This window comes from Diadema antillarum, unplaced genomic scaffold (genome assembly GCF_040938485.1).
Source record: "Diadema antillarum isolate AM-2024a unplaced genomic scaffold, OU_Dant_1.0 seq00000674_RagTag, whole genome shotgun sequence".
Classification (NCBI taxonomy): Eukaryota; Metazoa; Echinodermata; class Echinoidea; order Diadematoida; family Diadematidae; genus Diadema; species Diadema antillarum.
Genome location: NW_027271580.1, coordinates 210,750 through 342,105, shown reverse-complemented (window position 1 = coordinate 342,105; position 131,356 = coordinate 210,750). Strand labels below are relative to the sequence as shown.

The following is a 131,356-nucleotide window of genomic DNA, read 5'->3' as shown; positions in this document are numbered from 1 at the left end:
CAATCTGAATTTGATTGAAACATTACCAAACCGTTTGTCTGATTTACTCTGCCAATTAAAGGCATTACTGAAGACGGATCGAGTGCCTTTTCACTCAAGAAATACAAAACAAAACAATGAGACATTTTGCGCAAAACTCAGATCTTTGTCAGGAAAATTCTCATCTTCATGTGTCATAGGTATTCACAATGTCTCTCTGAAGTATTGATGAGCACTTTACAATTTGAATTGAAACGAAATGCATTAGAAGGATACCATGTAATTATTTTGTTTTTCTAACTAACTCCTACAAGCCGTTCGGTCGGGTTCCCATTCGAGGTATCATTCAATTGCATCTACGTTATGACCAAAACTTATCGTCAGACTGGATTTCGAGCAATATAATTTTTGAAGTGGTGGCATCATTACAAGGGTCCACTTTAGATCGTCACCGCAAGGTAACATTACGAGGCGAAATCATTGCAATCGTTTCTGCGGAAGGAAAAAAAATTACTATGCAAGATAAAAATATTAGAAGCGATGACACACTATAGGGAACTATTCTTCAGAAGTTGATGTAATCTGAATGATGCATTCTATTACTGTAAGTATCAAAATAAAATGGTACATCAAGCGTCTTTAGCCAATATATATATATATATATATATATATATATATATATATATATATATATATATATATATATATATATATATATATATATATATCACTGTGGCACTGCAGCACTTATGAAAAGTTCAGACCAGAGTTCCATCTCAATTTCTCATGAACGCCGGCTCGAAATGCCATGAACGTTGTACGCTCTATAATATGACAGACTTAAAGGTCTGAAGGAATCCGAATTTACAATGCCTATAGCCGTTTAACCTCACAAGCTACAAATCCGTCCTTTCTTCCTTTGTTTTTAATCAGAAAGATTTTGTAAGCGAATAGATGGCATATCCTTCACTACAAGGTAATAAAGGGACTTCTTACCGCCAAACCGCAGGAGAACAATAATACTGCGTGTGGGTGCAGTGTTAAACCGCACCCCCTCCTCCCCCTCTCCCCATCCCCCACCCCTCCCCATCCCCCACCCCCATCCCCCATCCCCATTTCCCCGTTCTTTCCACCACCACACATACGCCTGCGATGGTCCGGATCATTCGTGTTCAGTGATTCATACCAGCCGTAGCCTGTTGCGCTCGGACAGCGAGCGCGACCGTCGCTGCCTCTCCAGCTGATTGAGATGCCCTGCAAGCACTTTGCTCTGTGGTTCAGGTGAAAAACTAGCAAGATGTCACGCCATCCGTTCAGTTATTGGAATCATCTCATATTAGGGATTATCGCTACCGCTGGATTTGGTGAGTGTTTGAAAAGATGCTTTGCTTTTAAAATTTGTCTTCATATGACGAATGCATGCTGTATAGCGGGAGCACAACAACGCTGCTAAATTTCTGCCACTTTGTTTCACCCCATTTGCTCGATCTCCGGTACCTCGCTTCCGCAGTCCAGGCGCAGGCAGGCGGGCTCGTCTGTGGCAATGAGCTCCTCCTTGTTCGTAGTTAAGTCAGTCACTTGTTGTCGAATTGCTTTCATTTGCCAACGTTTCCATTAGTCATTCTGATGATTTGGATGAAAGTCCAAACAAGTAGGCCTAACTGCTTCTCATCTTGAGTCAGAAAACAGAAGGTGCATGGGTCTATGCGACAAGGCGGCAAGTGTTTCTCGTTGCCATGATGAGTTGATCGAGAGAGAACAAAAAAGTTTACACTAAACTGTACTCGAGCTCGGGAGCAGTCCCTAAAAATGATTCACATTTTGTATACATCCATGTGACAGCTGATTTACATTTTGTTCCGGTTCCGTTTGGCTGTTAGCCAGCTGCGCATTTCCCCTCTTGTCAATGTTGTCACACATTGTTAGCGATCAAATGTCAACAGATTGCATTCCATGATATGTCATCATGCCATTTTTTTTTTTCTGTGCGACCTGAGGTATGCTTGTAATTATCCAGGGTGAAGTTGGCAAGGGTTTGTGACATGAAGCTTTCCAGGCCCTTGGAACAGAAGTGGGTACCGAATCACAGAATATTATCATTATTACTTCTCATTATGAGAATGTTATTTCTCTTTATTGTGTCTATGAAGTACATGTATAAACAATACTTTCCCTTAGCTTTTATTTGTTTCCTTCCTATGACCTCCAAGGTCACTATTGAATCTGATGCATTTAGCATGAATTCATTAATGGACCATGAAATTGAAGTAGCAAAATATTTTAGAGAAGAACAGATATAGACATATTATGCTATATACCATTAGATCTATACTTTCAATATGAATACATAGTAATTGTCATATGAATAAGATATGATTAAATATGCCTTCATCGAGACAAAGTTTCAATTACTTGAGAGGAACTAGTGTTTAAGATAGCTAATATGCAATATCTCTAGGCATCCGTGTTTATTATATAAGGTTAATTACAATATCTTATTTCATATAATATGATTTACACAATTTTAGAACAATCTTCTTTTGTCCTTTTACTTGTACTCTACTGACTGCATTGAGGTTACAATGAGATTTTTCACAGGACAAGCCCAGAGATGAAAGGAATTGTGTTATTTATAGGAATTAACAGGAGTTATCAGTAATTTTTCATCAAGTCAAAATATGCTCTTGAAGTATTGATCGTGCAGTTTAAACTGAGTTTCTGTTGGGCATTGGCCAGTCGTCCTTTGTATGACGTGAAGTTGTTTTCACATGTATACATGCAGTGTGAGGAGATATTTAAGTCTGGAAACAAATCAGAATATATTTTATATATTTTATCTATTTAATCTTGTCCTGCCAGGACATTAGACATTCAATTCATTTCCTAGTAGTATAAGATATCTGAAATCTTTGTATAGGCTTGCAGTGAACATGCTATAAGATTCCATCCAGGACACATATAACTTCAATATCCATATTCCTTAGTGGATGACTTTTAATTTTGTGGCAATCAGTGAAAATTTTGAGGAGAGATGAAAAGAGAAATATATAGGTAGAGAAAGAGATGAAGAAGGAGGGGTGAGAGATGGAGGAAAGTAGAGATATATAGAGAAATAGAGTAAGTAGAAAGTAGAGATATATAGAAAGTAGAGATATAGAAATATAGATATAGAAATATAGAAAGTAGAGATATATAGAGAAGATATATAGATAGAGAAAGAGATGAAGGAGGGATGTGAGAGAGGGAGGAAAGTAGAAAGAAAAGGTGAGTGTATCTCTTTCACACTGTATCATGCAATACCAGCCTCTTTCCTCTGCTGGTCTGTTACGTGCCTATTTCCTCATTTTGTTACATGTGCCCCGAATAATCTCTCCAACAGCTGACAAGGCATCCATTATTTAGTGTCCCTAAGTAATAGGCACTCAGAGCTGCTACTGGCTTTCCATGGGTGCTGTATATATTTGAATCATCATATTCGCAGGCCATTGTAGTGTCCATCTGTTGCCAAGAATTACTAAAAGTCCCAGTGTTGTGGTGAGCTGGTAAGAGTCCACGTAATGTGTGAAACATGTCATGAGTATATCCTTGATACATGTACCAAGATATGATTGTACCTCTCATTTAATTGTAGATATTTGTTTATTTGCTTTATTTTGTTTGTTGTCTGTCTGTCTGCTTTGTTAGGAGACATATAAACACTAGGTCCCGTCTCCTAAATTACATACCGCACTTAAGTAACTTTTTTTAATGCTCCAAATTGACATTTATAACAATGATATGAGGAATTAGTAAAAGTCATCAGTGAAAATCGAGTTCTGCATTTATAGGGAATTACTCAATGGCCTGGCCTAAGTTTCAGTCCAGTCTAGTGACTTGCATTTGAAAAGAAAAACCTACTTGCCTCCACTGAATTTTAATTGAAAGCCCATGAATATAACAGGATCAGAAATCATCAACAGGTTTAGAGTTATATGTGATGTCATACAGTAATTTTTGTATGCTTGCAATGTAAAGCCTATGAAACATGTCCCCCAAGTGCAAGAGATATTGGACTTTCAAATCAAGATACTGTGTGAGGCAATGTACTGTCCATTCTGTTTTGGCCACATTATTTCTGGTTCAGGCCTTAGAGTGAAAGCAATGTAATTTCAATGATTCTCATGCCAGAAATAGAAAAGAAAAAGAGAAAAAAAAAACCCAAAAGTTTTTGTATACCCTCACAAAAGTGAAGGTTGTACAGTATCAGTAATTATATTTTTGTACTTGGGGTGAGCACAGCAGGGTAGAAATGTATGACTAGTCAGGAGATTGTAAGTTACGCTGGTTTTACAAAGAAGGTCAGCCCTTAACAAGGCAAAATCAAATTTAAGGACACCTACAGTGCTGGTTCAACCTATTCTATTGAAGGCTTGTTCCCCATTCACCTTGACTATGTGTGTGCTTTCTTTCATTTGCACAGATATCAAGAAATATAGTGATTACACATTCTTCAACTTCATACTTCGTAGTAAAAAGTAATGTCCTTGAAGGAGAATGAAACCCAAATATGTACGGTATGTGAATTGAGGGAATGCAGCAATATCTTAATAGAACACATCAGTGACATTTCAGGGAAACTGGACAATTCATTTAAAGGTTTTGATGCAGTGATCTCTTGATGAGAAGACTCCAACACTTCGTGATGTTACGTATGGCAAATGATACAAAGAAAATAGACAGAAAATTCAACATATTTTCACTTTTGTAGCATAATGATAGAGCACTTGACTTACCTCTTTCACTCAAAAAGCAGGGGGAATGATAATACCCTTAACATATGTCAGAAAGAAGTTGAGGGAATATGTACTTTTCATGAAAAATGATATTTGGTTGATTCTTTTTATATTTTCTGTGTATTGTTTTCCATATATATGTGACGTCACAAATGGTAGTACTTAGTATAGTCTTTGTATCCAGCAATGGCTGCACTAAAACTTCAAAAAAGGTGGGGGAGGGGGAGTGGGGAGTATTTACTGTCACACCTGTGAACTGGTTAAAGGGGGCTTTCTGCCCACACACTATACATACTCTTGCACCCTATACCGGAAGAAGGCTACCACCTTGCCATGCCTGTGGTATAGCAGCCTCATTCTTCCCACATACAAGCATGTCTCATGATCCTCAAACATTCAGGATGTGGCCGCTGCGTACGTCAAACTATGGTAGACTTTGCTGCATCACTAATTTCAGCCAGTTATGTCTCACCAAAGTCCCCCAATCCCCCCCCCAAAAAAAAAAATAAAATAAAATAAAATAAAATAAGTGGAGAAAGAAGGATGAAGAGAGATGAAAAAAAAAACTGTTTTGATCAGGTCTGAGGGTACGCTCTGAAGATCAAGGAACTGTAATCCACTTCTAGAAGAGCCCTGAAGTTGCGGGGAGATCCCTTCCTTCATCCTTAGTTATAAATAGGAAATCTCTGCGCCTATTTTAATCCCAGCTTGCAGAACGGCCTGCGGATCAGTCATCCTTATCCCTCGGTAGTTTCCCAAATTACTTTCTTGTTCCATATTATAGTTGACTCAGGGGAAAAGAATGATTGGTCCCCTTGGTAAAGTTCTGGGTTTTGTTGTTGTTTTTGTTGTTGTTTTTTATGTCATGGAGTGATAAACATCATATGTTTTTATGATCAAGGATGACCTTCACAAATGATGTCATATTGATCTTATATGATTATATGTTATGATTGATTGATATTTCATGGTTAAAAGGTTATAAGTGATTTTTACAATTGACATCACAGTGAAGATTCATGTTTTACAGAATGAAGTCAATATATTCCACCTTGAATGAATTCTTTTCACTTGTACCTTACACTACCCTAGTTTAAAAAAAAAGAAGATAGTGAATGAAGTTTTACAAAATAATTATAATGGGCATGTTGTTGTAAGGGTTTCAGTCAAAGCAGCCCTTTCAACCAACAGTAAATGATTAGCAGCAATAAAGTTACTTTCAGATAAGTAGTAATTAGTACAATGAAATTCCAACTCAGTCATTGGCCTACATGTGTTTTCAGGTGATTCTTGTGATTTCAGTAACTTGAAGCAAATACCACAATGATTTGTATTTTCTCTAAATTACTGGCAAAATATTTGTCCACAGTCAACAAAATCACTGAATGTACACAAAGTTCTTATGAAGCATTTTCCCCTCTTCTTTTATAGCAACAATGACTCAGAGCATCTTTTTTTCATTTTGGAAGAATATTTAAAGAAAAGATGACCCCTGTAGAAGTGAAACTAAAGATCATAGGGAAAATCATGTTAGAACTGTCAGCCTGTAGTGCATATCAGATCTGTCAATGTTAACAATTTCATCTATGGCATTATATTGGACTGCACCCACAATTTGGGCTCATAATGCACACTCTACATGGCATTTTTGTCAGAAGTCCAGGGGAAATTGGTTCTTTCCTTGTTCTAACCCTCTATCGGAAAAGAGCTCAAAATGAGCAGGGTGCTCACGAGTATATTACATTTCTGTTTTTTTTTTCTTTTTTGTATTTTCTTATCAGGATTCAAAGCAATTTTGGAAGTTGAAAGTTCCATTGTATATATATATAAATGTATTGATTTTATCTGTCTCCAGTATTCTCTTCACTTTTCTCACTTTGTCTATCCATTCTTTTCATCTTTTTTGTAGCTTTTTTATGTCTGTATGTGTTTCCCTTTATCCTTTCCATTAATTATGAAGATGGATAACTGTCTGCCTTATTCATCTATCTCTCAGAACATTTAATGTGTGTAATCTATTACACACATTAAATGTGTGTAATCTATTACACACAATCTACTCTGTCCATCAATTTTTTCCATCTGTTAATGTGTCTGTGTTTACAATATGGATGTATGTATGTATTCATGTATTATGTATGTATGTATTTATATATCTATCCATCTGTCTATCTATCCAGCAATTCATCTATCTATCCATCTGCCTATCCATCTATCCATTTGTCTATCCATCTGTCTATCTAGCTATCGATCTATCTATCTGTCTGTATTTATACATCAAACAAGCAATGTACATGCCTTACTTTCTTTTCCTCATTTCTTTATGGCAGTTAGATGGTGTACAAGTTTGGTAATGCCATGAAGTTGAACATAATCAATCAATTGCATTCAGCACATCTAATTTGCTGTGAGAAGGTCTTATGATATTGCAAAAGTAGTTAATGCTTTGAAACAAAAAAAAAAAGAAATAAAGAAGGGTTAGCTGAAAATCATCTAGTGTGCCTCTACAGCTTATTCACCACTTTTTTTTTTGCATTACTTAAATTTCTTTATTGTTATAGCAAGTTCATAAATGGATTTATTTAAAAGCTTTCATGACCGAGACTATAATGATTTAAACGTTTTACAACAAGAAATATTTTGAAAGTATGAATTGTTTGCCCTGTATTAGTATTATGCAGTCTGCCATGGATTGCATGGTCCATATGTGTGTGGAAAAAGGGGGAAGGTGCATTTCTGGGAATGTCTGTTTATGATCTGGCACTGCTGTGCCTTCATAAAGTGCCCCAAGCAAAATTGTGAATTTATTAGATTAAATTCTGCTCTCAAATTAAACCACCAAGCAGCATCTCTTGAGTTCAGGTAACAATTCACTCTGTCCTATTCGGTGGTGGATTGCTACACATTCAAGATGGATATGACAACATTGTGCTTCTTACTTCTTCATCATCTCCTTTTTTATAAATAATAAAATAAGACACTTCTAAAAATGTAACTTTTCTTCAGAAAGACAGGATAAGTTTCTCATCATCACATGATATTAATATGATATCAAGAGAAATAGCCATGATAACCACAGTTAATCTCACTTGTCACTCTAGTCAAGATGTGCTGCAGTTCACAATAAAATCACTTCTTCACAAGATCTTACAAAATGACATTTGAATTATCTCTCTATAGGTCAAATAGTTTGATATGTTTGCTTTGAGACTAATAATCCTTGTTTAAATGAAGTTACAGTGGTAACAGTGTGCTTTAATAATTATTAGACTGAAGAAATGATCAAGAGTGAACACTTGAGGGTTGGACCTTAGAGGAACTTTTAGAGGAAAATGAGATGGGGTGGAAGGGGGGGGGGAGCAAGAAGGTCATGGGGAGGGGCATGGGGAGAGGGTAACTCGGTCAAGTAGCCACAGGGATTCTTTCATAGTAGTCATGGACTTACTAGGTTCATGCAGTAGTGCAGCAGCTGACTTCTAAAAGCGGTTTCATTAAGTGTAGCCAATAATAACAAATAATATGAGGAGGGTCAGTAACCAAGACCCCATTTACACCAAAGCTCTGGCTGTACAGCCTAATTTGGACCTACTTCTCGAGGCAGTCAAGCTGCCGCTAAGCCACATAATAATATTTTTTCTGGTGGTTACTGTGGCTCAGCCATGGCTTGACCCTGCACTTTACATTTATCATGTCATAATGGCTCTTTCTTTTCTTTTGTTCCATCCAGTACTTGATCTCATGCATGTGAATCTGGGGTCTAGGGCAATTACCCCCTGGGCAATTACCCTGGACCCTTGCCCTGACCTTAACCCTAATCCTAATCCTGAACCTAATCCTAACCCTAACTCAAACTCTAACCCTAAACCTTACCCTTACCCCAATCTTTACTCTAACCTCATCACTAACCAGTATTAAGCTGAGGAGGGGGGTATTGCCCTCTGAGAGTAAATTGCCCTGATACAGTGAATTTGAGTATCGTTTGGAAGACATGCCAGCTCTTGTTGTTAAAGTAGGTAAGATGTTTGCATTTGAACTCATGCAGAATCATGGCTTGTCTCAGGTCTTTAGTGTAAATGGGATCCAAGTGCTTCTGTGCCTCCACATCCGTCACTGTGAAGTTCGTCTGCTGAACGTTGCAATTAGCCTTTGCTGTGGACATTTCCAGATATTTTGGCGGTCAAGCTTTGGTTTGCATTACCAGGGCTGCTAAGTCTTACTGAATGTACAGGGGGGCTTCCTGAATTAAATGTCAAAATCTCTTCATGTCAAATATCAAAATCTCCCTGATTTTGGAATTAGGTTTTGCCCACTGAAATGCATGTCACACACAGGTATTTCTAGGTGCACGTCACGAGACCGACACCCACTAGTCATACAGCCCGTGAGTTCAACACTAAGCAAACAAGGTCCACGAGACTGACTGTCAAACTCATGGGCTGTTTTTACCTAGTGTCGGTCTCATGGGCTTTATTTGCCTAGTGTCGAACTTGTGGGCTGCATACGAACTCATGGGTGTCGGTCTTGTGGGATGACCCCATATTTCCGTGATTGCTTTGTGGAAGCTCCCTGTTTTTCATGTGCTAATGTCATGCATTGTGCATTGGTTAACAAAATTGTGGTCGGGAGCAGATTGGTCACTGAATGTATTTTGGAAGAAGCTGTCATCCTTGAAATATAACCATAATATGCGGTATGATGCTAGAGAGACATTAGTCCATGGGCCAAGTCCCGAAAAATGGGTTATTGGTACCACCTGAGGTGGCAAAACCTTTCTGGTGTCATTTTGTTTGTCGGGCATAGATATGCTTATGAAGCTATGATTAGCATTTCCAAATGAGTAGCTTAGTCATAATAAATGAATTTTTAACCAATTTGGTCTCGTTTTTATATCCCTATACTTCTGAATCGAAACTAACTGCTATACAAAGAAGAGCACTCTCTTCTGTATGTCCACAGGTGTTCTGTTGTAAATGCGATGCTCTTGGTCTTTATTCAAGGCAGCGAAGGGAATATCCAAAGGGTTATGATGTCCATAGCTGTCACGCGGTGCGCTTAGTCTTTATCTAGACCAATGTACTGTTATCATATCTAAAGTTCCTAATAAAAGGGATTATCTATACTGTTTTTATATTACCCTCTCAACAAATACATCAGTTTTAAACAAAAATCACTTTGTTCATTTACAATATTATTTATCATAATGTATTGTAGTGTACCGGTACATTGTTTTTGCATTATCTCTCATTGTCAGATGGAAATAAAGCAACATTGGCGTGGCATTAGCGTTTTCACCGTAGCGTTTTCACCGAAAAATTATAAATAATTGAAAAATACAGTAAAGTTCATGAGGAATTGCTTTTGTTGTTGTTGTTGTTGTTTTTAGATAAAGGGATATACACTGTATCATAAGCTTTGGATATTCCCTTCGCCGTCTTGAATAAAGACTAAGCGCTGTGGACATCATAATTATTTCAGCTATTATGGATGCAATTATTCTTCGCTACCAATACAGCTGCTCTTTGATAGAGAAAGTTTAAAAAAACAAAACAAATAAGACCAGAAAATAACTTAAATGGGAATTGGTTCTTGCCTACTTGAAAAACTGTAGTACATATCATGAATAAATGTTTATGCTACTCTGAATATCTGTTTTATCAATGTAAAATATTTCATGTACTAATGCATGGTGTATGATATTGTGGTTTTCTATTGACTGTTCTTTTGATGAATTGCTTCTTAAATCCCATGAGCAGATTTTCTCATTCAATGAGAGCATACTTGTTATGATGGTAGCAACCATCTATGCAAAGTATTTATTATGTGATATGCATTTCACCTTCTTGGCCAAAGTTTCTTTCTTTCTTTTTTGAGAGTCCTGTGGCAGATATATGCTCTTTTTGTGTTTCTGTGTGTTTAAGAGACTTTTTTTCATGGTGCTAAGGACTGCCTATAAAATATGTGAATTTGTGTAACCACAGAACTTTCTTTGACAGTTTGGTAGTCCTGTTTACCATGTTCTGTGAGAGCGAGGTGACATTGGACTCCCGGCTGAATCTTAAAGCCGTGAAATTTGAGGAATGCTCACAAGTGCTCAGCTCTTGTAGACGATGCGTGTGTAGACTCGAAGCCGTCGGTGAAAAGAGTGTAAATTGGTGAAATTTGAGGAGCAGGGAATAATGAATAGCAGTAATGGGAATGGAAAGCAAATGCTCCTCTCCCCCCCCCCCCCTCAAATACTGTACAACTTTCTGATGGAAGTGGAATGCAAGGATTGTGTGAAACCCCATATGATAGATCTTACTCTGTCAATATTTGCCACTGGATATGTGTGCTGGTTGAAAGAAGAAGTAGACCGACCAGAGAGTAATTCTGAATGAATGCAGGGACTGAAAAGCAATGGCACAGTCGAAAAAATTCCAGAGAAATCTGACAAATATTAAAGTTGTTATGAACCACTTCTGTGTTGGCCAGTGAAGTAATCTGAAGCCTTGCTGGATGTCTAAAAAAATTATGTGGCGGTTGCATGATTGGGATTTCATATTCATCATCTCATGTTATCCTGTCCTATGTTTTTGTTCCTGTTTCTGTATTTCGTGAAAACACTGTATTTTCTTGGATAGTTTTTCAAGGATGCATTTCTTTTTGATTCTCCTCAAGGGGTTGTGAAGGTTAAATTTTCTTGCATGTTGCCTTGGACAAAAGGAGTCAATGAAATGCAAAAGGTTTCTGATGGTTTCTGTGTGCACCTCATTTGCATAGATGCCTTCGATGTGAAAATTCCTACCTGGTGATATCTCACATGTGCAATGGGCTTCCTCTCTGCTAAATTCTCCAACCTTTACAAATCTATGGCTTCCATAAATCACAGCCTCGTCCTCCTGCCAATCAATACTGTATCTGGTGAAGTGCAACCAAATTAGGCAGTTTGGAAGCCATCTTCCTCCAAAGAAAGCAAACTGATCTAGAGTCTTCATGTCCTTGAACCAATTTGCTGGAGCATGTCCGGAACTGGCTGTCATTTGAAGTCGTGCTTGATGAGGTGGTTTCCTACTAAATTGCAGAAAAGGGGAACTGTCAAATCATTTCAGTTAATGCAGCATCTAGTTTGGGTAATCCGTAAAAAGAAGATATTGCCAAAATTGTACTTGTAACAATATCTAGCAATTATGGTCTTTTTGTAGTATTTTGGGAAGACCACAGGTTATGTCTCAAAGTGGCTTGAATTGTTTTTAGGTCCAAGAAATGAAAAACAAAACAAAACAAAACAAAACAAGAATTACAGGACAAGCATGCTATTTCCCATAAACAATCCCCCCCCCCCCCCAAAAAAAAAAAAAAAAAAAAAAAAATCACCGGTCCCACATGTTTATATCCATTTCTGTAGAGCACACATATTGCATGACCTCTAGTTTTTGTAAAGTAATATCTACACAATATGTTTTTGACACTTGGCATGAGCTCAGTGGTACAGAAATATGTGGAATCAAACACCCTTCTAAAGGTAGAAGTATATTGCCACCCTTCCATCTTTATGGCCTTATTCAATCCTACAAGAATGTTTTTATTTCAACTCGACTGTACAACAATTTACCTGTCATTCTTGTCTAACCTGTATGTTTTCATCTTCGGAAGATACCATTCTGTAGAAACTTGTACACTTTGTATGCATAAATTATACTTATGCATAAAATCTTTATTCCCATGCTTCGTAACAGCAGCTCTTTCACCTGCAGTACTCACCCATGGTACTCATCTGCCATTTTCTACTAAGGATATTAATCCTACTAGCTTTTGCTAAGCCAGATTTTACTGCTTTTAGTCAGTCTATGGAGAAAAAAAATGTCAGTGAATTATCTCTGCATCTTGAAATAAACTTCTGGGTACTGTTTCATGAAAGTTGTCAGCCCTGATAAGTTGTCAGTCTCTGACAATCACCATGGTAACAGTCAGTGACCAGAGCATCTCAGCCAATCAAAACCAATGATTTTGCTGAAATTGTCAGAGACTGACAACTTGTTAGCACTGCCTAAATTGATGAAACACCCCCCAGGTTCTCAGATCATTTCCAGAGTCAAACAATGGGTGTGTATATATAAAAGGCTAGTTGCATTTTGATAGTTATAGTACAAAGAAAGACGAGTGGCTTAGGAATATGGTTTAGGAATATTGTTTAGGAATGATTAAAGGACAAGTTCACCTTCATAAACATAAGGATTGAGAAAATGCAACAATGTTAGTAGAACACATCAGTGAAAGTTTGAGGAAAATTGGACAATCGATGCAAAAGTTATGAATTTTTTAAATTTTTGTCTTGGAACCGCTGGATGAGGAGACTACTACAGCTTGTGAGTCATATGCGTACAACAGTATAAAGAAAATGTAAAAGAAAATTCAACATATTTTCACTTTTTTCGCATAATAAAAGAGCACTTGACTTGCCTCTTTCTAAAGGCAGGGGGAATAATATTACCCATAACATTTGTCGGTAACGAGTCAGGGGAATGTATACTTTTTTCAACAGATGGAATTTTGTGAAATTCTCTTTATATTTTCGGTCATATTGTTGTACGCATGTGACATCTAAGTTATTCATACACTGCAGTGGTCTTCTCATCCAGCGGGTACTGCACAAAAACTTCAAAAATTCATAACTTTTGAACGGATTGTCTGATTTTCCTCAAACTTTCAATGATGTGTTCTACTAATATTGCTACATTCTCTCAATCCTTATGTTTATGAAGGTGAACTTGTCCTTTAACTGTGGATGCAGAAATTAATATGTTGAGGCAATGTCACACTCATGAAGTGTCTTGGATATATTTGAAGTATACTTTCACCAGAGCAATCAAAATTCATGTGATGATATGATTTTGACAATCAATTGTTCGTGCCCTTATCTTCTATGTTCGTATCTTGCTTTCTGTATGTTTTCTGTGAACTTTTTTAGATATCTGAAATGAAATGAAGTCCCTGGAAGGAGGACAAAGAATAAAAAAGGAATGTAGCAGTCATTGTGAGGTGCAAACTAAGTAATCATCTGCCTTTGTTGTTGTCTTTGGGGGAGGGGAAGAGGACTAGGTAGATACAAAGCATGCAGTGAGCTAATTGAGGAAGAGACACCACTCATCATCCTTAATCTCAATGAGGATGACAAGCATGACTGATCAGTACAAACTGGAAAGCCAAGTACTGAGTTATTTGCAGTAATTGTCATTACTCTGTTTTACAGTCTGTGTGTGTTTCATTATTTAGTTTTCAAAAGGTGTTTTGAGAAGAGAAAGAAATGGATCTGTTGGAAAAAGACCTAAGCTAAAACTCCTTCTAAGATGTGCAAATGTATTGTGATGATGTGCTGATCAGAATATTCTCTTTTTGATATTTCCCCTTCCAGCCTACTCCTGTGAATACATCACCCTCGATCTCTGTCAGAAAATTCTCCCGTACAACAGGACTACTTTTCCCAATTACCTGGGACATTCATCTGCCGCGGAGGCAAACACACAGTTCAGGAATGCCATTGAGATATTTCACGCCTTGGGCTGCCACGAGCTCACGTCTTTCTTCCTATGCTCGCTGACGACGCCAAAATGTACGATGTTTGGTTCGACGGTACCACCGTGTAGGGAGCTGTGCAGCAGTGTGATGCAATCCTGTTTTGCTGCCCTGGTGTTCTCAAACCTTGAAATAGACTGTCTCATGTACCCCTTAGCTGTCCAAGATCCGCAGTGTATAAGTGAGAGCATGCTGATGGTTAGCACGACTGTGTCGCCGACCACTGATGCAGGGACGACAATGGGGTCGACGCTGAGCGGCATTGCCAGAGAGAGCACACCCCAAAATGAAAGAGGTATCATTCAAGCGACGACCACGCCCTCTCCCGTAGCAACAACTGGGAGCAGCAATTCATCCGACGTGACAACTGTTGACAGCAAGACAGGAACAATATCATTTACCGTTGATGTGGATGCCACCAGTCCTAAGCGGCTCCACCCATCAACAATAAATGAAATTACCCACTTTCCAAAGATGACTCTGTCCACGTCCATTTACCACGCAGTCACCAAAAGCATCAGTGACCGATCGTTGGACTTTGATAGTGTGGACAGGGACAGTGGGGATGGCAACAATAACGTGAATGATGCAGCTAATGGTAGTATTTTTTTTTTAATTCATCTCCATTAATGCAGATAGGTCCTGACACCAGGAAACCCCATCTTAAATTCATTAAGCCCATATTGATTTCTATCCTGCACTACAAACGTTTGACACCAGTGCATTTTCTACACAACCCACTGAATTGACAAATGTGGCAACATCCTTATTGTCCCGACAACCAACTCCTGTGTAGAGTCAATTGCCTGGTGCTCATGTAATGTGATGATATAAAAAAGAAGTGAAATAAGTAGAATTTCATGAATGTCTAGCTGATTGGAATACATAGATAGAACTTTAGATGGAAAGACAGAAAGACAGATTGACAGACATACAAACAGACTGATAGATACATGTATGGATTGAAGAATACCCTAGTACTTAATAGAAAGATCATAGATAAGTGAATAGTACTCGTGTGAAGGAGCAAAAAGTGTAACGAGTGTCAAGAGTGAGTCAAGTAGCCAGCTCTGTTAAGAATTGGCCCATAACACTCTAAATGTCATGCCAGTGAACACTTTGCATATCATCTCAGCTTTAGTAGCAGATACTTCATTATTACTTTTATTATTATTATTATTTTGCATAGGATCTTAAGCATACAGTGCAAGAATTTACTGGATAGAAAACCAAATCTTGTATTTCTTTGTTCTTAGTGCACATTATAATTGATCTGTGACTCATCTCACATATGGCACAAATTTTGTAAAAACAAGTTTTTTTTTCTCTCTTTCCTTCTTAGGTGGGAGCGACTCCAATGGTGACTTCAACTCCAGGGTGCGCATCGTACTGGGTGTCAGTGTGGGAATGCTGGTTACCATGGTGACGATGCTAACGATGTGCGTCTGTTTCAGGTGGGTGTGAAATGGGAGATGCGCCGAGCCAGGCTGTTGTGCGTGCCTAATTCATGCCTTCAGTTTCCTCATTATTTAACAATGAAGTGTCAACCGTATAGATTTTGTTGATGTACATGTAGGCCTACATATGTGAAGACTTAAAGCTGGTTGCATGCTGATTTATACCTTTAAGCCTGAAGCTTTGACAGAGTATTTACATTGCAAATTACAAGGCTTCTAGGATGTGTTTGGAGTTGAAAAATTCTATGGCAATTTCCTCAAAATTTGAAACATGGCTCTTCCTGACTTCATCTTCACTTGAAACCTTGTATACAGATCTGCAAGTGTATGAGTGTATTGGAGATGGTAAATTCAATACATATGATTTGGTACATATACTTAATTGGTGATTTGTGGTGTGTCTTATCACATAGCTTGGAGTAAAAGCTGAACTCCACAATTTTTTTTGTTCTGTCTGCTGTTTTCATAAACAGCACCTGTTCTTTTAACGCTTGTTTCCAAGTAGTATCACATATAATGGGTAATTTACTGTAACCTGTTAGGTTCAGTGGGTCAGATAGCATGACTGTAAGCCATGCTTATCAGGATGATTTGTGCGTTCAGTAGCTATAGTGTTAGCTCATTTAGAAGATCTCTGCAAACAAGATTTGATTGAATGAGGTTGATAAGTCAAAGGTGAGAACGTTGATGTGGTAAATATTAGGTAATCTACACTCTTTCAAAGAGACTGTAGGCAGTGAATAAATTGAGCCTTTTTGTTTTCACTCACACTCCGTTTAAAGATATCACAAGCAGGCATATGTGTAGTTTATTATGTTATATTCAGGGAAGGTGTCAGGTCAAATTTGACTCACTTTTCATAGGTTATCGATTAAAATGTATGTCCATGAAACTTTCATCAACATCATGTACTCAATGTACTAGAAAAGCAACACTGAAGTCAGCAAGTGGCCTTAAAGGGGATGGCTAGTAACTGATCAGTGGGAATGCTGGGGGATGATTGTTCCAATCCTTGTGGGATTCATTTAAGAGTAATTTATATATCTATTGTTGTGTGAAAATTATTTGCTTCAGAATGGTCTCATATTCAAGTAATGTGCAGTTTAATGTTTCCAGGTTAGCATGCCTGTATAGTGACGGGGCGATCGTTAACAGCCCGTTAACGATCGCGTAATGTACTCTTAAATGAATCCCACAAGGATTGGAACAATCATCCCCCAGCATTCCCACTGATTCCCACTGATCAGTTACTAGCCATCCCCTTTATTAACAGATAACATAGGAGAGTACAGGCAATTTGTTGAAATTTTGTATTCTAATTCACTAAAACATATTTAGAGTATTCCAGTGATTATTTCTCACATTTTTAATGAAAGATGGGTCAGCCGGTTTGTGATGGATGCTACGAAGGAGCCACATGTAGTAAGTAATTTGACCTGACTTTCAAAATTCTAAGTGGAAGAAAGTAACCACGGAGGTTTTGTATTGATCGCACCTGCCCCACGTGGAGATGCACTAAACCACCTCATTGAGCGAACAACGAGTCCCCCGTCCTTGACAAATTATTGGATTTCCTCCCCCAGCAAATATTTTGAACAGGGCACCCCCTCGGTCATCAGCACAGCCACTATGTCTGCGATGACAAATGGAACTTCCCCTCCCTAACGATCTCCTACGAATGCTGGTGGTTTCAGACCATGGGAGAGATAGAGAGGAGGAGAGGGAAGATGCTTTTATAGATCAGATAGGATGAGAAATGAAAATCGATTCAAGAATTCCGTGGATGTGAAGGCGCTTTGGCAAATGGAGTGAAACATGGTCGTGTAACAGGACTGACGTCAAGCAAAACAAGAAAATTGACAAGCCTGCTGTAGAATCTGTCTAGCTCATAATTTTTGATTTGCTGAGACCCTTTCTCCAACATCTGGTTTGTGTGTATTGCACATGACATTGGAGAAGGATATAAACCTTGCTGTAGGCTTGATAGGTGGCTGTCTGTTTTGACAAGCTTGAGGTAATATCAAGGTTGATGAAATGAATGAAGATGTAGTGACAAGGCCTTTTATGACACTGTGCACTTGTTGATTGAAATGGGGGTGGGGGAGGGGGATACGATTACCTGTGTGGATGGATGTACTCAAACTCTTACCCCCTCTCCCTTCTGTCCCCATCCAACCCATTATGCTGTGGATGCAGTGCACTCCCGTTTAACCAACACGGTTATAACAAAATTCTTGTTACAACGAAGTAAAGATTCAGACCGCAACATTATACGCTCTATGTATTTTATTGTTTATATGTTTGGTTATTATGAAATATTGATATAACGAAAGAAAGTTGCCGCTCACATGGACTTCGTTATCCCAATGTATGTTCCTTGCTCTCTCCAATGGTACTCAGTGAGCAATGTTTTATGGTGTACTAATGCATCTCACTCACAGTTTGGTGCAGTGCGTTAGATTTGCTCAAAGCTTAGAATGGCAGTCAATTTTGAATAGTTAACTTCTTGATGTGACATTCGTTATCCCCATTATGAAAGATTAAACTTTCTTCTGCTATGGCAGCTGGGAGCTGACTGAAATTGTTCAAACAAAATCAAAAGGATATTGAGAGAACGTCTTGGAGGGGGTAGAAGATGTGATGCTGCTGCAGCTGCTGCTGCCCAGATGCTGTTTTTGCAATGAACTGGGGAAATTTTGTGGATAACATTAAGGGCTGGAGGGGGCTGTATGCTTTAATCCATCGACTATACTGTAACCTAATGGATTCTGTACAAAATTTATGGAGATTTTTCTAATCTTATGTATTGTAGGGTAAGATACAGCAAAATAAAAAGCAACCCTCAGTGAACAACTCAATGGGAGTCATAGCTTTCCCCATTTAGTTGATGGGTTCAGTTCAATATATGCTGTGCAGTATTTCAGTGCATGCTGATGGCTGTAAGCATTCTCAAGTGTTTTCCTTGCAAAATTGCATGAGTCTCCCAAGAATGGCAAGGGGAAAGTGTCCACATCCTCTCTCTCTCTCACTCTTAGTCATGCTGTCAATCTATTCATCTATCTATCTATCTATCTATCTATCTATCTATTCATCTATCTGTCTATCTATCTATCTATTCATCTATCTGTCTCTCTATCTATCTATTCATCTATCTGTCTATCTATCTTTTCATCTATCTGTCTATCTATCTATCTATTCATCTATCTGTCTATCTATCTATTCATCTATCTGTCTATCTATCTATTCATCTATCTGTCTATCTATCTTTTTTATCTATCTATGTGATATCTGTCAATCCGTCTATCAGTTTGTCTGTCTTTCTGTCTATCTATCTGTCTATCTATAAAGCAATTGATCTTGATCTTTCTACCATCTGCTTTTCTGCTTGTCTGTCTGTTTGTCTTTCTGGCAGTCAGTCAGTTGATATGTCTCCCTATCTCTCTTGCTATGGTATATCTATCTATCTATTTATCTATCTATCTATCTATCTATCTATCTATCTATCTACTGTAAAACGAGGAATTTTCACGTGCATTTTAATTTCGCGAATTTCGCGAAATTAAAATGCACGCGAAAGCTTTTGTCTACACTACATGCATTGAATGCCAGTAGCAATTCGCGAAAATTTCAAGCCACGAAAAAGGCTGTCGGCTCCAATTCGCGAAAATTTCATGCCGCGAATATATCATGTTTTACAGTATCTATCTATCTTTCTTTCTACCTCTCCATCTACTCATACATGCATCTATCTTTTTGCTTATCTATCTGTCTGTTTGTATGTCTGTCAATCAATTGATTGATCTCCCTCCCCCATCATGCCATCTAGCAAGGCCCTGTATACCTATATATCTACCTTGTATCTGATATCTCTTTGTATGTCCACACAGGGTTGTGGTCATTAATTGCAGGTACTGTCATGTTCATTTCATACATGGTTGATGTGGCCACTAATTGCAGGTACTGACAAGTACAAATAAGGAATTAGTTTTACTCATTTTAGTTTGAGACTTCCTGTGTTTCATGTTGAAAGTCGGAGGCCACACAAACCTTGCGATGTTTCCATTGGTGTGTTTGCCATTTCCATTGCCACAAGGTTTGAAGGCTGAGAGAGGCATATGGGAGAGAATATATACTCGCAATATTTCCTCCCTAGACAGACCACAGGAGCAGGCAGAAACAGACAGACACACACACACACACACATACTGGGTACACACAAACAAGCAGAGATATAAACAGACACACACAATCTAAGACAGAGACAGACATGCACACAAACAGAGACATAGACAGACAGACAGACATTCAGACAGACACGCAACTCATGTTCAGTAACAACATTTGTCAACAGTCATGAAGCCCTGTAACTATGAGGATGTCCTCCACTTAGCCTTTCCTTCTCTTCCTCCTCGCTCTTTTTCTCGCTTTCCCTCCCTTCCCTATATTTTTTGGTCTTCCGCACCTCATTTCTCTGCTAATTTGTGGCTCAATACATGTCTGCGTTTGGCTCTTCCAGCTCTAGTCTGCCTTCTGCACCATTCTGTCACGAGGAAATGTTGCGCTGGGTAAAAATAAGAACACACTGAAAAAACTGCACATTATGCCATTGTAAAGTAGAACTTTGTCTGAAATCCTGACGGATGTAAGTATTCATTTGAAAATTATCATGGGGCATGGAACAAAAATAACTCATCAGAACTTCCATGTATGAAAGGAGAATGTACCACTATGTACAATATGCACTGAGGAGAGAGATTTTATCCTACCTAGATTCATCAAAGATATTTCTGTTTCGCAAAATTCGACAAATATTGAGAATGTTGGTGTAGGCAGCTGTGAATAGGCTCATTTTAGACAGACGTATCTTGTGATTGTAATGTTATGTATGCAGAGCTCATCATTGGTTCTGCGATCACATTGATTGTCCCTTGTTTCAAACTTTTCCCCTGAACATAATTATATTCCTTCTAACTCAGTACAAGATCCATCAAGAATGTGACATTATCACTCATCGTCCAAGACACTAAAAAGTTACTTCCATCTATATAATGTGAAGGTTTCCATCGTGGTAGAACTTTTAGTGGTGGATGGTTTTATGGTACATCATGTATTCTTTCTTGGATGTGAGTGTGGTCCTGAACGGGACCTACAATCTCAATGTTTTAGTAAGCATGTTCTGACCATCCTCATCCAAGAAAAATACAGGAAATCACCAACCACTTAATCTCGTCTATAAAATGCAAGAAAATATTTTATAAATGTCTGTAGTTGCAAACCTGTGTTGACTCTAACACAATCAGCATTTTGGTAAAGATCATGAGATAATAATTTTTTTAATTTGTCCATGGGGTGTTATGCTGAATAATTTCCTGACAATTTGAAACATTCCTTACAGTCATTTAATACATATATTTGAATTCATTCAAAGCAACAATTTTTTGTTAGTAAAGTATACCAAGTTTGCAAGAAATGAACCTCAGCCCTCAAAGGAAATGAAGGGCAATAAACAGAAAATATTTAGTATTGTAAGTTTGACGTGTGTGCACACCTTGCTCTGTAGACTGACATGTGAATCATGTAGCTAAACTTGGCACGAGCAAAGCAATATGTGAATTTTGGTCACACTCCAAGTATGATTGATATGAAATTTGCTAATAATGTTATTATAATTTTTTTCAGGGCTGTGCAGGTATAAATAGCACTTTTCCACCTAGCATCAGGGTGTTATACCACTCTGTGCAGGAAAGCCATGAATCATCGGTGTCAGTGAGGTTCCAGTAGGCACCAAGAGGGGGAAGCTGGGGGAGGAGGGGGTCAAGCTGGGATATGTCTATGTAGTGTGCTTGGTGTCAGGGTGGGCGTGGCAAGGTGATTGACAGGAACACATGACAGGTGCAGGGTGACATTTGACACGGGGCTGTCGTGGTTCAGCTGTCAGAAAGACGACTGCCGCTGTTTCATGGGACACTCATGGTATAGCCAAGAACAAGACTAAGCACACTCATGTTTCAACACGTGATAGCCCAGTGAAGGTAATCAGGATTCTTGATTCAAACATTTAAAATTCTGTCATCCCAACGTGTGGTACACTACTCGGATTGTTTTAAATCCTGTTAGTCTTATTGTCTTTGTAGGTATCTTGTACTCCCATGGTTCCAGTCTCAAATTGTATCTATACGTAATATTTTTGTTCTTATTTCTGACTTTCAGTAGCTTCATAGTTGAAAAACAGCACTCCCTAGCAGGAACTGGCAGTCCTGAAATTGATGGATCATCTGATACTCTTTTGCATCTCCTGCAGGTTTTACACCAAGTCCAAGTCTCCTAGAAACAACAGGGCGGGGCCAGGCATCGACTCGTATGGTGGCTTCTACGCCAACCCAGCGTTTGAAAATATCCAAGGAGGACAGGAGTGTGTTTCTCCCGTAGCATCAAATGGCAGTGTTCAGGTGAGATTTCTTGCAACATGCAAGGACATTTGAATTAATACCAAAACAAATCTTCAGTAATCAGGGAAAATCCAGTCATTTGAATTTTTTTTTTCTTGTCAGAAAAACAGAAGGGATGCATGTGCATATGTTTGTCTTGTTTTAACTTCTCTTCCCATCTTCTCATAACATTGGTAACTTTTCTTTAAAAGCTATCAATAGAAATAACAGATGTGAGTTTTAACATACCATTGTAAGTAAGAACAAGGGCATAAGCAATTAATGGTGTGACGTACTATTAGAATGAATTTTCTTTGAAGTCAGAGAATGACATACCTTCATGGAATTCTAAAGAAAAAGGAAATATAACAAAAATGTCACACATGCACTTATCTGAACAAGCACAATTACTAATTGATTCTATATTTTCCACATGCTGTCAAAGATATTTGCTCTTCAATGTACAGGATATGTACAATTAAGAGAATGATAACTGTGTAATATTCCTGCACTTGATTTTTCTGTTGGAAAGACAAAACCATTGTCAATCTGACACCTAACTTAATGTTTCACAGGAATGTGATGCCTCATTACACTTACATTAATCAAAGCTCATTTCCTTTGAAGTTTTTCCAAACTTGTTTTATCTTTTAGTTGTTGTTTTTTAATTGGATTTTTTTTTCTCCTAGGAATGCATGCACAGACATGAACAGTCCCAACAACTGGCTGTATGATTAGTCTATTCAAATTCCACATGCAGCCTCTGAAATTTTTTTGCATGTTTCCACTTTGTGAGAACCTTCCATGCTGATGGCAATAGTCATAGTGTGTCACTGTGTGCTGTTTCCAGAGGTAGTGTGTGTGTGTGTTCAAAGCATGCATGCTGTCAATTCACTCTTATAGATGACCACAAAGTAGTTTGATACTGGCTTTCAATGTTAGTCATCCCTTTAGATAGCAGCACAAGAGAGAGTTAGTAACTATATGATTTCCCTCATGTGTGGGTCACCTTAGCCAAAAACTTTTTTGAAAGCTGCTGAGGCTGTTTTTAATCAGGGACTTATTTGCATTCCTTCGTGCGCACTTGAATTGTTGTAATGCGCTGTAATGAAATTGTATTTTGAACACATTTATTACAAGCATTTGAGTACAGAATAGATATTTTACAATCAAATTTTATGTAAGTCCTGAAGTATTGACCAAAAAAAAATCTATGCCAGATCTGTACAGATATTTCAAACCTTTCAAAACATTGAGAATATCTGTCAAAATATCTAAAAATCTTGAGAAAACATTCCAAAAATATTAGAAATAAAATGCAAAATGGGAACTGTGACTCTGAATATATGTGCTCAAATGAGCTTCCTTGGATGTGCTATTTCTGTGGCTTTTTTTCCTCCTACAGGTGTATATTTGAGGTTTTAGCCTTTAGATTGTTCTGAAGACTTTGGTTGAAGGTATGTTGTGACATGATATAGGTATATATGCATTGGGGCTGACTTACAGCTTTGTGATACGTGCTCAGAGCAAAAGCGACAGATCTATGGCCTTGAAAATGCATGGCGCTTACTGGCAGGAGCTTGATCACTTTATTTCCGCAATGAAGTCTTCCCTCTCAGTGAAGAAGCTATGCAGGCTTGGCTAATTTTGCGCTTCTTTATGTTTCATTTTATATGGATGTATAAACTTTGATCAGTTGCCTGAATATGGCTGCAATTGCTACGATTGCTTTATTGAGTTTGTCATTTATTTTTCTGTATGAAATTGAAAGAAATTGATTCACATCTTTGGAATGACAGTTTTGAATGAGCATCATTAAAAAAAAAATCAATTGTGAGATAATTTAGGTCCAGGAAAAGTGCCTTATTTAATGCTGGTGATACAGACTGGTGGAGAAAGATATCCAAACTTTCTACAAAAACCTTCTACTCTTCTTCTAGAATATCCTCTTTTTTTTTCTCTTCTTTCCCAAGGCATGAAATGATTTTTGATTTATGCCTATTGTCAGTCAGAAGTGATTTTAGGTAGTCATTTGCAATTAGCTGCAATGTATTGACCCCCTTCTTACCACAAGCAACTATTCAGTATTATTTTGATGTCTGTGGTATATCAAAGTAGTAGTGATTAAAGGAATCATCTATTCTAGGGTTTGCAAGTACAGCCATTTCCAAAGCATAAAAAATATATGATATAATAGCTGCTTCTAAAAGCTCACAGTGAAATAAGGCAGACATAAGGAAACCTGCCATATGTTCATGTTTCAACCAGAAATTTTTCGAGAATATTTCAAAAACGAACAGCTTACGTGTACCTTAGAAAGGTTTCCCTCACATCTTTTCATAACTTTCTAGATTGCTGTCTTTTAGCTCTGACTTTGACATTCCTGCATGACATTTTGAGTAAGAGCACTCTTTGAAAAAGAACATTGAAGTTATGCGGTTTTTCCTAGAATGGAGGAGGATTGTCTGTTTATTGAATAAGGGCTCCTACAAATGTAATTTGTTCCTGTTACCAACCGTAACGTGAATCCACTTTACAGTGCACATTGCAGATGGTATTTATCTGTGTCTCAACAATCATTCCTAAGCATCGTTGCAGCAGACGACTCCTTGCTGTTCTGTGCTAGGCCCTCATAATCCCATGTAGTCCACAAGATGTCGTTTGGGATCCAGATGCAGACGCGTAGCCCAACATTTTCAATCCTCACATAATGATGTCAAATCCTTTTGAAATGGTCGGCGCGTTATTTTCCATGTTTTGCCCAATAGGCTTGGAGGACATGTTTCGTTGCAAAAATAGGAAAAGTAGGGCACATTTTTTTTTTTTTTTTGGGGGGGGGGTCAGTCCCTGTTTATTTCTAAAATGATATCTTCAGTTGTCTGTAGTTGGTATAGGAGCTATATTAATCATGCTTTCAGAGTGTGCAATCATTTTAGTTAAGACGGTTACATCCTCAAAGATTTATCACTGACCATGGCCTCCTTTTGGAAGTAGAAGAGTTTTTAAAGCTCTTTGAAAATTGTGACCCGCGACAACGGTTTCAGGCAAAAGTCGCAAGAGCAAATTCCCTCCTAGGCGGGGTACAAAGATATTTACCATTATTTTTGTCGATTTTGGTTTTTTGCAGAAATCGAATCTTTGATATGTTTTCTACATCTACACTAAATTTCATAGCATAAGACTACATTTTTCCTATCGAAAATGGAATTTTAAGCACCCTATGTTGGATCGCACTCGTCAGTTTCGAGCTTCTTTCGAACGCCGCGCCAATATCCCCAGCGTTGCTACGGCGCATGGTCTCGCATGCGATTGGCTGGTGCGTCGCACACATTTACATAATTCGGCCTTCGGAGACATCAGTTGCAGCGTTTTGGGAATGCTTTGTCCACGCGTGCATGATTACATGCTCCATTGTTCTTGTTATAGTGGTTTATACGCTCGCTCTGTCATAGTGCGTGCTCTTCGTTTGGGTTTCTATCCAAACTATTCTACCGCATTGTTCGACAACGGAAGTGAAACAAAAATCATGTAGCACGACATAATCGTGTGAAAAGAAAAAAAATAGTCTACTTGTACATGTAGTAAGAACTATGACAGCAGACTGACTCAAGGGAAGGATGATGAGAGGAAAGGAGAGGTCACATGCAACCAGTTATATTCAAATACTACACATCAAGATCGCACCAAACGAGTCTTACGTGCTTGTTTGTTTGTTTTGATATAATCAACACCACCGAACAAGGCAAAATATGCACTGTTTGTAAAAGCAAAACAAACAAGAATCATGACCCTTGCCAGCACTGGCATTTTTCTGCCTTCAAAAGGGTCGTCAATGATAAAGTCAAATCAACAACAATGAAAACGCGATTTGTAAATGTGTGGATTCGCCACCCGCTCCCGTTTACATGCACATGGTCATGGCCTGTGGACCATTGCGTCATGCGTATACCATACACAATGTACACAATACGTGCAATTATCATATCCGCCATCTTGAAAGACGTACTGGTATCTACAAACCCGGGCGAACCGCATTGTTTTTCGGCTCACGCTGAGCTACTAGGAAGGGTGCCCGGGAAATTTGACTCTCTCAGTGAGCCAATCAGAAGGCGATGTGGTTGCTAGAGGCGGAGCTTAACATCGATTGGCACCATCGTACGGATGGGTGATTCTCACCTCGCATCGCCGCTCGGATATTGTCTTTGAGTAAGAGGTGAAACTTCAAAGCCCGTTTTCTCGCAATTTTGTCAGGCTAACAACTTAAAAAGTGCATTTTATTTCGCTTTCCATGCCAACTTATGGTGCCGAAGAATACAAGTGTTTTATATCAATGCAAAGCTTAGGAAATGGGCAATGTGATTCAGTGAAAACATGAATTTTCAAAATGCCCGACTTTTGCCTGAAACCGTTGTCGCGGGTCACAATTGAAGATGAGAACCACACTTTCCTTCTCTCCATATTGGCTGAACCTGGGAATTTATCGGGTTTTATTATTTAGCCCAAAGCATGCATATATAGTTTTGCTGACTTGCCACAAAATGATTGTTCAACTGGTGCATCGGTGCTTGCAGAATAGTATCTTGAGGAGTTTGCCAAGCATGAGTTGTGTATCCATCTAATTATTCTGCGATAAATCTAGTACAAGTGTATATCCAATGCCCTTCACTGTGTTATCTGTTTAGCTTACAATTATGAGTAATTGGACCTACTGAGTACTACTCACTGCATATCACACCATGCTGTCATAGCTAATCTAGAGCATCAGAATACATTTGAATATACTTTAAAACAATAACAGAACAAGCTTTCCACATCAAACAAGTTTAGATTTTTATCACATGCTGAGCATTCAAGGCAAGCAATCATATTACAGTCAAGCCTGTTTATAGCGGCCACCCAAGGGAGACAAAAAAAGTGACCACTATAGATAGGTTCTTTAACATGCTTTTTCTCTCGTAGGGAATTGTTTTTAGTGGTCGTATATGGCAGGTGGCTGCTATAGACAGGTGGTCACTGAGACAGGTTCTACTGTTATGAATGTACTCATGATGTTCGTGTCTGTTGCATGACGTTGTGTACAATGAATACATTCTTAAACATTTCAAGGTAGATCTTAGCTGTCTCCAAGATTCTTTTCAGAACATCAGCAAACTTTTTTTTTAACGCAAAAAGCAATGGTTTAGGAAGATGGAGAAAATCTCGAGACTCTCTCCTTCCTCTGGGCTTTCCTGAACAGATTCAACAACATCTGGGAAGCATATCTGTCAAACTCTAAGATGTTCCAACAAGGAACAAATCCAGGGAAGATATCCTGTCAAATGATTCATAACGCTTTTTAGTCTGGTTGGCGCAAAACACAGAAGGGCCTCCAGAGGGGAAGGATATATGTAGTATGGAGTAATACAATCCCAAAAATTCTGCTAGCTTGCATGATATGTGATATATTCAAGAGAATATGCAGTAGGTCCCACTGATGTGCAGTATAAGGGTATGAATAGGGTAAGTATGATAGTTTGGACTGCTTTGAATGTCTGTAGAGAAAGTACCTTAACAAGTATCTCAGAGTTTGTTTGGGTTTTTTTTTTTTGTGGTCTTTTAAAACTACTTTCTTTACAGCTGTTATAGAGCTCACAAATTCAAATAGCCATATAAAGTATAAACATCCTGAAATATTGGTTGATTTGGTGGCTTTTTTATGTGTTATAAATATCATAGATGATATAGCACTGTGACATATAGCACTTAATTTGAAATATCTTGAAAATTCAATTTCATATGCATAACCTCAGAATATGATGGGGTTTTGGGGGCCAATATCACTGCAAAAATGATAACTCTTGTTTATGAATGTCCTGGCATTTGTAGAGCTAAGAAATGCCTCAAGAAGTTAAGGCTATGAGTTATAAGATTGAGGGGGGGGGTTCTGCTAGTATGTCTCAAATTCAGCGACACACAAACATGTGATGATACCTGACACAGCATGTGTTGTCTGCGATTTTAAAATAAGCTAGATGATGTAATGCATGCCTCTCTGGGTGTAGCGGAGGAAAACACGGAAGATTACGCCTGTCATTACATGGAGGATATCTGTTGAGACTGTGTGGTATCAAGATAGGGGGCATACAGCGAGAAGGTCAGGGGGAAGCCTAGCCGCGAGCGTGGAAGTCGGGGCTGCTTGCAAAATATTTAATCGTCGAAACCGTGACGTTCACTATCAGTGATCCTGCAGCAGAGGCAGGGGACATTGGAGTGCTCTTCGATTAACTTTGTCATCATCTCTGCTAATGTGTTTGCGTACAATGTCAGTGTCATTTTAAATGATGGCAGAGAGTGGGTTAATTGGGTGGGTTGGTATTAGGAGCAAGATCAGACTAATTAGAGAAGCCATCTTGCAAACTGTCACACCATAGTGTTGGATACAGCTTTCAGCTGAAGATGTTATTTGGTGTTAGGTGCACAAATGCACGCACATTTTCAGTTTAAGGTATCAGTACTGAGCAGGTCAATATGAAAACATTTGGTACATAAATTGAGATCTAAATTTCCATGTATTTTTTTCAAAATGCTTCAGAAACTGGCCAATTTCCCTTTGATTGGGCAGTATATGTTACCTGACTTACCAGCCCAATATGATTTAGAAGTTATATGATATAACTCCTACATTGGCTCTAATATTCTGCCATAGACTCTCTACCATGTATTGGATCTAAGAATCATGTAAAGGTGAAAATATTGCCTTTATTGATTTTTTTTACCAATAAGGCCAATTTCACTGAACTTTGTTTGCTTTCTGTCTTGCTGAAATGAGTATATTTTTTATTTATTTTGATATTTTCTGGAAATATTCTCTTTACCTTAGTTTTGAGCTGGTTCAGTAGTGTACAGTGCAAAATTCATGAAGATCATCCAAGTCTGCAGTAATGTAATTGCTACTTGATCATTTTAAAATCTTATGGCCTATTCGATTTGGGGAATGTATAAACTATGGTATGCATCATGAGTGAATAGCATTTCCAAGTTACAATGTTTTTAGTAAAAAATAGTTTAGTATGACTCATCAACAAGGAAAGAGAGTGGAGATTAGCCGCATTTACACCTACTAACATCGCGATTTTTAAAATCGCGATTTTTTGTTCCACCGTTTACACTTGCGCAAAAGTATGCGAAGTTTGAGCTTCACGAGACATCGCGATTTTTTGGTCGGTAGTGCGCATGTGTAATTTACCTCTTTTCAACACGGTAGCTGAGTGGAAGCGCGCGCTATTCTGTTCGTTTCCACTGCAGTGCAGTATACTTTGTTTACAGCTAGCTGGTTGGAACGTTGAGCCAGGGCTTTTTATCACCAGTACAATATTGCACACATAAATTTGTGTTTCTCTCGAGTGTAAACTTACAGTAAAACTACATAACTTGCTATATTAGATCACATACGTAGTAGGTGTGTAAACTTCATCTAAGTATGAGAAAGCTGATGAAAGCGGCATTCAGGAGGATCATTAAATTTCACTGATATTATGACGAAAGTGAGAAGCAGGCTGTTTTTTTTTTTGTGTTTTTTTTGAGGACTGGTATTTTATCAGGCGACAGCAAGAACTCACCATTGTTTTACCGACACTTGTTACGTACTGCTGTATTCCACAAACAATGTACAAATACCGAGAGAAGTATGGGCACTCCCAAAATCAACGCATTTCTGGGAGAACATTATTTTGTTAAGTCATCATGGGGTGATGATACGTGGCTGTAGAACTTCAGGTCTGCTACTAGTTTTCATGTACTACACCCTGCTGTTTCATCAGGGAGAGGGAGGTGAGAGATCACGAGCCGATCGAAGATCGGCCGTTTAGACCTGTACAGCATGTACCGTGTACCAGTACTCTGGCCAATGACCGACGTACTCTCTACATGTTCCAAAGAGGGATCGGGAGCGCGCGTAAACTCCCGGTGCAATCCGATACCGAAAGTCACGTGATGAAAAATCACGATATTTCTGCAGCTGGGGTTTACACTCGCTAACTTCGCCTCAAACATCGCGATGTTTCAAAAAATCACACTCCTGCTGGCGATTTTTCTGGCGATGTTTTGAGGGCGTTTGGGTGTAGTTGCTTAGCAACTTGCACCCAAATGTCGCGATTTTAGAAAAATCACGATTTTTCCAAGCAAGTGTAAATGGGCCTATGGTGTACTATATCTTATTTGTTTAGTAATTCAACCTCAGTATTTTTTTGAATAATTCAATATCAATTGTGTATTACATTGGAAAAATTTGATGTCTTCAATTAGAATATTTAAAAAAAAACAGTTTTGTATTTATTTTAATCATCTTACAAAATTACCACCTATAGGCACTACTGTGCCCAAAGTTTAGTGCATGTCAGAATGCAGAGTTTTTCATGACCTTGACTATTCAAATTGTTCATGGAGTAGGCTGTATGTCATGAAATCTTGGGGGAGACAGGAGGGAGGATGATGTAAGGTTTGTGGGCTCAGTTAACATCAGAGAGCATTGAAAAGCCCTAGAACCCAGTGAGGGACTCTTCTTACACCTGGGATGTCCCATCAAATTGTCCTACTTTTCAACAAAAAAAAAATGAAATGTGAATCCCCCTTCCCCCTGCAACAGGAAGCGCATCATTGGAAAGTGTGCACTGTGCGTTAGTGCATCATGCACTCAAACAACATATCACACAAGCACCAAAACTGAAAGGGGCTATTACAGTCCAAATACATCAGAAATGCAAATGACAGCTATACAGTATACCTTGAAGTGCTTGAACACCCTTTCACATTAGAGTCAATGTTTGGCCCTGAACTGATGCTATTTAGCAACATTTCTCAGGTGTGAGTGTCTGGTTGAGTTTGTTGGATATGAGGGAGGGAGAGGGGTGTTAGGGTGTTGAATACTGGGACAAATATTAGAATGATGAGCAAACCTCGCAAGGGTGTGATGAGGTAGATGGTCTCTAGGGAATATTGCAGGTGACAAAAAGAAAGTGGGGCAGAAAAATGCCCAAGTCATCATAGAGTAGGAGTGACTGAACTTTTATCAAGTTTCGAAAGTGCAAGACGGACCAAAGCGGTAAATTGAAGCGTGAAAATGTAAAAGCCGAAAATGAAGAGATTGTCTTTCGATTTGCAGAGAGTGGGGTTATTTAGGGACAGCTTCTGTCAGTTATTGGGTCAGCATGAACTAGATCAGCCCTATCAACATCTGTGGTATAATTAGACTAATCACAGAGAACGTCCAGGCCATGTTTCCTTGCCGGCTCACACGAGGGGGCCCCGCCAGTCACATCGCTACCTAATTGGGATGAGTCGCTAGTTGAGGATGTTGTGTGTTTAGACAGTGTTATCGTGTTAACGTTCCCTCGGAAGGTTTTCAACATCAGTTTCAGATCATCCTTGACGAACAGAAATGACAACATTGCAATTATTCAATTTTTCAATTATTTTGTATGCAAACTTAACTTGTTTTGACACATATGCATGAAAACCAAGCACCTGACACCACATTTGAACAAAATTTGGCTTGAATACATCTGGCTTGAATGAAAATGGTGCAGGCAATATTTAGAGCGAGAATGGGCAAATATTGTCACAGAATTTGTGTTTCTGTGTCAATTGTATTATACTAGTGCTGTAAATGGCATCAGTTAACAGTGGTATAAGGTCTTTGTACACCATGCTGTCACTGAAATTGATTCCATGTGATTTTTTTTTTTTTTAGCTGCGAGCAACGATTGTCCAAAGGCAGCAATCCTTTGTATGGCTTCACAAAGAAACCATATCCATGCTCTTCACATTCTAACAAATTGACTACTGTAAAACGAGAAATGTTTGCGTGCATTTTAATTTCGCGAATTTCGCGAGCGCCAAGATTCGCGAAATTAAAATGCACGCGAAATTTCTTATCTACACTATATGCATTGATCGCAAGAGGCAATTCGTGAAAATTTCTTGCCACGAAAAAGGCCGTCGGCTCCAATTCGCGAAAATTTCATGCCGCGAATATATCATGTTTTACAGTATTCTTTGAGTTAATCATGCATAGACTTACTGACCAACTGCTAGCTGACAGATGATCCTAAGAGAATGCATTAACTGCATTCACACAGAGAAGATATCAGTTTTTGCATAGTGATACAAACATTGATTTTATTTGCCATTGGTTCAAACATGCACTGCACAGGACAAGTTACTTGTATCGGTTTTGATTCACTATTAACTATTTTATTGTGTCCACACATACAAATAAATAATTTTTGCTATGCGTTGCAAAAAATTCATTCTCAAAACTGCCACTTTCAGGTGTTAATGATTAAGGCTATTGTTTATTTCCATCCTCTTTCAAAGTTGTGTGCACTCATCCTTCATTGCTCATATATCACTATGCGTCATGAACAAAGTTGCTGCTGAATGCAATCATAAGTGGGTCCTATCTTTATTAAAAGGAATGTAGTGAATCTGTGTTTGTTAGAATGAAACACAAATCTAGAACAAATTGAAAGCAAACTCCCATCTATTATGACCCATGTTTTAAACAACCGAAAGCTCTTATTGTTATTCCTGATTCCTCCTTGGGGCATGCAGCAGTGATTTTGCACTTTCAGATCAGCACAGGAGGCCCACCTAAACTGGGCCACGGCAGATTAAATGGTCACAGCGCACGGTACCAGGAAACATCCTCTATCATATTCTGCATGTTGTGTTTATCCAGCTTTGGGGCTTTCCTCCTCATTTTTCAAGCCCCTGAGTTCCTCATGCTCTCCTTGGATCCATTCATTGGAGGATTGGGGGGGGGGGGGGGAGGGGGTGAAGGGGTGGCTCTAGGGACTTGTGAGTCTTTCTCACTTGTATACGCACCTGTCAATGGCAGGCCTCTTTTCTCTCCCCCCCCCCCCCCCCCCCCCCCCCCCCCCCTCTTGCTCATTAACCCACTGACTACAGGACCCTTGTGGGTCTTGAGTAAAGTTAATGGAAATTTTAGAGTCTAGTACATAATGGGTTAATGAACTTTCTGGTGCAGTGGTTGCTTGCTGTGAAGAAATGATTCCTAACTTCTCATCGCGCTGCAAATGGTGGCAGGACTCGCACAATCCTTTGCCGCCGGAGCTGAAGGAGGATTTGCTGTGCAATTGATGGACTTGCGTCTCACGTGCAGTAATTTCCTGCGGAGCTCTCTGCTGCATTAACGGCAAAACACTACTACTGTGATCCCTCCCCTCCCATACATTTAAGAGCTAATGCAGCTCTCTTCTTTGCCAGATTTATGTTTTGTGTGTATGAGAGAACATGTTGCATTGTAGTGTGATTGTTTGTCACACTGTAGGAGAGGGAATATTCTTCAGACTTAGCATCTCCTTCCATTCCAGTATAATGGCAGTGAGTGACGGTCTCATTTCAAATGATGTCGTCAATCAAATCACAATGGTATTTGTTAGACTGACAGATACTTAAAGGCACCTAAAAATACTTGATAGGTTCTGAAAATACTCAAAGGACTGGATGATAACTTCGAACATGTGTGAGATGGTATATGAGAAGACTAGGGCCTGTAGAATTTGTCTCTGTAGAACTTATCTCTTTTACTCATGTACCTGTGGACAAAAGATCAGTTCATTTGGCTCAATTCAATGTCAAGATTTTCCATAAAGACCCTTCTAATGTTTTCCAGAAATTACTGCAAATTCAAGCTTGTGCCATATTGAGTAGAGATGATTAAAAAAGAACCCCCCCCAAAAAAAAAAAAAAAAAAAAAATTGTTCCTGGCACTGGCACGCTTTGTCTAAAGATCTGTCAGCGGAGTCCCGTGTTAAGGATTTAGCTGGTGCCACTGCACAAGACTTGCAGCTCCTATTTCATCAGAGCATGGCTTCCTTTAGGGCCTTGGCTTTTGTTTACATCCTTTTGCCACAAATGTTAGGGATATGAGTGTGCATGATGTTAGCAATGAAAAAGGAAATGCTCATGTTTGATACCCGAGGAGATGAAAATATATTTACTAAAGCTACACAGTAGACAGAACTGATTTGAAATTGCCATATGATCTTTTTCTCCTATGTATTTTCTTCCCATTAAAGTGAAAGGCATGACAAATATCTATTTATATTTTGACGGCATTAAGGACTGGTTTTGGAACTCCGTACGTGTAGCATCAATTCCTTGTCATGCTTTGCAATTTTCTATCATTTCAAGGGCTAGAAATTTGATTGAGAATGACTGATATCCATGTGGAGACATATTGTGAATATCAATCATTTTTCAACACATACCTCAATCACATCAGTACAACTGCCAGTAGCTCAAATAGAATTTACCTATTTTCACCATAAATGGCATCAACAGGCTAAGGTGGCATGATCGGTCAATATAGTGATTCGGTGGTCTAATTGGGATGATTTTTTTTTCATGTGGCTACCATGTTGAGAAAACCAGACTCAGTGTATGTGCAGTAATCACAGTCATCAGTTTGGTGAAGGTTTCAAATAATTATTTTAGACCATTGCTCATCATGCTTTCTGCAAATTGTTTGGATATGGTCTCTCTTTTTTGAGCATGGGGAAGAAATAGTATCAGTAATTTTTATGCCACAAATCAGGGAACAGGACAAAAATACCATGGAAAGGCCAGAAGTATCAATTGATGGCTGACATAAAAAAGTGAGAATAGATTTACATTACCTCCAAGTGCATATGACTCAAATTTTTGTGAGTATTAGGAAGTTTTGGGTCAGCTAAACCTGTATGATATGAGTAACTGATGAGGTGACAGTACATTACAATGCTCATATAGTTGTAAGGTGTGATTCTGTGTGTAAGAACACCTCTAAGTCATCTGTGTCACTCAGCTTGGCAGTATACGTCATTCACCTCATCCAATGCATGTGAAATAATAAGGGAGGAGGGTCACCTTCCTGTTTTGATTTGAATTTTCTGCACAACATATGGTTCAAAAAGTTGTGTTAACTGGTGAAATGATTAAAAATTTCTTCTCTTTTTGCTGTGACTTTCTTTGTATTCTGTAGGGAAGACCAGTGGTTAATTCTAGACAGACAAGCACCCAGATTGCAGCAGAGTTGGCCATTGCACAGCTGCCCCCTCACCCCGCCCTTCCCCAGCCAGCTGTTCCCAGCACACCTGTTGGCACAGATTCCACAGAACACCCGGTCAGGCATACCAGGGGCACACTCCCATCACCCAGGGCAGCCACCACGCTGCCAGATCAGAACAGATCCGCCACTCTACCTGCAGACATGAATGGCTCCGCCTATCCCACGATGCAATCCTACGCCCTCGGGCGGGGGCTTTCCCTCTATCCCGCGCCCACCTTGCCACCGCATAAAGTCATCGAGAACCGCGGATCGCGGCCGTACCAGGAAGTCCTGCCTCACTACTGCACACTTGACCGAAGTCACTCCCTCAAAAAGAGGGCGTCGTGGATGTTTGCTCGAGCCAGCCTCTCGCGGAAGAAGAGCTCCCTGTCTGGTCCCAGGGAGGAAGGCATCTCGTCATCATCCGTCATCGTGGCAACCCTCGAGAGGGTCGGGGAAATGTCGTCGGATCTCATCTTTGCCAACCCATCGGTGGAGGATGTTGGTGATTTCACTGGAAATGGTGTCATGAGTGAGATTAATTTGAAAGATGATTTCCAACAAGCTGCAAAACAGGGTCAGGCTAAAGGAGAAGGTAGCAGTCAAGGAAAAGATGCAGGCTCAGAAAATATTGACTGTCTTGTGGTTGAGAGCAACTCAACTGCAAATGAATAATCATCAGTAGTGCAATTTACATACTTTTGACCAGAACATACATTAAGAAGAACACATGTTTATAGCCAGTGTGAATAGATTATGTATCTGAACATAACATTGTTTTGTACAGAATTTTCAATTGCCAAGCAATTGACTTATCATAGAATTTAGAATTTGTAGAGTTTTTACAGTGTACATACAAAGCAAAATTGTATTTTGTGTACAAATGTTGTCACATGTAGTCATGTTTGTTTGTTTTTTATGTGGTGAATTGCCAGCATACTTATGATACAATTATCTTAAATCTTTAAATCCCTTGTAACTACCCCAAAAAAAACAAATATATCAAACTGGGAGATTTAAATGAGTACCAGTATAGCACTTGGTAGACTAGCTGCAAATTGTTAGTTTATCAATGAGAAATTAAAGTGTCTTTTATCTCAGTATGAATTTGATGTCGGTGCATAGGGTATCTTAGAGCACCTTCCATATATTTGCCTAAGGTGCTGACTTCACCTATGTGTTCATATTCACATTAAATCATGACCACTTATTGATTGCTGATGGTACTGTCATATTTTTGAATTGTCATCCTAAGCTGCACTGAGGTTTAGCCAATACCCCGGGGATTAGTGAGATTAGCTGTGATTATTTCTTTTTCTTATTCTCACAGACACTCTATCTATAATAATAGTAATGATAATAATAATAATAATAATAATAATAATAATAATAATAATAATAATAATAATAATAATAATAATAATAGTAATAGTAATAATAATAATAATAATAATAATAATGATAATAATAATCTACTTATTTGTCTTGCTGGATCTGTGTTTTGTTATAGGCTGCGTTTATCTAAAAATTTTCTGAGGCAGAATCACGATCCTAAACACGTTTGAGGCATTTTCAGGGGTTAGATAAACGCAACCGTGGTTTCAAACACGTTTAGGAACGCCGTTTTGAAACGCCTCTCAAAGGGCGTTTTGAAACGCGTTTGAGACCACGATCGCTGTTCTGTGAGTAGATAAACGCAATGCCATTTTGAAACGCGTTTATATCTCAAGGTCAAATCCCAGCTGTTTCTGGTTGTGCTCTCTGCCCATTATTTGTGTGTGACTGATGAGGCAGGTTTGGTGGTATGAAGTTGACCTTTACTTCCCGGGTCAGACGGCGCAAAGCAGCTGCGCAGTGACACCACTGGAATCGCGATTGTATGATGGTTAGATAAACGCGGCTCCTCGAGAATCGCGTTTCAAACCACGTTTACAAACACCATTGCAAACACGTTTGGAAACGTGATTCTCTCTCTCTCAAGTTAGATAAACGCAGCCTAAGATACCAGTCTAATAGTGTCATGAAGTTGGGTTCTTTACAGGATGTGTATGTGTTTTAGTTCACAGGGTTCACTCAAAGCCATTTGGAATTGCCAGTCAAAGGGACGTTTGCCTTTATTTAGGCTTTGTGGCAGGACAAGTCTAGCAAAGCAAAATAATAAACAAAGAAAAAAAAAACTAACAAACTCTGATCTAACACAGTAATCTTTCTGTTTCCTACTCCAAACTTTTCATTCTAGTAAAATGAGTTAACATTCTTATTCATTTGAGATATTTGTGATTAAGGCTGCTAAAGAAAAAAACAACAAACAAACAAAGAAGATAATAAGAATATATTCCTTGTTATGTAACAAGTAAGACATGAGTGGAAAGGTTATATTTTGCTCTATCTGATGATGAGCTAACTTTAAAATTAATAAGAATGACATTTAACCTTTTTGTGATCAAATTGTTCACTTGCCAAAGTATATTTTTGCAGTCCATTAGTTTAAAGCAAAACAAACAGGTCTTGAATCCAACATTGGAGTTGTCCTGTTTCATAATTTTGGTATCTGTGGTACGCTGGACAAAAACTCAGATTTTACGGTAAAATCTTCATGATTATCAAGGAACTTTGATTTGGTTCAAATTAATTCTAATCAATGAATGCTTCCAGTGACAAGGGCTTTGAATTTTGGATTTTGGATTCTTCTTTATTTGCATTCTAGAGACTAGTGATTTTGCTGTGTGCCATTCTGTGTGTATATATTGCTGTAAATTATTTATATTCAAGCTAATTGTATTCATTCAGGGTTTGCCATTGAGGGAGTCATGAAATCCATTTATGTGTATTTGACCTTTTTATTGCAAACTGTATATCAAGCTACTGTTGTTGGTTTTGTTTTTGAGGGGACTGTCAGTCAGAACTCATGTTTAGAAACTTGTGTATTCAGTGCTTATTGATGATTATGCAGTGAATGTAAAATTCTGCAAACCCTTAGATGAGACAGTGTTTAGCAGATATGAGTTGATGTAACATTAAAGCCCTTTTTTAACCCCTGGAAAGCTAGTAATGGCTCAGTACACATTGGGCAACGTATCAGGGTTTTTTTTTCCGAACATATATTAATTACTGTTTATCAGTTACTCGTTATTCAGCCTTAAATCACTGTCTTGAGAAACACTTCCTTCATATCAATCTTAGCAGTCATAGGAAATAATATATTTTTTTATGACGATGTCTTTTTCTTTGGTGAGATTTAAATAATTTACTTTGGCTATAAACTTTACAGGCTCATATGCATTCCCTTCATAGTTATTATTATTCTTTTAATCTACATGTGTGTCTGACAAATTGCCGAGTGCATTAATATGCTACAAGGAAATACTAAATCATGAAATCCTAAATCCTAACATACTCCCCGTAATGAAAAGTGTCTCTACGTGATGTTAAATAATTTCCATGCTTGATATAGTGTATGATTCCCCATGACGTATTGTAAGGTTTACTTCAGTTCTCTTTGTTAGGAGTATGGAATATTGCAATATGTCTGAACTCATGACAAAGCCTAGGTTTTTAATTGTCTGAACAATAAAATGTTTTTTTTTCTACTTATGCCCTGCAATGCAAGCATATAACTGTCTTTGATATCTTTCTGATGTTGATTATTTCATTGTGAAGTCAGGCAAAATCTAGAGGTATATGACACTCACTGAAAGAAGCATTATTGCTTTAATATTTGGAATAGAATTAACCTAAAATTTCTTAGTGTTGATTGTTACAAATATGTTGATTGAAACATAGATACAAGAATGGGACACATTCATGGTAAATTGCATTTAATGTCCTTCAAAGAGGAAATTTTCCCAAATATGGATGTGGATTAAGAAAAACAGTGACATTTTGAGAAAAATATGATAATCCATCCAAGGGTTACAAAGTTTTGTGCATACTGCCCTCTCTCAGTGGGAATTCTACAACAATCTATTCAGTCACATTTAGTAAAACATTGTACACAATATATTAAAGGCATTCGCAGAGTTAAGTTTTTTTTAATGAAAAGTACATGTGCCCTTGACCTTCTACTGAGATATGTCGAGGCAAACATTTTCCATGAATTCTGGACAAGTTAGGTCATATGCTTCTCTCATATCCTAGAAAATCAACTTTTTTTTCTTCTGAAAATTCCATCTATTTTTTTTTAATACTCTTGTACTGTGACATCATTCGACAGATATGTAGAGTTTTTATCTGGAGAGGGCAGCATACAGCTTTCAACATTTGTCAGCTTTTGAAGAGATTGTCCTTTTCTCCTAAAACCCACTCATTCATTCAGTGAATCAGTGTGTATGTTGGGGGACCTTACAGGGATGGTACAGTTTGGGTTGAGATGGTGGATTCAGATTTTATCTTTTTGAAAGATAACAATAAAGCACTCATGAAATATCAAAGAGCATACAATTCTCAAAGGAATTCAAAGTTTATTTGAAGAAAATTGGTTTTAAAATGGTCGAGATATCCAAAAAACAAATCAAACAAAGTGGTCTTAATAAACGGTGGGTCCCACCTTTTATTAGGACCTCTTTGTTTTTTGATGTCTCAGCCATTTCGAAACCAATTTTCATCAACTAAACTTTGAATTCCTCTAGTAATTGTATGGTCTTTGTTACGTGAATTTCATAAGTGGTTTCTCATTATCTCACAGAATAGTTGGAAATCTGAAGCCCCATCTCACCCAAAACTATATCATCCCTTTCAAAAAATAGTTTCCAGGTTGCCATTTTGAGAGTTGGTATAATCAAAGAGAATTAGAGAGAATTACTGTCAATTAAAGAGAATTACTGTCAATTATTTAACTCCTCCCCCCACCCCCCCCCCCTCACCTCTTAAAGGAGAATTCTTAATTGTCATGAAAATTTGCATGGAGATACACAAATTCAACCTGCAGAGGATCTTGTTAGTATCAAATTTTATATCATATCGTGATATTTTTTTTCAATCATTAATTACATGCACCTCTCCTTTACACAAATATAATTGCTAAATCATGATAATGGTTACAGTTACTACAATTTTGATTGTTATGCGATGAGATCAACATCTCATCTAATTTGCAGAAGTGATTATGACTTGCAAATGTACATATTTTTCAATAAAATGATATCTGAAAATTTTACAAAGTTACATGTACATCTCTTCTTGCCCATTCCTGATGAATTGTCATTAATTGTTTGATAAAACTCCTCATACTTGACGTCAAATTGAACACAACATGGAGTGTCACTTAAAAGCAAAATTTGTGATTAACAGTTGAAATATCTGATTTGCAAAACATGTTAACTCCATTCCTTTGAAGTTGAGATATTTGCATTAAACAGTTGCTGAAAAACTAAGGATATAATTAGGAAAAGTGAGATATTTTTCATTATAGCTTCAAGGATATTCTTTGTCATGTTACAAGTGAGTTATCATGGGAATTATGTTTTGTTCTATTTGATGATGGACTTAATTTAAAAAAAAAATTAAAATGGCAATCAGCCCATATTGAGGTCAAACTCTTTAGCTATCAGTAAATGCACAATCTTGATGTCGAACACATACACTAAATATTGTCTCACAACAACGCCAGTTCAAATATTGAAAAGTGCAAGATTTATTTACATGGGTAGATCAATATACAAGACATTAGTATATACAAATCACCTATACATGGTACTGATATAATTTGATCTTTGTTATCAATAATTGCTCTGTAGTCAGAGATGCATTGAAAAAAAAATGTATTATATAAGATGAACTTTGAAATCATTTGACATCGCTCTGACGCTTGAAGAAAAAGGGCATCAAACTGATTGTCAATTTCAGTGTATAACAGATTTACATCAACATGAGATCTCAGGTTGCAGTAGTCCCAACAGATTTGCTACATGTGTGTCTTTCTGCCATGGCAGTACAATGGGAGAATGATCGACCATCCATTAATCAATCATCATCATTATCATCATCATCAAATTCATATTCATATTCATTAGACCCATCATGATCGGCCTTGCTAAACCTTGGGCAAAGGAAGTCACATGGACATGATCAAACATATAAAATACTGCCCAGAATCTGGGCAGATTATATTAATGCCATATACGTGTGTGTATGGGAGTGGGGAGTGTAAGAACCCCTGTGTTGGAGGGGACAAAGGTAATACATAGTAGATAAGTAGCACTATTTTGTCATTTAATTTCCTGCAACAAAAATATGATACCCAGGTAATCTTTAATTTAAAGGAATCGTAAGGAAATGACAACAAAAGCAAACCCATGAAATCCCATCCTGAGGGAAAAACAATATTGTAAAATTGTACAACAGAGGGAAGGCAGCATTATTAGCACCAAGAAAAAAAGGAGTACAGCGTACACCCGTTACAACGAACACGGTTATAACGAAATTCTGTTACAATGAAGTACAAATTCGGGCCGCAACATTATCTACTATGTGCTTTTTTATTGTTTATTTGTTTGGTTACAACAAAATTTCGTTATAACGAAAGAAAACTGCTGGTCCCGAGGACTTCGTTATAACGGGAGTCCACCGTACTTATAGCACAGACTATTTTCATAGAAAGGATAAAAAGGCTTTGCTAAGAATGATACAGCAAGAAAAAGAAAGAACATACATTTGTAGCAATGGAGAAAGAGAAAAAGAAACTTTACAAATGCATACTTCCTACCACTATGCTATACTGATTGATGCAACACAACATTCAAATACACACTGTTGTCGCAATCAATACATTAAACATCAAACAAACTACGGATACCAAGAAACATGCCAGCAGAAGAATGCCTGGGGCACACAAAATGACTGGATGTGAAAAGGTGTTCTCTTTCTCAATTTCAAAATCAAGATAATTTGGCATGTAAATCTGAGTATAATTTTAGGTAAACCATGAAGAAAAAAAAAATCATTGGTAAATTTTGCTGGGTAATATGTGGTCTAGCTGTTTTCTAGGAGTGATAGTATATGGCAAGTGCCACAAGTTTAGTGTAACCCCCCCCCCAAAAAAAAAAAAAAACAACAACAACAACAACAACAACAAAGCAAAACAAAACAACCAAAAATATGATTTTGATAATTTGACATTCTATGTGTAAGTAAACAAACATGCAAGTACCAATTATGATGAAAAAAAAACTAAAAAATGCTGATTTCCTTTCCAAACTTCGCCATTTTGTAAGTTTAGCATTTGCCATCTGAGCAAAGTTTTTTTTGGGGTTTCATCTCTCGACATTAAATCCATATTCATAGGTTCGCATGATTCAAAAATCTGTGAAAATTTGAGTGATGATGAACTCCTAGCAACCATTGTATGATTTGCACTGGAGAAAGAATGCAGTACCAAAACTTTTCCCTCAAAGGCCTAAGAATATAATTATTGTGCTGGTGAGCACTTTTAACAAGTTGTTATTATTTTTCTTTCGAGAGAGAGAGAGATTAAAACAAAGATTTTTTGATAACAATCCAATACATCACCCCAACTCACTGAACTTGCATACTTCAGTTACAAAACTAAAGCATACTCTATCTGTGATTTTCCCCCATTAATTTGCAACCCATACCATCTCCTTTTCCAATGCTGCTTTCAAGGACTAGTAGTTAGCAGTACCACTTCATGGACATACCTTTGACATGGAACTATCAATGAAGAACATTCAGCTCTCAGCTACAAAACAATTTTTGATTAATTGATTTACTGCTTCTTCTCATGCTAGAACATAACTTTATCTGAAATTTCTCCAAATTGTCTGCAATTTTCTCTTTTTCAGTCTAACATACTGAGCTCTTTTAGCTACAAACAAGTCTCTCAATATGGATGCAATAAATATAATGTCTAGATGCCTCCCATGCAATTGATACCAATTTCCATCATAAGAGATATCCAAAATGGTCTATGCAGTTTTCTGTTCCTCTGAAATGACTCGATACAAAAACCTGTTACACATTCCCAATAACCCTCAGTCATGATTTTCAGGAGGAGCTCATGGCACTCCAATCATCCCCCCCCCCCCAATTTAACTTTCCCAATTTGATTGTGCTTCCATCTGAAATACAATTTGGACACATCCATGCATGTCTTGTATGGTACATGTCCTTATGTCAAAACACAAAAGACCATCCTACAGTACTTTTTAACTTCACAGAAAAATGCTTCCTATAAAATCTCTCCGTTTTTGCCAGTGCCTGCATTCTGTGACATGAGTGGAAACTCTGGATGCCATAGGCAACTTGAAAAACCACTGTCTCGCACGCCAAGTACAGATTTTCAGGTATTAAATAGAAACATTTGAAGCTGAAATCAAAATGTTGCTGTACATGTACTGAAATATATTACAATACTGATGAGTTGCTATTAGGTCTTAGTACTGACTTTCCTATTCGTCTCCATTTTGATATTCAAAAAGTGGCCACAGGTAGGTGAAATATCTCAAAAAACCGAACATTACTTCACCAGTCTTCATATTGGTGAATATAATACTTGACGTAAAATGACCAAAACATCAAACCCCTGCTTGAAATATTGGTCAAAGGTCGTATCCATCATGGCACGAGCAACGAGAAATTTCCAAAGTGATAAAGAGATATCATCATGACAGCTCAACTACAAAGCTCTGGTCACATTGTGACTTTCACCTGATAGCAGAAACACAGAGATCAAATAGATTCTCTAAACTACATGCCTCATCTAATACAGAGCATTTTGTAGACTGAGTTTAGTATTTCCTCACAGATACACACTTACAGCCGTAACTTATCAATACAATTCCACACAGAATCCATTCAACAATTACAACCCTAAGAGTACCCCATCACACTGCATATAGTTAGGCTGTTTGAAATGACAACTTAGAATTCAACATCTACTGCAGTGTAAAATTTACAGTGTAATATCTCTCTACAGTTAAAACATGTTCGGTCAAGAAAAGTAGGGATTAAAGTGCATTTAACAATCTTTGTTAATTTGTTCAAGTACTACAATTACAATATACCCACATTGAAATTACCACACAATTAACATCTCCTTATGAAAAGACAAACACACAAATCTCAGTACATTGATTCAAATGATGTAACTTGAATCAAATCAATATTAGAGACTGTACATATAATATAATATATATATATTTTCTTTTTTGCTCGTATGAGATGACATGCACAAAACTTTGTCAAATCACAAACTAGGCAAAACATCAACCACTTTGCTGCTTGCATTTCCCGATAACTCTTCCTTATTTTTCAACAACACTTTCTCTCTCTGAACAAAGCTTTATTCTTTGTCACGACATGATCTTTTGAAGAAAAAGTCACCTTTTTTTTTCTCCCTGTAAATGGAAACCATACATATCCCACAATACTGTCACTGTCATGATCAAAATCATCGGAATGGCTCAAGTTGAGTATGATATCACTTTGCTGAAAGAAGTCTCACAGTTTGATGAAAATCTCCACAACGATATATGGCAAAATCAGGCATACATTATTCTGGATATCAAGTGCAGGCAATTATCTAACTTGATATGTTGCTTGATACGTACTTTGGTGAAAGGTGAGCTGCCAAACATACAGCGGATGAAAAGTCAATTGTCAATGCAGATTGGACCGATAACTTACTCGGTGTTATCCATGTTGAGCGCTCTTCAGCCACAAATAAATGAACAATTTGTAACCCTTTGTTCAGCACTCATCTTGTCATCACCAAATTACTAGCATATGTCTCGGATTGCACAAAATTGACATACAGCATACACGTATATATTCCGGCAGATATGCATTCTGCATTGACAGTATCATCTGAAGAAACCTACTCCACACGACTACATTGGTGGTTCAATACAACATGAAGATATTTTACCTAATGTACCATTGCTCTCTCCATTGTACAGAGTTAAAACATGTCTTAACATCACCTGGGAATGTCTCCCGGGGTAAGAAATTTTTTGCTGTGGAGCTTCAAGGCTTAAAGAAACAATTTTGGCTGCCGAGGAGGAGTGAGTCCGCCACCTGTTCTTACCACTACAGTCAAAAGTTCTCTCTTTCCATGAGGCGGGTCAGGGACATATGACCTCATGCACAGACATCATGGGCGAGTGACGAACGAGTCAATTGGTAGGAAGATGATAGGACCAAGCTTGTACTTTTGTCCCACAACCAAGCCGGTAAGCTGGACAGAAGGTGTTAAATCAAAACTTTTGAGTGTGTTTTTTTTTCTGTTCTCTTGTTTGTTTGTTTTTTAATTGGTGAAAATAAAAAGTGACACATCAAAATAATTTTGGGGGAAACAGTCACATGTCTGCGGTAGTAAATGCGTAGTATTCTTCAGTTGCTCTTTGCAGACAGACAAACAGACAGACACACACACAAAGAGATTTAGACTAAATTCAGTTGAAAAAAAAAAGGTTTATAAATATAATGCCCTTGAAAAAGTGCGGTCATAATCAATGACGTCATCATTTCAACAGAATATGTGAACACATGTCACTGCAAAGGCAGAATATAATTATGGGAACTTCTCAGTCACATGACCTAGATGACCATTTCCAGGTACAACTACCCCTTGATCCACCTGATTGCAATTGTTAGCAGCCATTGATTGTCGCTAATTACGTCTCATTCTGTACAAAATTTTCAAGTATGAGTTGCCTGTTTTTTATCTATCATGAAAGTACAGTGATCACATGTGCCAAATTTAAAATGAAGTGCTTTAAAATTGAGAGAGCAGTTCGATCCACCACGTTTTAGTATGATTTTTATGAAAATTTGCCACTACCAAGGTAACCAATGACTCAAGGACGAGAAAGGTGTTATTCTTGCACATCTACCTGTAATAGCAGTCACATGTGACAAATTTTTGGTAAACTACTCAAAAACTGTGGGAGAAGTCAGATCCACAAGAGTTTGCAACGGACAGGCTGACTGACAAACTGACATACTCCGCCATCCAAACTCACGAGTGATTCCTACATACAACCTCACACACTATGTGTGGGCGGGGTGTAATAACACCCAAGGTAGCATTACAAATTTGTCAGAAAAACCTCCTCCTTCAATTACAAAATGACTGCTTGGCCAGCGAAAAGGAACATTGCACACAGAAGCTTAATCTTTCCATCTGAGGCTTTCCCGATGCCTTCGCAGTGGCGTTCACTTGTTGTGCCCACAGAGATGATTCATTGCTCACGACAGCTGAGGGACATCATAGTCTCCTCATCCCGTAATGTCACATGCATAAGGCAGAGCTGAACCTTGGTGATGGCGCGGTGGCCCGGGCCACTAAAAATCGATATTGGGCCACCACACTTTCGAATAGCACATCTTTTGGTGGCCCCATTGGGCAACTAAGATTCAAAATAGATTACTATGTTTCCTTTTATTTAGTGCCACTACACTCATTTTTGGGTCACCAACATTCAAATTCAATGATTTTAGTATTTTGTTTGGGCCACCAGAAAAAAAAAAGTTAGTGTTGGTTCCTGCATAAGGTCATATGTCCAACGGACAGTACTGATGCTCTAGAAGTCCTCGAGTTGACTGGAAAGCCACTGAGGGGAGACCTGGTTAAACCTCTCCAGGACGGCTGAGAGGAGGAGGTTCTCCTGTCGGTAGTAGCCCTTCAGGTACTCCGCCGACTCCTCGTCCATTTCCGGGTACTTGCGACCTTTGCCCTTGCCCAGGCAGTGGACGTGGTTCCTCGGACCAACGGGGCAGAAGAAACCCTTCTGGGCATCGTACCTGGACAGATGGTGGCAAGCAAATGATAATGGGCGTCATTAGAATGCATTCATGTGCTGTTCATACAAAAGAGTGGAGACTGCCACCACTAGCACACACAATAAGCAGGATTAGAACAGTTTTAGATGTGAAATACCAGATGCACTAGTATGAAACCACCATTCTTCCCTTTCCAACCGGTCAAGATGAACACTTGAACCATTACTGTAAAATTAGAAATTTTTGCATGCATGAAACTTTCATGAATTTTGCAAGGAGCCACAAATCATGAAAGTAAAATACATGCAAAATACATGCAATTTTTATTTTTCTACACAATCCAGTACATGAGGTATACTCATAATTTTTTCACGGTCAGCAATTTGCAAAAGTTTCATGTCATGGAAAAGGCCGTCAGCTAAAATTCACAAAAGTTTCGTGCCGCAATATTTCTGGTTTTACAGTTTCAACATTCAATAACACTAAGACTTTTATCTAGAATTTTCTTCTCACGACCACTTGAGTAATTCCATCCCTAACTTCACATGGAACTTTTAGAGCACAGAATGTTGCCCAATTCAGTTTGATGATGGCATTATTCAAAATATGAATTTTAGAATGACCAGCATAGCATGTAACCCTCAGGCCGATATTACTTTATAGAGGCTGGAAATACAAATATTATGAAACAATTGAGAGCTGATGGGACCAGCTGGATGGAAATTATCATGCTTATTACAATCATTATTCATATCAGCCATACTTTAGAGGAGAACTGGCCAGGATCCTCTCTTATCAGTTGAGAGAAATATGATAAAAGATTAATAAAAGAAACTAACATGTTACCAAAGCCACACCTTAATCAAACTGACAATGAGCAACACATCTAATAATGCAACATACAAGCATACGGGTCATCATTTCATCACTCTCATCTTTCTTACTTGAGCATTTTGGAGTAGTCAAGAGCTGGCTTGATTTTCAGGAACTTCTGGACCTTTTGCATGGCTTGAGGAGGATCATCCTTTAATTGATCCCCATCCAGGAGGAGGATTTGCTGTGAATCAATGAAGGCACAGAAAAGAAATATACACATAATTGTTTGTGAGAATATATATGATATTTGGACGCCAGTTATCTTCTGACTGGAGCCTGTCTAGATAAACAGGGACCAAACAAATAACAGGAAAAATTCAACACACCCCATAAAAAGAGTTTTATCTCGTGTTTTGACCTTTAAATATTTGCACTATTGCTTAATCTGGCCAAGTAAATAGATTCAACACCAGACTAAGAATGAGATACAGCTGATATTATTTTGATTTGCCTTGAGCGAGAAGAAACTTTTGAATGAAATCAGGCCATTTCAAAACTATGATTGCTATTAGAAATCTGGTGTCGGATCTTAAGAATAAACATTACAAACATTTGCTTTCAGTTTTTTCTTGCAATAGGCTACGAGTGCCTCTAGAAATCTTCACACCTAAAGAGCTAGTTTATGACAACATTGATTGATATTATGCTATGCCAGATATTACATTCTATCAGTAATTCATATGCTCCAAGGGCAATTCTATGTCAAATAAGCCAGAATTTCAGTTCACAACATGCTCCTTACCTTCAAATGTATATTAAGAAAAGGAAAGAGAAATTAAAAGTCTATCTTTTTTCTTCTTCTTCTTCTTCTTTTTCTTTTTCTTTTTCTTTTTCTTTTTCTTTTTTTGAACAGAAGAAACCAGTCCCATTGTAAAGCCACTTCCAAACTCGAATAAATCTTATTTCCTCATTGGGGAGTATCACACCATTGAAATACATCAAACATTGTTTGAAGGGTGCAACTTTTAACTATGACTCTACTGTGAATGACACATGCGACCTCTCTTCAGAGAACTTTGCCATTCTGCCATTAAAGGTGGAGAAAACAAGTACTGGAGATGATAATAACGTCTTCTCTATCCAGGGTAGCCTCTTCAGTGTTGCCACTGCTCTACCAGGAGGGCCCTGCCATAGATAGAAATGAGCATGCTCTATTAACATACCTTGCCTGCTGGAAAGTACTGCAACCACCTCTCAAGGTGGGTGGCGTACTTTCCGGGCTCAAGACACCGTCGTTGAAGGTCACGCAGGGGCTTCGAGGCATCCGGCCTGGCCATGACCACATCGCGGAAAGAGTACTGGAGGCTGGCGGGATCGTTGTGCGCCCTCATGTGCTGGATGGATTATAGCGAGCAGCGTGGGAGAAGAAAGCATACTTCATTACGAATTGAATCCTCATAAAGCACTCTTATTAGATTGTAATCGCTACTTACAGGCCAACTCTTTCATTTCCCGATTTTCCTGACTTGGTTTTTCATTTTATTTCTTTCCCTTTTTTTTTGAGGGGGGGGGGGGGGTTGCGGAGTACAGAATATTAAAAATGTAGGGACCTACAGTGAAAGTTACATGAACCAACTTATATTCATGCTCAACTAATTCAGATGCTGCTATCTGATTCAATATACTTGCCAAAGAAGTGAAGAAAACGTTTGGCAGAAAAAGAGAGAGAAAAATGGTATAAATGCCAAGCATGACAAGATTTCTTGTCTCAGATGAAAGTATAGGGTCATGGTCACATCTATAAAATGTCCATACATTAACAGATCCTCACCAATACTTTGTTGTAATCATTTCAAACTAAGTCATTTAAAAACAATTCTCTCAAATACTGAAAATGTGTCACCTCTTACCACAATGACAGTCCTAGACTTTAAATTGTAATTCTTTTCACTCACACACTGGTGGAGGGACAGTAAAGAGGTGGAGATACTGTAAAACCAGAAATTTTTGCACACACGAAACTTTCACAAATTTTGCAGGGAGCCAAGATTCACAAAAATAAAAGTGTTTTCTTTTTTTCTCATATACAATGCATTAAATGCCAGAGGCAATTCATGACAAAAAGTGCCATTGGCTCCTATTCACAAAAGTTTCATGGCCACGAATGTTTCTGGTTTTATAGAAATTGCGAGGCAACTCACGTGGTACCAGGAGTACGCCCTCAATGCCGGATCCTTGAGAATGACAATGAGCTTGGCCTTGGGGAGGAGCGCTTTGACTCGCTTTGGGGCCAGGGGGCTGTCGAAGTAGTTGGCGCTCTTCTCGAATACATGGATGTGTGTGCGGTTCTTGTTGGACGGGAAGAAGTCAAGGTACCTGAGGAAAGATTTAGATGTGATAACAGCAATGATGAACATATCGTTTTTAAATGGCACCTTTACTCCCATCGTGGTACTCAAAACACTTACCCTGGTCACAGTAATCCAACCTGTACCTACACTGTGTGCACTCCACTTCCCTGGGGTATATCATCACGTAGCATGCAGTTAACAGCACCATTGCACGCTGTCGGTGTCAGCCGTGGAATTGCGTTTGAGCATATATGGATATCGCACAGCTGATGTCATCAATTTCCATTGACTAATGTGTTAAACTCATGATGAACTCATTTTTGTTGCATTGCACAGCTCTGATGTCACAATAAAAAAAAACTCTGCTGCATACATTCTGTCACTCATTTTTACTGTAAGCAACTTCGACTAATCGATTTTGTGTATGGCTGACTGTGACTGTGCTACTCATTCACTTTTAACTAAAAAAAAGTGAAAAAGAAAAAAAATGTTGCCAGTTCTTTACTAAATTCAAGGATCTGTGTGGACCACACCTATTGATGCCCAAAGGTGTTGCATAAAACAATTAGTGCATGGTCTTCACGCGTGCAATGGAACAAGATTTCGCACTCGGTGAAAGATGAGGTGCACTATTCAACTCGGCCTCACCTTGTTGAATAGAGCGCCTCTATCTTTCATCTTGTGCAAAATCTCATACCACTGCACTCATGACCATGCACTATTTGTATAATGATGGAAAGATAAAGAAAGTGATATTTAGGTTAAGAGAGAGAAATAAGAAATACCAGCTATGTGAACGATCAGAAAAAAAAAATCAAGTGAAATGCTGAAATTGGGGGAAATCTCTGGGCTCACCAGTCCAAGCCATTGTAGTAGTTCTGACCATTGAAGAACTGGACCTCCTCGTACGTCTTTTCGCTCGGCCGGTTACTCACAATCTTCTTGTGCATTAGAAGAAAGGCATGTAGCGCTGTAGTACCTGCAGGACACATTTACAAACAGATTGAGAAGAGGACCATAAAAGTTTGTGTGTCCCTTTTGAAACCCTGAAAAACTGATTCCTTTCTAAAGCTGGCATAATGCAGAGGAAGGTAATTCAGACCTTTGCTCAGAATGATAAAACTGGAAACTTCATTACGATGGAGGGGAAAACAATACTACAGATTTCAAGTGAATCCATTTGGACCCCGAAAAAATTCCAACCATTATTCTCGATACAAAAGGGGAGCATATTCTTGAGTCACATGGGGTTATTCTTTTCATTTCTGTTTTTTAAAATCCTCTGGAGGTGTATTACCGTTAGATTTCATACAAAATGTTGGAAGCATTATCTTCCGACCATGCAAAATTCCATGATGTTTGCGAAAGGGATGTACAATCTTTAAGAAAAGATGCATGTGTACTGCATGAAGAGCTCCTCCAAGGTATACTATATATCTATTCACTCTGGTACATTTCAGATGAAAAATCTGGTTTTCTGGGGAGAGCATAATTTAACATCCATGCTTTTCTATCAATGCTCTGATATAAATTATGTGACATCAAGTCATGGCTAATGTTTTGATTGGGGCATTAAACAAATTTGTGCTAACTTTCATAAAGAACAAACAAAATCACAGATCTTTGTTCTGGTATCTCTGTTGCATCAACTATTTTAAAGCACTACACTATAATGTTATTTTTATCTTAAAACAATTACAAACAAATTAAAAACAATTTAATTTTGATCGTTTGGAATATACACACTGACCAACAAACAGAAGGGCTCCACATTTTAATGTACTGTTTGGAATTACTGTAAAACCACAATTTTTTGTGTGCATGAATCTTTCAAAAATTTCACAAGGAGCCAAGATTTGTGAAAACAAAATGCACACAAAATTTTTTGTCTATGCACATTGCATTTAAAGCCAGTCGCCAATTCACAAGTTTCTCACCATGAAACAAGAGACCCGGGAGTCTCACGCTCACCTGAGTATCGCAAGTTCACCTTTCACGCAGTCACTAATCTACATTACACACAGCTCTACTAAAATTTGACCAGGCATTCTCAAGTAGAAGATGAAAATGTATGATTAGGGCCCAAATTTGGACCACCTTCTCCCAGATACTAATGTACTAACTCATATCATAAACTTAGCTCCATCACTTCTGGTTCTAGAGAAGAAGTTTTTTAAAGATTCCTTAATTTCGGGGGGGGGGGGGGGGGGGGGGGGTTGGGCCCTCTTGGGCTATCAATTCCAATTCAAGAAAGTTTCATGCCACAAAATGTTTCTCGTTCACAGTAAGTACTGTAAACGTGGAAATTTTCGCGGTACATTAATTTTCGCGGATTTCGCGCTACGCTCGGCTAGCGCGAATTCAAAAACGCGCGAATATATCTTCACAATTTTCTACGCACATTTTGAACGGGATGAATTGTGTGCGCTTCATCGATGATACTGCTACGTAGTACAATGTACAGGCATGTTTACGCTACTAGTACTGTGCGAAGAGACGATACCCTAGATTGCTGTGTACTGTAGCATGCATGTGTGCACCGCACGCATCGATGCTACAGTCCCCCGTGACTACGGTACTAGAGTCACAGCTGTACTACGTATTTGAGTGCTTGTACTCGCAGTCGAGCCGCTCGCTACGTCGCTTGTCGTACGCTGGCATAGCAAGCTATGTAGCAGAGGCTTTGGATGAAAGCAGTGAATGTGTACTACAGTAAAGTAACCTGCTGCGGAGCGCGAATTTAAGAACCCGCGAATACGTTTTCGAGCCGCTCAGCGCGAAAAATTAATCGCGCGAAAATATTGACGTTTACAGTATATGAACACACAGCCACCCCCAAAACAAACCTCACCCCCTATTGTATGGACCAGGTCTGCAACATTGATTAGATCATGAAGGCCCAGAATGGCAGGGGGGGGGGGGGAAATAATGCACAGAGAAAGATTGGGACATCCTTTCCAAGGTCACAGGGTTCAAGGGACGGATCTGCCATCACCTGGCAGATGGGACACCCGGAAACCCGACTACCCCAGGGGGAGAAAAAGGAAGCCGAGCTCCTACACGACACACACTTGACATTTCCTGGAACTTTGTGAGGAGGGGGGAAGGTCTTTAAACGAGATTATTGTTTTGCGGCAGTGCTCCGTGCCATCTCAACACAGACTGATGACACACACTTGTTGTAGTCTCCTTCAGTTCTCCGAGTTAGAGTGCCTTGTCTTGTGCTTGTAGGCAGAGAGGAAAGGTGCGACACTATTGCTTTCCCAGCAAAAAGAACAGATGGAACGCCACCAATGAAGCCAGCTACTGGCAGGACCTGGCACTCTGTTTGGTTACTAATCATTTCTTAAAAGAAAGCAAGTCCAATCGAATGACACTACTGGGTGACTATGTAACATATATCAACTTCATTACACTATATTGTAAAGCAAGATGCTTTCGCAGTATGAAATGTTTGTGATTTGGAGCAGACGGTCTTTTTCACAGCATGAAATTTTTGCAAATTGCCACTGGCATTCAATGCATATAATGTAGGCAAGAACTTGACAAGACAAGAAGCATGAATTTTAATTTTGTGAATCTTGGCTTTCGCGAAATCAAAATGCATGCGAACATTTCTGGTTTTACAGTATATGCCTTCACTAGTCACCTAGTGAATATGATATCTAAGAAAAGTTTCTACCCCTGATTGGAAAGACAGGGCAATTTTTTTGTTAAAAAATGAACATTTGGCAGTGATATAATTCCCAAGAGCTGTCACTTTCCTTTGTATCTATTTTGTTTTTGTTTCTGTTTGTTTGTTTGTTTGTATGATGGTTTTTGCTGGTCTGCCTGATCTGATCTCTATCTCTCTCCCAACTCCTCTCTTTTTTTCTAGATCATTAAAAATCTTTCTTCTGTTTGAATAAAACATCTGAGGAAGTGTTTTGTCTCCATTACAACAATAGAAACCAAACAGAGACACACAAAAAGGCCATGGCTCTCCATGTATAGACACATTCAGAGGTGCTGAAGAAAATATAAAAGTTTATATGTGTGTGGTTAGAAGCCTGAACTCTAAATGCATTCTGTGCTAAGTGTACAATGAGATAAACAGATGTCATTAATAGCACAAGTGAAAATTCATTACTGGAGATGCACTCAAGGCTATTTACATTAGTGCACCATGCACAATATTGTGAATGCTCAAAAGAGTGCTGCATCTCTGCTAACATCACAAACTTAAACCTGTGCATTATTTGTTCTATATTACGGGTCTATGAGCTATAATATCACCTGGTAAAATTTTATATTTTAATGCAATGTGGTCGCTCTTCAATCTGCCATGCAGACTACTGTGTGAATTAAAGCAATTGTCTGGGTTTGTACCATGTGCACAGCTAGCAGCATGCATTACAATTGGTAATCTGCCATAAGATAACATACAGTGCAGTTATGCTGTTTGCTGCACACTTATTGCACTTCTGTGCACAAGCAAAAGAATAAAGACGTGACTCATTCTCCAGCACTTCCAACTGGCTACTTTCTTGAACCTATTTCATTATAGATAACAACATTCTTTTTTGGCTAAACCAATCAATTGAACAATAGTTGTCCATCTGTTCCTGGCAACAAGACTGCTGAATACACACCCCGTGGGAAATCTTGTAAAAGCCTTGAGACAGGAATCTTTGCTTTAACACACTATGATGTCCAAAAACCCCTCACAGATTGAGGGTGGGGATGAACACATAGAATGAATCATATCACTGGAGAATGAGGCATGGCAGAGAGCACCTGCTCAATGCCGAGGAGAGGGTGAGCTGCCTCTTTGCAGAGATTTGCAGAGGTACCTAAATGTATCAGACAGCCATGGTCACACTGGCAAAAGTTTGCATAGTTTAGGATCGAGAAGTCTTCTCAAAGTTTGCTTGTCTGTTCACACTGGCAGCCAAACTTCTCAATGTTTCAGTTCTTGAAGTTTGGGTCATTTGTGTGCATGCGCAACAAAGAAGAAAGAACGTGACTTATGACAGCTAATGATTGTGGTGTAACAATGCACACATGTACATTTCAATAAGGCACTGATCGATCGTTGATCGCTGCCGCAAACAGGTGGCGGACTGGTCATGTGACAAACTTTCCAAAGTTTCAATTGTAAGTTTGAGTTTTCGGGAAGTTTGCAATCACACTGACAAAACTTCCAGATCGTAAACTCTGTGATCTTAAGCTTCGTGATCTTTTGCCAGTGTGACAGCGGCTAATGTTTGGGCAAATTCCAGATTAAGTCAAAAAGTTCATACTACATTATATGTCAGAGGAAATTGTTACTTGAGGTTTCATGTTGATGGACATGAAAATCAAGGAACAATCAACTTCCATGTGTCAGAAAGCATGTTTGTTGTGGAATTTTTTTCATTTCAAGCATTTTTACAAAGACACAGATATTAGGAACAATCACATATGGACATGTCAAAATCTATTGAACAGCATTTGCTTTGCTAATCAAAAACACAGTCCATAACATCATCTTCTCAGAATTTTAGAGAGAAATAGATGGACAGTAAAATGCTATCACAGTTCATTTACTGACAAATAGCTACAACTTTATTGTCATCTGTTTGTGGTTGTTTAAAAAAGGTTTCACAAACTTCTCTGTCTTTTTACTCTACCACTTCTAACACAAAGAGAGTTCTCCTTCTCAGTGAGGGAAGATCGAGTTGAGGCCGGCAGTGCTTCTTCCGCCACAAAGTCACGAGATATCCAAACATTGCGGCTGCCTCGACAAATGCCAGTGACCTTGAGTCAACTTTGAAATTGGCCAGCTGGCAGAGGGTGCATTCTACGCACCGCTCCGGCAGCAGCCCACAGCTGAATTAAAGTTCAGTGAAAAGGTCCTGCTGAGGTATATACGGGTACATAAGCAAATGTGCAGCTGTACTTTAGCACACCTGCCATCCACGATATGATCAGTGTCTACCTGAACAAAAACCACTAATATAATCAAATGCAGAATTGAAACTGCATTATATTTCTGCAATTGACAGGTGAATAAACCATCAAGGCACATTTACCCCATATGCATCCATGGAAAATAGGAGTAAGATAATAGTTTATGACTTAAAATAACAAGAAGTTGTATGGGTCAATCTTTTTCTGTTGGCCTTAAAATTCATGTTTGGGTCAACAAGGTTGATTCCCAGTTAAAGGCACTCTCTGAAAGAATATCTTTCCACCTGAATCTGACATCTGGAAGCATGACATAGAGTATGACACATAGTTTTTTCAACTGTTACTGTACATTTATGTCAGTGTAGAGCAATTTTGCAATCAGTTGTAGTTACTCTACATGCTACACCTTTCTCTGTTCATTTTTTTTTTTTTTTTACTTCAGCCATTGTTGGTTTTCTCTGTTTCTGTTCAGCATGACTTCAGTTCAACTGACTTTGGGGTTGACGGAGACAGAAAGAATGCAAGAAGCTAGTGAAGTTACATACCACTATCACTTCCACAATCATAACCCTGGATAGCACTGTCATATAAAACATTGTATCATCGCACATTGCATTTCGACAGTTGAGTACCACACATGTCCCTCAGGACTAGCATTAAGGCCCTCAGGACTGGCAAGTTAGTGCCAAAGAGGGGGCTCTCTCAAACAGCCTGCCAACTGGTTGGGCGTCTGCGACGGGAGACAGTACCGGTGCCGGCCTCTCCGGCCAGCCGATATAATCGGGACGCCACTGAGGCGACTCTGTCAGCCCCTGGGGGGCCTGGAGAGGTGACGACACGTCGGCATGGGCTGGATTGGCATGACGATCACTCATGCATTCCATCATAGCCACTGGCAGACAGCAATGTAGCAGTATTAAAATGCGGCAACCCTCTTTAATCGGCCTAGATTTCTCTCTCCTTCTTTATTTCGTAAAGATTCCACTGCTGTTCATTGCACTCTGTGTAATCTGATTATGTGATCTATTCTGCTGTACTTGCAGGGCTTTTTCTGCGCCACTAGCATCTACCCTGTATTCCCTTTGTATATTGCTTCCTTCTTATTCACATTCATCCCAATTGCAATGTTTAGTGAATGGTATACACTATCATACCTTCTGATATAATCCTAACTTTGTAAATTGGCATTGCCATTTTCTACATCGCTTGCATTCATATGTGGCAAAATTCTTGCATAATGCATGATATCCTCAAGACTGTATGGAGTCATCATTAAATCACTATGGACTTTTATTCTTAGGATTGTTCTTTCCAGCAATGTGCAACCCTTGTGAACCCCAAAGAGTTTCTGAACATGCTTCTCTTTGAATCGCATGCCACACACGTTTGCATTCTGCTGTAGTGCTGTACTGGATCCTGTTAGCTCACCTGTTTTCTGGGGGCCGAGGATGAGCGAATTCGGGAGTTTTGTGCAGTCCTTGTTCTCTGCCCAGATCTCAACATGCCTCTTGTCTTCACACGGGTTCTGCAAAATGAGAAAAAAAAAATGAAGAGAAACAATACAAACGAAAGAAAAAAAGAGGAAAGATTAGTAGACACTTACACACAGGCATGAGAATGATTCATGCAAATGATGGCATGCCCAAAAAATTGGCAAGAACAGGGAAGGAGTATCTAGCCGGGTGAAATTAATTAATTCTGGTATCGGGTGAAAAAAAGAAAAGAAAAGAAGGGGATATAGGCAGAGAGAGACAGGCAGACAAAAAAAAAGGGGGGGGGGGAGATATACATGTACCAGCTCCTGTGAGTCATCATGCATGTACATGTGGGGACCATCAGTGGGTCAAAATTCTTTTCGAGTGAACCCGCTACTGTTCCCCCTGGGTATAAGAGTGGGAGTGCTTCTCATGCTACTGTCGTTACACTCTAGGCTGCTCACTGATGCCCAAAAAATCCACCTTGAATTCGGTGGATTCCCGAGGTGTGGGGCGTTGCTTCGGTGATGAGCTCAAAGAGGTCGATATACTGCCTCCCACTGACATGGCCACAGAAACAATATACAGTAGACCTCGCCTAAGTCGACATCGCATAAGTCGACAACTCGCTTAAGTCGACACAATAAAAAAGTCCCGATTTTTGCCTTTGTTATTCCTTGAAAATTTCCTCGTCTTAGTCGACATTTATAAGTCGACAACTCGCGTAAGTCGACCTGATTTTTCAGTGCCAACTGAGCTGAAATACGTGTTAATTCCCTCGTCTAAGTCGACATAATTTTTCGCTCAAAATCTTATCGCCATTCTCTGAAAAAGAATTGTTTTCCCGCTCCGATTCGCTGCATTTCTACTCGGTAATTCGCTAGTGTACGGCGCGGTAGCGTTCGCGCCATGCGTCTATTGTCTTGTATGCCAGAATAGAAAGGGCATGTATACACTCATTGACTGGAGTATTACATGTAGTACCCAAGGCAGTTCACTTTATCCCTTTTCTCCCTCTCGTTTTTCCCCAAAACGCAAAAATTTTGTACACTTAACTATGTCCCAGTAGGTATTCATTACCCGAACATGAAATGTTTTTGTAAATCCAAATATTCTGACGTTAATTATTCCGAAGCGGTATTAAAAGCTGGGCCCTTTCTAGAAAATTTATTACAATGTAACTAATAATGCAACTAAAACAAAAATCAAATGCAGGTGTATCAAATCACACGCAACTTTTGCATTTAAACGCAAGTGCCTTGCTGAAAAGACTTGCGTCTGATAATCATATGAAACTAGAAAATAATTGTACGAACCTGAAACTCAATTGCGTTTAAACGCAACTCTAAAAATCAAATGCAAGTCCATCAAATCACACGCAACGATGTATCTAAACGCAAGAGCGTTGCAGTTTTGTACGAAACTAGAAACTGCGTTTAAAAACATGGTCTCTATACATCTACGGGAGTGCGTTATTTTTGAAAATACTTGCAATACTTTTTTATTTCGTAAACAAAATTAGAAATTAAACGCAACTCTGAAAATCCAATGCAAGTCCATCAATCATACGGAAAGCTGAAAGACGTGCGTTTGATAATCATACGAAACTAGAAAATTGTAGGGAATTTTTTTTGAACTCAATTGCGTTTAAACGCAACTCTAAAAAAACAAATGCAAGTCCATCAAATCACACGTAACGCTGTATTTAAACGCAAGAGCGGTGCAGGGAAGACTTGCGGTTTTTGTACAGAACTAAGAAACTGCGTTTAAACGCGTCTCTAAACATCTACGGAGTTGTGTTATTGTTTAAAAGACTTGCATTATTTTTTATTTCGTAAGCAAAATAAGAAATCAAACATAACTCTGAAAATCAAATGCAAGTCCATCAAATCACACGGAACGCTGAAAAGACTTACGTTTGATAATCACACGAAACTAGAAAATTGTAGGGAACTTTTTTAAACTCAATTGCGTTTAAACGCAACTCTAAAAATCAAATGCAAGTCCATCGAATCACACATAACCCTGTATTCAAACGCAAGAGCGTTGCAGAAAAGACTTGCGGTTTTTGTACGAAACTATACGAAACTGCGTTTAAACGCATCTCCAAACATCTGCGGAAGTGTGTTATTGTTTAAAAGACGCATTATTTTTTCATTTCGTAAGCAAAATTAAAAATTAAACGCAATTCTGAAAATCAAATGCAGGTCCATGAAATCACACGGAACGCTGAAAAGACTTGCGTTTGATAATCATACGAAACTAGAAAATTGTATGACATTTAAACTCAATTGCGTTTAAACGCAACTCTAAAAATCAAATGCAAGTCCGTCAAATCACAAGCAACGCTGTATTTAAAAAGCAAGAGCGTTGCAGAAAAGACCTTCCAGGTTTTGTCCGAAACCAGAAACTGCGTTTAAAGGCATAAAAATTTACGGAAGTGCGTTATGGTTGAAAAGGCTCGCATTATTTTTTATTTCGTAACGGAACTTTCGCCGTGACCGAACTTAGTCTGCACTTGCAGGGGAAAGACATTGCAACATTCACACGTTTCAAACTGCCGAAACGCATGCTGCTTCACAAAATGTCAATGAAAAAATGACAACGAATTATTGTTAAAGTTCGCTATGCCGAAGGTTTAAATCTCAGTCCAAAATTAAATTAGTCCGACAATAGAAAGAGGTTTGTTTTTACGAAGGTTATAGTAGTCCGAAAGATGTCGTTTTCAAACAAACTTTTCTTCATTTTATTTCAGACGGGCCCGCGCCGTACAGAGCGGTATGTTGTGAATCGGAGCGTGAGAACAATTCATTTTCAGAGTATGGCAATTCAAATTTAAACAGAACAAATATGGCGACAATATTTCAACTCAGTCGGCAATGAAAAATTATTTCGACAGAATAATGCGAAATCACCCGCATATCTTCGCAGCAACGCACTTGCATTTAAATCGCAAAGTTTAATGCAATTTTGGGGAATTTGCGTTTGATATTTCAAATCAAGTTTAAAACGTAAAGTGTCTAGAAACGGGCCCAGGTTTCCGATCCCGCTCTCTCAAAGTCTCTCTAGAGATTTGGGAATTGTGCGTTGTCGTTACTAACCCGCGCGAGATTTATGCATGAACTAAAACATTATTGTTGCTGATGTCAGTAAGCATGTTTCGGTGGCAAAAGGAGTAAGATTTGGGTAGCGATCCGCATCGTGATCCAAATCTTACTCTGTACAGGGGAAATTAGTTTTCATTTATAAGTCGACAAAATGTCGACTTACGCGTAAGTCGACATTCGCGTAAGTCGACGTGTTTTGCTCAGTCCCGATTATGTCGACTTACGCGAGGTTGACTGTATTGACTTCACTGTAAAACATTCACTTTTCCTGCAAATGATGTCATTAACTCACAAGCCTCATTCTATACTACACAAAAATCTCTGCTAATTGTCCCTTTTTTTTAGAAAAATTAAATCACTATCAAGATACAGTGTAGTCTATACTCATTCTGTCAAGTTATCATAGTAATATTTGAGCTAGCAGGGATGACTTTTAGGGACGTAGGGGCTGTAGTTGCAAATAAGTAACTATCAAAATGCTGTTATATACAAGTATATAATGATAAATACCTATGAGTGAATATATTTGGGAGTGTTGGCAAGTGTTTTATATCTCACCACATCTAATTTGCATCTGTTGCTTCAACCAATGTTTTTAGTCTATTTTCTTTTTCAAAACAAGGTGAAAATCTAAAAACAACCGAAATAAAGGAACATTCCTGTGCCCAAGTTTGATACAACTTTTCAAATTCAATTCATTTGAGTCTACTCAGTTTTGACATCATTTTGAAGATAGAGTGGTGAACTTTCAGCTGTCAGATTGTAAAGCACAAAGATCACTGGAACGAATCATGTTGTGATATCAAAATTACAAGCTAGTATCCAAGAAATTTGTACTGCCATGAAGCTCTCTCCATGAGCAAGCACATACCCTGGTGCCTGTATTCTAACACTCTACAAATTCTAGATTACCCAATGGCTTTGTTTCAAATTCCAGCTGGCATCATCACCTTTTCCCTGTGCAGAACTGGACGATTTGTGGGCCATCACAACCTCCAAACAACATAGCGCTGTGTTGTGAATCTGGCAAATTATCACGACTCAATTCAAATAGTGCAGACTGAAAATACATATCAAGTTTGGGCCTAAATATCTGTTTTTCTTTCTCTTATCTACGCCAGCAAGACTACCTACCCCCCACAGCGGTTCTCGCTCCTCCGGGTACAGCTCGAAATACTTCTTCGCCGTTGCAACGGGAGGAAGCGTCTGTAGCTGCAGGTTAGTATACGTCTTGACGAACTGGAACGCGCGCTTGAATGTGTAGGTGGCCAGGCGGTCGCTGCCATAGTTTGACATGTGAGTCATGAAGACATTTACCTGCACAGGAAGAAGGAAATAAATAAGATTGTGAGTACTGACTGTATATAATTTCAGAACCCGGACTAGACTGGGGCTCTGACATGTGCTTTGCGTGACTGGATGGTTCAATTTCTTGCTCTCTCTCTGTCTCTCTGAATGAAGGCTTGTATTCATGGTGACATAAATGTGAAGAGGATAACTACTCACGTATAGTGAGGACAACAATGTGAGTAATAATAATGATGATGATAATGGTGATGACGACGGTAACAGTAATGATGATGATAATGATAATGATAATGATAATAATAATAATAATAATAATAATAATAATAATAATAATAATAATAATAATAATAATAATAATAATAGACAGATAGTCATTCGTAATCACAGACAAAAAAGGAAGAAAAAACTGCAAATAAGAAGAAAAAATGCACGACTAATATTGTAGCAGGTTGAATTCATTCTTACCCCTATTGCCATCACAGCTACCATCATCATTTTACAATGTACATAGGTTTATCATGTTATACTTGGCTACTGCTGAGAACAGCACCCAAGTACAATGTATGTGCTGTGTTTTTGTTTTCTTCCTTGATCTTTTCGATGGATCAATCAATCACACTTTTCAATAAATGCATCAGTCTGGTCAAAGGCTACACCTTCTGATACGCCAAACCCCCTTCAGCATGTCCAAGTCAGCCAGATCTAGACCATGACTAACAGTGTCCACTCTACAGTGATCATGTATGAAAACCAAGCATGCATGTCTGTGGAGGATGAAGCCCCCCACAGCAGAAATCTGGCTCTTGAGGGTAGTGCCATCATTATTTCTGGCTCAGGGCATGTATTTCTTTTTTTTTTCTATCATCAATTACAATTGTACCCTTATTCTGAAGTTGCATTTTACACTACATAATCCTTAAGTAAACTACCTATCACTCACTATTTCCAAACATAACCCCCCCCCTCCCTTGCCTCTCTACCACCAAGGGGGAAAAATAAAACTGCTCATTTTGGTTCAGTGAGAAAAAGCGGTTCACAGGTTTGATGTCAGCATGCATTCTACGCGAGATTAATCCCACTTTATTACTGAGCTCCCTTGTGTGTCAGTCACCATCAGAAATCGGTCAATATGAGAACACGTAGGTGGGGGTTTAACTATGAATGAATTGATGCCTCCCCCCCCCCCCCCCCCCATGTCGTCATCCTGCAGAAATTCTTTACCACTGGCAAAATCGACAGGGTTGCTTTTGAAGTGCTGTGCAGGCCATAATATTACGCATCATCAGTGTCAGCAAACTGGCTAAGTCTATGCCCCTTTTGAGGATACGTGAGCAATGTTATAAACAGCAGCAGACATATAAGGTATCACTATCATCACACACTAATTACTCCCCTGACTTATATGTGATGACATATTCCTGGATTAATCACATGCCAGTTTATCCATCATTTTAATATACATTTTTGTTCCCTTTTTTGTTCTTTTTTTAACCTTTTTAAAGGGGGGGGGGGGGGTGGCATACTGTTACCTTACTTTGGGCCACTGCTTTCTAGAGATGCATGTCAACAGAACAGCAAAGTAAAAATTTCCCTTATTGCCGCCATGACAGGAAGTTCGTAAATAAGAGCTATCTGGCAACATGACATCAGAGTTTCCCTTTATCTCAGAGATATCACAGTACCTGAAGCCAAAATAGCTTTCTTTCCATACTGCACCTGATGATATTGCTTATAGGCACAAGGAAATGTCTCCTTAAAGGGGAAGGCTAGTAACTGATCAGTGGGAATCAGTGGAAATGCTGGGAGATGATTGTTCCAATCCTTGTGGGATTCATTCAAGAGTTCATTGTATATCTATTGTTGTGTGAAAATGATTTGCTTCAGAATGGTCTCATATTCAAGTAATGTGCAGTTTAATGCTTCCAGGTTAGCGTCCCTGGTCAGTGACGGAGCATTAATCTGCACATTACTTGAATATGAGACCGTTCTGAAGCAAATCATTTTCACACAACAATAGATATACAATGAACTCTTGCGGGAATGAATCCCATAAGGATTGGAACAATCATCTCCAGCATTTCCACTGATTCCCACTGATCAGTTACTAGCCTTCCCCTTTAATGAGAAAGAGCCTACGTTACAAAACCTTTTTTTGTGTGTGAAATGGAGGCAGGTGTAGCTAAAAATTGATAGTGCTGCATTATCTGAGATGCCTAAGGCAACATTCGGTGAAGTACAGTGAAGTAAAAACACTCCAAAGAAAAACTGGATGTACTCTGGCTTGTGAGGATCTGCATCCATGATGCTTTTATATCTTTGCATCTTACAAAAATACAAACTAAGTTACGGTATTGTAGGTTGAGCATTCCACTCAAAGACAGTTAAGAAGATGCTTAAAACTTATAACAACTGGAATCTGCCTGGATATCTCTATTTCACTTGCAACAAATGCACACAGTTCATTACAATACAGAAACAAGTCAGAGAGGCAAGATTAGTTCAAATTAATTAGAATATAGTCATGTTTCAGCATCAAGGCAATCTTTTGAACCAGAAAGGAAGAATTCTCTTGTCAGCACCATGAAAGAGGTCGAGTTAGTGCAGGGGTGGTGGATATTCGGTTTCTCATGGAGCCCCTTAGCCAAACATTTGCAGTCCTTTCGTTGGCTCACATCAGTAGTGACAACGCTCTGACAGCAGTGTGCACTTCCATCAAAACAGGAAGACATGCTAGTCTCTAACACAACATACTTCACCTCTTTAGAGAGTTAATAATACAAAGTGATATTCCTCTACGGAAAAGAGGAAGGAAGAGCGAGAAAGAGAGGGAGGGAGAGGGAAAGAGAAGGAGAGAGAGCGAGGGAAATGAGGTGTACTTTCAGCAAGGTATTTATATGAATGAAGCATGCACTAGTTCCATTTTTTTTATACTGTGAGCAAATATTTTCCTTAATTTCCATCTTTGCATATGAAACAAGCTGATCAAAATCCCCGCTGAAGAAGAATACAACACTTGCTGTCTATTTTGCAGTGACACACATTACATCAATTGTAATTTATGTGTTTGTGATGTTTCCATGTCATGCTGCCCCTGAAATGAAATTATGTGACCACATCATTCTGATGTATTGAGGTTGATTACAGTTTGGAAATGACAATTTCCCCAAACTTTGGGCATCTACAAATGCTTTGAATTGAGTCTCATTCTGTCAGGGGTCCCTCCACAGTGTTTACCTAATGCCGTATATTTCACAAGATTTTTATTTTGGGTGCTTTTTGGGTACATTCATGAATTTAAACACATGTGAAAATATTTACTCTGACCCCAACATGAATGTCATTTGCCTGCATGCACTTCAGTTAGACTTGCTAAATATATGGCATATACAGTAACATATTGTATGTTAGCCTCACTTCAGCAAATTTCCGTGAACACTAAAAAAAAAAAAAAAAAAAAGAATGAACAAAGAGATCTGAATTAAACCTCCTTCTGGTTGCCAAAATAGACAGCAGGTGCTAGGGGTGGGAGAAGGTTTCTACAAAAGGGTGAAACATTGTGTAAACTGAGTATGACTGGCTGTAATTACCCTTTAAAAATGTCTTGGTTTGGCCTTGGGAATGCTTGATGCCTCTTCAAGAAGTTCTTTCACACTTATTCCATACTGAAACAAAGGGGCTTTTAGAAGAGGGCCCTTGCCCAGAAATATTCTAAAATTAAGCTATGAATGAAGTGTAAACTTGACTCAAACCAGTCAGTAACGCAACAACCTTTAAGGCATGTGACAAACTTTAAAAATGGTTTTTCTCTAGCACATGGTATTTATGACATAACTGATGCACTGAATTTCCCTAGACCCATGATAATGAAGTGAAATGCAGTTATGACAATAATGGTGATATGGTAATGAGAATGGTAATGAGAATTACGCTAGTACTAATTCAAGTCAGGTACAAATATTTTTGTTTATGAGTGAGATGGCATCATATTATGTCAACAAATGGCAGAATCATCAAATGAATGCTTCTGAAATTCAGGGGTCTAGGGCAATTACCCACTGGACAATTACCCCAGACCCTTCCCCTGGCCCTAATCCTAATCCTAATCCTGAACCTAGTCCTAACCCTAACCCAAATTCCTAACCCTAACCCTAATCTTTACTCTAACCTTACCACTAACCAGTATTTAGCCGTGGGGTAATTGCCCTCTGGGGATAATTGCCTGGATACGATTCATCATTACCCATTGTTATCATAATCATTATACAATGATTCTCCCTATCATCACCATTATCATTCTGAATCGAATCATATTTCACTAGCATTTTCAAGTTATAGTCTGGAATCTCTTGTAAGTGCAGTTACAGGGTTCATACTCTTTCTCATGAATTAAATTCCATAACTTTCCATGACCTTTTTAGCCAGAATTCCATGAATTTCACACACATTTTTTTGAACACATTAGACTGAAAATTCGATCTCAAATCAAAGCAAACAACAGATAAACTTCTAAATTTTTGCAATTCCATGACTTTCCATGACCTTTTGATGAAAATATCAGTTTTTCATGACTTTCAAGGCCTGGAAAAAGACTAGGCCAAATTCCATGACTTTCCAGGTTTTCCATGCCCTGCGTGAACCCCGAGTTACCATGGCAACAGATAGGCCACAGCTAACTATGAAGAAGGAACTATTGCCATGGTAGCCACAACAATTTAAATCACACCATTTACATATCTATTGACAAAATGTGGACTGAGAATGATGGCAAATTGGAAATCTACACACACAATGTTGTACTCAGGAAGAGAAAATTATTGATTTGCAGGCTGGGAGAAGACTATCTGTCGTTAGTCTGTATCAAATCACTGTCAGGTCAACTCTTGTGATTCATCCCGATGACAAAATTGCATTCTTATCTGCCATCACCATCAGTTAGTAGCAGCGAAGACGTTACACAGTCAGAACGGACTCCTCTGATCGAGACAGGGGTACACTGAGCACTGTTTGTCCATTAGACCCAAGCGGAAAACCACTTGTTGAGGGGGAGTAAGTTAGTCAATAGATTTGTTAGGGGGCCACCTGATTTTCATTGTATTAGAAAGGAGAAGGGGATCGGGGAAAGTGGAGGGGGGGGGGGGGGGTTAAAATCATCGTGATGATGTTAGCATCTAGATATGTTAGCTACAGAATTCGGCTCAATTTTTAAAAACAAACATGCGTAATATACATATGTATTTCTCCTTCTGATTGACAGAACTGTTTGATTATTTTATCTAAATTTTGGTTAAACATAGGATTTGCTGACATAGCAGTCTGATATGTTATCTTGAGAAAATCAATAGCAATGAGCTACTATTTACAAGGGTATCACCAATCTGCAATTTCAAAATGTGGGAGGAAAAGAACCTGTGACAATTACCTCGTAAATATTACCCCGCTCTCTCAAGGCGCGGTCAGACTGGCAAAAGATCGAGAAGATTAAGATCGCGAAGTTTGGGCCATTGGTACGCACGCAAGAAAGAGTGTGCCGTCCGATGGCCAGTGATTGTGACGTAACAATGCACATCTGTACATGACAATGACCTCGTGCTTCGGAGGCACCGCCCGCAAACAGATCGAGAAGTTTCGCAGGAAGTTTCCCGGGAAGTTTGCGGTCACAATGGCAAAACTTCGAGATCTTAAACTTCGCGATCTTTTGCCAGTCTGACCGCGCCTTCAGAAAATGTTTGTAATTGAAAATTACCAAGGAGGCCTACTCTTTACCATAACTTCTTTTATGATAAAGAACAGACAAATAAACAAAGAGCAGTGAAAGAAAAACCACACACACTCTGGTATATGGGACTAGCAATCAGCTGACGAGTGTGAAAGCTACTCATTCTATAATACAATTGTCAAACACTTTGGCAAAAACATCCTGTGTACATCGGAAGACCAAGTAATAGAATATGCACAAATGATGTTCACTGCTTTCTTTGATATCAGTATGAAATAAATAATAAGCAAAATTATGCATACATTATCTAGCAAGTTTCACACAAGCAAAAAAAACATACCATAATATCAAGACCACAAAATCATCTACACCAATGCATGCTGAAACGCATGCTGAAACACGTGGCCATTTCAAAGCTTGTGACTTTGTTCTCCTCTTATATACACTGTAGACCTCACAGCTCACTAGTAAGTTGGATTTTCAATTTTCACTAGGGCATACCCTGGCAAAAACCCAACACTTGTAACTTACAAACAACTGTCAGCAACCCGCAGGCTATAATCATTGGGGGGGGGGGGATGTAATTTTTGTTTTCCTTTTCATGGGAAGCAGTGCCAAATCATCCAGAGATGCTGGAATTAGAGAGAGGAAAAGAGAGAGAAAGAATGAAGGGGGTGGGGTGGGCAGAGAGAAGGGGGTGGGGCAGATCACCTCATGCACAGCAGCAGTGCCCATGGAAATATGAAACCAATTAAAAGGTGAGGGTCAGAATGTAGAAATGACAACTGGCATCTGGTCTGTCAATTTGTTACACCACATGTGCTTTCAAATGCACAGAGAGCCATCGTAAACATTTTGAAATTTTGAAGAATGAAACTTGATTTCTGTCATTCTGAATCAAAGCCTCAGTCAAGTTTTTGGTTGAATATACACTGTAGCTTCTGTTTAAAATCTGCTTGGTATAGACTTCTGCAAATTCTAACGATAGTGTCGTTCACATTGCAACCTCACATGCCTCTCGAAACTTCACCAGAAAGGTTGCAAGCCGGAGTGCAAAGTTTCGCTCTTCACGCGAAGTCTGCTGCCGCGATTTGCAATGTCAACCTTCACCGCAGGAAAATCGCAAAGTTTGTCATGTGACTTCCGCACACTTCCTGTTCACTGCTTAAAACTCCATGCAAATTTGAGAATAAGGACTATAATTGGGAGTGTCTTAAGGTGCAGGATTTTCATGATGCTGTTTACCATAGCATTAGGGACTACTACACTATGGGGAAAAAAGGGACAGGTCTCGATAAGCGAGCATGTCATTGATTAGGGTTATTTTCAAAACAAAACTATCACCAAATTCCACAGTACAGTGTTCTCATTTATATCACATTACCGGCAAGAAGCATCGTTTAATGTCACTTTCCTCACAATATGATATATGGGGAAGGTTTGCAATAAATTTCTGCGCTTCCCCCCCCCCCCCCCCCCCCCCCCCCCCCCCCAGACAAGGAAGTAATGAATAAGAGTGATGGGGAGGGCACTGTTAAAGAAGTAGCTCTCCCCATATCTGGGCCAAGGACAGGCTCACATATTCTGGGGGAAATTGGGGACAAATTTGATGAAGAACTGCACCACACAGTATTTCACAGTCTGCTTTAATCAAGAGCTCCTCCTTAACAAGAAGCAACTGAATTGGAACTGTCTTTCTTGGATGGATTTCACTTTGCATATGTTACCATGACAACCACTCTTCATTATCCTCTTTTTCTCCAAGTTATTCGTGTCTTACATTCAGAGACTGTGACTGTCATCACTTGTGGCCAATAAATGGCTGGCCCTGACCCATATCTTTATCTGCACTTCACAACTTTCAAGGAAAATCTTTAGTCGGCTGTGCCGCGATCATATCTGAAAAAATGTACATGCGGCTGACAGAAGATTGCGAAAGTCGTTCTGCTCTAAACAAAAGTCCTTCCTCTGAGGTGGGTCATGACATTTTGAAGCAAAAGAAAAAGATAAGGGCGGGGTGGTTTACAATATTGATAACCTATGTTAACCATCCATACGATGGAGACTGTTTGGTGCAATGGCTAGGCAAATACAAACTCACAGTCTTACAGAAATTGCTTAAAATCAAGGCAGCTTAGTCTAAACAAAATAAACAAAATATCAAGTCTGCTGACTGAACCATGTAATAATGTCAAAATCGATGATGAAATGCTCATGCATAGATATATTTTCTAAATTACATGGCCTCTATCCAGATATCTAAGAACACGTACCACCATGATAGTACAAACCCTTTTCTAAAAAGAAAAATCATAACTACTGCCTTTGCAAAACTGAGCTTGGTAAATCTGGTAATTTTACAGAGGTTTAATCAGCTTTTTAAACAATGCTATCCATGGCATACTAAGTTGCAAATGACTCTCAAATAAACAAACTAACAAAATATCAATATGATACTTGAAAAACAAAAAATGTATCAATGTCAATATTAGCATGTCAGACTCTATTGTTGAGAACCATAGAGAAATAACATCCAAGTCAAAATTCAAACAATTTGTTCCAAAAATGAAGAGCACTGCCAATATGAACCTTATCAAGAAGCCTTAGAAATCCCAAGGAAACACTGCTCATTCCTTTCATCTATACAATGACTGAGTTATCAACTGATTTAGTGTAAAGATGCCTTAATCTTTTGCCTAAACCACATAATCTGTACAATGGGAGGTATGATCACATTGCTGGGAGCTTGCGGAAAGCGCAACGGCATGGACAGATTCCAAGTCCAGCAGCTGTCGGTGTAGCATGCTCGGCAAAAAGCGTAAAATTCAGAGGGGAACTCTCCCCTCTATCCCCTCTGACTCTTCTGGCGAGAAATTTGCTGTCTAATCACAAGAGCTTGTACTAGCATTGCTAGAAATCTGGCAGATCAAGGACTTTTCAATATATTTGTTAGAGGACAAACACAGTAAGCACTAAAGAAATTATACTAAAAGAGACAATGACAGCTATGGGGGGAAGAGTCACTACGAAATGATAAAAAAATCTCAACAAATCTTTCCACAAACCTGAAATTATCCTGGACAGATGAAAAGCTGCTATCACTTTGACTAAATCAAGTCAAAATCTCAGAGAAGTAAATGCCTCTTGTGGAAAGACATCAAGACGGTAGGATATAAACACTTCACTTGAATGCAGAAAATGATGCAAAATCACCCAAGTGCATATAAAGGCAAATTAAGAACAATATGAGAAATCATTTCATTATAAACTGCTACCGAAATGGACTTACTGGATTGTGGAGTAGTGTGCTGAAGAGTTCGCCCCCTTGAATCATGGCATCCAGGGCAGGTTTGCCCCCACGGAATTCTTCATAGAAGTTGGTGTGGGTGTAAAGGGCGCACGTCTGTCTTGGTATCACCTGAGGTCAGGGGTCAATGATGATAGCAAAAACAAAAAACAAAACAACAACAAAAGAAAAAGAAGCAAATAAACAAATACAATCTGATACTTCAAACAATTTGTGCGACACATGACATCAAAAAATGCATCTTCATTATTACTTGAGGTCTACTTTGCATACCATCAAATGTGCATCTTCATTTCCTAATAAATGCTCCAACAGGAGAGTAGTGAATGCACTTTACAGGTTGGGGTAATGATACATTTTAAAGTGTTTTGAATACCAAAACAAGTAGAAACTGTAGAACATATTATTGTTATCATCATTGTTATTGTTACTATTAATATCATCATTCTGCTTAAAACCTCATTATCATTATCATCACTGATATTATCACTGCTTTTACCACTGTTATCATCATCAGCATCTTTACAAGTACTTCTGCTACTAAGATGAATACATTTGTGATATCTTTTTCTTCTTCTCATATGGCACAATATGCCTGGTTGATACCATTTTGCTGACTATCGCTAGTCACCTGGGGCGAACCATGAGGGATAAGCATCATTTGCCCATATACAATTGTATAACCAGTAAACTCACAACATTGCTTTAATCACATTTTTAACTTATACTATGTCAGCAACATAAAATTAGTAACACTATTATCATAATGAAATCATTCTTTTCTTCTTTTTCTTCGCCTTCCTGATCAGCCTAATGACTTATTATTGTCAGAGCCACAGTCAACTCTAATCTAACAATTTACCTTCTTTCTTAATCTTACTAAATATGCAGTGCAAATATTCTGATGAAACATCACCTTTGAAAGCTTAAAAACCATACAGAGAAATTTCAGTCAGTTATAGAATGTACATCATGCAGTGGCAAAAAAAAACAAAAAAAAACAACTTCCACTGAGTACAGGAATTATGTAACATCTAGACTCCACATTCATGAGGTTGTCATAGTTACCATAACATCCTTGTAGACAAATCCCTTCCTCTTGTAAGCCGGCTTTATGTGAGGATACTCCTCGGTGCTAGTGGCTTCAATTCCCCAAACCTCCTTCCAGGCATCGTAAAGTTCCTCATGAACGGGGTACACTCCGGAGTGATGGGGTGCAACCGAGTACCCCTTGGTGATGGGGATACCATGTTCCTAGAAGGAGCAACAAGTTTACGCCATGTTATGTCTGTTTTTGTTTTTGGTTGTTTTTTTTTAAATCATCCTGACCTGTCCGACCTCTCTGTGTGGGAAAAATGAACCTTAAACGATGATGATGATGATGATGACGATGATGATGATGGTGACGATGATGATGATGACAATGATGACGATGATGATGATTATGATGATGATCCTGAGTTACAACCACCGCATAGATTGGCATTACTTTGAATGCCACAGGAAATAGATTTCATCCTTCAGCACTTTCAGATCAACCGCATCCTAAACCTCCAATCAAACCATAATTTACTACTCATTAAGGCAATTATAAAGAAGCTGACTCACAATACTGTATGAAGTAAACTGTGCTTGGGAGGCATAAATAATCAGTATAGTAATGGGCTGGTGAGACATCTGTAGAATACAGTAACACCATAAGCAATGTCTTTTCTGTGGCAAAAATACCCATCAAATCAAAACAACATCAATGCGCACTGTCTGTTGAAGTCGTTCATTAATTTGCCTTCGGAACTGTTGTGGCAGATTCATAATGAACTTTAGGAAGAAACACACAGTGCAATCCATTAGATTCTGTTGTATATGAGAAAGGAGATATCAGGGTGCAACTCCAGTTTAATTCTCACATCTACTCTGAAATGCACACACTCTACAATATACCAGTAAGGATTGGGCAGAAAGCCATGCCTACACTGTATGTATACACCATAGGACTATTAACTGGGAAAGCTCAAGAGCAGGAGAGGAAATGAATGGGAACATTGTCGCTGTCACATCCAGATATCTCTGCAATGGTTTCATCACAGCTCTGTGGTAGGAAACCACAGAGCTATATTAAAGGGGGCTGGACAACGGTCAGCCTCCTGATGACCGATCCATCAATGTCCAGTTATAAGTGAGTGTTGCAAGGCACCCAATGCAAAAGAGCTGCTTCCTCGGGATGGACAAAGCCAGACCTAGGGCAAGGAAATTGTGGCAGAAGTTGCCCACCTGGACAACCATTACTTTTCAATTAGACTACGTATCTTTCAAATTAAATTGTTTGTTGTCCATTAATGTTTTCTTTTTTCTGACATCACCAATACAACAACAAAAAAACTTCCTTTAACGGCATCAAAAGGACAATGTAATTGTCAAGCCTGCTTTGCGGCAGGAGGTTAATAAGCTGTTATTTTCGTGAGGGTTTAATTGGACCGCAAATTTAACAACATGCATAAATATCTCAAACTGACAGGCATCAGTGCACACATGACAGAATCGGTGTCAAAATCGTGAAAACAATATCTTGCGATAATGTCCGTGATCTCCTTATTCGCGAAAATATATGTACGTAAAAATAACAGCTTATGTAGTATTGCTCTGTAAAGGTATCATGCATGGATTACTTCAAAACAGCTGTAGAGCTCAGCATTACTTTTTTGGGGGGGTTGTTTTTTCCTGTTTTTTAATTAGATTCATAAACCAAAAACTTGGCAAAGGCTTGATCAGTGGTGGATCCATGACAGGGAGGAAACTAGCATGGTGCTCATTTCTTTGTGCACAATACCACAGGGGTCAACCTAGATGGAACAAAAAAGGAAAAGAATAAAAACACTATACTACCCTGGTTTATAATATCTCCATGCCTCCAAATGAATGACTTATGGAGAAAAACAGGATATCTGCAAGATAAGTTGTCACTCCTGGTGAAAGAGTCTAGACAGCCAATTACTCACTCCATGCAAATTATGCTTATGTCGTATACTTAGTATCCTACATATGTAACTATGGACAGCACATAGACCCCTTATCTTTGAATGGCATAGTACACACACCGCATTCCCACAATTTCTTGCTCTCTACTCTGTCTTACAGATGACATTATTTTACAAAGGATAATCACACTTGCACTTGAATACTACAAGCTTATAAACATCACAGAAGAAGTTTGATTTTTTTTTTTGTGGGGGGGGGGGGGGGGAGTTATAGTTATGCAGCTGATATTTAGGTGTGGAGCTACATTGTAGTGAAATGAGACATGGTTGTCAGTCAAAAAATGTTTGCCTGTTTGTGCCAAAAACCTCATGCTGACCCTGACCCAATTTGCAAAGAATTATGGGTAGCCAGTCTAACATGAAAATATGTTTTGGAACTGTTCGCTGCAAAGTAAAAATAATGACTGATCAGTGAATGTATCGACTCATACATGTATGATTCGCTGCTAAGCGATATCGTTCACACAAGAGATCCAGCTAGCTGACATAAACACTGACAAGGAGAACTCCCAAGGAAGAACTGGAAAATACATTCAATAAATAGTTTGAATATTTTGATGAATCACAAACACAAAACCAGCTGTACCTAAAATTCATAATGATGAAGCATTAATGTCATTGGAGTGGGAGGTTCTGATGGTCTTTGCAGGATAAAGAACAGCATTTGCTGTTGCAAAAGGCACAACAACATTTTGGCAAAGAGGATGGGGGAGACTATATATATGCCCAGTAAGTGATTTTTCTCGCTATGTCCCGTATTGTCTACCTTCACTCCCTTACCCCTTTAAAGGTGCTGTTCAGCATTACTCAACATGACAGCCACAGACCTGTCCACTGACACTTGCTTGATGTACGGTCACTGGAATAGGGCCTGCATCATAATTGTGTTCTCTTTGTGCATGGTTCTGTGTGTGTGGTTCATATAAGTCACAAAAAGAGCTATATTTATGACTCTTTCATATTCTTTTTCATGTCAATGCAAATTTCCACCACCAATGGAGGACAGCTGATGTTTTCATTCAATACCAGAGGAAGGAATCTGTGAATGAGATACACTGCAATGATAGTTTGTGTACAAGCAGCCATTTACAAGGTTCTCTGTACCACGAGTAGCAATGACAATTTTTTTCCCGCCCATTCCGAACTGTTTCTTGGAATACACTAGGGATTTATTGTGGCAGAGCCCGGCTGTGCAGGCACACTGTGCTGTGAATGTTAAATGGGTAATTTTAATTTTATCTTTCTTTCTTTTCTTTTTTTTTGGTTTCCAAGATAAAGCAGAATGCTAACAATGCCACACTTCTGAAGCTGAAGCTGGTCTTTATCCTATTAGGTTCTAAAATGTAACATTTATAAACGAACATGAAATATGCCAGTAGTAAAAACAATTGCAATACTATGTAATAATGCTACTAATTAGTAATTAACAGTAGTAAAATCATTATATTATTGTTATCTTTTATCATTACAATTACTATCATTATCATCAATATCATCAATATCATCACCATCATCACTATCACTACTACCATCATTCTTGTCATCATCTTCATTTATTTACAATCTTCACCATTTCTCATGATTTCAGCACACAAAATTTGTTCCACTATACAATGTACATCCTTTCTTGATCACCCTTCTACTGTATGTCAGACACACATCATTAAAAACAATGAAATATTTTACATGGGAAAATATACATGTGTAGACTGTTTTGCAAGGCTGAAGATATACATTACAAGTTACACACAAAGTTTCCATTGTGCAAAATCTGAGCTACATGGTTTTCCATGCTACTAGTTTCTCTGATACTGTGAAAATAAGGAACTTTGAAGAGGTACAGTGTAGTTGCAACAAAAAAAAAAGAAAAGAAAAATTCCTAACAATTAGGAAAAAGTGAACATCTGTAAGGTTAGATTTACCATATTGACTTTTCTCCCACATATTCATTTATTATTAGATACATGTATCTTGATTGTGACTCCATGTGTACAATATCAGAGTGTTTCTTTTCCAAATTGAACATCATTTCACAACTCAAGTCAGCAAAGTTTTGTCAGACATTTTCATTTCTAGAGTGAGTTGCCACAATGTTAAACCATATCTTAAACTAGCATTATTGTAAAAATGTGTTCTGCCTTCTGTCCCCAGATTGAGAACAGTATTCAACATGCAAACCTGAAAGGAGATCATCTTCCTATTCATAAATCTTGTACGCCCTAACAGAGAGGATACTAGAGAGAGACACTCGATCCAATTTAAGAGACAATCTAAATTTATGCAGGTCATCTATGCCATACATGGGGTACGCACTACAGTGTAATAATATCTGTGCATTCAAGCTGTAACCAGAGACCAAAAATATCAGCCGAAATGGCTCCATCTTGATTTAAACAAAAAGTGAGGTGGTTTTACTAACCTCGAGCAGGAAAAAAATATGACACTCTTTTATAATAGACTGACTCAACTTTTGGACAGTTCTATTGTAATTACTGGGCAACGATGGCAAAATCAAAATGAATCAAATACAAGATTCACAATTTACATGACCAAGACATGCAATTTACAAAACACAAATGAAAAGAAATCATAGTTACACATGTCATCACAATCTTTAGGTTCCCTCAGACCCTCTTCCCCCTTCAATTCCATCATTTTAGTTTGTTTTTTTCCTTCAACATAACACTTTGAAATACGCAATATGTTAAGACTCGAAGGTGCTACAAATGAGCTATGAACATCACTGCAAGGAAGCAAGAAAACACATGGATAATCATATCAATACATGGAAAACCAATGTGAAAGTATCCCAGCATTGGAAATGTGTAATGTGAATGGGTTGCAGAAAGTGTACTCACAAGCTCTGCACACTGAATGTTACACAAAGAGGTGTTTTTTGTTTTTTTTTTTAAGGCCAACTTGGAAGACACAGATTACATGCAATAAACTCTTTAGGAAACTACATGTATCCTTCCATAACCCCAGCAAATAAAAGTCTATACATCTATACAGTGTAGCAGAAAAGCAAGATTAGATGCCCACAAAGAGTGAATAGAAGAACCCATTTGTATGGGCTGATTGACCAGAACTCAAAGAGAGATTGGTCCAGGATTTGGCTACATACTGTAGACCTGCCCATACAGTGAATAGGTTCTTTTGGGCCCAGTACCAGTACCAGCTTTCACACAAGGCCAGAAGTCCAGCCTTGATCTGGGAAGTTTTACATGGTTTCTCTTTCTCCTTGGAACTATTCATACACAAAGAGAGAAAAATGATGTGTAACCAAAATCTTTTGGATCAAAGGTCAAGACCTTACACTCTGTGACGTACTGTACATAAACATACTTCATTCACAATTTGTAAAAATGACAAGAATGGTACAGCAGTTATAAATGAGATTGTCATACATCAGCAATAGACGGTGTAGAGTAACTAATGAGGGACCAGATGTGAGACTATTACCAGTGGTATAGATACATTGTAGTAACCCTACAATCATGGAAACTGTATGAACAATTGTTGTACCTCCATGCTACAATGTGCTCACAACAACAGTCATGTTGCAAAGTACTTCAAAGAAATTTACTTCCCTGGATCAACAACTAAAATTGAAAACCATACAGCGAATGCCAGCGAACTGTCAGCTGGCAAAAGAGAAAATGCCTGTGTACATACAGGGATCAGCAGATACCGGTACAACTAATTAAGAGTTCACAAAGGTTACTGTATACGCCATTTATTTCACAAGGTTTTTATTTTCGCGAATATCACAAGCCAGGTGATATTTCCAAATTTAAAGACACAATAATATGAACTCTGATCCCGACATGAATGTGACATACACGCATACATTTCTCCGTTCAGTACTGTACTTCATGATTGTGAATTTAACCACTCGCGAATTGTTGGGAAGTCCCGATTTGCAAAAATTTAGACTCGCTATTATGTGTATATAGCATACACTGTATATCAGTATTCACCACACATCTAGTGTTTACTCTATGTAAAGAAATAGCCGAGCCAGTGGCAAGCTTGCATGAGAAATCTGACTGTTCCTACAGATAGTACAACTGTAGCCAAAACTTGGCTCTGAATCACACTTCCCACATTCAAGCCAGAAATTTGGCTGTGTGACCACAGCAATGCATATGGGGCAACCTCCTGCATTCACCGAACAGTGAACAGAAATTGTGCCAACATCTGGCACTGCATACAGTAAGTTATCCCCCTCCCCCCCCCCCCCCTAACTTACTGACCTCCTGTACCCCAATCTCTCCATTTCCCAAACCCTTTTTGACAACTTCATGTCCAAGTCAACAACTTGTCATAGAGCGTCCAGTCAACACACAACCCACATCCATGTTCTCAGCTTTATAATGACCCCTATGGCGGTGCATAAACATACACTGTACATACATACATGTAATCTGTACACACACAGAGCAGTCATGGCAATACAAGTCACTTCAGGCTCTAATATTGACCATTTTAGCATAATAAAACCCAAGTTTGTAATGCTAGTGTGGTTTATACACAGCTTTAAATGCACACACCATCAAGATCCATTAACACTGGAAATCTGATCCTATACATCATTACTTGGTCAGTGGGCAGTGTACTGTAAAGGCCACATACAGTACTGATAGCGACTTTAATTTTTCATAAATCGGGACTTTCAGAAAATTTCAGGAGAGGTGAAATTCACCAGACGGAGAAATGTGTGTGCATGTCACATTTATGTCAGGATCATAGTTGATATTCTCGTGTGTTGTTAAATTCGTGAAGAGCATGTGACTCACAAACTTTGCTAAAATAAAAACCCTGTGAAATATATGGCGTATGCAGTATGAGTCTACATGCTAAAGCAATGCTACTATTCACCAACACTTACATTTGTACACTGTATGTCTGACATTTACACCAGTTGACATTAGCTTTCTGGTTATTCGATGAACATGTGTATCAAATATATTTGATAATGTAATATCATGGAATACAAATGTTTAAAATACAATATTTTCAAGGTCCCACAGACAGGGAGAAAATTTAGATTAGAAGTGTACTGATATGATGTGATTTGAGCAAAGGATAACATCTCTTTGCCCTAATGAAAGATATATGTGACAGTGCACCTCAAAACGAACATAAAGTCGCACACACTGATTTTGCGTGAGGACTGAAAATAAGTGAAGTGGGTCAACCTAGCCAAACTTGACTTTTTCATATTTTCTTTAAGAGCGGGTCTTCTTTTACATTATGCTAAAATTTGGTATCATTAAACGGGCAGGAAAGTGTGTTTTTTTAGCAGTTTATCTCGAACATTTTTGGTAGAATAGTGTGATTAGGTATGTCTTTAGAACGCCTTTTTCATTTCTGAAAAACCTTGTCCACACTCTTCACTTTCAACTCTATAACTTTTGAAAGGATAGTGCTACTGCTTTGAAAGTTGGTATTAATTATGGACAGAATGTACTAATGAGGCATGCTTAATTTCAGTTTAATCTGATAATCCCTTCATTGTTGTTACTCTGGTGGTTTACTTCCTGTTTTTTGTCCCATTCATTGCACAGCCAGCACGGTTTGGTAAAGATTAAGCGCTTGAATAGACACTGTACTTCAGAGCCTCTTTTCTCAGTTCACACTTTTCATGAGTTTGTACTTTCTTTCCAATATTTAGATAGGTTAGGAGAGTCCATTTGATTTGAGTTATACATCATTTTAAAGCTTAAAGTCTGCTCTTTCAGAATATGGTCTTAACTAAAAATTCAGGTCTGGCGACTTTTTGTTTGTTTTGAGGTGCAGGGTCACATATAATAGATTGAATTCCATTTCAAGGAGAACTCACTACTAACGAGACGGAATCATTTCCAACTGTGTGATAATGTATTGTAATGCTTATCTAGATTCATCAACACTTACGGAAGGAACTTCCATAACCATTTCTACAGTTGGCTGGCTGTCTGTCAATGAGATTAATTACTTATTTTTCATGTGATCGATCATGAGAACTGTTCCAATGAACCGTATATTAAATGACATTATTTTCAAGGACGTACACATTTACTGCATTTCTGTAAATATTAGCATGCAAACTTGGATGCATTTTCTCTTTTTTGAGTGTATACATACATACCTATATTTATGTAAAGAAGAAACTTGAGGAATTTTGTAAACTGTGATTTCATTGACAATGTCACAGACATGTATAGCAAGCAGTGCAGTTATGGCTCTCAAGGCACAACATCGTGCAATTCATCAACGCCATGACTCTGTGGAGTGTGACACTGATACGGTGCTGATCCGTAACCCAATCTTGGGTGGGTAGGTGCAGGGCATACTCTGCTGATGCACGTTCTCAACGGAACGGCGGTTTCTGATTTCTTGTCAGATGGTGTCAATTGCCCTTGACTCACTCCCCAAGACCTACACACAGGCACAAATTTACACCCCAACCATGGAGCTACAACGAAAGCGACAGAGCTTTCGAATCAGCCAAGAGTTCCTCCACACATTAGGGACAGGTTAAGCTAGGGTTATGGCAGGTTATAAGAAATTTGTATTCATTTTTCACCTACATTAAAATGTAGCAACTGATGTGAACAGGACCCCTCCTCTCCCCTCCCCTTCCCCAACCCCCTCTACCCCCCCCCCCCCCCCCATTCTCTCCTGCCCCTCCCTCCTTCACCCCTCCCCTTCTCTCTTAATTTCTCTCCCTCTCTCTGCCACTAGTTACAGCACACTTTAAGCTATTCATTTTTACAGTACTGAATACAATGAGTTCCTGAAACGATGACTTCTCTAAATGATAATTTCTCTACAAAAGTTTGCATACAATTCTAATCATGGGCATTACACCCCAGGCTATAAACGTGTGCAACCCCAAATTTGGCTTGATGGCGAAGGGCATCCAGGATTTATTACTCGTATCTCATTCATACAAAACAGGGTGGTCTGCAGCAGACAGCTAGACAACTTCCTCCATCTAAAAGATTTAATTACGGAGTCCCTGAAAATATTAAATGCAATACTGCGGGAGCAATTCGCTGAAATTAACAACAAGCTGTATTCGGCCATGAATCCAGAAATATGATTAGAAGCATACACTGCAATTGAAGCACATATGCAACTGTCTCGCATTTTTCACATAGAACACTTGGCTGTTGCATCATGTCGTAAAAGTCCTGAAATTTGTTTTGATGAGACTTATTACTCTATTGACTACATGTTGTGTTTGTTTTTTTCTGCACAGTGCTATAAGCCTCCAGGTATACATGTGTAGAAATTGAAACCATGGTATTAACAAAGGACAACAACACTCTTTTATTTCATAGGACACATGTCACAGACAATAGTCATATGCACATCTGCCTAAGATTTGGAATCACTAATGACATGTATATGATGTCTTGACAGAACAACTGTTTTCCTACTTCGGGGAGGGGGGGGGGGCAAATACCATCAAATGGACTGGTGACAAGCCAAGTGAAATTCAACAAAAAATAGAAAAGGCTGCAACCTCTTGATCTGTTGTAAAATCATTTAACGTGACAATATAAAAAGGAAGCACAAATCAACCATTTCATCAATGCAATGACTGCATTACGTTCGAATGTCAAAGTTCAAACTTAATTTTCGTCTCTGTTTTTTTTTTTTAAGAAAAAAAGACAATGATGTAGGTTCTTGATATATCCACTTCTTTTTCTCCTTTAGAAAGCATGTCAGAGAGTATGATATAACTGAATTATGCAAAGTTATGTCTGAGGGAACTTGCAGCAGAAGATAACAATCTTAAACTCATTATATTGGCAACTACTGCACATACTGTATTTGAGAATGATTAGATGCAAGTGATCCACTTTATCATATATCCAGCACATATTTCATATCCTTCTACTTGAGAAACAGTGTTCCTATCATACCACTTGACTCCACCCCCCCCAAAAAAAAAGTACAAGTGTAGGCCTACAATAAAACCATAATTGAAATATTAAAAGACATCCTGCTCAATAGCAGTCAGAAACTATTCTATGCAAATCTCAACAATTCGCTACACAATATTCTGTCCCGTTGTGAGACAATTGCCTAATAGTGCTTTCGTGCACAACATTTGCTTTCCTCTAAAATTTTTGGTGGCCTTTCCACAACCTGGATACAATTCTGCGGCAAAAAAAAGAAGAAGAAGAAAAAAAAAAGCACTGCAGAAGTTGCCTGGACCACTCAAAGTTTAATGAACTCTTACATGTGTATAAGTCAGTCTTATGAGTCACACCCAAGACTGTCTGCAAGCTACTCAACGTGTACCTGGCGCTGACGCTCGGTCGTCTCTGAAGTGCCATGAACTCCCCTGTGTGTGTTTTCCACAAAAAAGAAAGTCTATGTTAAAAAGACGTCAGAGTTCCCAATTGACGGAAGTCCTTTGCAACACTCGGGTTAAGTCCACACCAAATCAGCTGAGAAAATCTGCTGAAATAACATGTTAAAGATGTTACAAAAACATGCCCACTCAGAACAGACTACTCTCCAACCCTCCTGTCACACAAATAATTTCTTCATCTCTGCTAAAATGACAAATCTTGACTGACATGATGGATAAAGCCTCAAGATATTGGTATACAGTGTAAAAACTCAGAATGTACTTTGCATGATCACTAAAATGTTTGACATGTGAAAGACAAATACCTAAGGAGAAAAAAAAGTTACACTAAGTAAACACTCATTAACTTAACAAATTCAGTTTTAATTGCTCTCTCTCCTGCAAAAACATGAATTAACAGAACTTCATGTCACACTCTTTGTTTTTTTAACAGATGATACACATGCTTTACAAGAGTAAGTTCGCTCCTAACTTTTCATAGCATAATTAACAAAAACTTCAGGTACAAATAATTACACTACTATGACCAGGTCATGAAAAATCATGGCTGGCATTCGCTGATTGAATGCTGGATGTAGTCTTTGTCTTGATCAAAAGCTGCTACAGCAGTTGGTAAATTTAGTCACAAAATCTTCTGGACACAAACTGTGTGCACATCAGCTATTCTCTCACCACTCGTCTCTTTCTATGACTTTCTTTGTGCGTGTGTGTTTCTGTCTGTCTGTGTGTCTGTCTGTCTGTCTGTCTGTCTGTGTCTGTATAGTATTCATATGGGTCATCAAATACCAGTAGAAAAAACACATTTTTACCTTTCCTGCAAGAGATGTGTACAGTGTATGATAATATAATATATGAAAAGCAGTATTTTTCCATGAAACCTGCCGTATTTTTGCTGCAAAAGAAAAGTAATGATTGGCGGCCATGCTCTCCCATGAGTAGAATATTATGAGAATGTAGCCCATGGGAGAACATTTCTGTAGTAGAAACAAATAGCAAAAATACACAAAAAGATACAATGACATTTTTTTTACACTTTTTTAAATGAATAGCATAAATGTTGAATTCTCTACACTGCTAAAAGCTGATTGTCTGATACTTTGAGAGGGAAAGCTTTCCAATTACCTACAATATAACACCACCCATACAAGTAATCAAATTTGCTTTCTGTATCTGCTCTGCCATGTATATTCTACTAGGACCACCAATTTTTTTTTTTTTTTTTGCTGTGCAGAATGATGAGCACACATCAAATTGTAGCCATACTTAGTACTGGCGGTCTAGTGAGTGAGACAAAAGCATACATGTAAGCCTGCTAAAAAGAGAGAGAAAGAGAGGGATGGGACAAAAGGACACAAAAGATCGTCTGACTGAAAGTACGTGCTTCCTGTACTACAACATTACAGATCTGTATAACAGAATAACTCAGAGTATTGAAGAAGAGATTTTACTCATTTATCCTTTAATGCTACCAGGCCAGGAAATGCAGTGCATTGAGGGATGAAAGAGATCCTAGAGGTACACTTGTACATGTATGAATAAGTCACTACAATCAATTAACTTCAAATGGAAAAAAATTCAGACGCTCTCCACGAGCTATACTGCACAGTGGCTAGGAAATCCCTCCATATCTTCCTAAAGTGGGATATAATTTCACCTAGCATGCCTCAGCAAAATCATTTTGCAAAGGCAAGATCTGGTAAATGCATTCATACAGATCTTGTGAATGTGCTACGAGTGTTATGAGAGAAAGCGTCAAAAACAATATCACAGATTAATATTTTGTTATTGGGTGGTTGGAGAACCAGTCACACTGATACTGTACGAGCTGAAATTTCGCGGTGGTTTTATTTTCGCGAATTTCACGAATTGCCTTTGAACCACGAAAATAACAACACGCGCAAATGACAGCGCGCGAATAGCTAAGTTCAGTTAGACCCTCGCAACCGCCAAATAAACAACACGCGAAAATGTCCTCCATGTAGCAATTCGCGAAAATATCTGTACGCGAAAATTTCAGCTCGTACAGTTGTGAAAAGTCCTCACAGTACGGTGGTAGATAAGAAACACTGAGGATGGGCCTACATACAGTACATGCACATCAATTGCATTTAATGTAGAGCCACCACCTTCAGTGCCAGGATCTGTACCTTGTCTTGAGAAAAATAAGACGTAATGAGATTACGGGGGAGGAGGATAACAAGCTCCTTCTGAATGCAGATGAGATAAAAGATCTTCTGGTATTGCTCCCTGTAAAGATCTAATTCTACTCATCAACACGCTGGGGAATTATTCTGTGCTGAGTACCACAGATTATGATGTCAATTCCCCCTGAAATCACAACGCAGTCCCTGGAAGTATCTGACACGTAGTCTTGCTGCCCAGTCACACAAGCATAACTTTTACTGTGAATCCAGAATCTGCACACTAGCATGACTTGACCATATTGCATTGTAGTCCCTGGGTTAGGAGGCTATAGCAATGACCACATGACCTTTCAATTTAGTGGACAAAAAAGGAGGGTGCCAAATGCTACTAGATATTAATAGTGATCACAATATAAGGGCCTTATATGTATCACAAAAACAGACATACAAATTGTACAATTTTGAGCAGACATGTTTTGATTAATATCACAATTTTTTTTAAACTACATTGTAAGACAGCAAAGACGTAAACTTGGTGGTATTTGCCACTAGTTACTGCCTTGCCATAATAGAGATGCCACATTGAATTTCTAGACATGCAGTTTTGGTAGTTTGCATTCACATTTTCCCTTTCCGTCCTCTAAAAGCTGGGATGGAACTAGCTACGTTTTAGGAATGATTTTCACATACTTGACAGTATGTCCCCCATACACATGGAATGCCAATTTACTGTAATGGGATGGTGCAGGGTAACCACGTCAACAATATGGTGTCATCCATATTATAGGTTGGCCAGGCCGCCACTTTAACGACTCTGCATATACGCGTACAGTAAAAATGTATCCTTAAGATGCAGCATGCCTGGAATGTATCAACGTAGTCCATCAGGCCAATTTACCATCATCATATTCGCATCCCATGTTTGGTCCTACCCTCAGATTCAATGTCATTTTATCATGAAGGAAGCTTCATGGCTATCCATTTAAACTTAAAGGACAAGTTCACCTTCATAAACATAAGGATTGAGAAAATGCAACAATATTAGTAGAACACATCAGTGAAAGTTTGAAGAAAATTGGACAATCGGTGCAAAAGTTATGAATTTTTTAAATTTTTGAGTTGGAACCGCTGGATGAGGAGACTACTACAGCTTGTGAGTCATATGCGTACAACAGTATAAAGAAAATATAAAAGAAAATTCAACATATTTTCACTTTTTTCGCATAATAAAAGAGCAATTGACTTGCCTCTTTCTAAAGGCAGGGGGAATAATATTACCCATAACATTTATCGGTAACGAGTCAAGGGAATGTGTACTTTTTTCAAAAGATGGAATTTTGTGAAATTCTCTTTATATTTTCCTTATATTGTTGTACGCATGTGACATCTAAGTTATTCATACACTGCAGTCGTCTTCTCATCCGGCGGGTACTGCACAAAAACTTCAAAAATTCATAACTTTTGAACGGATTGTCTGATTTTCCTCAAACTTTCAATGATGTGTTCTACTAATATTGCTACATTCTCTCAATCCTTATGTTTATGAAGGTGAACTTGTCCTTTAATTTTGCAGGGAAATTGCCATTGCAAGTTTTATGTGCATGTAGTCTGACATTGCCCAGACTCCTGAAATGAAAATGTCCAGTCAAGAAGAGAAAAAAAAAATACTAGAGTACTGTAGATATCAAAACACAGAATAGTGATGGTCTTTTTGAGGGGGGAAATGGTGAACATTATTCTTTTAATATGGATAAGTCATATTTTGTTAGATTTTGTATACAGCACAAATGACTTGCAGTTCTTGGTACTATAGAGCCTTTCAAAATATTGCAAGCAACTTCCAAATGGTGGCAGATGAAACTCTGAGCCTTACTGAGAACTATTTTTTGCTTATTTAACACCAAGATTCCACACACGCACTGGAGACACATGATACGTGCAAATTCAAAATCTGCGTGAAAAATCTCTACCAAATGAAAGGTCTGCCTGCAAGACTAGGAGAGCGACCCGGTCAGAGTAAGCGAGATGACATGGATGCAGACGCTAGGCAGGAGAAATGAGTCATGGATTAGTATCTCATATCGATCGGTTATGATAGGAAATGAAATACTCTCACTGCCTGCTATGAGCTTAATCAGAGGGCAGACCACAGAATTCACAGTTTAACCCAGAATTTGGCAGTGAATTCCTTTGAAATCGTACACAATGAAAAGTGACTCCACAATGTAAAGCACATGTATGAGGGGAGATTATTTACAAAAACAATGTACTGTATGTATGTATGGGATGGTTCAGGGAGTCTACAGCTGTATTTAATACACAGAAGAAGCTATGATGTCACAACACGCAACAGCACTACAACGAATGTTCGCGTGTATTTTAATTTCGCAAATTTCGTGATAGCCAAGTTTCACAAAATTAAAATGCACTCAAAAGTCCTTGTCTACACTATATACGCATATGAATGCCAGGGATAATTTGCGAAAATTACATGCCACAAAAAGGCCGTCAGCTCCAATTCACAAAAAATTTCATGCCATGAAAATATCTTGCTTTACACTAACTGTACACTACATGTACACTGTATTTCTGGCTTGTGGCAGAGGCAATATGACAAGAATATTTAGCTCTGAGAGCCTACAAAATATTACCAGGGAAAACAACAAAGGTGTAACCCATTCACTGAAAATGCTACACCATCTACGATAACAACCATTTCATATTTCAGCACTTTATACATCAGCTTTATTGTGTTGCTTATCCACAGACACATGTAAAATTTGAATTATTCTCTTCCAACCAAACACAAAAGAATCTTCACACTTCCCAACTCCAGTAAACTTTCCAGTTTAATGTTTTGTACTTCAATGCGAATGAATCAACTAAGTACTTATATTGTACCTACAGCTGTATGCTGCAGAAATATACTGATTCACTATCATAGTCATCATCACAACCCAACCATAAAATTATTGATAGGTTTTCATAGTTTGATGCCTAAAGTAATGAAATATTTCTGCTCACACAGTTTCACATCACATCTTCAAACTGGCCATCTTCGATATGCTGACATTGTTCACTCGGGCTGCGTTTGTCTGACTTGAGAGAGAGAATCACGTTTCCAAACGCGTTTGGAACGGTGTTTGCAAACGTGGTTTGAAACGTGATTCTTGGGGTGCTGCATTTATCTAACCATCATACAATCGCGATTCGAGTGGTGTCACTGCGCAGCTGCTTTGCGCCGTTTGACCCGTGAAGTATAGGTCAACTGCATACCACCAAACATGCCTCATCAGTCACACACAAATAATGGGTAGAGAGCACAACCGGAAACAGCTGGGATTTGACCTTGAGATATAAACGTGTTTCAAAACAGCATTGCGTTTATCTATTCACAGAACGGCAATCGTGGTCTCAAACGTGTTTCAAAAAGCCCTTCGAAAGGCGTTTCAAAACGAAGTTTCTAAACGCGTTTGAAAACACGATTGCGTTTATCTAACCCCTGAAAATGCCTCAAACGCGTTTAGGATCGTGATTCTGCCTCAGAAATCTTTTAGATAGACGCAGCCTAAGAGTAGTTACACGCGAGAGAGAAATTGTTGTTGAAATTAAGCTTTGAATGGTGATTGCAATTCGTTGCTAAATTGATTGGACCATACGCATGGTACATTGTACCTTGGAAACTACAATTTTATAACTGGAATGTGAATTCACAAAAGGAGAGGCAGCCTAATCCTTTGTGCCATGTCAATCAAACTTGCATGTTCAGTGTGCACTTTGAAATGTTTCAACCTTCTCTGCACCGATATCGATGATGAGTGAGGGTGGTGGAAGCTACACATCAACCAGCAGTTCAAACTATTTATACAGTAGTTAGTACATGTGTGGCACACAGTTTATTGACAGAAGTGCTTGGAAGGTCACTAAGCTCCTCCTCCAGAATCAAATTTTACTAGGTCAAGTTGTACATAAAATATTCTGTACTGTGATTTGTGTTTTTTGTTCTTAAAGTGTTAAACTCCACATTAGAATTTGAAGTCATGATTCTACTTAGAAATGGTGATATAGTTTAGTTTAATACACACATCCCAAAAAATCCAAATTTGAGTTATTTTCCACTAGAATCATCATTTAAATGACAAATTGTCTCCCGTTGTCACCGACACTGTTGTTCAGGCTTTTATAATAAAGCTGCTGCTCTGGTTTCATCAGTTTTATTCAAACCACAACCATCTCTAGCTCATAGAGGAGCCATTGTGGCTCAATTGATATGGCACTGCCAACTGTCATCAGGTTAATGGAATATTCACATGTGATACATGCAGATCTAGTCGGTAATACATATATATATATATATATATATATATATATATATATATATATATATATGGCAGTCTCTTACACATGTATAGAGACTCCCATTATAACATAGTCATCAAGACTGGCAGTTTTGGGTTTTTTTTTTCGTTACATCAAAATTTTGTTATAGCCGAACGATAAAGTACATACATTCGAAAAATATACACATGATAATTTTGGGACCTGAGTTTTTACTTCTTTCTAACAAGATTTTTGTTACAGTATGTCAGTGTTCATTATAACGGGAGTACACTGTCTTTCACGACTCACCTCAGCAAAGAGCTTGTTCTTATACATCCCTTCCATCAGCTTGGCCGTGCTCCCAGTGAAATGGGGCTGCATGTGATCCCACATGTGGGGGAACCACCAGAAGTGGTGGGCCTGGTCTACGATGCGCTGGTCACCGCGGTTTTCCTCCTCCGTCCCCCGCTGGAAGTACTTGCCAGAGAACCCCAGGTTAAAGTGGAAGCCCAGCACCAGCTCTTGCAACTCAGCCTGGATTGAGACTAGGCTCTGAGGGTGTTTGGCAGCAGGACAAGATGGAAAGGAAAAATGATGAGAAACCAATTAGAAAACTACATGCACTTCAATAACAGAAGCTTGATATTAATGAATTAATACTTGTAGGACACATTTAAAAAGTCCTTGACAATTACATTTAAGGTCCTTAGCCACTTCTCCTTGAACCACAATCAAGCTTCAGACAGGATACTATTAACAGAACATTGCCTGCCAGACAGAAGGGCCCTACAGCTTGCGGGCTCGAAAAAATCACACCCCACACCCGTCCCCCACCCCCCCCCAAAAAAAAAAAAAAAAAATATATATATATATATATATATATAAATAAATAAATGAAAAATGATGATCACATCATATGAAAGAGCTTTCAAAACTCTGTAAAATTGTCACCCCCCCAAAAAAAAAATCTGATGTGGAGGTGAAATTTCACGCTAGGGCCCTCCTGCTTGGCAGGTGATGAGATGGCTAACCTCAGCTTACAATCAGAGTCCAGCACACATCCCTTTAACTCGCACCTTTGTAGGATTGGCATACGGTACAGGCAGTAAGGGGCTACGCATTGCAATGCAGAACCTTTGTACATGCATGGGTATGCATGTATTTCGTACATACATGTATGTACGTATTGTACATGCATGTACATGAACTACAAAGTGTACATTACACCTAAGACATGAAATAATAAAGTCTCATGAATGAGGGGAGAAAAAATTAATGATCTTGCATATACACATACACTGTATGTACAATCGTAGGCTGTACTCACTCTTCGCCAAACATGAAGAGGGAACCTGCAGTCATTACATATAGTTGTACATGTGTTTTATTCACTCTAATTTCTTTCTTCTTTTTTTTTTTAAAGGGGTGTAACAGAGAGGCAAAAGGCCCCCAAAATTTGGATACCAAATTAAAGCTTCCACATTTAGGACAACCTAAAAAAATCCAATCCTTCAGCATCTACAATCATTCCAGAAATGTTATGCAATAATGAATGGCAACTTGAAAATAAAGTACTGACAAATAAATCATTCTTTTGTATATAACTTATATTTTGAATACACAAACAAATTATGGGAAAATCGTGAGGAAGTGCCTTTTTTATCTCATCTTGTTATTATCACATGGAAGAGCATGAACAATAAGTGATACCATTGCTTTTAATCAAGCATGAAAAACAATTGAATTCTTTGTCTTTGCTTTGTCAACAGTTTGTACAATGAGTATTCATTCCTTACTAAATTTGCCTTTACTCACTTTTCCAATCAAATTCAACCTGAACACTGAATGGAGTTTACCCTGGAAGAAATCCTGGTCTACTGCAACATACACTGTACATTGTAGGTTACTATAGTATACTATTTTATTTTTATATTTTTTTTCCTTTCCATGAGCTTTACCTACGTACACAATGTGTCTATCCATGCATTTCTTACATAGCCTGTGATATCACAATCATGCCCAATTTCCCAAATACTTCCCAATAGATGTTCACACTAAGCTGATTTGACTTCAGGTTAACTTAAAATAAGGTAAGTTCAAGGACAGCGGAGCTCCAAATGAGTTTTAAAGCTTAAGGCAGGGATTATGTAAACACTATGGAAGTTACTGTATACGCTATAATTTTCGCGTACATAAATTTTCGCGAATTGCCGCTGTCACACATTTTCGCGAGTGGTTAAATTCGCGATTGGGGGACCAGAGAAAATATGAAGTGGCAAAGAAAGTGTGAATTTTCAACTTACTAGCAAATTACACACTGCATGAAAAAAACTTACCAAACTCTGCGAACTAGTAAGTTAGAATTCAACATTTTTGAAGTGGTTAAGACCATAGCGCTAGATTTCTGACAAGTGGTCCCCTTGCGATAATGTATTGGCTCTCTACAGTATTCATAAGTAGACATGGACGTGCATAAACAAGCTTAGCCAGTACGGTCTGTTCAGTAAGCCGTGACATGGTATACTATAGTACTGAAATGTTCGTATCATCAAGGCAAGGGATTCATTTTGGAAGGTAATATTTTCGTGTGTTGTTAATTTCGCGAATAGCTCCCGACTCGTGAAATTCGCGAAAATAAACCCCCCGCAAAATATATAGCGTGTACAGTAACTATTTGTACACTTGGTACAATGTATGTACACGTGTACCTGGTAACTTGCCAGTTTTAGTCCAGGATAATAACTGTAAGTTTTCCTATCGTTATATCATGGATAGCTTGACATTATGAACAAGCCTCCTGCACCCAGCATCATACTTCATGGGCCCATGTAAACCATTATTACCATCAACAAGGTTGTGGTTAAGATTTACTCATGCGATCAATGAACACCTTTAAGTGTTTGCCGGTTGTCACCTACCAGTCTAGTATACCGATGAGGTCTGCTGAATTGTTTCTGAGCAAACAAACAAAAAAACCACACACACAAATAAGCTTTCAAGAAAAGATAGGTGCCTAATACTTGACAAACAGGATGAAAAAAAAAAATCTGCCAAGCAGCCCTTATCATGAAGGATTCAAAATTTTAAAAAGTTATAATGATGGCACAAAGATAGAAGACTGCACTGGGACACAGTGTTGTAAAAACAGAAATCTTTGTGTGCGTTTTAATTTCTCAAATTTTGTGACAGCCAAGATTCGTGAAATTAAAATGCATGCAAAAGTTCTTGTCTACACTCTATTCATTGGATGCCACTGGCAATTTGCGAAAATTTCATGCCAGGAAAATATCTCTTACAGTAAGACTCCAGAACAACAACTATAACCCCCTGACTATCTAAACATACAATGTAGCTCTTTTTGTAGCAGTTTTCTTTGCAGCCTGTGTCGCTACCAATACCACATAACAGTACACAAATGGGTTGCAAAATTCCCAGAGCGCCATGGTACCTCGACTTGGAAAACATTAGTCACGCAGTCACTGTAGTCCTACACAAATGTGAGGGAGGAAGTGTCGGTCCCACTGACATACCCCGAGACCTACATCTCTAATAGCGAACTCAAGTCAATACAAACACATCTCCCGTCACTAACCCCCCTCCCACACCTACACCCCCTACCTTCCCCCTCCCCCCAAATCCATCCCCAACCACCATTTCCAAACTTCAAAAAACAATTCCCTAGGTAGTAGCAATCTCCTGTACTGAGTCATATCAGCTACTGCATCAAACACTTAAGCAGTCAGTGTCAAGTCCTTGAAGTCAACCTGGAACTTGTCTAGTTTTGTCTACAGGCAGAGAGAAATGATATTGCAGGTTTTAACTGCATTTGTCATACCCCTGCTGGCATAATGCATGAAACACAAGTACAGTACTGTACAAGGTAATTTTTTTTCTATCACGCATGTGGATATCAGCAATGTCCACAATCTCGTGATGTTAAATTTTGTGGCGGTGGGGACTTTCAAACATAGTAGAGTATTACCTGTTTGCGGCAGGGGCCATTTCATTTGTTGATGAAAAGGCCCAATCAGGGCCCTGTTTTAGGAAGAGTTAAAATTGAGCTGTAAGTCTATGGCAACAGCGTGTGTGGTAAGGAAATTTAAAATCGATTTTATCTTTTGATAAAACGGGGCCCCGGGGCACCCTCTCTTCCCATAACACTTGCGAAACTCTCTCTTTTGTTCTTAAGTGGGACTATTACACTTGACAATGAAATGAATTAAGAATGTGCACAATTGCTCAAAAAGTTAAGATAAGAATATATGTACACTGTACAAAGCTGAAAGACAATGCACAATGGCAAGTGCTTGATACATCGTAATTCATAGTTCGCAGATAATTTGTTCATGTTAAAAAATACACTTGTGTACAACCTAGTAAATCACTCAGCGGCCATATAGCATATATACAGTCAAATTTAAAAACAGAAAAGACATGGAGTAGGAAGGGGGGGGGGAGAGAAAAAAAGCAGTCGCTGTGGACTGCCACACTTACAGGATGTATGATGTGAATTCTCATTTCCCCAGACACATCCTGCACAGCAGGCCTCTCTACCTGTGTACTCATTCTGGCCTACAAAATTATATGTCCTCTTTTACTCTTACACGTGCCCCTCCCCTATAACACACTAACTTTGTCAAAAACCCACTCAAGCACTTCTACATGTGTACAAGTTTTGTACATGTACATAATGCTCTAAATAATGGTACATGTATGTCAATAATAGGAAGAGAATGTTTTGCAAATGGAGGAATCATGTAGGTACCTATACAGTTACGTACCACATTGATGCTATACATGATTGTGTAGGCCCCTTCACACTAGAGCAAATGCCCAGTGAATTTAAAAATTTGAAGATCTATACATTCGCATCCATTGCTAATACTAGAATAGTTCGTAATATCTTTGACATTCTTTGCGTAAGGCCCCGTCACACTACAGCGAATGCCCAACGAATGCCAAGCGAAAGCCCAACAAATTCGAAAATGTGAAGACAGTTTGCATGTCTGACGTTCTTTGAATTCATTAGCTATTCTTAGGGATTCGCAGAGATACGCTGGAGATTTTGGACATGTTTAAAAAATAAAATCGGCTCCAGCGTATCTCTACAAATCCCGACGAATAGCTAATGAATACAAAGAACGCCAAGCATGTTACGAACTATTCTAGTATTACCAATGGATATTAACATATCTTCACATTTTCAAATTTATTGGACATACGTTGGGCATTCGTTGGGCATTCGCTGTAATGTGACGGGGCCTTTACATGCAGCTATTCATAGGGAGTCGCAGAGATATACGTAAGCTGGAGCCATTTTTATTTTGAACATGTCCAAAATCTCCAGCGCATCTCTGTGAATCCCTAAAAATAGCTTATGAATACAAAGCACATCAAACATGTTACAAACTATTCTCGTATTAGCAATGGATGCAAACTTATCTTCAAATTGTTGAATTCGTTGGGCATTCGTTGGGCATTCGCTCTAGTGTGACAAGGCCATATTCACAGCAATAGGCACTCAGTTTGCATTCAGTAGGTTGCTGATTTGGTGACAGCCACTAATCAAACAGCTGCTGTTCAATGCATGCAGCTACAGCAAAATGACATTTTCCACAGCACACCTCTGCCTACTAATATACATAAAGCTACCTAACCACTTTACACAGATTATAGAGGTAACATTGCATGTACAATCCCAATTGAAATTGTATAACCTTATGTGTATTCATCATACAGGTAAAGTTTAGACCTACAACTGTAATTACACAGTATGCAAGAGATTGGGCATTTGAAAATTATAGATCAATAATCAACACTAGAGTTTTATGTTTTACGAAGAGAAAAGAGTTTTGAATTAACAAAAAAAAAATGTAGTGTTTCAAAATTTACACAGGAGATGGTTAACTTAATCAAACTTTTGATGTTTTTTTCACCGACAAAACTTTCCTTTTTCTTACGCTAGTCACCTTATTCTGTATTTCTCATCAGTTTTGACATCTGAGAGGTCACATACATGTATATGTAATGAACTACAGTGGACTCTCACTATAACGAAGTCCTCGGGACCGGTAGTTTTCTTTCATTATATGAAAATTTTGTTATAACCAAACAAATTTAAAAAAAAAAAAATAGAACCAATAATGCTGCGGTCTGAATTTTTACTTCGTTGTAACCGGAATTTTGTTATAACGGGAGTGCACTGTACATGTACTTAATTAAAACTTTTGTAATGCCATATACACGTGTTATCATGACCACATCATTAATAAGTAGGTCATAAATTATTCGGAGCTACATTGAATGCAAGTTAAAGTCACTGCAAGAAAATTACATTATGTTAACTCTACCAATTAGGTACATGTGTATCATAAATCCCACATGGGCTTCAATGATGAACAGCACTATCCCGTGTATTTATAATGCTTGGCTACATCCAACTGCTATACAGTAGCTGGAATTACAAACCCAGCAGTCACTGAGCAATGATAGGATTAGATTTTTTTTTCAAATCAATCATTCTTGCATAACAATACAGGGACATTCACCCCTAATCTCAACTAGACAAAAAGAACAGTGTAGCAGAAGAAACAGAGAAAAGTACATTCATCAACAGCATCTCGTGCGGATGAATTTTCTCTCACCTCAACATCGGATTCCTTCAGCCGTATCCCCGTCCTGCCGACAAAGATGTCATCGATGTCGATGAGGACGTACCTGTTGAGGGCAGTCTGCAATCTCCCCTGTGTGAGGTGAGCAACACTATCCAGGAGAAGCATGGAGAGCATAAACTGGTCTGCAGAGTAGCCAAAGTATATCCGCTTGATCCCATCCAGCCAGCCCCGATCGTATAACACACAGGTCCGACTCTCTGACGCTCCACTGGCATTGAACAAAGGTAGATTCTGTTGTGGTACTGCTACTCTAGCTTCCATGACGGGAACAAAAGTGGAATGGTTAGTCCTAAAGGTGGTCCATGAGTTTCCAGGGAGGTTCCCAACAAACCTCTGGTTTGCTCTTGTGATGCGAGGGATTCCGCTGCTCTGGTTGAAAATGGGATCTTTTAATCTCACGTGTTTGTCAACAAAAAGGGGATACTGCCTAATTTGCTTGAAATCGTTGATGACATCTGGCTGGGAGAAAATGACCATGCCCACTCCATATGTCCAGCAGTACTCCTCAAGTACTTTGGCTTTTAAACTGCTAAGGTGGGAGTATGATTTTAGACTCTCAAAGATAAATACACTGAATATGCCCTTCTCACCACGGACCAACGACGGCCACATGTTCCCATGAACTGACACGACTTTGACTTTGAAGCGGTGCGACCATAGCACATTTAGAATAGAGCGTCCTGACTGTGGACTCTCCGCAAATACAAGTATCCAGTCTTCTGTTTCTTTTATGACTTTGCCAACTGTCTTGTAAACAGGCTGATCATCTATGTGGTGATTTTGTAGCTGCCTTGCTATTTCTTTTGCTGGTATCACCCCTATAGGTCCTGTTTCTTTCGCAGTAACCTTTAATGGCATTGCTGTTCGTACTAAAGGAGCATCTTTCATCATCGCTGCCTGCCTGTTGAATTTGTCGAGACCCGACGAGGCCTTCGGCTGCGACACCTGCATCACGAGCATCCATAGCGAAGTCAGGCTGACCACAGAGATGACCAAGAAGCAGCGCCTTGCTCTGCCCGGCAAGAGGCAGCGGCGCACGGCCAACTTGATGCTGCTAAACATCACGGCTGTTTTGACTGTAGCAAAAGCCCAGCAACCAAGTTCATCAGCATTGCTAACCTGAACGATTGCAAAGGACACAGAAAAAGCAAAGCACACTGGCTGGCATACTTTCCTTAGATTGTGTTCCTTGCTTTACAAGCATGGATATCCAGCCCCTGGCAAGAAATTCTGGACAAGCTGCTCTTCTCTGATACTGTGGTAACCCTGAATGTCAGGGTAAAATGCCATTCAGATGTACGCTGCTACATACTGGAAGGATCTCACTTCACTCACTGCCTTTCTGCTTCTGCATATGTTTATGTGGGCTTTAATTTCCCCCACAAATACACCATACTTGCCAGTCATTGATCAGCTGTAAAAATCAAAACAAAGACAAAAGGAACAGTATTTAATGGATGATCACAAAACAATAATTCTGAAAACATGTAATTGGCAGGGCAGTATGACACATACTCATTCCATGTATTTGTACATGTACAGGTCAGAGTAGTTTCATTGGAGAAAGACACGGCATATGAAATGAAAATGAGTATGAAGCAGGTAATGAAATATACAGAGACTCCAACTCTCCCGTTTTCGACGGGAGATCTCCGGCCGAAAGCCCATTTTTGCAAAATCCCCCGTTCTCCCGCTTCAGATTTAATTTCTCCCGCCCTGGCTCTGTGTCTCCCACTTGAAATGATTTCTTACTTATTGTCAACGTATGTTGAAAAATAAGCCTTAGATAGCACGGAGAGAGAATCTAGAACCCTAGAACTTCGTGCTTCGCACACATCAAGTTAGAGTCCCCCGTTCGTTAGGGGTTCAGGCGGGAGAATCTCCAGATCATCAAAAGGGGCTTAGGGTTGGAGTCTCTGAATATAGTACCCGTATCTTTAGTATACATCATGTACACTGACTAGATATGGTAGGCCTACACGTTTTTCAAGATCATTAGAGGTACAAACTATTTTGTATTTCCACTGCTGTTTATGGTTATTTCAATAAATTGTACGAGGTAGAAAATGTTTCATCGAAATGTATAGACCGAGACGGTTCTACTGCCATTGGGCCCGTTGCGTTGGAAATAGCTCAAGTGAAACTATCAACTTAGTATATACACGTAGTCTTGCAAGGAGGCTAAAGGTGCCATAACAAATTATGCACTGGCATGGTGTAATACATGTATGTTCATTTAAATCATATCATAATATAAATTTACCTACAATTACACTTTGTTACCACATGCTTTATAACTGCTTTAGCGTCAATAAAATTTCAATCTGACATTATGACGAACGAGAGTAAAAATTCATCTCGATATGCATGAATTCAATTATTTTGGTACATCGTGTGTGTGCAGGAGTTGGTTGAGGATCACTCTCGGAGGATCGGGACGTGGGTGGCGACTGCTGACCCGCGTACCCGCGACCCGGCTGTGCGGCTGGGTACCCGTGAAAACATGCCGCGAAGTCAACGTCGTGCTGGGAAAAGAGATGGCGTGATGACAACCACAACTGGCCAGTGGATACTATCATGACCATAATTTCATAGTTTAACTATCAACTTAACAATTTCACCCTACGGATTCACAATATTTCAAGATTTATCTTACCTCGCCCGACGACGACGTACACAAATTTCGTCCATACCAATTGCAGTGTTATGCCTTTGTACATAAATGCAGCGTGCGACTGGCCGCAGTTCGAGAACGATAATACACAGCAATCAGTGTTGTGCTGCAAAGCGATTGTACACAATGCAAGCAAGGTACAACGTACAATTGTACTGCGATGGCAATGGGAGCGTCTTCCGTACACTGTTGGAGTTGAGGCCAGCCATCATACACACCGTACATTGTACATACGCATCACACATGCATACGGACACACATACATGCACACACACACGATACTTGTACTTTTTTTCATAGTAAAATGATACATAAGTGAGGTTCACACCTAGGTCCCTTTACCTTAAGGTTTTCTAAACCTCGAGGTTTTGTAAACTACGAGGCACTAAACTCCAAGTTAGCGTAGATGTAGACGCATGTAGTTTTCAAAACCACGACAAAACCTTCAGGCGAAGACACCACGACAACACCACAAGATTTCTTAGGGTGTTGTCGTGGTTTAAGCGCGTAGTTTAAGCGCGCTGTGGCAGCGCGCTTAAATATGACAGATGTGAACGGAGTTTTGTTAACCACGACGCTCAGTTTTTTTTTCCACAACAGTGCGCAACCCTATGTGCAAACTAGGCGCCCTTTATTTTCTATCCTAGTTAGCTTTACCTCGAGGTTTTGCTAACTGCATGTAGGTGTGAACGGCATCGAAGTTTTGTCGTGGTTAGGGGAAGGAATTTTTGCGCTCGTAGTTAGTATAACTACAAGTTTTTGGATAGGTGTAGACATGGCTATTGTTGGCAGCGCGTAGCTGCGCCCTGGCAGCGCGTACTCACCAAGTTTAGTTCCGGTTTCTTGGAAAAGCAATGTAAACAGAGGCGACTACTCTAGTATATTACCAAGAACAAGTGCGCATCTTTTCGCATGGGAATCACGGGGTGGCAACCACCAATCTTCACACACTCTCAGAAAAAAGAAAATATAAGAGATTTCTGCCACAAGCTAACATTGATAGTTCGGGTTTTTTTTTTTTTTTTTTTCCTGTGATATTCTCTCATTAGATCAAATGTATTTCTGCTATATAACTGCAGCATATCAGGGCAATTATTCCCCCCCCCCCCCGGACAATTACCTCCGGCTAAATACTGGTTACTTGGTTAGTGACAAGATTGGAGTAACGTGCATGCAGGGTTAGGTTTAAGATTAGAATTTGGGTTAGGGTTTTGATTAGGATTAGGGTTAGGGCCAGGGGAAGGGTCTAAGGAAATTTTCCTGGGGGTAATTGCCCTAGACCCAACAGCAGAGATATAGCCGTCATAAAAGGATGTAATCATGGATGAGTTCTGGGTGCATTTTTCCTTTGTGTATGATGTCACCACCGTTTGTTGCAGATATCGTATTCTTTGCTATCAACGTTGTTGAAAAAAAAATCAACGAATTTTCTATGAGAACTCAGTCCAGCTGAGCTTAAAAAAGTGAACATCCGAGGATTTTTCTCGGACTGCATGTCAACAGCTGTCACGCGTCACACTTTCTGTTGCTCTCTCAGCTCCCATATTTGTTTTCTAGCTGCCATATACACTGTGGCTGTGACGTAGCCTATATAAAATAGTGAATAATGAAGACAATAGCAATGATAGTACAACTGTGTAGAAGAGACGAGTTCGCGAAACATCGCGGATCGGACGTGTAACCGTTTTCGGAATTCGTAAACTGTAAGTCCAGATGCAGTGATTTCATTTTGTGTCTTGATATTATTGAATGTTACCTGGATGAATCAAAAACTTATTGATAGATCAAATCAAGTGCCTGGAGACTATTCTGCGCCTCCACCACAAGTGCCAGCTGCCTACATATCGTACATGTACTTCTACAGTCGTACTGCTCCTGAGGATTCAGAGACGAAAGATGCTCTGGCTCCCACTAATTACCCCATCACCCCATCAACCTCAAGGGCCTTAGCTTTTGTTGCACATAATGTTGCTGTAGCATGAAAACACGGGTGATGTTCGTAGGGAATATTCCGAAGGTTATTAAATCGAAAGATTCGTTATTCCGAAACACACAAAATCCCTTTCCTATTAGATGATGTTCGTTTATCCGAAAATGAAACAGAGTTCGTTAATGAGAACATTTGTGGCATATTCCGAACGGTCGTAACTATTCCGAAGGTTCGTTAGTCCGAAAATAATAAGATTGGTTAAGCCAAAAACGAGTAGAAGACGCGTATACTGAAGGACCCATTTCGTTTTAGGATGGTTTTCTTTCTTTCTTTCCTTTTTTTTTTCATTTTCGGATTAACGAACCTGTAGAATAACGTAGTTTATTAGTGCACATTTTCGGATTAAAGGACCTGGCTTCGGAATAACGAACTGTAACACAGTCAGGGCCGCAGCATTTGAATTGGTGTCCATATGACCCGCTTTTATATACGATTTCCGATTTTGACGGGGGGGGGGGGGGGGGGGGGAAACGCCTACTATAATGGATTACCATCCGATTTCTAACCTATTGGTCAGATTGGTGTCGGGCGACTGTTGGAAGTCTGGACTTAGCCTCATCAGGTCACCCTCGAATTACTCTCCGTAGTAATCACAATCAGATGGATCGGACGCCGCAGTGAAAACAACTGGCAGATATCGGGTGGCTATATCAGTCTTTCATCCGATCACCTCGATCAATATCGGATCTTTATCGGATTTAGCAGAAAAAGAGATTATAAAGGTGATCATAAAAACGTTTTCAGTCGCATTTGCAATCCGGAAATCTAATTCTGTCCTTAAGTTGTTAACGAATGCCATCGAAATATGATATTATATCTAAATATATTTGATAGAACGTTGACAGGTTTACAAAGCACTCCCAGCATAAACGTTCGCTTTTTACGTCTACAAGTAGATGAGTTTTACACAGTGTATACATGAAGAGTGATTGCAAAACAGGTACAAACCAGTTTGATTTTATTTAAAGTAAGGTTATCATCAGATAGAGAACATGAATACTACACGCATATTCTACATGACAGGTAAATTCGTTTTAGAAAATATCATAAGAATATTAACATGTATTTCAATCATTTTCTTTGCTTTTCATCAGCCTCAATCTCAAATATTGCAACTTGATTAAAAAATGATTTATCTGTTTTTGCATGTAAGCTCTACATGATTATACACTGTATTCATGTCCTATATCATTGCTTGGGCATGCAATATCATTTTTTTTTTTCATCAAGTAAATTCAAGATGACAGAATTCAAAAAAGCACAAAATGATCTTGGTATGTACAGGTATGGTATTACCGGACACCATGGTATTACCGGACACGCACATTTTTGCGTACTGACATTCCGTACTCGCGAGACTTTTGTAGATTAGCCTCACAGAACTTTGTGTGGAACGAAATCGCAAAAAAACGCGACATAAAGATGTAAAAACACGAAGAAATTCACATCTTATCTCAAATTTATAGTTGGGTGACCCGCACCTCGTCATAATTAATATTTATGCATGTTTGAATCATATTTCGTGACTGAAATTCTATGAAATCCCACTCACATACAGGAAATATGCTGAAGATTCCAATAGAACCAAAAGTTCACTGATCGATATCGGAAATTTGTAGCTATCGTCCTCAAACGCGAACGATACGGAATAGTTGTGCGCTATAAGGAAGGGGCCCGCAACTCGTCACCCGCGCATGCAGCTCCCATAGACAAAGCACGTAAAATAGAAGTTGTCGATTTCTCACAAGGTTTTATTGCGTGAACTGTTCGAAATGTTCAAGACAGACATTTTACCGTAAAATACGAAATTTGAACCTCATTTGCCGATTTGTTTCTTTGTCATCCACTCAGTGAGAATGTGTACGGTGATTTGTGGGATGAATTGTGATTCTGATGCGAGGACTAGGTGCGAAAGACGTCGATTATTTCATTGCGAAAATCGTGTTCGGTAATACAATGCGATTCACCGCGCAAAAAGACAACTTTTTTTTAGAGGGGTACGTTTGAAGGATATTTCCTAAAAATTGGAGCGAACAATTGACATAAGTTGGCTGAATTCGTAATTTCCAGGAGTCTGTGAATAAGTGGTATTATTTTTAGCCGAAATTTCATCCTCTGAGTACGGAAATCGAAGCCACGAAAAAAAAGCGTCCGGTGATACAATCTATATTCTCCTACAAAGCAAGGAAAATGTGCCATGTGCATGGGATAGTTCCACGTCATGTTCAAGTTTGATGAGAATACAAAAACAGTAATGTCAAACAAACAGAACGGAGAAAATATACTATAATCAAGTATTCATAAAAAGTTATGGAATTTCTGAGATTCTAATATTTTCTCGTAACAATGATAGCGGGCATAGGACCAACTCATCGTCTACAAGACAGATGAACTTCATAAACTTAGGGCTCCAGATAGCTTCACAAACTGTCCCTCTAATTCACGTTAACATAAGTGTCTTATATAGTGTATACTATAATCATTTGTTGTCAAAAGTTGGAAATGATTCTAAGAACACCCATCATGCTGTAAAAAGTCACTATCTCAATTTTAACAGGGTATACTGCGAAAAATGTATCCTTATTTTTAGTTTGTTTTCAACAGAGAAATCTGAGCTAAGGATTTATGTGCAAGGTAATGAGAAAAATTATGCGATGATCAAGTTTTCAAACGTAACTGTGAACGATATCACTCATAAATGCAAATATGAATGCAGACTATAATTTTTTTTTTAAATGGCCATTTTTGTCCAATTTATATGAACATTTTAGTTTTTTTTTTGTAATTTGTTTGATGTGAGTCGATTTTATAAATGAATTCGACCATTGTCGGCGTTTCACGTGTGGACCTATACACGGGATATCATAGTCAATGATCATGAGACAGGATCGTGGCGACGTGTAAATAAACTGTAACAGCCTCATCACTTCCCTTGTCCATTGATCATCAAAGGCGAAGGCTGCTAACAGAATGTCTGTAGTCAGACAAAAGATGGCGTTGTTAATGAATGCTTTTCTGTTGTCTACATCTTTGCTGCTCAACTGCTGGATGCATTTCCATGGATGTAATCATTGAATTTTGTGTGTGCGTGTGGGGTCTTTGTGTGCGTACCTCCGTACATTTACTGAAGATCTGTGTTAAACACCAATGAAAACAACAATCTATTATACATTTTTAAGCGTCCGCACCTTCCGGACTGGAAAGTGATATTCTATCAATTTAGGCACATACATTTAATGTCGAAACATCAAACAAGCAAACAAACCAACTAACTGACCCAAAACATCAAACAAACAAACTAACTAACTAACAAACTAACTAACTAACTGACTGACTAACTAACTGAATAACTAACTAACTAACTAACTGACTGACTAACTAACTAACCAACTATACTCTCTGCATCACTTGTCGTTTGTACTAGCTTGTGTGAGACGTGATTGAGAACTTATGAAGAACTGAGTACCCGACAGGGGTGTATTAGGGGAAAACGGTATACAAGACTATAAGGACAGAACGAAAGTGGATTATTATCTTAGCGTGTTCTTAATCCAAAGTGGTCAATTTGCCGTTCGTTTAGCCATCATCTTGTATTTCTCTCTGATGGCAATCCAAATGAGCACAAATGGAAATGATCGATTCGTTTAGATTAAAAAAAAAACTTGTTGTTGTCAGTCACACAATTTTTCCCTCTCTCTCTTGTCTGACTCTAGGAAAGCAGATTTAATCTTAAAAATTCCAGTGCCGTATTAAAGTTTACCTTTTGAAACATTGGTTTTTGTGACCAATCTTATACATAAGTATTATTTATGACGTTAGAGAATACGGTTTGATATTAAATGCTTACTCTTTCTTCTCACCATTTGATAGAACAGAAATTTAACCAAAAAAAAGAAAAGAAACAGAGAGTCTCTTTATTATTGGATGGAAAACTTAACTCAAAGAGAAGAAGCAAAAGTAAAAGTCATACAAACAGAACGGTACAAACTTTATTAAAATCAGAAAACAGTGATGAGGATCACAACTCTGCAAATTGTATCTTTTATGAAATGCACGAAATTATATCACTATGACTTAATGATTTATTTGCAAATTATATGACGTGATGATAACCACGTCGAAAGCCTAAAGGATACCAGACAAAAACGATACATGGTAACACTTCGAAAACCTCTGGGTAAAATTCAGTGGCAATGACACAAGCTCTTTGTCGATGAAGTGAATTTGCTATAGCGTCCTCTACTGGCGACCTGTTCGGTTCAGCTTGTGAAAATTCGCTGACACCACCAGCGAAGGGATTTATTGCACCTTTTACGTATTACTCGACGACAACTTCAGTCTCAAAATAGCGGATCAAGCGAAATTGAAATGACGTCAATTGCCTATTTAGAACAGCATATTATTATGTGTACTATCCCAATCCTATGATTCTCGGCTGACAAACCTGCATCAGTGAAGCCAGTTTAGCATAGATCTGTACACATCTACATCAAGATTCTATCCTGTTAACACTCAAGGGTGTACGGGCGATCTTGCGAAACAATATCCATACTGTACAAGTCGGTAAGTGTGTATCACTTTTCCAGTAATGTTCAGTTTGCTATGTTTATCGTCGTTCTGTTCCGACTATTAAGTTTTTATCACCAGCCCACACAAATCAATTAAGTAAGGTATCGGTGCGGTGTAGACACAGGCTTACAACCTTACTAGATTCTATATTAGATGTGCTTCTACGGCTGCCCGTGGAGAACTCTAGCTGGTGAATTGCAGATTTGTATACCAGGGTAACCAGCTATCGTACAAGTTTTTTACAACAGATGTAGACGACTGTAGTGTTCTAGTGTGACATCAGTGATACTAACTGAGCTCTGTGACATTTGTGTGTATGTCCCAAGCTGAATTGTGTTCCATACCATACTGCATACACTTACGTAGGTCGTAGGAATTCAGTCTGTGGAAGTGGGCCCTGTGGAAGTATCACTGTATCATGGTCATAGTCATGTAATGAATAGAAGCCTGAGGTTTTTTGGTGATCATGTTGCCCTGCAGCTGCACTACTACTACTTAGTAGTACTGGCCAATTAAAGGCACAGTGTAGACCCCAATATCTTCTTCTTCTTCTTCCAATATGCAATTTGCCAATAGAAGAGGGAACCTACCGATTGTATACATAATTATGTGAATACCAATTCTTCTTCCAATAATGTGCAGAACCTTGGCTTGGAAGATTGTGTCTACTCGCACAACTGATGAAAGGCTCTTCTTTTGTTTTTAAGTGCAGCTCAGGCTGCTTCATGCTTGAAGTTGAAGATCATGCACTGTTGTGTGCGTGTGTGTGTGTGTGTGTGTATGTGTGTGTGTAGGTAGTTAGGCCTCACATTATATGTGACCTCAAATTTATGTCCTTTCTGAGGGACTCTTGTTCATGCAGACAGTCTAGGCGTTTAAACAAAAGGATACAAAAGACTAATTAGTAATAAAATGTATGGTCTATTATGTATAAGATTCAAAAGTCTAGTGCTTGGATAAATGACTAGTTGCCAAAGTCAACATCTCTTATTTTCTCTGGTTTTGATTTAGAATAATTGTTAGCGGTAATGTACTGTTTGTAGAAAATATATCATGCAGTGGTCAAAAAAGCGTAGAAAGTGAACAATCTTTGTGAGTGCCCTGATGCATTCTGTGTACATACAGTGTAGATCCTACTGTAGCCTGACCAGACCGCTGTGCACAGCACAGCAGTCTGACATGCGTTAGTGTTTCAATGTTGTAAACGACTGTCACTATTGACGGCAAAATCACATAAAATATCTTTTATTTTGTATGATTTTAAGAGTAATATAATTTTTAACACTCACCTACAGCGTATTTTCCTGATGGTTGAGTTGAATTCGGCGTTTTGTTAGTATCCAGACCTTAGTGTTGAATTTTTCGGAGTAGATTGTGCGGTGGCATCTTTTCCTTCTAGAGCTTCACAAAATCAACAAACTACCACGCATGCGCAACCAGAAGTGGTTGTGTTTTACGTACGCCCGTGCGCCGGTGCGTTTTATGTGTTACGTAAAGCTTATCTATTGGCCTACCTTGTTCATTACGCGCGCCGGCAATGATTTTACCTTTTTTAGTCGGGATCATCCGACTATCTCATCACTTCCGCCCCGACTACCTACGTTGTAGTATACGAGAGTGAATGCCATACAAATAACACGCAGATGAGGAGTTAAGCAATAAGGACGTTTACAGACCTGATTTTAGCCACAGATTTCAGTGAGTTTTTAACGTAATTAAACAAAAAATCGCATACCGATTATTGAATGATTATCATAGATTACGATAATTCCTTATATTTTAGTTTTCCACGATTAATAAAGATATTCATGAAGGAAACAGTGAACCATAACAACGTCTGCGAAGGAATAGAGGTGCAGCCGAAGCGACAGCGGCTATGTGTAGTTAATCCTACTGTAGTTTTGATACAAAGTTACATGTACATGTAATGCTACTGTATTTCTCACATGCTACATCAAGTATAACCAAACTTTTTCTATTGAATGTCTCGAAACTGTAAGGATAATTATAGTTGCAGGAGAAATGAGAAAAATAATCCAATATTCAGTGTCCAGCATGGGGCATGGGCATAACCAAAATTGTTACAAATGTGCAAAATTATATTAGCACTTATACTTGCTGAGTTGTTTGTGTGTGTGTGTGTGTGTGTGTGTGTGTGTGTGTGTGTGTGTGTATGTGTGCTGTGTTAAAAGATTTTCTCTGGAGAAATGCAATTGCCAGAACACTTGATAGCTGAAATACATGCATACATGTAGGTAATCTTTTAGCTGCCCATGGCATGTCAGTGCAAGAGCATAAAAATTTGAAGGGAGAAGTACACATACAAGTGTACAATATGTACATGTACATCTTGTAGGTATCCCAAAGACCAGGAACCAATAATTGTGGCCTACCTCCGAGTAGCCAATGTGCAATGCACACAACACAAAAACAATTTATGGTTGAGTCTGGAATTATATCACGCAAATAGGTTTTATATGGATATGGTCATTGTTTAATAAAAATGTAGTTACCGGTACTACCATTGTAATGAAAATACATGTACTTATAGGCACACATTGTACGTGTACCTGTCAATCTTGTGATTTACAAGAAAATGTTAGGTACACTGTGTCACTGTACTTTTGTTGCTGTGTAACAACAAGTACAGTAACTTTAGAAGACCCACCTTTAAGCGAACTGAAGAGATGATCCTCAATTAAGCTCATCAAAAAGACTTATTATGCAGTAAAATTAACAATTTTAATTGAGCCTTTCAAGTTCTAATTAGTACAGGTATTGAGGAAAACTGTTAAAAGCACTTTTTCTTGGTGTGCACTGATATTGAAAGAAGATTAAAAAGAGATCCTTCCTCCCAGATGCTTTCAGGTTATGGAACACCCTGCCAGAAAAACTTGTCACCACCACCTCTGCAAACCTCTTTAAGTAGGAGGTGCAGAGCATCCTGCTTTGTTAATAGTCTAGAGGAGCGTTGTTTTTAGCTGCACATATTGAAATGTGTTTTGAAGTCACTGTACATACACCGCATCAGACCTGCCAAATAGTACGACTATATACACCCGATGGTGGACTGTACATTGTACTTTCCAAGAAGAAGAAAAAACAACAAACTAATGTGTCTTTGTTTGCATAGTGTGTAAGTACTGTCAAAACAAGTCATTACCACTCCTTTCTAATCCTACACAAATCAATTTGAAGTGTTATATGACTTGTAGAACTTTGCATGTGTGTAATTTCATCTATTCAGCATGTGAAGCCCTCATTTTGGCTTGCCTGAGGCATTCTAAACTCTGTGGAAAATGTAAGAGCACTTGATTATCATGTGTGCTCAATACCAATTTATCATCCAATTTCTTTCTATTGCAAATAGGATAAATGTTATCTGTACTAGACGTAATTGCAAACCTATTGACACATCTACAAAGATCCCCCCCCCCCCCCCCTTCGTCATAGCAAGGATATAATCGCAATACAGTTGAAGGCCTTTGTTGGTGACCATGCCATCAGAGGTCTATTTTAGGAGCTTGTAGAAGATTAAACAAAAACAAAAACAAGTGCCAAAAATCCTTGCTCAGAAATGTTACAAACAAGTTTCCTCTCATCCCCTCTACCCTCTTCCTTTCTCTCTCATTACCTCTATAATCGACACATCTGGTAGTGTGAAGTAACAAGTTTTATTACAAGTAACTGTAAATGCAGATACAATGTACAAAGATCAGTGGCAGTGTATTCTTTATCAATTCAATCAGTCTGCATTTGTTTTGATATTCATTATTGATATTTTGTGGGGAAGCACGGAACAGGAATGCTCACAGTTCTGTCCATTGTTCATTACAATGTATTCACATATCCTTTTCCGGTAGGAACTGGACACAATTTCTCATACTCAACATCTCTCAAAACCTACATTGTATGCTGTTCTTTAGTTTGACTTGGTATGACTATGATTGTAATGATATGATTTGTTGTGTATTGATTGCAAATAAAGTCACACACAAGTTGCACACATACATGTTTGTGTACCTTATATGAAAACGCGAACAACTAATCTTCATAATGAATACACTTTATAGTCATTGTTCTCAATGTTAGGAACTCCAAGCTTTGTGTTACTGAGTATATATGCTTCGTATGTACACAATACATGTACATTGTACATGTCTTGTATGGGACCCCTATCCAGTAGAGATGTAAAAACTGCTTTCTTCTTTCAAGCGCTGTCATCAGCTGCCAAAATGTTTTTGGCACATTGTTTTTGGCACATGCCTTTTTGGTGTCGAAATATTGCTTATATTTTTGTTGTAAGTTCCACGCATTTTCGAAGTTTGCCCAATCACTGTTAAATAACAACAGTGTAGACATCAGCTACCATGTACATGTATGCGTATCTTTATGATTGCATGTGTGTTACACAACTTTGCAATCAAATATTAACCTTGCTCGAAGGGACTTTCAAGTACACATACAGTATTACAATGTACCAAGCCCTCTCTGCAAGCCTTGACAGTTTCATTTCACAGGGCTGAGGAAGTGTCATGAAAAGGACATTGCTACAGAGTGTGCCAATATGTTGTACAATATAATTTTTTTTAATTTTCTTTTTGTTCTTTTCTTATTATGTAGATATGTTATATAGAATACTTGTAGAAGATAAGAAGAACAACAAAACAATATGAAGCAGTGACTGATTGACATCTGTGGGTGAAAATGTCAAGGAAATGAACTACAGTTGTACATGTACAATGTCCCACCTGTATTGGGAATCAGTGGGTGTCATTGTCTGAAGACTTAGAGCATCAAGTACAAATTTGTAGACCAGTTTACTATTAAACATTGCCAATTATGTGCATGTCACTGCAACAAACATTGTTTCCAGCAACTCGCAAGCTTGTGTGCGGATCGTCTGACAGAGCAACAACAAATGCATGCAAACTGATTTCAAACAGGTATCAAAATATGTTTACTCGGAACAAAGGAATTAGATAGATTCTGTACTTAGTAGTAATGAGTTTGGAGTACATCAGTAAACTTTGGGTGCATTTATGCTTCCATTTTGAGGGCCAAAATCAGGCATATGAAACGTGTTTAGTGCAAAACGCTGTTGCGTTCATGCTCATTTCGATAGAAACGCTGATTCAAAACGCCGATCCAAAACGCACAAAAAGGTGCGTTTACGATCGGCGTTTCTGACTAATCACGTTTGACGGGGGAGCATAAACGCAACTCACATCACAAACGCCTTTAAATTACGTCATCTCCATCGCCTTTCCAGTTCACTTGAAAATGAGCACGCCAGGCCAGCCGACCTTTCGATAACTCTACGTGCTGTGCAACACAATTTGCAGGTGCTGATCCTTCGAGCTCCCTGTTGGTACATTACTGTACATGGTGACAGACATAACTATGAATTAATGCATGAAGAGCTCACTATTATCATACATTCCGACTTTGTCAACAATTCGTCAATGAAATAGATACTTGTATTTCCCATCACTGTTTACAGTTCATGTTAGTAAAGCAATCGACATGCTATGGAACATGAACAATGCACACACTCAGGCCAGAACTTTCAAAAAAACGCGCGCCCCAATTTGACCTGTCTCTGCTGAGGTCAGCGAAGCAATCGCAAACGCTCTTTCCAAGGCTCGAAGAAAGTGAGCATAAACAGTGCTCCCGTGAACGGCGTTTTGAATCAGCGTTTTGAATCAGCATTTCAAAACGCTGATTCTGCCTTCGCAAATTGAGCATAAACACACCCTTACTTTATACATGTGGGTGTACCATAGAAATTCATGAAAATTCAACTTCATGTACTCTAAATCAACAGTTTCAGAAGTAACATTTGACCTGTTCAGAGGCATAGTCATAAGTCTGATTGTTCCTTGTGCTTCTCCAACTGTATTTTCATATGATCATTTCTTTTTTATTTATCTTGTGCTTTTGTATTTGTGGCAGGTTATGTCACAAATGGGTTGTTAAAATTTGTAGATTTTTTTTTTTAATGTGTGTATAATTGTAGAACCTGTATACAAGTTGTATCACAGTCAGTGTAAGACTTGCAATGTTGATGTTCAAACTAATGGGTATATAGCTTTTAACCCTGCAGCCCCCCCCCCATAACTACCTGAGGCTACCCGTGAAATCACTGCATCTCTCATTGTCTCCATTTCGTGTGTGTGTCTGTGTGTCTGTGTGTGTATGTGTGTGTGTGTGTGGCTAGGATGCAGCATGTACAGTAAATATGTGTGTATTTCTGTGTATGGTTCATGTATGTCATAGTATCTTCCTACTCTGCAATTTACTTTTTATCTTTTGTTACTCTATTAAACATGGTCAATTTGTTCAAACCCTATCAAAATTGTGAATTGTAAATTGTGAATTTACTGCATTCTTCATTGATTAGAAAGTGAAATTGTAAGAAACCTCCAGGTGCCAACATATTCAGGTTCTAAGGGGTTAAACCAGACATTGACACAGCTGGTAGTCAGTGCACTTCAAATCTCAAGTGACAGAACAAGTATCATCAATATTTATCTTTTTTTTGTAATGCAGTTGGCACACTTTTACTCCTTCCACAAGTTGGCCTATACAGTTATATGTAGTCAATGAACAGTTTATTGAGGCTTCCCTATTACAATACTCGAGACAGCGCAGCATTGCAATTTGAAAAGGAAAAAGCAGCTGGGCAATTCCGCGGTTAGTAACGTTACATTTAAAGAAATTTAGATATTTATTTTTACTACTAAATCACCATTTATTCATTTCAAGTCAAAATCATTTTAAAACATGTTCATCCTTCCTAGGTCTATGATATAGAAAAGAATGAGTACAATCCAATAAATATTAGAATTGCTATGGCAACTAAAAGGGCTGGTTAGTAACGTTACGAAAAAAGGACATGACAAAAAAATCGATGTCTTGAAACAAAAAGTGTGCAAAATTTCAAGTTACTTGAAACAAAGTGTTGCATTAATTTCAATTATTGTGTCATGACAAATGTTCACACAAATATTTTTAGCAGTTCGACCGATGATTTATTAGCTAGACCCCAAATGCATGGTTAGTAACGTTACGGTTAGTAACATTACATTTGTCCGGAGTAATTCCGCAGGTCATTTCACCCTTTTGTAATCAACAAAATGTTACATGACTTCTGGAGTATTGAAATGTATTCATCTTTTACCTTTTAGCAAAAATTTGAGGAAAAAATATCAAAGCAACCCACTGTAATTTGCATTTAAGTGAATTTCAGCATCCCCAGTCCCACATGTACATTTTAAATGATGGTTTTAGATCTCGCAAAATCAATGAATATGAAAAATAAAATCTACTGAATTTGAAAGACCTTAGTGATTGGTGAACATCCATGGCATTAGTTGATACCTAAATTAAAGAGTAAGATAAAGAGGCACATTTCTTTTATCCATGTCATGTCCACCTACTGTAACTGCGGAATTGCCCAGCTAGTGATGTAACCAGTGCTCTTGCAGAGACAAGTGCATGCCCACTCTGTCTCAAGATCTGTCTGTTATGCCCATTGCCCTTTTTGTTTTCAAGTCTGATGAAACAGTGTCCAAATTAGATATATATCCCCGACAATGCAATAACCTTCCCTCCCAAATTGGGCTGAATTAGAAATGTGCCATTATTATCTCCTCGTCCCCTTGTCCCCAGCTCCCCCTCCCAATTTCTCTTGTCCCCATCTCGTGGAGTCTGTCCATGCCCTGCCAGGGGCACCGCTGACGCCATTAGCATAATTGCCTCTGGAAGGCCCCTCACTTTATTCGCACAGCTCACATAAATTATGCAAGGGAGTTGGAGGGATGTGCAGTTGGTAGCGATGAGAAGGGGGATTGACGAAGCCCGTATTTTGAGCATACATGTACAGATTTTTTTTCTTCTTCTCAGTTTTAACTCTCTCCATTCCATGTTGCCATTTCCTCTTTATTTTTTGTACCCCAGTTATTGAAAATCTTAATTGAAATCCTGGTGTATGCTCTGTGTAATCAAGGGGCAAGTAAATTTGCCTGGATGATTTTTTTTTTTTTAAATCTGACAGGGTGTTTTCAATTGTATTGTACATGCTGTAAGTAGTGCATGCTCTTCAGACCCCTGCTCTTCGCGCATAGGTCAGAACGTTCGTGTGTGTGTACTGTGCATGATTTGCCAGAGAGGAGGGTGTGTTACAATGTATGTCCCTGCCATGTGATCTTGTGCGATGCCCTCGTTTAATCCTTGCCTCTTGGTACTTGGTTCAGTCCTGTTTGCATGAGCTCTCTCTTCAATTTAGAATCCTCCTTTATCAGGCATATTTGCAGATGACAATTATTGTAGCAATAAGAGGCCCTGTATAATTCTGTGGAATACAATTTGTATACAATGTTTTATCAGTGATTGCATGAATTATCAATATAACCTTCAACTAGTGCTACAACTGTACAATGGAGTAACGACCATCTGACCAGTGAAGTGCAAATAAACAGATATGACACATGAGCTGTATAATGTCTCTGTAATCAATTTGGAATTATTCTGCCATCTCTGATGTGTGAGAGATAATTGATCCCTTATCATTGAATTGATCAGCCGTCCATTTTGAGACTTTGATCGAAAGTGGCTCAAATTGAGCGCCGTGAATCATTCCTTTCTCCAAAAGCATTGCTAAAACAGTGACTCAGGCTTACGCCATCGGTGGGAGTAAAGATGGTGAATCAGCAGACCCGTGTGTTTGACATCCCCGCACCACCCCTCTCCCGCGATCGCGCTCTCAGTGTGTTGAACAGAGAGACACTTTGATGACGGAGAGATCAAATTTATGGAATGCGTGCACTGCCTGCGTTGACCATGAATATTCCTCATTTCATATTTCTGTGCCTGGTACACAATTGAAAAGAGACCTTTGAAGTATTTCCAGATTTCTTACGTGTTGCCGACAAGGAATATTGACTTTTGTCGGGTATAAACAAGAAGTGGCATGACATTTCATAAGCCATCTCAATGTGTGTCCTACTCGATGCCTGGCCATATGAACTTGGATTTCATCTCATTTTAAAACAAAGCCAGGATGGAACAGTGAACTGTGATCGTTTCCAAACATCCATTGCATCACGTGTGATACTGTGACAAGTACATGTACAAAGATGTATCACATCTTAGTTTACTTTTCCTGTGACAATTTCCTTCTAAACAGTGCTCATTCTGCAGACACATGCATGATCTTTGTGGCACTTGCGTGTGTACAGGGGAGGATGTCATGAAGTGTAGTGGGAAGTGTGCCTTGGATCTGTTAAATACAAGAGATGAAGAAAAATGACACAATGAACTCCTGATGAACTACTGTAGTATTGTGCGAGTAACTCTGTACATTGTACATGCTCTTATGGTTGGCTTCAGGACTGTGAAACATGCAGCTGTAACAAGTGCATCGCTTAGAATAAAATTTCTGTTAGATGTGCAGGATTATGCATCACTGCTCCAACAATTCCTGCCACAATCGAGCTTGTGCAGTGATATTGTCAACGTGAGAATTTGACGATCCCTATTATAGTAGTTTACTGTTTTTGCTGCTTTGTTGAAACAGACAGCTATCAGTGTGTGGTTCAATGTTGAGACTTTTCTTCGTCGTCAAGCCATGTTGTTGAGAATTAGGAAGCAAAGATGTGCACTTGCCACATGTACATGTACCCCTGCCTTCATCAGCTTTGCCTAATTGTGATTTATACGAGGACAGGGTATCCTTCTCCACTGGACCAGTCCATCAACTGAAGTGAATGCCTGACCTGACCCCCTCGTCCTGCCAGTGTGGGTCGGTTTGATTGTTTCCGATGGCCTCAGTGTTTATTGGGGACAGTGCCTGGCCTCCCCTCTTTGATGAGATGGATGGAAATTCATGGACGACCTGCCTGAGTTTATGAGAAGGCAGAGATTGAGTATTGTCAGGCAAAGAATACCACGCACTGTCGGGGGGAGAATTCATCATTGTGCCATGTGAGCGAGACCCTTCAACCGGAAGATGCTGATCCCCCCTGCCCTGTCAGTTATTTCACGTTCATGAATCTATAAACTTCTTTGGAGATGCACTGATATCTCCCATAGAGAAGAGGCATTAGAGCTCGCTGGAAACCCACACGTATTTTGTATCCAATACATGGAAATTGATATGCTGAAATTGTATTCACACTACAGGTGAGCAAATTGAATTATGACAATATGCACTGTATCTGTTCTTAAATGCAAATCGAAGATACAGTTTGTATTTGACTTTGGTGTGATCATCATACACATTTGTAATATCTCTTCCACTTTACTATGATCTACATGGTCGTATGGTTTGCTTAAAAGAGAAAAAAAAAACACCTTTCCCCCTGCAGATTCCCTGCTGATGAAATTATTGTACAGTAGATGATTGAGTGATTGATGATCGATACCAAAATGGTTGGAAGTCCTGGTTAAGATGACACTTTAAAGTCAGTGATTAGCAGATATGCACACACACACAGACACACACAGACACACACACACACACACAAGCACACACACACACACACACACACCTTGGAAGAGGATGGCTGATGGCTTGTGATAAGATGAGGAGCAGTGGGCAGGTAGGATGCAGGAGACTCGGCTGCATCCTGGAGGACGGGATTACCATGTGGGCGGAGAGGAACTTGGGGAGAAACGAGCCTGATCCTAGCCCTGAATTTCTTCCTAGTGCGGATTCACCGGCTTCAATTTCAATGTGCTGTCTAATTAGCCATTACCTTGGCAACACTGATACAGTGTGCATGCGCTGCATGACACTTGGTCAATTTGTGCGGTAGTCCAATTAGCTTTCATTACCCCCCTCCCCTTATTTTTTTTTTTTTTCATGAGCATCACAGATACATCATAAACAGGGCAGGTTGATTATACAAAATTTACTGTATGTAGGCAGATTTATGTATTCAGTCTCGAGATAGGAGACATTGTGTTTTCCATGCAGTGTTGTAATGCTACAGTGTATGTGCTTTCAAAGCAATATGTACAATTGTACAGTGCTATATGTACAGTACTATACAGTTTTACATTCCTGTCCACATGTAAACATCAGTAAGCCTTTTTCCAGATGAAATGAATAGCTGCAGATGTGTGTTTGAATTCCAGTGCTATCTATATTTATCACAAAATATTTATCACAAAATATTTGTATTCTGTAAAGAAAGAACAATTTACCATCAATTTAACAGGCATTTTAATAATGGGATGAAGATTACAGTGTACTTGAGATAATGCAGGCAGAAAAAGAACTTCTCTCCCATTTCATATCTTTAGATTGGATGTGTTACAGTGGAGATAAAGATGCAAAGTACTATCATTTTCAGTAAAGTAACATACAATGGAATGACATTCTCTTTCTTGGAGAAGATGTGATAACACATTGTACATGTACAACATACAATTTTACTTCTATTGACATCCAATCATAACATTCTGTGCAGCCTCTACAGGGTGTGTTTACAACAAGCAGGGCTCCACCCAAGAAATTTTTTGGACAATTTTTGTGAGAGGAGTATAAACACAATGTCATTCTCATTATAAATTGTACAGCATGCTGTACTTTCTAAAAAAGCTTAGTGCTGCACAGTGTGGACACAATTAATTATGTGTCTATTTGTCGGGCCTGTCTGGATTATCTGTAAATCAGGCTCACCATGTGATTAACAATCTTTCCGTGACCAGCTGATGTGGATTGCTGAAAGGTGTGGTTTTAATAAGGAGACGCTGTGCATACATACTGTACGTGTGTGAGCGTTCTACATTTCATTTCGTAATCTAGATCTCGGTCTGCTTGACTTGCTGATTGGGAAATGCCCATTTCCTCCAGTGGCTGAACCCTCGGCAGTCAAGGGAGGGACCCGTTTCTTGGAGCATGTGATTTTCGGGGCACGCTGCCTCTTCGAGACGAGCAACACAAGGTTTGCTGAAAGGGCGAATCCTTGTGTTGTGGCTATATGAAACAAATTCTATACAATATATTTTATAACATGATGGTAAAAGTCATTGTTGATGAGCATCATGTTGATATTAGACTTGAGTTTGGAAACATGCCATCTCTGATCTGCGATTATACCAGTGGAGAGGGCATCTCGCAAATGATGACAGTTTTTGAAAGCTGTGCAAGGGTGCATACTGAACATTCTACTACTTGTATGTATATTTTGTAATCTGTTTCAAAGGTGAATTGCATTGATTTTCAAGATGAAACAAGCTGCCTTTCTTTTCTATGGTATTGTTGTTACTGTCATCATCATCATTATCATCACCATCATCATCATCATCAGATATTGTTTTCATCATAATCATTTTCAGGACTACAGTGTTCATGCTGAGATGTTGTTTCGTCCTGTTAGTTTCCTAAATTCATAGTGTGTCTTGAGTGAGAAAAAGAATGCCATCATGAATGATGCATTTCTGGAATAATTTTCAATTCCAAAATAGATAAATACATGGCTTACCAAACTGTCTCTGCATAAGAAATTTGCTTGTGTACGTACACATACAGTTGTATATTACAGTGTATGTCAATAACCTTGTATCAGTTGTGGCGCATAATTGATTAGGCTGACTTTCAGAACCATTTTGTACTAGACGCCATGTAGCTAGGATTCAACGAGGCTGTGCTACAACTGCAAAATGCACTTCAAATCCGGTTGTTTTTCGGGGATGCGCATCTCTGCATGTAACCTCAGGATGACCCCTCCAGAGCCTGTATAATCTGTCGAATCTGGAAGGCGCCCAAATGGAGAGGGTAGCAGAAGGAAAGGGATGGATGGGGATAGGACAAGGAATAGAAAGAAGAGGAAAAGTGAATGGAAAGGTACTGTACAATTGTATATAATCTATTTGTGCACGTGGAGTGGAGATTAGTAGTTGGGAAGATCCAGTGCCCATGATGAGGAATTGCTGTGGTGAAGATGAGCCAAAAGTTAACAGCACACATCAATTAAAGGGATCGTACAGTTCTGGTTGAGACCTACATGTAATTTCAGGTTTCTAACATTTTTAGGTGAGATAATGAGAAATCTCATATGAAATATGAAAGAGCATGCAATTTTATGAGGGATTCAACGTTTATTTGATAAAAATTGGTTTTGAAATGGCCGAGATATCCAAAAAAGAACGATTCTAATAAAGTGTGGGACCCACACTTTGTAACGATCGCTTTGTTTTACTTTGTTTTTGGATGTTTCAGTTATTCCAAACCCGATTTTCATCAAATAAACTTTGAATTCCTCTTAAAATGGTATGCTCTGTGCTATATCATAAGTGTTTTCTTGGTATCTTGCAAAAATTCGAAAGCCTATTTCTCATCTCAACCAAAACTGTACTATCCCTTTAATAAGTCCTGCTATTACTTACGATATATAGAATGAGGCTCTGTCTGAGAGTGAAGGAATGTTGTATGTGGAGAAACCTATCTGGATGGTAAATGGATTGGCCTGTAGCAGATGAAAAATTGTATGAAGTAAAATGTGAAGGACAGAATGATTGAATTGTGAATAGGTTATTCAGTGACACAAAGGAAATGGACAGGGATTTGCTATTACATGTGTGTACAAAGAAGCAAAAATGAATGGCAGAGAGAAAGAGAAAAGGAAGGACAGAGAGAGAAAGAAGGAAAGACTGAAGGACAGAGAGTCAGGAGTTTTTAGTCTGTGCTTTCAAACTTCCGCAACAGGAGAGAGAAAATATCCACCTTCCTATTCCCCTCGGCTCGTGGCTTCCTCTGTCAATAGAGGCAATTAGAGAGAGATCCAAGCACTCGCACAGTAGTAAACCCTGCCTTTGAGAGGCACGGTCTGTTCCTGAAGTTCATGTCCATTTCAACTCCGAAATGTTGGCCACATCTTTTGCAAGAGTAAATCCCTCCAGGTAGCGCCAGCAGGCAAGGTACGCTGTCGGGTAATCCAGTAGCACCGCCTTCTGCAAAGTCTCAGAGAGCCAGGATTTGGTGGATGATTTTGATCGATTTGCCTGGTAAATATAATTTTTTTTGTGTGTGTTGCTGTCAGCATGCCCAATGAATGCTGCAGTTGTATTATTAAGACAGATCTTGTGTATGTGTTAGAATATGTCCATGTCATGTAGCCTCATGTGCAAAAAGTTTCTTTTTTTTCCATGTATAACATGTTTCTTACTGCATACCAGCCACGTAAACTGTAGTCAAAGATAGTAATGATTGTTGAGCATTGCAAATACATAAATTTGAAATGCCTTAAACATCAAGAAAGTTTGAATTTTTGATGGTTTTGCTAATGCCTCTTCCCTACTGTAGTCAAAGATAGTAATGATTATTGAGCATTGCAGATACATAAATTTGAAATGCCAAGCCAAACATCAAGAAAGTTTGAATTTTTGATGGTTTTGCTAATGCCTCTGCCCTATTAAGATTGCCTGAAGCATCATGGTTATTACATATTGTAGTACAGCTGTAGCCTTCTGTATAATAGATTCAGTATTAATTGATACTCAAGTCTCTATGATCAGTGGGTCATATTTGTTTGGCAAATTTGGGAAGGTGCTGAGTATTTGATCCATTCAGGACCACCAGCTCAAAATTCATTGCACACTGTGTACAATCAGGTTGTCATGGTGATGACTAAGTAACAGGACTTACATTTACATTGATATTGAAATACCATGGTACTGTATTTTGTGTAATATTTTGTATTGTGAATGCAAATACAATGTGAAATACTGTACTATATAGGGTGGTAATTGAAACTTCACACAAAATGTGACCAGCCACAACAAAAGGATCCAAAAGTCTCTGATGGTTGAGCCGAGAAAATTGTGTTTGAAATCAGATCATCTAAATCTGTCAAAACCATAGAATTTCTGGTTTTGGCATAATTTTTTAGTTTAATGTTTCGTCTACCATCTACTGAAATTTCAAAGCTAAATGATCAAGGGAAAGGCAAGAAATTACATTGTAGCATTTTTCTGGGTCATGATTTTCTGACTTTCTACAGAACAGAAACATGTTCGTAGATTTGGATTTAGTGCTGCAGATAGACTCCGCCCCTAGCAACGAGGGAGTGATCTTATTGGTCAGTGCGTGGCACCCTGGTTGCTGATTGGTCATATGTAGACCGCTGGCACTAAAAAGTTTGAATGAACATCGTGGAGGTTGCTAGGACCATACATAAGAGGTGAAAACTGTTTTACCTCCCCTTGATCATGATCATATCGGAAGAAAAACCTCGAAGGCAGTTTTTTCAAAACGCTAATTTCCTAGACCACTCGACTTGCTCTCATAAAATCGTCTATATATCTGCAACCGAGTACATTTACGAGTCATGTTATGTATGAAATTAATGCGGAAAAATGAGGAAATAATGTCACGTCATTTTCAGAAAATCGACTACCCCTGACTTTCCGATCCTATTTTCTTGTAGTGGGTCACAAATATGCATGCGAGACTTGAGTGTAAATCTTGTTGCAAAGTACAGTGTTGTACCACCTATTGTACCATGGTGTACAAAAGTATTTCTCATTGACGGGAAGCACTTTGGTGTCTTTTCCTGTTGGAATGTGCATGAGCAATGATTGCCAGAAATTCCATGGATGGTATTTCTTGAATGAGAATGGAACCAAGTGAATTACCACAGTACAGTGTATATGTACATGTAGTGTATATGTATTTAATACTGTGGTATTTTGCCAGGGAGAAAAGTGCCGACATATTGCAGTGGTATTTAATACCACAGTAATTCTATTGTGAATGCACCTAGTGATTGCCTTTACAAGAGGCTACAAGTTGTATCTATCATTCCCTTCCCCCCTTTTCCCACGTTCACATTTTCTTCAGTTTTCTCTTTCAGATAAATAAAAAAAAAAGTTTCATAGCACATTAATATTTTTCTGTGATATCAAATGACCAAAGCACATTAATATGTCTAGTGATATCAAATCCATTTGATATTCATAACTGTTAGATGCCATGCAGGCTGTTTGTGTTGGATATTTTGGCCAGAAATCAGCGAAGCGACAGTCTTCCTTTTCATATCATACAGCTTCCTGTAATGATGAATGCATTCCTGGAATCAGTGTTCTGGGATATTTAAAGCCTGGGAAATATTGATTTGTGAGCTTAGCACACAGTCCTTTAGGCAGTGGCGTCATGGATGCATTTGTTGACATATGCATATGATTTGCAGCTTGCTGTGTAGCATCGCAGACATACATTGTAAGAGCATGGTGATGATTGCAAGCTCTTCACAGTGCAACATACAGTACATTTGTACATAGCACGCTGTACTGTTTTTTACCTTATAGGCTTAAATACATTGTGTGATGTTCCTTGGCCCTTCTTTATTATTTTGCAGTTATGCTTGGGGGATGTGATATGGGGGATATGACTGTTTTAGCCTACCGCTTGAGTTCTGTTCATAAGGAAAATGAAGAAGGATTTCTCAAATTTTGGGTTTTTTTTAGCAGTAATACTGTGAAAATATTGAGATGCAATTACATGTGCATCTGTGTGCTTTCAAAAGCTAATGCACATTTAAGTATACAAGTTTGGAGTCCCTATGATTGTTAATTATCTGTGATGTTTAGCTAGAAGGATATCAAGATCAACAAATGCTTTGTTGGAAATCACATTGGAAATTGGAAAATATAATTTACAAACATACATTGTGTGTACAATGTAGAAAGAGTCTTCTTATAAACCTATCAATACCCCACTTGTGAAAGCTGACATTGGCTTGTCATCATGAATGTCTCAAAACAGAAACCTCGACCCATTTGGCTATGAAAAATTTTATGTAATGAAAGTCTTAACATGTCAAATTTGCAGTCTCAATGCTTCTCGCAAAATATAAATAAACTGATTGTGCAAGTGTTCAAGTAGCTGGGAGGTACTCAGAGCATTCAAAGGAGAAAAAGTGAACAAATTGCCCGAGTTTTTCCTGCCTTAACATTAAAAAATTTTAGCCATGTTTTTTACATGATATGTGCCACATGTTGTGAAGTAGTCATTGTAAGGTGTAATCTTTTGGCTGGGAGGGTTTGCATACCAGAACTGATGCCAGTAAAGCCTGTCTTGTCTCAGCCTCAGTTGAGATCGAGCCATCACCAGGCTGTGGCTGGGCATTTGTACTGCGACTACTGCTGCCATCTTGCCTCTTGAAGGAATCAATCTTTGTTGCAACTCTTGCACTTGGCTCGCACAAAATTGTGTCCAAATTGATGCCTAAGCTGGTGGTAAATGTTGCAGTTGCCAAGCCCAATAAGTACACTGCGCTAGGCGAAAAATTCTGTGAGTGGAGGGAAAAAAAAGCCACCCGCAACATAAATCGAAGAGAGAGAGAAAGGGAGACGCTAAAAAGCAACGTTCTGTGGTCCTTGCAGCCAGGGTCTCCGCTTAATCAGGAGACGCCGCAGGATTTAAAGCTGGATGGAAGTTCACTTATCAGGGCGTCCTGAAATTACCACTGCCTCGCTGAGCTCCTAGTTTTACATTTTTTTTTTCTCCCTAGGTTTTCTGTGCAATACAAGTGAATTTGTATGAAGATTACAGTTGCCAAGAAAACATTTGCTTTGACTTCCAGAACCATTGCATTAAACTACAATTGTATTATATATACCATGTGTTGAAGTAGATTTATATGAGCTATGCTCTTTTCCATTCAAAGCTCATTAAATGGTTCCACAAGTTGATATGTTTTATGTTTGCACATGATCACATGAATGAGATTATGCTTGATTATTGGAGATACTGTACCCAGAAACATCAGTGAAAGCATACCCAGTTATGTTTATGCCTGCACACCCATACACAATTTGGGCAAGATTTTAGTAGTGATGACATACACGGTGTATGTTTGAAGTATGGCTCTCCGGTACAAATGTAAGTACAGTTGTACTGTAAAGCCCAAAATATTCCTGACAAAAACTGTTTGCAGTTGGAGCTAATTCCAGTAATGGCTTTTTTTCATGGCATGACATTTTTCACTCACCACTGGCATACAAGAACAGTGTATACAAGAATTTTCACATGAATTTTGAATTTGCAAATTCTGGTTCCTCGTGAAATTCTTGAAAATTTCATGCGTGTGAAAATTTCTGGTTTTACAGTACACATACATTGATGTACTTCTACAGCTGTAATTATCACTGAAAGGCCGGATTTATCTAACTCAAGAGAGAGAATCACGTTTCAAAACGTGTTAAAGGGACTGTACAGTTCTGGGTGAGGTGAGGATTTAGCTTTTAACATTTTGCGAAATATTCAGAAACCACTCTGTGAGATGTCAAAGAGCATGCAATTCTAAGGGGTATCAAAAGTTTATTTGGTGAAATTTGGTTTTGAAATGTTTGAGATATCCAAAAACAAGGTGAAACAAAGAGATCCTAATAAAGGCGTGGCCTGTCGCCTTTTATTATTATCACTTTTTTTTATATCTCAGCCATTTGAAAACCAATTTTCATCAAATAAATGTTGAATCCTTCTTAAACTTACATGCTCTTTCATGTTTCTGAAGAGGTTTCTCATTATCTCACTTAGGAATGTTATAAATCTGAATCCCCACCTCAACCAGCACTGTTCAGAGTCCCTTTAAGAATGGCTTTTGAGAAACGTGGTTTGAAATGTGATTCTTGGGGTGCTGCATTTATCTGAAACATCATACAACAGTGATTCCAATGTTGTCACTACTGAGCTGCTTTGCACAGTTTGACCCGAGCTTTTTCTGTAACTAATGGCTGTACAGTATGCATTGTACAGTAGGTCCTACTGGAAGTTGACCTTGGCAGCTCAGAGAAACGCATTTCAAAATGGCATTGCGTTTATCTACTCACAGAAAGGCCATCGTGGTCTCAAATGCATTTCAAATCGCCCTTTGAATGACGTTTTAAACCAGCATTTCTAGATGCATTTGAAAACATGGTTGTGTTTATTTATCGCCCGAAAATGCCTCAAATGCATTTAGGATCATGATTCTGCCTCAGAAAATTTTTAAATAAACGCACCCTGAGTCCCCATGAATTTTGATTTGATATGTTGAGGGGAGATTAGCTTTCTTGAGAAAAGGTTGTTGTGATAAGATGAATAAAAATGCATGGAGGTGTAAATTAGATGTGTGCTGCAAAACTCACAATAATTTGAATGTTAGTACCGGTATGTCAGCAAGCATGATTTTTTTGTCAAAAAAAAATTAAAGAGAGGCTGTTTGTCCATGAGCCTCTTCTGAGCCCTCCCCACCCCCTCTCCCCCCCAAAAAACACCAAAAACACAAACATATTTATGAACCATTTGTAACTTATTTTTTATGATATTGGCTATTATCTTTAGAAAGAAAATAGAAAATGTGATCAATATTGGGAAAGCATGACAAGGAAATCATCACTTGTATGAAAGAAGACAATGAAAATCAAATAATTGGACATATCAAAAGATATCACTCGAGGTTGTTGGTCTGAAGACCAGATGGCTTGAAAATATTCAGATTCAGATTCATCTTTATTTGTCTTTGATAGGACATAGAAAGTTTGTTTCCATGAATACTTTTACAACAATAGTACGGAAACAAATCACATCACAGTTACCATGGTACTCATTTCCATTTACGGTCACGATAGATATAACAGATAGGCTTATAACTAGAAGTGTCACTATGGCAACTTGTGTCTCGGCTACATCACATTATTCTTCTCAGAGATTGCAGATACAGTACCTGAACATTTACAAAAGCTAGGGAATAAGACAATCTTGATTTGTAGAGGAATATTGTTGAATGTCTAAACGTATAATATTCAAACAAGATTTTGTTCATGAGGGTACAACACGCATGTAGAACTTTGGCAAAGGAAATGCCCCAGCTCCATATTGTAGTTTTCATTGGATACATTGTACATATATGATATTTAACTGTAATGAGTGATTCTGATAATTTCATTTAACATTATTGCCTGTACTTGACTGCTTTGATATGGGATGATTGCATGGCAGAACAACCTGACAAGTGTTTACTGTGGACAGATTGTAGAAAGGGGGATGATAATACATGTACCTCATATCATGCATGAGCCATCGTCTTGCCACATTGACGTTCATGCTTCGAGCGGCTCGGAAGTATTTTTACTGGCTGCCGGCTCCCCTGGGCAATACCAATAAAATCCTAGAGCCTACATATTCCCCAAATTTCCCATAATGTAGAACTCGCCCTGCATGTAGTATGTTGTACGCACACCCGAAAACCTCAGACTGTGCCCAATGCTTCCCCTCGTTCAAGCACCACTCAAGCCCTTCCCCTATGGATGGCTGGATGGACCTTCATAATTTATGACATTTTGTGCAAAGCCAAGCACACTGGTCCCCTGTATCCCATGCCTTCTTGCCTATATCTGCAGTGGTGTGTAATTGCGCAGGCAAAACAAGCATGGCCCTGTACAGGGGTACCGTTCGTATGTGGAAACAGTGTATCTTCGCCTCGCTGATCCTCACTGTTTATGGCACTACCATGTGATAGCAACAACACATGGATGAAGTTATGTGAATGTGTTCATGTGTGCATGACTAACTTCATACATGTATGTCTGTGCACAAATACACATGTAGGCCTACTTGTTCATGTATATTATCTGTGCATTCACAATCATTTATTCTTTCATTCATTTACATAATCAGCTGATTCATGGGCAGGTTGTTTAAAGGGATCGTACAGTTTTGGTTGAGACATAATTTCAGGTTTCTAACATTTTTTGGTGAGAGAATGAGAAACCTCTTATGAAATATGAAAGAGCATGTAATTCTATGAGGAATTCAACGTTTATTTGATGAAAATTGGTTTTGAAATGGCTGAGATATCCAAAAAAGAGCGATTCTAATAAAGTTTTGGACCCACACTTTATTACGATCGCTTTGTTTTACTTTGTTTTTGGATGGTTCATTCATTCCAAACCCGATTTTCATCAAATAAACTTTGAATTCCTCTTAAAATGGTATGCTCTGTACTATATCATAAGTGTTTTCTTGGTATCTCGCAAAAAGTTAAAAGCCAAATTCTCATCTCCACCAATACTGTACTCTCCCTTTAATACAGTAGTATCCGTAATGTACAGTTGTAACATGACCTGCACAGAGTGAATATACTGTAAAATGAGGAATGTTTGTGTGCATTTTAATTTCGCTAATTTCGCGAATTTCACGAGAGCCAAGATTCAGGAAATTAAAATGCACACAAATGTTCTTGTCTCCACTTTATGCATTGAATGCCAGTGGCAATTCACAAATATTTCATGCTGTGAGAAAAGCCATCGGTTCCAATTCGCAAAAATTTCATGCCGCAAATGTATCATGTTTTACAGTAGTATGTCCAGGAAATATGTTGAAATATCTCATCCTATTAGGGGTTGAGGGGATCTGGCAGAGTAATCTTTACTTTGTCCCTCTGGCCTTGAAAGTCCAAGTAGCATCTACAATCATCTAATTGGCATAAAGATAGGGACAGAGAGACAGAGACACCCATTTTAGATGAGTATAGTGAGGGGTAATCACACTAAAGTGATGTTGAATAGTTATATAAGATTTACAGGTTCTACATGTACCTATTCAAGCAATGAAATACCAAGTAATTGACTTTATGAAAGAAGTATTCGTCATGACATATGATCCTTTTATTCCATGTAGACATACAGACGTCATGATTTGGGGGAAAAAAAAAGAAGAGAGAAAAAAACCCTGGTAAAAATATAAAGCCAAACCCACAAATCAAACGCACGTTTGAGGGGGGGGGGGGGTGGGGGGATGGGAGAATCGAGGAGCTAAAAATAATATTCCATGAGCATTTTCTCTGATGACTCATAGCATATACTGACACAGGGATGACTGATAAAGCAGTTTATCCAGAAGTTGGCACATATGCTATCCCCTTGCCTTGTTTGTGTGCAAACGCTACAGGTGCTTCACTCGATGACACATCACATTATTATGCGGCATATTTGACATTGACAGTCGATGCATTCCTAGCCAGGGTCACTTTGAGCAGATATTGTGTACCCACTTTGCTTTACTCAGCATGAGAGTCTATTTGATATGTAGCACATATCAAAACAACTCATTTGACCTTTTACACTCAGGATGATAATGATATCATATCCTCAGAATATATTTAGCCCCCCCCCCCCCCATTCTTTATATTGCCGGAGACTTTCCTGATGTAGCAATCGATAAAGTAATCATCCAAACAGTCCCATCACAAACATGAACAAGTAATTACCGGTCACAAAGAGTAAAATGGAAAAAAAAAATCACAGGAATTCAGTATATAGTCTGAAATCAACCCTTGGGAAGAAGTTTTTTTTTAAATTTTGTTGGATGGAAACTGGCTAGGGGAAAACCAGGAAGTAGCATGTCACAGTAATACACTTCTTCATGTCACTGAGCACTTTTTTGTCAGATACGCTGAAATGCATCATACAATGTATCACAGTTAGGGAGGGCGATGTCTTTCGTAGGTTATATAATCACTCCATGGCATTGTTATCTGAGGTTTTGATTAGATTTGATAGATTATTTTTGAAAAAAAAAAGTTTAAAAATGCAATTCATTTCAATTCAATTCTATTCATTTTTTAATCATCCAATAAAAAACATTACAGGAAATTCAATTCAAATGTGAAAATGATGTGGGGAGATGTCGTGATCTATTGAATCTTGTTCTTTTGTTGTTCGGAAGATTTTCTCCAGAGTAGCAAAGAAACCACTTGCCCCAGACTATTAGCTGTGCATGTATAACTACCATACACAAGTTTTATAAGTTTGATACTACATTTGTACCTTGGGTATTGTGCACATTAAAAACATACTTGTATACTGTATGTTCATATGTTGTTACATGATGTGATACAAGAAGACTAGATATGCGGTTCATCATGGAGTTCAAAGGGTTAAACGCTCAATACATTTCATCATCATTCCTGATGACAACATTAGAAGGAAAACAACAGGGCAGTATCTGTGTTTAGGGTTTTTGGTGTTCATAAGGATTTTAAAAGGGACAAGAACCTGTTGAATAGTCTTTCTATTTTTGGATGTATCCGTATCATAATTTTGTCAAAGTACAGTGCATCAGTGTGGAATCCAATGAACCAACAGTACCTTCTTATTTTAATAAAATATGTGGATAACAACATCAACATTTTTCTAGTTTCAGATTACTGTTTCAAGCTTATCTTGATGTTTGCCACAAGATGGCCAAAGAGAACTATGTATGTAATGACAATGTGTGGGCGTGTGAATGTGGATGTGGGTGGGTTTGTGTGTGTGTGTGTGTGGGTGGGTTTGTGTGTGTGTGTGTATGTGTGTGTGTGTATATGTCAGTGTGTGTGAGTCTGTGTACATGTATGTGTGTGATTAGGCCACAGTTTTGTGTACATCATCTTTCTCTCTTATTTTCCCCAGATTTTTGTATCTTTGTTGTGTGAAAGCAGTTACCTAGCAATAAGGTCACAGTGTCTCTCCCATACACCAATGTGCAATCCATACCTCGTCAGGAACTCAGCTCGTCGTCGTCGTAGTTACCGGAGGGAGTTGAGAGAATTGATGATTTCTGGATGGCATTCCAGTGTGTGCCCATCAGTATTGCTTACATTGGAGCAGACTAAAGCTGATATTCCCTGAGCTTTGGAGTGATCTTGTCTTGTTTGGCACATTGAAATACCATGTTGAAGTCTTGGACAGGTACTTAGCATGTCCAGTCATAATGTATGCAAATAGGATTACATCATATTCCTTGTGTGTTAGCAGTCATGAAAAATTTTTGTGACATGTGCTAGCTGTATACCCCAAACTGTTGTCACTTCCTTTACTGATACTGTACACTGCGGGTCTACACAGAAGTGAATTTTAGCGTATATCATAGGAACAGAGTATTGGGCGCAGTAAAAGTACTTTTATGGCAGAGCTCAGTTTGTGCAGGTAAGAAGAAAAAAAATCAACAAACACAAAGATCATATTAACCATCACAAAACCTTTGTCATAAATGTTTCTTTTGATGGCTATTTACATACAAATATAAGGTTAGCTCTTTTTGGAGGGGGAGGGGAAGGAAACAGATGGCACATTCAAGGATACGATAAATGAAAAAATTTGCACTTACCATATATCAACATTGGCATTTTTTTAGATACTAGCCCAGAACTCTACAACTGTAAGTCTGTAGGAGTCATGGAGAATTGCCCTTGTAAGCGAACTCGATATCTAGTGAATGCAAATAAGGGAATAAAACAGATCAAGGCGCCCCCCCCCCAAAAAAAAAAGCAAAAAAAAAAAAGCAAATGTGGACAGATTCTGGTTTATTTTTGGCCAGTTTAATGTGCAGTCGGTGTAGACATTGAACATCACATTTCATACGCCCCCTAGAAAATTTGACCTACTTCAGTTGATGAAGATATGCCTTGATAAATGTCAATAATAACTGTAATGAGTTGGTCTCTTGTTTACACAACTGTTGAGTGATTTTATAAAAGGAATGCCACTGTCGTGTGATTGGAATGGGTATGTTAGAGTTTCCCCGAATGACGACATGTCAACTGATTAAGTCAATATCAAAACTGTTGTGACTGCTCTGGCTTTGTTCAAGCTTTCGTGGGCCTGTTTCTTTGAGTTTATCAAATACAATCAAAATTGGTTTTCCTTTTAAGCCATGTTTATTTGGGTATTTTTTCAAGAAGATCAGAAAGAAAGAATAAAAAACCTGTGATTAAAACTAGATGTAGAGTCATTCTGTGTTTTTCTTTTCCTTATATGTATCGCTATCTTCCCTCTTCTTTATCTCTGACTCTTTTTCCCCTCTCCCTCTCGCTCTCCCTCTGCCCAGCCCCCCCCCCCCCCCATCCCATCGTTGAACTTGATCAGCAAACACCTGTGGACTGCTGAGACACACCCCATCACATGTCCCATGTAAAATATTTATACAACACGTGTCTCAAGTACCCCTGCCTGACTAGACCACTCTGTGTATCAACGATTCGATGTGAGGACTCCTAGTGTGTGCATATTTCACTGGTATGTGTGCATTATGCGCTGGTGTGTGTACACTAGGGGCCTGAGTATTCTTGCTGTGCTTGGAATGATTTCTTATGCTTTCAAGCAATGTTTGATTTTTACAAGAAAAAGGAAAGGAAGATAACAAGAAGGAATATGTTAACAAGCTCCCTGTGTCCCTAAGGCTGCATTTATCATCTTTCCCCGGTTTGAAGCGGCTTTCCATCCCCAGTATCAAAAGTCATTTCCAGAGACTCCAACTCTCCCGCTCTCGACGGGAGATCTCCCGCCGAAAGCCCATTTTTGCCAAATCTCCTGCCCTGGCTCTGTGTCTCCCGCTTGAAATGATTTCTTGCTTAGTGTCGTCGTATGTTGAAAAATAAGCCTGAGATAGCACGAGAGAGCATCTACATGTAGAACCCTAAAGCTTCCCGGGCCCTAAAGGGGGGGGGGGGGGGGGGGCCTGGACCCCGGCCGCAAGGAACTTCGCACAGATCAAGTTGAAGTCTCCCGTTTGCTAGGGGTTTCAGGCGGGAGAATTCCAGATCAGAAGGTGCTTGGGGTTGGAGTCTCTGCATTTCCAAAGCCCTTTGCAAACGCCTTCCAAAATAAGTTGCGTTTAAATTGACTCATCACCAACACGAAAACTGGCCTTGTCACTGTGCAGCTGCATTGTGCCATTTGACCTGGGGAGAAGGGGCTTATATAGCATTTGCAGTACTAAGCTGTTTCAAAATAGCTTTGCGTTTATCGCGCTTCTAGAAACACGTTTCTGGCTGAAACCTGTTTCAGGCTGCGTTTATCATCTTTCCCCAGTTTGAAAAGGCTTTCCATGCCCACTTTCAACAGTCAAAAAGGCTTTCTGAAACCCATAATCAAAACAGCTTTGCGTTTATCATCTCTAAAAAAAATCCCTGAAAGCCATTTGTGACCGTGCACCTCAAAACGAACATAAAGTCGCACACACTGATTTTGCGTAAGGACTGAAAATAAGTGAAATGGGTCAACCTAGCCGAACTTGACTTTTTCATATTTTCTGAAAGAGTGGGTCTTCTTTTACATTATGCTAAAATTTGGTATCATAAAACGGGCAGGAAAGTGTGCTTTTTTAGCATTTTATCTCGAACATTTTTGGTAGAATAGTGTGATTAGGTGTGTCTTTAGAATCCCTTTTTCATTTCTGAAAAACCTTGTCCACACTCTTCACTTTCAACTCTAATAACTTTTGAAAGGATAGTGCTACTGCTTTGAAAGTTGGCATTAATTATGGAAAGAATGTGTTAATGAGGCATGGTTAATTTCAGTTTAATCTGATAATCCCTTTATTGTTGTTACCCTGGTGGTTTACTTCCTGTCTTCTGTCCCATTCATCGCACAGCCAGCACGGTTTGGTAAAGATTAAGCGCTTGAATAGACATTGTACTTCAGAGCATCTTTTCTCAGTTCACACTTTTCCTGAGTTTGTGCTTTCTTTCCAATATTTAGATAGGTTAAGAGAGTCCATTTGATTTGAGTTATA

The 131,356-nt window shown here is 38.7% G+C and overlaps 1 protein-coding gene across 1 annotated transcript; it reads right to left on the bottom strand.

The window, feature by feature from the left end:
- Positions 1 to 45,439: 45,439 nt before the first annotated feature.
- Positions 45,440 to 98,350, bottom strand: LOC139736895 (bifunctional heparan sulfate N-deacetylase/N-sulfotransferase 1-like). Its single transcript, XM_071647555.1, has 12 exons — positions 98,232 to 98,350; positions 95,546 to 96,989; positions 89,211 to 89,453; positions 72,097 to 72,282; positions 71,011 to 71,139; positions 61,832 to 62,014; positions 57,544 to 57,640; positions 51,040 to 51,163; positions 50,035 to 50,209; positions 49,057 to 49,227; positions 47,962 to 48,074; positions 45,440 to 47,038 (listed from the first exon to the last, which is right to left on the bottom strand). Exons 2-12 carry the CDS (start codon positions 96,635 to 96,637, stop codon positions 46,819 to 46,821), a joined length of 2,733 nt encoding a protein of 910 aa, XP_071503656.1. The 5' UTR covers positions 96,638 to 96,989; positions 98,232 to 98,350; the 3' UTR covers positions 45,440 to 46,818.
- Between the last annotated feature and the right edge of the window lie 33,006 nt (positions 98,351 to 131,356).

Coding starts and splice junctions, on each gene's coding strand:
- LOC139736895 (XM_071647555.1), bottom strand. CDS start 96,637: ATGTTTAGCAGCATCAAGTTGGCCGTGCGCCGCTGCCTCTTGCCGGGC. Junction 72,283..89,210: donor AGAACAAGCTCTTTGCTGAG/GTGAGTCGTGAA, acceptor TGCTCCTTCTAG/GAACATGGTATCCCCATCAC. Junction 71,140..72,096: donor TTGTCTACAAGGATGTTATG/GTAACTATGACA, acceptor CCCTGACCTCAG/GTGATACCAAGACAGACGTG.